Source organism: Silurus meridionalis, chromosome 1, assembly GCF_014805685.1.
Source record: "Silurus meridionalis isolate SWU-2019-XX chromosome 1, ASM1480568v1, whole genome shotgun sequence".
In the NCBI taxonomy this organism is placed as follows: domain Eukaryota; kingdom Metazoa; phylum Chordata; class Actinopteri; order Siluriformes; family Siluridae; genus Silurus; species Silurus meridionalis.
This window is the reverse complement of record NC_060884.1, coordinates 16,174,441-16,318,619: the sequence shown is the minus strand read 5'-3', so window position 1 is coordinate 16,318,619 and position 144,179 is coordinate 16,174,441. Positions and strand designations below refer to the sequence as shown.

Here is a 144,179-nt window from a genome sequence, read left to right as displayed (position 1 = left end):
TTAGAACAATGCTAACCCAGGGTCAAGCACAGTGTGAAAAGCCCTACTGAGTCATTTTTCCCACGGATGTGAACTTGTGTACATCTGGTAATATATAGTTATTTTCTCACATTGTGCCAACATCCTCCTGAGATTTTATAATGCACATGCTCATACCACATGAACTGATTGCATTCACTATTATTAAATTTGAATGAGAACCCCAAACATTTCTTTCTATAAACTATACGTGTTACTTAAATCTGACCCATCACATATTCCCTTTTTCATGTAGTTGCATATTATTTTGATACCTGCCCTCAGGGTTCCATTATATTTGCCCTCTACTACTAGTTGATTTAAGCGTAGCTGCTGAATGTTATCATAGAACTAAGTGAATGGGGGAAAAGCGAGAGAGAGAGAGAGAGAGAGAGAGAGAGAGAGAGAGAGAGAGAGAGAGAGAGAGAGAGCTGAAACCAGATACTCAAAAATGAAGACAATAAACCAACACATGTGGGCAGGGTGGAGTTCCTGGAAACTAGAAACCAAAACAGGAAGGTTTGGGAACAAAGTATAGTGAAGATTGGTTTCCAATGCAATGTCTGATATAAAGATGAAGGTAATAGGGGAAAAACATTAATAAACAAAATGTATTCTCAAGCAGGATTAATAAAGACCTTCCAGAAAATCTATGTGATTTATAATTAAATTCAACATTTAGTACTAATTTTCTTGTGTTTTCCACCACTCATGCTTTAATAGCCAAGTTTTATGCATGCTTGAATTTAGATTGATTTGACTTGACTAAAGAACTGTTTGCGAAGATTGTGCCTGTCTCCGAAATAGACATTGAAGCATTGGACTCACTCATAAAATACAGCTTTAGGGATATCAGCATTTCCCAAAGCAAGGATCTGTCAAATATAAAATAATTACCATGCATACATCAATCTTTAGGGTAGCAAGTTTACTGCTGTATATTCTCCCTCAACATACCAATCAATGAAAGCAAATGGACCTCACAATGTAGCAGTCCATGTCCAGTGAAGTATGTAAGATGAATTTTGAGCCGGAGGCTCATTTCTCCTGAATTCCCCTATTTCCTCTGCTATGCCCAGGAGAAGAGTAATGTCTCTGTCTCTACTGCCCACTTTACAGAGGAGAGACAGTTGCTCCCAAATGAAGGCTGACCTTTTCACCACTATTCTGGTTTATTGTAAATATTAATAATACTGTACACAACCAATGAGCTCTGCTTGTCAGTCTGTAGCAAGGTGACCAGTTGGGGCAGAAAAAAACATTCCTTGTAAGCCAGAATTTCATATATATATATTTGACTAGGAGATGATACAAGTTTAAATGGAAATCAGACTAGAAATTTTGTAAACATTATTTTAATAGAAACAAAAACATATTAAAAAGTGCACATTTTGGCTGTTCTGGTACAGGTGTTTGAAACACTGAAATCCTTTGCAATAATTAAATTGTTTTGATCTAGCCCACACGTTTCTAATTGACAACTCAACCTCCACAGCACCTAGTGTGTTTGGATTAAAGTATATTATGTAAAATTTTGAAGGATACCATCTCCAGGTTACGTGCATCAGAAACGCTTTGGCATCCAACCCTAGAGTCCACCTACACTTTGTGAAATTGTTCCCAGATTTGCTCCACCACCTCTGCCTTCAAGGAGAGCAGCTTCCCTTGGGCCCACAGGAGGATTTTGTGTGTCCGCTTGTACAGAAATTAAGATCGCAGACCTCCCTGGTGGTTGATGTGGGAAACCACCGAAGTGTTGTCCGTATGGACCAAGACATGGTGGCCTGTGAGATCTGGAAAGAAATGCCTTAGAGCTTGAAGCACAGCCAGCATCTTGAGGCAGATTATGTTCCATGTACGATGGGATCGGCCACTAATGACAGCTCCCCACCTCATGAGATACGTGTCTGTCGTAAGTGTTTTGCGACGCCCAGGAACTTCCAGCACAGGGCCCTGAGTCAAGAACCCGGGATCTCTCCACACATCTAAGGCACAATAGGGCTCGGGGCTTGAACTTGATTGTACAGAGTGGATTGCCCCTCCAGGAAAACCCCCAGGTCTTAAGCCACCACTGGGTCTCATGTGCAGGAGGCCAAGTGGAAGAACATTGGATGCGGCTGCCATCAGACACTGTCTATGAAGTGTCTCTGAAACTGCTTCACAGTGAGTGACTGGATTTCCCTTACTCTCTTAACCGGGTGAGAATAGACTCGACATGAGCAGGGGACAGATGATCCTGCATAATGGTAGAATACCATACTACACCTATGTAAGTGGATTTCTGCGATGGAGAAAGCACACTCTTTTTGGTGTTCAGCCTTAACCTCAGTTCCTTAATGTGGGCAAGAATGGCATCTCGATGCCGGACCGCCACTTGCTCTGATTGAGCCAATATCAACCAATCGTCAATATAATTTAGAATGCGGATGCCCCGAAGCCTCAGCATCAGTGCTACATCCACTTTCTGCAGGTGCGGAGTAAAAGGGGAAGACCAAACGGAAGGAATCGGTATTGGTAAGCTTCTGCCCTGAAGGCAAACCTCAGGAACTTCCTTTGAGCTGGAAGGATGGATACATGAAAGTATGCATCCTTCAGATCTATGGTCACAAACCAGTCCTCGGACCTGATATCTGACACAACCTGCTTTAAGGTCAACATTTTGAACCTGAATCTCAAAAGCTTAATGGTTCAGCTGACGCAGGTCCAGTATAGGACGCAACCCACCATCCCCAGGTGGTCCTAAGTAAGGACCTTTTGGCCGAAGCGTCACACCGCTCTCTCTTTCCACCTCACAATGCCAAGAGGTTCCAGGTTGTGGTGGGGGTTGCGCCCACTGAGCAGCCCAATGGGGCCGATGTAGGAGGGAGCGCTGGAATGCCACCAACTGTTTCTTTGCCTCCTGAAACCTGTCGACACATTAACAGAACAGCCCTATCCCTGTTAGAAATATCTGACAGGGTGAGCTAAATTCGCCTCTCTGTGGAGATTAGGGTGGCCATTGACCAGTCAATGGCCTTAGCGGTCTTTTTGGTAGCCCTAAGGGCCAGGTCTGTAGCACAGCAGAGTGTATAGACCTGTTCTCACTTTCAGCTCCCACAGGAGATTGGCCTGATTGGCCTGTAGCACAGTCATGATGTGCAGGCAGCCGGCGGCCTGACCCGCTAAGGCATAGGCCTTGCCCACAGGCGCCGAAGTTGTTCTCAGGGGCTTGGTGAGCAGCGCTAGGGCCTCCTCAAAGAGTGTTTTCCGGGAGCGGAGCGTTCGCATTGTTATGCGAGCGCAATCTGCACAGTCTGCGCAGTCGGCTCCCTCGAGAAACGACGTAGCATGCTTCGATTCCAGACAAGGACAAGAGGCACACATTTTGTGCAAGTAGAGATGAGTAGGTAAAATATTACTCCAGTAAAAGTAAAAGTGCTTTCTTTAAACTTTCACTTTAGTAAAAGTATGAAAGTATTTGCCTTTAAATGTACGCAAGTATCCAAGTATGATGATTTATTATGGCTGTAATGTCTTATCATTTTTATCACAAGACTCTTAGCTTAATCAACTTAGTTTATGTGAAAAACTCTGTTACTCTTAGCACACCAATCTATTAATAGAATGAAATTATTGAGTTAAACACTGATTGATATCTAATAAACTTTTCGTTGGAAATGACAAGGTGGATAAAGATTAGAAATGAGTTTATTAAAGGGACAGTGCATGTAGGACATTTTGAAGACAAGGTGTGGGAGTCGAGATTGAGATGGTTTGGACATGTGCAAAGAAGGGACATGGAGTATATCGGTAAGAGATTGCAGAGGATGGAGCCACCAGGAAGGAGGAAAAGAGGAAGGCCAAGGAGGAGGTTTAGGCGCTACAAAGTATTAACTTAAGGGGGCTAAATAATTTTGCACGCCCAATTTTTCAGTTTTTTATTTGTTAAAAAAGTTTGAAATATCCAATAAATTTCGTTCCACTTCATGATTGTGTCCCACTTGTTGTTGATTCTTCACAAAAAATTACAGTATCGTATCTTTAATGTTTAAAGCCTGAAATGTGGCAAAAGGTCGCAAAGTTCAAGGGGGCCGAATACTTTCGCAAGGCACTGTATAAAGGTACTTGGTTAAACAGGAGACAGCAGTATTCAGTTTTTATCTAGTAGTCTAGTAATGTGTTGTTGTTCAATACTCCTACAGCATCAGCATCAAAGCCACCTATGAATTAACTGCTATGTGAACTGCTTGAGATGGCAGGTATACTAAAAGGATTTGCCTTTTGTTTTATTTTTTTTTTTCCAAACAAATTCTCTTTTCATTATAATGCTTGATGATGTGAAAAAGAATAGTTTCATAAAGCAAACAAATCAGAAAGTAAAACATTTACATTTATAGCATCTGACAAACATTATCAAGAGCAACTTCATTTTATTTATACAACTAAGCAGCTTGGGGAGTTGAGGGCCTTGCTCAGGGGCTTGGCGGTGGGTGTTTGGTGTTTGAGGTCTGAGCTTACACAACCTGCTGAGCAGAAGTACAACCCCCACCCCCCAAAAGGCAAAATCTAAGTGGCTGAGCTGTATAATTCTTGACATACGGACATGTAAGACCACATCACAATAACTGCATTCAGCATTAATAAGGCAGGCTTTAAAACAGTTAAAATGTTTTGACCAGAAAATAAATAATTTTTCTGTTGCTCAGCAACCAAAGCTAAGTGTAAACTGATACAATGCTTAGGGGAAAGAGTTTGAAATAAAGAGTTTGTTTTTCATTTTAATTAATTATTATTCATAGTGAATTTCATAATTGGTTTAATTGGATTATGTTAATTGAAATACTGGACTCATATTGCTCTGTGGCTGTTTTTGAGAAGCTATAAGACATGAGAGGTCATGCATTAAAGGGAGGCTTCATACAGTAGGTATGGAATGCAATGACTAAGAACTTTAAAAGGTTTACAAAGATAATTTTCAATTAACACTGGCTTAAAGAGACGTTCCTGCTTTTACATTGGAGAGATTTATATTAATGCACTTTTATATATATATATATATATATATATATATATATATATATATATATATATATATATATATATATAGTATATATGGAGGTCAAATGGTATGAAATGAATAATAAGCTCTGGGGTGTGATGTTAGGAAAATAATCCATTTTAGAGCGGTAATGGTCTTCATATCTTTCTATAAGGCACACCTGCTGTATTTTATCCTAACAAATCCAAGGCCCAGCAGTCAAACAGATCTTTGGAAGACTTTTAACCTTGGTCCCTGACACCGATCCAAAAGAATATGCTCTAATCCAACTCGGCCATTTAAGCCTTTGATTATAGTTCTACAACCTGGTGCATACCAGAGTAGGACTGTTTCCCCTTTGAGTTTTGGCTCTTCTCAAAGTTTCCTTTTAAACCCTCAGGGAGTTTTTCTATTGCTCATTAGGTGCCCATTTGTGTCTGGATCCAGATTTTGCTGCCTTGGGATGTTGTGTATAGTAGAAAAAGGAATAGAAAAGTTGAAGTGAATTAAGTTTAAATAATTCTTTAATATATAAAGTTCACTACTTAGTCATGCAGCTGATATAATTCTTGTTCCTTTTTTCTTTTTTAACATAATGCTATTAAAAGTTTTGTGCAATGAATAGCAAGACTTGTAGAAACATGACGACAGTTTGCATGCTCTTGTTTATACATAATTTGCATTTAATTGTCTATAAAGCATGCACTGGAGCCACAGATAAAAACTTAATAGTTTCCATATGCTCCACTAAATGATCTTTTGTACCACTGATGACAGCTTGAGACACGTTATGATTAGTGTAGCATGAACCCATAAAGTCTACCCTGTGGATTTGTGGGTGATGAAGGCGTGCAGCAGGTGATGTTGGCAATCTTTCCATTGTTCAAGAGTGTGCAAATGTGCACAAAGTTCATTATGTAGTTTTTAATATCTTTTTTTTTTTGTTCTGCATTTGACTTTTTGTTCTTTTGTCAAAACAAAAAAAATATTACATACACTCTTCTCTATGGAAAGTTCAGAACATTATCATTTTACAAAAGAAAGTACAAACCTTGTAGTCTTTTTATAACCCTGTTTGCTAGAAGTCTAAAAATCTATCAAGAGTGCCTTATAGCCATTACTAATCCACAGTAGTGTGACTGACAGATGATAATTAACCTGAAACATCCAGTTTTATCCACAGCTTTGTTCATTAATCTTTCACACACCCTCCTTACAATTGTAAATCAGATGCGTACATGGAAAGAATTATTCAAATATATTCAAATATAGTCAGACTATTCAAATGAGCAGGGCCAATGGCTAAGTAACAGTGATTGCAATATCTGTTTATGCACTTCTCTTTCCGTGGCTCTTCCTGGAGTACAACATGAGCATAAAGCCATGATATAAATTGTCAACAATCAGACTTGTCATCTGACTTGTCACATACATTTAAAAAGGTGTCCATTTCTGAACACCAAACTAATCAGAAGAGAAATATCCACAGCATGTTTAAATGTAATTGTGCTACAGATTGCTGTCTCACCATGTCTCTCTCTCAGGTATGATTATACTGAATAACAAACCCCAAAGATGAAATTCAATGAACATCATTTTGCTGCTTAAAGACAGCAGTCTGAACAATCTGCCATTATTCTTACAAATCACATGTCTTATATGAGTGGCAGTCACCAACTTTAGATACATCATTGATAAGTCTAATCCATTGAAATCTGTGACCACTGGAAATGTAACGTGCAGTGGAAGAAAGAGATTAATTGGGAAAACTGAATAAAAGAAGCTTTAATATTAATAATGATGTGCAGGGGTTGGCACCAAGATTAATACTATATAAAATGTCTTTCTTCAAGATCTACTAGAGATGACCCACTTATGCAAGTCTCCCTCTGAAAATGCCAATCAACATATTTTATTTAGAAAAGCCATCATAGAGCATGGAATTTCCATAACTGCTCAGGAGGCAAGAGCTCATTCAAACCATTTGTTTATAATGACTTTGTGACACATTGATTTATTTCCATGTCAGGACCTTGTGATAAGAGACAAAGAGATAAGAATGCAGCTGAATGACTTGAATCCCACATTTCTCTATCGTAAAAAACACAAATTGCAAAAACCACAAAAATCAACACCTGCTTACCACGAAGCACTTATCACACCTCACACTGCAACATACTTTGCCTGACTTTCCAGCACTTCTTGACTGGTCCCACTAGCTCACAAGACACACAGAAGGCATGCTTCAAGACTCTCTGTTGTTTTGAGGTTCCTCACCCAGGTGATGAAATAAACTTCCTTTTGCTGTCCAAACAGGTTGATCGCTAACATTTGAAGTCAACACTAAAACAAACACCTTTCCTTGCTTTTTTAACCATATTACCTCTCCAGTAGTTTTTTGACTGATTGCATTATGTGCAAAGCACATATATTGCATACTTGTTCATGTTTGGATTTCACAGATATAAAAATATATGTCAGATACTAGTACCTATATGCCATGTATATTTTAAAATATTACAAAAATGACCATTTTATAAATGTAACATATACTGTATTTTCCCAAGTGCACTTATTTTTCACATATGTGCGTGTAGAATACATGTTCATATATAGGTTAAGGATGTTTATATTTATAATATAAACACAATATAAATAAATTATAACAAAAAAATAAATTAACAAAACTGTTACATTGTACCATTGAACATTGTGATATTGTAATTTAACAAAACTATAACATTGTAAACATATATTGTGATATCATTGCATAATCAACTTGCAATTTCTCCTGATCTGGAACTTGAAACATTGCATTTGAGTAATTGTCAAAAATGTTGAAATAATGTCACTCCCAAAAGTTACATATCTAAAAGTAAAAAAAGAGAGGAAACAAAAGACATCAACCCATTCAAAATACAGGCCTTAAGTAGGGGGAGAGATGATGGGAAACAGGTGACGGTGATTAGTAAGTGGGTGAGGCGTTGCGAGTGTGCTGGGTGCTGAGGGAAGGCGTGGCCGGTGGTTCCCTGACACCAATTTACAAAAAAATCACTTGAGTAAAGTACAGTTTAATAATTAAAAAAATCAAAATAAGCAAAAAATAAATAAAAATACCATACCACACCATAATTCAGTGATTGTCTCTGTCAAAGAATACAAAAATGTGGAATTATGTAACGCCTATGAGGTCTCTGAAATAGTAAAAATAGACAATAACTCAGCATAAAATTTATAATCTATATAATCTATAAAACATGATGCACATAGTCAGTCAATTTAGAAGACAGGAAGACTTTAATTTCAAATCAAATCAAAATTTGATCAGGTTTGTTTCAGATCCATTACATACATGTTATGAAAGAGTAATTTGGAACAATAATAGTTATTTTTCAGCATTTGAAAATATATATACAGTATATATTATTTGAATTGCTTAATTTCAAATACATAAATGGTATATATTAACAGCAAATAATAACAGAATTAGGATGATGTTTACATTTTGTTTATTAAATGTTCATTGCAATTACACAACAAAATTAGCATCAAAATAAACAGTTCTTTCAATGTATTTTTTTTTTTATGCATTTGTTTATTTAAATGTATTTAATACTATAAAAATAGTTTAATTCCCCTGCTTTTACATTTATGCATTTGCCAGATAGACATCCAACAGCAGATGCCCAAAGATAAGCACAAAAGTGATCTCTCAAATTATTCTCTAGGAGCAACTTCTACATTAACATTTATGTGACACTAGTTTAACTTAGTGAATAATTCCATAACTCATCAGGTATCTTATATATTATGCTGTACTTATGTAATGTATTATGAATGGTGTTACACAATATATTAAAGTATTTGCATATTAGATAGTAAGTTAAAAGCAACCAACAGAACTACAAATATGTTCATATATGTTCACATATATTAACTATCATTATATAAATAATGATGAGTCAGTTTTCAATAGTAAGCCACTATCAGAACATATTTATTAATAGAATCTTCAAAGCACTTCTGTAAATCACTCTGGATAAGTGAAGCTACCAAATGCCGTAAATGTAAATGCAATTCTGAAAAGCCTATAAGACAACAAAGTCATATGTGAAGAGATAAATGAAGAACAAATAAGAGATTTATATCAGTTTCCCTATATTGCTTTTCTTACTGGCAGGTGGATTTGGAGGGCTTTTTTCCTAACCTGTGAGCAGCATTTCAATCCATCTAGGAAATCAGAGTAGTTGCAAATATTTGTTGAGGAAAAGTCCATATTTAACAGCAGAAAGAGGTTTGCGCTTGATCAATCACAGTCCTTGATCAACTTCCCTCCCAAAAGCACAACTTTAATTGGGTGTAACCAGCCATTTACGACATGCTAAGTAATCCACAGTCTTGGCTAAGCAAGAGCAAAGCAAGCTCTCAAGAGCATCATTCAATTACATCTAACTCCCATTAATACCCTCTGCTACACTATAAGCAATGTTAGGCTTTACTGCTCAGAGACAGGATTGTGTCAAGGCACAGATCTGGGGTAGTCTACAAAAAAATGCGCCTTACATATAAGATAGGCTTCCTTCTGGCCACTCGGCTATAAACCCAGATCAGTGGAATGTTGCAGTGATAGTTGACCTCCTACAAGAATGTTCTATCTCTACACATAAGCTCTGGAACTTAACCAGATTGACCATTGAGTCCTTGGTCACATCTCTTATCAATTCTCTTGTCTGGGGATTGTCTAGGAGAAATTTTCGTTGTTCCAAAATTCTTGTATGAAGGCCAATGCACTCCTGGGAGCCTTTCGATAGAGCAGATTGTTTTTTAGCCTTCCCCAGATCTGTGCCTCTACTCAATCTTTTCTCTTGGCTCCACAGACAGTTTTTATTTGCCCTCTTAATCTTTGCTCTGACATACATTTTCCGCTGTTAGACCTTATATAGACAAGTGTCTTTTCAACTGTCCAATCAAGAGAATTTGCCACAGGTGGATTCGAATTAAAAGGAAGACAAAAATTATTCAGAGAAATGGAATACACCCCAAGTAAATAAAAAAAGTTATAAAAATGTCAAAAATTTAAGTTAGTAGCAATGTATAGTATTTCACTTTTACATTTTCCTTTTCTTTTCTTTTTTTCGTAAGTGACTCCAGCGTGATTAAGCTATTTTTAGTCATTGGCTCTAATTCACTAATCAGTGTATTTATCTCCCTCTGAGAAAGCACCTGGTAAAATTATCACTTTGCAGTGCATGTTTCTTGTTACCATGTGCAGTCTTTAACACAAGTCCAGAGAAATAGAAAGAATTCTCACCTGTTTGAAAAAAAGATTTTTATTTCACACTGCTACTTTATATATGTTTTTATTTAATTGCATTCATTATGCAATAGTTATTTTTGCAGAACTCAGGTAAGGCAGCATAGAGTCCAAACATAGTGCTGTTGGTTATCCCAAAATACAAGCGGTACCATATGAAAGTGCAAAACAGAGTAGAATGAGGTGAACACTAAATGCAAGGGATTATATTTAGTGTTTACTTTGTAGCTAGAAGAATAAAATAAAATGAGATATTTACACATTAGATATAAAAGTCTGTGTCTACTTGCATATACTCTGGTTGGCATGCTAAAACACAGTGTGTCCTAGGACAATGATTATAACTTTTAATTATGGCTACATGGTGACACAGTGGGTGATGTCTCCAACATAATCTAATGATTAAATGATAAAATGAGTTTAGATTACTGTCTATAAAGACATCTACATGTTCTCTTCGTTTTGTCATGGGGTTTCTCTGGGCTATTTGGGTTTTCTGTCACTTTCCCAAAAAGATTGAGGTGGACTGGCTAAACGAAATTACCACAATTTGTGATGAATAAGTGTGTTTGTGTGCATGTGGGGAGTATATACAGTACGTGCATTGCATTATAATGGAATGGCATAAAATCTAGATTGAACTCTCCTTCACCCTTTATTGCCACTTATAGCTTGGGATTCACATTGATTAACCATGATTAAGTGAATACTGACAATTATTGATCAATAAAATTAAAATGCTCCCCTTTCATTGGACTCTTGCCAGATTGTCTAAATACAACAAAACAGCTGCAATTATTCGTTTATCGAATGAACATTTGACATTCCACAGCAAACCAGGTCTCACCACACTGCATCATGCACCCTGTGATTGTAGAAGAGATTTCCTCCCAGTGATGCTGTCAGTCATGGTCAATTCTGACATTGACTTTAAACCCATTTTCCTTGTGCAGAATTGAGGAGCATTATTAAATCCATCTGACTGACAAGCGTGTCACTCTTGTATTTCACCCTGAAACAATATGTGGCCAGAGGACAATATTACATATTGATAGTATGACATTATAAACTAATCAATCATATAAATTGTCCCTGAAGAAGGTCATGATTATTGTTTCAAATTTCTCATTTTGTGCACAGATTTTGAGGGAAAGGGTTTTGAGACAATACATTTCATGAGGGGGACTGAATTTTAAATGCTATGTTGATTATTAAAATAAAATTAGGAACACTTGATCAGCCTATTTAAAGTTATCTTTAACCATTGCAGATCAGATAAGAATAGGCTGTCATTATTCATCCAAAGAACTATGTCGACACACATGCACAGCACACGGAGAATAATTGGTTTTGTCACTTCAGAATTTTCATTCTTGCTTATATGCATCACCCATCCAGTAGTAGTATGTACTCGTCAATTATAGAAATCAAACATCTTTCATCTCTTCAGGCTATGAAAGGAAGAAAATAAAAATGAATGAAATAAAATAGAATATGAACAAAAAAAAAACAATATACTAATCATCCAGTGCATATTGTATGTTTGTTTTTTATCTGCATCCATTGTAATTACTATTGATGTGTGAGGCAAAGCAGTGAGTAATTGAAAAAAAAAATTCCAAAACATAGGAACATTAATTTTAGTGTGTGTGTGTGTGTGTACTTCAACAAATCTTACAAAAAATCTTCTGTATGTGAAGATCCTGCTAGTTACCCAAACTTAAAAATGTTTAAAATATTTATAAAGCACAAAGAATACATAATTAGCTACATTTCTAATTATGTATAAACTGCACGTATAACCTTGTGTGCCAGAGAATTCATTTTAATTAATGCTGGAAATAGGTGTATCAATGCATCATATTGCCTGTTTAGTCAAAATGACTATTTAATAGTTTTTTACATTTGAATAAAGAGAGTCAGTAAACTGAAGTGACCCTCACTTGTGCAGAAATAACATTTAGAGCAAGTTAGAGCAAAGTTTAAGCAATTACTTTAAACCCATTGTATTGTGACTGTTCGCTTATATTTTCTTTGGATAGATTCCATTTCCAAAGGGATTTTTGTCCATTGAAATGGCCACAGTTCATCTTCTGTGGTATTCTGCCTATTTTCAGGTTGGATCAACTCGGAGTATTCACAAAATAAAAGCCAAACACACATGTCAGTTCTTACAAAAGATGAAAAGAACCTTCGTGTTGCTTCATGCTGTATTATATATCGTCTCTAGCCTACGTATGTAACCCTAGTTCCCTGAGGAACACTTTAGGAACGCTTCATTACATGAGTAATCAGTCCAATAGAAGGTGCAGCATCACCGGCGGGGTGACGTCACAACCAGAAAGCTATAAAAAGCACACGGAGAGAAGCGAAGGTCAGCGGGGGGACTAGCCCGCAGCATTGCAGATGTCCTGGAGGGAAACTCCAGAGTACCAAGAGGCTGACACACTCCGGGTCCAGTGTGCTCTGACCCTGAACAGAGCGGGGAGACCAGAGGACTTATAGAAGGATGCGATATCATCAATAATCCACCTGCTCAAAGTCTGCTTGTTGGAGGCCTCTCCTCGGAGGGCCATAGCAGATGAGCAGTTGTTTCCAACTTTATCCAAGGACTCATCCTGTGGACGTAAGTGTCCAGTGTTGCACCAGGCACAGCCGGTTCAGCTTCTCCTGGTCTGGGGCCTGAAACGAAGGACGGAATGCCTGGGGCCTAGCAGGTCATTTTTTTTTTTTTTATAAAGTTGATGTGGTATTTTACACACTGCAAGTAAATTTATTCTTCTTTTAATTAAGGTACATTTTTTTGTTTGTTGAATGTTAAGAATTCCTTCTTTAAATATTCTCTACTGTCATATTCAGATAGCTTGGTCAGAAAACTCATTCAGCTTTATATTATGAGCATACTTAATATTATTGCTTGAAATACAAAATGTGGTTATAGTATATATATATATATATATATATATATATATATATATATATATATATATATATATATATATATATATAATTTTGCTTTAACATTACTCATGAATTCTGAAACTACAAGAAGTTCCTGCAGTGGCTTTGCCATGAAAGCAGTTGGGTTTACACATTATTCGTGTTCTGTGTTAGAACATTTATGCTTTTCACATTCTTGAAAAAAAATGGGTTTGTTCTAATCCTGGATTTGCCATTAACATCCATCACACTGAATAGGATTATAGTGGCCTGCATATATCTCAAGCAATTTAAAATTACAAGTATGACGGCCCCATACTTAGCACTCATAAATTCAAACAGGCAGACTTATAGATCATTGTCTTTTTCTGGCCAATGCGATGAGCCCTAACTCTATTTCATTAGCAGAGCTTGCTCTCCCTACACATGCATGTATAAATCCAAATTTTTAGCTACTGACCCGATATGGAACAATACAGTTACTGTTCATTTTATTAGGAACAAATGAATATTCATTCAGATGTATGATTATCCAATCAATTGGCAACAATGCAATGAAAAAAAAAATGATGGTAAAAATAAACTTTAGAATTAAGAAAAAATCTGTAACCATGGCAAGGATGTTGGTACCAGATGGGTTGGTTTGAATATTTCTTAATTAACTGAGCTGTAGAATTTACCCAGAATAATGCAAAAAAAAAAATAAATAAATAAGAGACTGTTCTATTGCTAGAAACATCTGGTTGATAAGAGCAGTAGGAGGGAAATGGCCAGATTGGTTTGAATGTGAGAAAGATATCGTAACTCTATAACCATGCTTTCAATTGTGGTGACAGAAAAACATGCACAAAACCTGAGGTGAATTGCTGAGGAACACATCAAGGTCCACTCCTGTCAGACTACACTGGGCAAGAATGACCCAACATTGATTTGTTAAGATAAAAAATAAAAAAACACCTGGTCTTTTTCTAGTCTTCAACTGTTCAGTTTGGGTGAGTCTCTGATTCATCCTTTTTGACACAGAGAGCTACTTCTTGAAAACCGACTAATGTGAAGGGCTACCAGTTTAATACACACTTCTGAAATAACAAATATGCTCAATTTAATTTCAATTATATGTTATTATTAATAATTCATGATATTCATCTACACCAGGGGTGTCAAACTCAATTGCACAGGGGGCCAAAACTCAAAGCACACTTTAGGTTGCGGGCCGAACAGGATAAACATTTATTGAACACACTAAAACAATGTTTTTTGAACATAAATATGAATAAAAACAGACAGGAATATTATTCCAGAATAAATAAACTTAAACTTTAAATAATTTAAAATATTTTGCTCTCCATAAAAATATCTCCTGTCAAAATTATACAAGTTAGAAATATGAACATGCCGCAAAAAAACCCTGAACAAATCAATATAATTTCTGCTTTTAAATAAACGTTAAAAAAACAACAAATCAAAAATTCTTTGCTCTTATGCCATTTTATAAAAAATAATCTTAAACTTGAAATTACTTAAAATATTTTGCTCTCCATAAAAATCTCTCCAGTGAAACACCAGACGTCTCACAGCTTCATCATGCAGCTCTTCAGAAACTCTCCCTCAGTAAATAACCGGCTGACGTGACTCTGATTTCTCCTCTGTTTTCACACCAGCTTCACTTTGTGATTTTGCTCTGGTGAAAAACGTCTGCTGAAATGTCAGATTCTTCTTTAACTCTTCTACTTTCTGTATCTTCTGCTCTGCATTCAGGTTTTTCAGCTTCTCCTGATGTTTTGTCTCGTAGTTCCGTTTTAGATTAAATTCCTTAATTACAGCCACATTCGCTCCACTAATAAGACACACGTGTTTACCGGCAGTGTCAGTAAACATCTACTCAGAATCCCATCGGTTTTGAAAGGCTCTGCTTTCAGAATCCACTTTTCTCTTCACCATTGTGAGGGGCTTCACAATAACTTTACAATAGGGTAAATACATCAACAGAAGCTCAACTTGATTGACGCTGGAATGTTCCCAGGTAGTCTAGCGTTCGGTAAGGCAGCTGAAGCGCTGAATAATGGGATCTGTAGTTTAATAACAATAATAATAGATCTTTATAAAATCATCTCTGATGAGCCTGAGTTTGACACCCCTGATCTATGTGAAGACACTAATCATGTTAATGATTTCTCACAATAATTATCAACAATGATTTAACAAGGTAGAACACAGCTATTTTTTAGAAACGGCCCACGGGCGACTTATGTGGTCCTTGCGGGTGACCATGTTGGTGACCCCTGGGTGACAGGAGTAGACCTTAATGTGTTCTTCTCAAAATGTGTTGTGTTTTCCTGAGATGTTTTTTTCTGCTTCCCACAGTCCTACAGAGTGATTGTTCAAGTAACAATAGACTTCCTGTCATCTCAATCCAGTCTGGTATTGTCCATTAATCTCTCTCATCAACAAGGTGTTTCAGCCAGCAGGCCCTCTGCTGACTGTTGGTTTTATATATATATATATATATATATATATATATATATATATATATATATATATATATATATATATATATATATATATAATTTTGCTTTAACATTACTCATAAATTCTGAAACTACAAGTTGTATATATATGTATATATATATATATATATATATATATATATATATATATATATATATATATATATATATATATATATATATATATTTATTTTTATTTTTATTTTTGCACAACTGTGTCTAAACTTTATGACTACTGTGTGTAGAATTGCCAGAAAATCAGTTGTTTTTTAATACACATACCAGCTGGTCTGACACCAAAAACCATGCTACAGTTTAAATAAAAAGCAATAAACAATTTGATCCATAACCCTTCTTTTTCTTCTTTCATCTGTCTCCATACCCTCCTGTCCATAAACTGCCTCCTTGGCCTTCCTCTTTTCCTCCTTCCTAGTGGCTCCATCCTCAGCATTCTCATACCGATATACCCCATGACCCTCCTCTGCACATGTCCAAACCATCTCAGTCTCACCTTCCTCACCTTGTCTCCAAAACGTCCTCCATGCGCTGTCCCTCTAATAAACTAATTTCAAATACTGTCAATCCTCGTCACTCCCAACGAAAACCTCAACATCTTCAGCTCTGCTACCTCCAGCTCCGCCTCCTGTCTTTTATTTAATGCCACTGTCTATAAACCAACATCGCAGGTCTCACCACAGTCCTATAACTACTATAACTAACCTACTTTCCCTTTCACTTTTGCAAATACCCTTCTATCAAAAATCACTCATGCCACTCTTCTCCACCCACTCCACCCTGCCTGCACTCTTTTCTTGACTTCTCTAACACACTCTCCATTACTTTGCACTGTTGACCCCAGGTACCTGAACTCCTTCACCTTCTCCACCTCTTCTCCCTGCAACCCACCACTCCACTGCCCTCCCTCTCATTCACACACATGTACTCTGTCTTACTCCTACTGACTTTCATTCCCCTTCTCTCCAGCACATACCTCCACCCCTCCAGGCTCTTCTCAACCTGCTCCTTACTCTCACCACAAACCTGCCACAGTCGCCATGGCTTGCTCATCAGGGATAAATGCACACAATTCACCTTGACTGTTGATTTCTGTAAAGCTGCTTTGAGACAATGTCTGTTGTGAAATGTACTATATAAATAAACTTGACTTGACTTAACTTGACAAATAACAATATAATCCACAGACATCATAGTCCATGGAGAGTCCTGTCTGACCTTGTCCATAAACCTGTCCATCACCACTGCAAACAGGAAAGGGCTCAGAGTCGATCCTTGATGCAGTCCAACCTCCACCCTAAACCAGTCTGTCGTTCCTACTGCACAATTTACTGCTGTCACACTGCCCTCATACATGTCCTGCACCACCCTCACATACTTCTCTGACACAACTGACTTTCTCTTACAGTACCACAACTCCTCTCTCTGCACCCTGTCGTACACTTTCTCTAATCCACAAACACACAATGCAACTCCTTCTGACCTTCTCTATACTTTCCCATCAACATTCTCAAAGCAAATAATGCATCTGTGGTGCTCTTCCTCGGCATGAAACCATACTGTTGCTCACAGATGGTTACCTCTGCTCTCAGCCTGCCTTCCCCAACTCTTTCCCATAACGTCATGGTGTGACTGATCAACTTATTTACCCTGTAGTTACTGCAGGTCTGCACATTTCCCTTGTTCCTAAAGATCAGTACCAGCACACTCCTTCTCCATTCCTCAGGCAACCTCTCACCTTCCAAAATCTTGTTAAACAATCTTGTTAAAAACTCCACTGCCATCTCTCCTAAACATCTCCATGCTTCTACCGGAATGTCATCTAGTCCAACCGACTTTTCACTCTTCATCCTCTTAATCGCTGCTCTCACTTCCTCTTTACTAATCCTATCCACTTCCTGCTTCAACATCTCCACACCATCCAACCTTCTCTCTCTCATTTTTCTCATTCATCAGCTGCTCAAAATACTCCCTCCATCTTCTCAACACACTCTCCTCACTAGTCAACACATTTCCATCATCATCATCCTTTAATGCTCTAACTTGCAGCGCATCCTTCCCAGCTCGGGCTTTTTGCCTGGCCAATCGGTACAAATTCTTTTTTTCCTCCTTAGTGATTAACTTCTCATACAGCTCCTCATATGCCTTTTCCTTGGCTTTTGCCACATCCCTCTTTACCTGCTGCTGCATCTCCTTGTACTCCTGCTTACTTTTCACATCACTCTGTCAATCCCAATTCCGCCAACCTCTTTCTCCTTATGCTGTCCTGCATTTCTTCATTCCACCCCCACATCTCTTTGTCTTCCTTTCTTTTTCCAGTTGTCACACCAAGTACCTTTCTAGCTGTCTCCCTTATCACTTCTGCAGTAGTTGCCAAATCACCCAGCACCTCTTCACCACCACCGAGCCCCTGTCTAAACTCTACCCTGAATCTAACACTACAGTCTTCCTCCTTCAGTTTCCCTAACAATAGGTACACCTTCTACCACTTCATCTAACTCACTCCAGAATCTTTCCTTCTTATCCATCTCACAACCCACCTGTGAAGCATAAGCACTGATGACATTTATCATCTTCATATACCTGTGGCAGTCGTTGGTAACCCGGGCCTCGACCGATCCTGTATGAATTTCTCTTGCGTGAACCGCATATTTGATTTAGCACATGTTTTACGCTGGATGCTCTTCCTAACGCAACCCTCCCCATTTATCCGTCTTGGGACCGGCACTAAGAGTGCACTGGCTTGTGCAACCCTAATGGCTGGGTTCATTTTCTCCATAATTGATGTGACCATTAACTGAAGCTTGTGATGTGTTTTTGTGCAATTGATGCTGATTGGCTGATTAGAGAACTGAATAAAAATAAAGGTGTACAGACTTTCCTTAAAAAGTTGGTAGTGAGAGTATATACCAAAGTAAGAAATACTTAAAATTATTTGTTGGTAAGTATTTCACAAAACCACTTAGTTTAAATACTAAGTGCTATATATTTTTACAATCATGCAACACTGTGAATAGTCTTTTCATGTATCATATACTACAAGCATGAGTCACACACTAAATAAATGTTAAGAACCATCATCAAGAGGACCCCCAGTGTCTCACCTATCATCTCCTTTGTCTGGAAAGGTTTTTGCTTAGAAGTTTAAGTATTAAAAAATATATATTATTATTGTTATCTAATTATGTGGTATTTAAACTCTATATAATGTATATTTTATTTATTTTGTTAATTTATATTCTCATGCAGAGTAAAGATGTTCTATATGACAAATACAATTAGATTTAGTTTTAATTGTACTCTCTTTAATGCACTGCAGTTGAATTAACTGAAAATGTGTGTTAGAGATGCTGAATATTGCACTGGCTTACAGAAATAATTCAAACTGATATTATTTTTAAGAGTAAATAGAAAATGTTCTATTGCACTGAGGTTTCATGTTAGAACTTCTATTTCTTTCATTCTCAGCAGCAATCCATCTTGTCTACTTAAGGGAATTAGTTTTCAATTAACTGTTGCCAACTCACTTGAATGGCTGTGTAATTAAGAATGATGATATAATCTTGGAAGTCAATTTTACTAGTGAATAACTCTGAATGCCATCAATCACTATATAAACTGGGGAAGTGACTGGCTTGCATTGTAGCATGATGAAAAAGCAGATGGACTTTAGCAAAGTTTTTGTTCGTACAGAACATGAACTTCTCATAATGTTTTGTTTTATGATTATCAGATTGCAAATAACTGAAAAGACTCAAATATGAAAGATTGCTTGATAATATTTAAACATATAAAAAAAATTCTCATTGAAGTTTATCAAAAACTAAGTATATAAAAACGTGATTTTGTTAAGTGTATAAAAGGCATTTGCTAGCAAGCATATTTAATTTTTATAATCTAATCTTGTCTAATCTTATCTAATCTGACTATAAGATTAAAAGGAAAAGTATATGATTAAAGCAATAAACATTAAAAATAAATTAAATGCCTTTCAATTTATCTTTATAATTATATAGCTACACAGATACTTATCTTTTATTTTTTCATTCTGTTTAGATTACAGACCAGAAATTATCTTTTACTTCAGTTTAAAATAAACAAACTGGAGGCAATAGATTTTTTACCAGAATCTATCATTTAAAACATCATATCTGTTATAGTACAAAGAATAAATTTTATTTTAGAATTAACAAACATCTCTAATATTACTTGTGAAAGCACATTATACTTTGGCAATAGGAATAAAAAGATAAGATCATTTAAACAAAATATCATACGGGTTGCTCATGTAAAAGTTTTGTGTAGGACCGTATTGGAAGCAAATCGTTTTTTAATAAAATGAATAAAACTAACTCAATATACCTGTCTAATATGAGACAACAAACACAGCAAAAAAACAATGTTTATCCCTCAAACTGATTTTCTTGTGTAATTGGAGGTGATAACAGAATGTATAAAATAATCAAATAAAAAACCAAACAAACAGAAATAAAGCCTTATTTATTATTTAGACCCAAAGGGCAATAGTATAATTTTGAGCCTTTTTATTCATACTGGAGTTCTGCAAAAATGTCACACAGAAAATGAAATCCATCACCTGAAAAAAAAAGCATCTGTCCTCATTCTGCCTTTTGCTTCAATAACAATAAGAAATGTTGCGTTGTGCTAAATATTTTAGTATTTTGATGGAAGCAACACAAACTAAATTGAAGCAAGTGCTGGCCATGATATAAATATTTTTCAAAAGGGCCTCCCTAATACAGTCTCAAGTTAGGATCATTAACCTTATCCAGTGCAACAAACAGATACTGAAAGGTAGCCAGAGCAGATCAGTCACAGCTGGGTTCTACTTTAAAACTAAATGAAAAGGTGCTGAAATTAATTGGACACCAGGTGGTCGTTGTTAATTTTCTACATCTTAATGAGGTGAAAAAGCCACACAGTGCTGCTGATATGTCATTGTACCTGGATAGTAAATTACCTGAGTTTGTCACTGTTGCTCTTAATTGGTAGTGGGCTTGTTCGGATTAACCATGAGGCTAGGTCAGCTAAAGCTCCAAAGTTAAAGTATGCAAGAGGCCTGAAAGTTGCCATAGTAGTTTACGCATCGACAAGCATAAAATTATTCAGTAGTGTGATTTGTATAATTAAACGACAAATGTAAGGCTTAATGACTACTGTAAGACTCTCCAACTGTTTTGATGAGAAACTATTCCATGTAATTATTTGTCTTTCCTCAGATGTGACCATGTGTGAAAGTTTCATGGTCACTGCCACTTGCAACATTTTCCATTTTTCATGACAGCTTTATGCCTAGGGCTGTCTCGGAACATGTTGTATTTCTTATTCCTTGTGTTTTGATATAGTGGGCCAATGTAACAGAACACAGACGTGTCAGAGGTGATAACACTCCCTGGATCATCCAGCCATCGACCTGCTTCCTTCTCGTCTCCTGCTCTCCCTTCTGAATTTTTTGCACTCTCTGCTCTTTATGTAACCTGGCCTCTCAGTTTTAAAATTGACCTGGTGTAGACTTTATGCTTTAACTGGAACTTCATACTTCTTTTAGTAGAAAAAATTAAGATGATCTAAAAATACAAACATGCAACTGTATTTAAAAAAATAATCTAATTACAAAACACACTGGTTACAAAATTCCTGAACTGACTGACTACTACATTTTTACATTTGATTTTAAAATCAAGCTGCTTTTTTTAACCTTTATACAAATGCCTAAGAAATTTTCTGCAACTAGTAACACAAAACGAGATCCAGTGATGGTGGTATAACATGATTTACAAAAGCTTAGTTACTGAGGTTTAACTAAAGTTATCTGACTGACTGACCTAACCATTTATTTTTTTTTTTAGCAAAAACAACATTGGCAGTAGTCTTGCAACAGGTGGAGTAGATGCTAGATTTATTTCTTCTCCCAGTAGTAAAGTACGAAAATGTTATTACTTTAAACACATTGCAGTGGTCAATCATAAATTTGAGGACTATAACCATAATCAGCTGTGCATAATAGCTGGAATACCCTTACCACTTTAAAATGAGTTTTCTTTAACACAAACAAAATATCATGTGTTGTCAATTTTATGTCCGCCATAAAAAATATCTAATGTGGGACATTTATACCTCAAAATGTAAATCAATGATTGATTGTAAAAAACAAAGATGATTTGTGAGTGGTTGCACAACTAAAACAGGCTTTACTCACTGCTGGTGGGTCAAGAAATCTGTTTTCTATACTCATATAAACATCTGTGATATGAGTTGAAAAACCATAATGAGTTTAGTACAGTCACTAACAATGTAAAAGTCTTGAAATAAAGCACTACGTAAACTCAGAGCAGCCATGGATGGAGGTGGCATCACTTAGTTCAAACATAATCTCATTCTCTCATTACAGGGCGAATGCTTTTCTGTTGCACCTCTTGGTAGCCAACAATTTGAGGTGCTAGTAGAACCTGTTAGTTAAAAGTTAGAATTTTTTGTTAGCTTAGGTTCAAGTCACTTTTCAAAGATTTTAATTATACAGTTAGCAGTGCTATGTTGTTTTTCATGATTAAAATTTGCTGTGGATTATTAACTTTATAGCAATGTCAGAACCTACCTAATTATGCCTTCTTTTAAATACCTGATTGTTACAACTAAAGGGTAGGTCTGTCTCTCTTGGATTCAGATAGAAAAACATTACAGGATGTGTTGTCCAGCTATTTCATAGAAATAAAAAGATCTGGATTGCTAGTTATTTTAATTTCAGGTTCTGATTTGTACACTCACCAAGGCCTAAATGCTGCTACTGGAATTAATAGTGAAGCTTTTGTCTAATTCCCAAGGCTTGCCTTACTGTTTTTATATTTCTCTTTATACCCTGGGAATTATATCTGATATTAATACTTCGACCCTAACAATGAGTGTACAAAGGGCATCTAGGGATGCTTTTAACTTGCTTTGTTAAATGCTCTATAATTACTAGCATACATTCTTTCAACCACAGTGTGGTAATGATAATGACTTTGAACTCTCCTTGTACCAGTGTAAATAGCTGTCTTGTTTGCTGTCTCATTCTTACTCTGGAGGTTTCACCATGGTTACACTAAGCACTTGGAGTAAATTTGTAACTATTCATTTATTAATCTTCAGAAAGCACTTTATCCTCATCAGGTTGAAGTAGATTCAGATCTCAGGAACACTGGGTAAAAATATGTTGCATAGGATACCAGTCAAACATTCAAATGTGATCTTGGATATTTATGTACAGCATTGGATTCCGTCTGTTAAATCTGTCTCGGTAGTAGTATTCATTAATTAAATTGACCCTATTATTTTGCTTTCTTAATCTTTCCAAATGTTTTCAGCTTTAGTTTGATTTCAGATTTATTTTGCTACCTGTCAGCATCTAAATATGTGTACAGTCATCCTGTGATTCTCTTCACATACACATGAAGCATTGCTAAATCACTGTTTAGCGTTAATTTGTTTAGTTGCCCTTCCTAATAGATATAATAAACATAAAGTCTTTTTTTTGTGTTATATTTTTATTTGTCTGTGTTGATAGTCCATATGCATCATTTGCAAGTAAGTATTAGCTGTTCTGGAATATTAATATTTTCTTTCTTAATTTTTATTTTTATTTTTTACATATTTTTGTAATTATTACAAATATTTTATATTCTATTTGTGTTTTTTTTAAGTTTAAGTGTTTCTTCATGACAATAAGCCAAGCACCTTTTTTTTTCCATTTTAATGAAAAATTACAAAAAATACTCCTTCATCTAAATCCTATTTTATAATCGACTCTAGACTGCTTCTCACATTGTGCATAAACCAAATATGCAGTGAACTAGTTAACTTTAAAAGTTCATAACCCTTTAATATTGGTGATATTTTCTTCAGAGTATGATCTCTTATTCGGTGTCCCCTTTGTAACATTATAAATAGAATGAATATTGTTTTGAATAGGAAATTGGGTGGATAAAGCAATCCAAATATCCACTGTGCACTGGGATTATACCTCAGGCTAACTTAATCTTATCACTGCATGAAATTTTAATTGTTGTCAATGTTCCTTTTTCGCTGTGCATGACAAATGTTAACATCTCTTGTTAATTCTTCTGATCTAACAAACATGGGCAAATGCACAATATATTGATTTTAGCCGTAAACATCTGCTTTAGCTGAGCTAATGTAAATGAAATTATGATATTCTTATTAAGATTAAGAATAAGGTTTATTTACACATGCTTTGTATACATATCTACAGGAAGCTGCAATAATGTCCTCTAGACAAACTAATAGAAAAATGAATTCAGCATATAGCTTTACCAATTTAATATAAAAGGCATATAGTTCCAGCGAGGCTGCTCCCACTGGAAACATAAGCGAAGGAAGAATACTGCACTTCCTCACATGAGATCCTATAAAGTCATATATCCAAGACCTGGTCATTGGGTCATATACTTATAAACTGATAAATAGCCTAGTTAAAGTTGCTGTTGTGGGTTCATAAAATTGGCCATGCCTCAATAAAAAAAGTTACAGCTTTCATTTTGCCCTAATGTTTTCACTGTATTCAATTATTACTACTTTGGGGATCAGACATGGATCCATTTTCACAGCTACTGGTTGAAGGATAGATCGTTCTAAATATAGGGCTTGCAATCAATCACTGAAACAACTCCACATCCTAAATGGCCTGGTACAACATTTTATCTTAAGATATTCCAGTTCAGTCAATGTGTATGTGTCATTGTCACAAGCACTCACTCTTAACCTTAGTTCCTGTGAGCCTATTATGGGATGCTCTTAATAATAAAAATGCATCAGCTGCAATTGCTAGTGCAGAGCGTCTGCCCTTTTATTTTGCACGACAGCAAAGGGACTTTTCCTGGAAGCTAACAGTCTTCCAGCTTTTGTAGCTGCCTGCCACCATCAGCATAATTAAGTTGAGCAGCTGTGTTTGACCCTCGTGTACATGTCCTTGGGAAAACTGATTGCTAAAGATATTGATAAACTGATCTTGCAGCCAATAAGCTGAAAGAAACAAGTGTTTAGGAGGGATGAGCCTGACAGTATGTATAGATCAAGTCACTAGTCTGATGTTCACTGTACAAAATAGCTTGTTCGCCTGTCTAATTCCCTACTGAGATCTTTGTATGTCATTTAAAATGAATGTGCTGGAAATTCTTCGAATTGCATTATTGTCAGAAAAAAAGTGCAATCTCAAGCCATTTAAGTATTTATTTATAATGTATGTAATGTTGATTTTTATAATGCACTTTTCTAATTTGGACATCTGTATGAATTATTAAAAACTTGTACATGCATTTCATGGCCATTCCTGAACTCATTTTTTTAGCTGGAGAAAACAATCTTTCTACAGAACTGATTTGCCAGTTTTGCATTAAACTCAAATTGTGAATAAAATAAAATAAATAAATATTAGGTTTTGGATATGTATTTTTATATGTTCCTGCAGGTCAGCACTTTTAAAACAAGTCAGAGTTTAGGCACCTTTGCAAAACCCTACACTGTTTCCCCTCCAGACTTTTAGGTCATGCCTGATCTTTTAGTTTCTCTTACTCTGATACTAACCAAGCAAGTTAGCACCTTTTAAATGCTTAACACATAGTGCCTGGAGGTGCTGGAAGGCAAAAGCAGAAATGTAAAACAGTCCAGGAACAGCAGATCTGCACAGCATGTTTTTTTGCTGAAATTCAAAATCGAAACTCCATAATCCCAGAATGACCTAATTACAAAATATAACATCAAATTGCCAGAAACTGCACTGCTGTTTTCTCATCTTTATTTAGAGTAGTTGCCCCAGGATAGTAGCTGTTAGTGGGTCTTGTTAAGACATGTTCAAGTATAAATTAAATGTATAATTCGGTATACAATCAGTACTACAGTGACAGAGTGTATGCAAATTAAACTATATGAGTCATGTATCATTTTGTAGAATCTTCTATACATATGAAAACCACCCATTAAAAACAAGACTCTTTAAAGCCAGTCTGTGTCAACCAGTGGCTCAGACATGCATCCACCTTTCAAATAAAGAATAATTTGTATTCGGATGCCATTCAAAACAGTAGTGACCTGAATGTGGTGAGATGCACACAGATAAATGAATAATTTAATAGGGCTTTTGGATTGGTATTTGATTAGCATCAGCACCAGAGATAACATCCGCTGAAAGAGATAACGAAAATAAGAAGCCCCCTGTGGTTTCTGACTCACCTGAATATCAGTAGGGAGTCTTTAATGGACTGTTCTATTAGCAAGCCATCAACTGTGCTGTACTTTGAAGGACTTCTGAAATCCTAAGTAATGCAACAGTAAATTAATCACATTCAAATTTGATTTAAGGCTGAATTATTTTTACAATTTATTCTAAGAAGAATCGCGTATGTTTTAAATACACTTAATGCATATCTCATAGGTGAATCTTCTAGTTACATGAAAACATGAAATTTGGCCATAAGGCAAATTCATAATACATGACTCAGATGAACTTTATGTAATGTAATGTTGTTGCCTTAATAAATAAGTCATACACAATTGATATACTCCACCATATATTATGCGCAAACCGACAAACCACTGGAAATATTATTCAATTATTTTAAAAAAGCTGATAAATATAGAAGCATTGATTTGTATAGAGGGAGGGAAGGGGAGATATTGTATAAGTGATATTGTGTTTATACATGAAAAGACTATGAACTAAATGTCAGTATTAATTACTGTTAACTGAGATGCAAGTCTCATGACAAAGCATTTTGAGGAATGCTTAAGGAATTAATTAGTTTTTTGGGGGTTTTTATGGTCTATTAAAATTGGCATGCAAAAAGATTGTCAACAATCTTAATAAGTCTTAATAAAAAAAATTATTTGCTTTTGTGTATGTGTATGTGTGTGTGTGTGTGTGTGTGTGTGTGTGTGTGTGTGTGTGTGTGTGTGTGTGTGTGTGTGTGTGTGTTTTCTTGCATGCTTTGTTGGGGTCACTAGAGAGAGTTCCAGAAATGCAGGCAGATGGCTCACAGTCTACGCACTCAGAACACTGTGACAGTCCCCAACAGCTCCTCTGAGAAAAGGGTAATTAAATACTGAATTTAATCAGATTCTTCAAATTAAAGTCCAGCTGGGTTCTCTCCCAAACTCTCCTGCTGTTCATCATCCCCAATGCCTCTCCTTTGTATGAGCTGTCTGTGGAGCTCACTGTAGATGACTCACAAAACGCAAAACCTACCTGCTGCAGAGAGACAGCCTGGAGCTGATAATTAATGATAAAGTATTGTCTTCACAGTTGTGACAAGGCAGGTAGATACTGAAAACAAAACTGGCCTGAGAAAAGGGTAACTAGAGTGTAGAATTTGTGTGTAGAGTTGGGGTGCCAGTATAACAGTTTTAGTCACTTCTGTTCATAGTGTAACACATAGATAACTGATGAAAAGTAGAGGAGCCTCTGTTGTTATGTTCTGTTTCTCTGATCTTCATGCCAGCTTTTGCTTGACACTGAGAAAAAGCTATCACTGAGAAAATATTTTGGGGGATGCATTCATTAATTCGGGGCACATAAAACACATTTTATGAGGAAAATTGCAAAGCTGCTATGATGTTAAGGTGGGATTTTATGCAGCATCTATAAACTATAGTGGCAAATGTTCCTGTGTTACAGAAAATGAGAAAAACTGACCTCTTCATGTTGTATCACTATGGGGGAGGGCAGGCCTTTCCAAAGCCAAAGACTTGGCACAATTTCAGCACCTTGGATAGCGTAGGCAACTGCGCTTTATTTAAAAACCCACAAACCGAATTGGAATTAGTAATAATTATGATCATATAATTGTTACCAAACACTACAGTTTAATCAACTGCTGATTATTCAAAAACTTTACACATGAGCAGAGCATGCATTTTTAATAATAATAATAATTATTATTATTTTTGTCCACACCTCGGGAAGATCTGTCCTACATATTTCAAGCATCCTCCACAAATTAGCTGGATTAAACAAGTTAATATAATATAATGTAATATAATATAACATAATAAAAATGTCTTAATATGATGTATTGTTTAAAGAATTTGCGCATCTGTTTCTAAGGGGGGATGAGGGGGAGGGGGTTGAAATGGGAAATGGTGAAGTTTGCTCCACAAATAAGACCTGACGCACCCAAACGCGCATGATTTCCTTCCGTGTTGGAAATGGGCTGTATGCAAAAGCCGAGCCTTCTTTTTATATCTCCAGCAGCTCTGCATGTGCCTGAGTCAGACATCAGGGAACAGCCTAGGGCGCTAGGATCCGGAGGGGAAGGACTCTGCATTGCCTTCCCGCCTCGCTGATGTTGAGAAAGGGGGAAAAAAACAGTAAGAGATTCCTGCTGGTGAGCTCGACTTCCCAACTTCCTGCACGAAGCAGCGCGAAGGCTCGCAACACCGAACGCTTAAACGCTGATATCGACGGTGGAGAAAACGAGAGAAAAGCGAGGTGAAAGTGTGCACCGGCAAGATTCATCTCGGAAAATGTGAAGAGTGTGTTTCGATCGCGGGATGCGCGATATGCCCCAAAACATTAATACTACTTGCTTCCCTTTTGCACTATTTCGCTCATCTGCGCAGACATTGCATTAAAAGCGCTTGGAGGTTTGAATACGGCGTTTGCTCAACCCTGACTCTCAGTTTCCTTCTGCTGTTTGGCCTCTTGCTCTAAGTGACATGAGTGTCAGAAACCCGCACCGTTACAGGCTCCTGTGTTGGGGTCTGTCTGTGATCCTCATCCAGTCCATCAGCTCGCATCCCGGTAAGTGCACATACACACACTTCATACATGATCTCGAAAACAAACAAACAAAAGTTGTTCAACTTCTTCCGTTGAACATTTACTACGAGGCAAAGACAATACGAATAAAGGATTCTTGAGACATTGGCAAAAAAAGATTTGACATCTGCTTCATATACTGTACATGTATTGATTACCTACTAACAGGAAGCAAACAAACAATTGAACAAATAAATAAATAGACAAGGACACGGTTTTTAAGCCCTATGGGTAAATATTAGGCTGGTGGAACACAGAAGACAATTCATTTATAGAGTGTTTATATATGATTTGTGCCCTGCCTGATTTGAGGTAAGGGCTCTAGGTGAGGGCTCTATGTGTTAAGTCAGGGCTTAAGATTTTTTCTTCAGTACATTACATTTGCTCTTAGAGCCTTGCAGGTGATGTAACCTTAAGAATATTTTGGTCCGGAGCCAGTAAGTACTCACAATACATATTACTCTGCTGGAGTCTTTATTGATGTCTGAGATCATCCATCAGGAGCACTTACTGTTCCATTTATTTCCCTGAAATTAGATCTATTTGCATTAGATATAGCTTACAAAAATTACAAATTAACCATAACGTCAGTCTAATGAGGATCATCAAATTTCGCATGGAATCCTGCCATGTTTGCTCTTTCCTTTAAGTATTGTTTTTACAACACTACCTTTACATTAGTTACAGTATATGGTTGCCTAATGGCCATAAGAGGTATAGGTATAGGACCACACCCAAAAAGGCATCTTACTGCTAAGCTATTGTAACATGTTTGCTCTGCAATGTACATCATCACAGTCATGTAAAAAAAAAAAAAAATAGCTGAGCTACACACTCTCACTAATCCGATTTTGCCTTTCAAATAGGTTTTATTCACATTCACAGATGGTTTCTTTCTTGTTTTAACCACGAATGCTTTTCAAATTGTCAGGTTCAGGTTACCATAAAGAAGTCATGTTGTTTTTGGGTTTTGCGAGCTGTATTAGGCTTTGATGGCTTTATTAGAGGACTGATAAATGCTGTGGCTAAAAAGTCCTGTCATCTCTCAAGGATGCACCAGGTTGCACTTGGCTTAGTCACCAGGCTGATGATAGTCTATCTCTGTCAGTTTTTCTCCATCCTAGTTCAAGCCTATTGACATTCTACATATACCGTATCATTAAACATTCAGGGATTTCAGAAAAAAAAACAAAGCCTCAAGCTTGAAGGAAGGTTTGACCTGTCAAACTTACAGCCAGAGTTTTGAATGCCTATAAAAAGGATGCATTATAAACACATATACAATCTGGAGCTTGGAGGAAACATAATCGCTGCTATTTAACAGCAACGAAGAATAAACATATTTGGATGATGAATGAAAGGTTTGGAAAAAATTTAATAAAAGATAGCCAGAATGTTATAAATTCCATGGAGGCATAACTGTCAGGACCTGCAGCTTGCTTCATGTCACCCTTTTATTAATATTTATGAAATGCTTAATAGATCATTATGATGACAGGTATGACCAAATTGCTAGAATAGATTACTACGGTTTATAAAAAATAATGTGAAAGATTCAGTGCACAGATCATTGTTGACTAAGTTTGGACTAAGTGTGTTCACATCACATACTTTGAATGTGTTGTTTATAGAGCAGTTTATATTTAGATAAAATTGAGTTCCCAATAATATGACTTCTCAGTCGTAAATACTGATGGCTTTATATAGAGAATAAGTTGCGCTGTGATTGTTTAAAAAGAGTATAACCATTCTGCTGGCCAGTAATGCCTATGGATTGTGTATAGAAGAAACTTTTTGCTTGTATTGTTAATGAGGTTCGGACATATTTAGCCTGGTCTAAGTATAATGTCCAGGGGTGGGTAGTGTGTACTAAAAAGCACAATGGGGCACTGCTTGAACTCAGCCACTTACCATTGTTTCTTCAAAGGAACACAAAAAAACTGAAATAATTTGGTTGCGGAAGGGTTGGGATTTCCTATTACGTAATCCAGTTTGAGCTGGAATTCCATTTGTGTTCTATAACGTGTCCAGTGTGGATATGAGTGTTTGTTAATGGTATTTTTTTATGAATTTATGTTTTCAGAGATAAAATCTCTTGGATCCATTAGCTCTTGTCCGAATTCAGTGTGAACATTTCATGCCTTAGCATGTGAAAATATTTTGAATATGGTCAAATGTATGTGTTGATTATTTGGATTGTGATTGCACAAATACAAATGTACTGTATTATTATAATATAAGATGCTAAGCTTAATTCTAGACAATGTCTTATTCCATAGAAAGATGCTAAATTAACCTCCAATATTGTTAAATCATTCATTAAATATCTTCACTTTAAAATAGATATTTTCTTAGGGCACAACATTTATTGAACACAACTAAGATACCAACTTTTATAAATTTACGATGTCACTTTGGAGCTGATTTGTTGACCTGAACAAATTGGGGCACAGTTTCTTTGAAAATGGCCCACCACTGGAACACAGCAGATCAGTGCTATTTGTGTTGTGGACTATCCAACACTTTAATGCATGTATGTTGTTTGTATGAGAGTATCATTACTGGTTGGTTTACTGATTGGCCACTTTATTAGCCACACCATTAGAGAATACAGCTCATCTTCAATAACTTCAAAAGTGCTCTGTTGAGACTGCTCTACTGCTAAATGATATTTTTTTGCAGCCGTATAGTCTTGTGGCGGTCCTGTGGTAGCAATATAAAGATTACATTTTAAGACAGGAGAAGAAAAACGAAGAAGGAAAAGAAAAGGAAGAGAACAAAAAATGAAAGAAAATGAACAATAACAAGAGAAAGTGGTGCGCATGTATGACGGCAAATCAACAACAATACACAATTTGACAGCAGAGCAGACAATAAAATACAGAAAGAAAAAGACAGAAGAGCAAAACACCAGGGTGAGTGAAAGATATTGAGTAGCAAAAATCACAAGGGAGAGATGAGCACACAGATTAAACAGTATTAAATATTGAGTATTAAATATTATGTGCTTTACTGGTAGAAATTGCTTTTGTCAAGTCCGTCCACATAATGATCTATGACGTTATAAATATTAATGTGAGGGTGACATGTAGTGTGTTACAATTATGATTGTATTCAATTCTTGAAATCTTTTTATGTCTTTTTTTCCCCCCTTTTGTTCATTATCCAAATATATTTGGATGCCAAATAAACACACACACACACACACACACACACACACAAAAAAAAAAACAGAGAAAAGAGAAAACTAATGCACATGTGCAAAATAAATATATTTTTTTGACAGTTTATACAGAAATATGATTTGACAGCAAAAGAGACAAATAGACAAAATAAAAAAAAAGACAAAATAAAAAAAGAAAGGAGGGAAAAAACATACAGCGAGGCTATTGAGTAGTGGATGAATGTGCAGCATGAACACTATTAAATATTAATGTTTTGTAGATGTGTTGTTCATCTAGACATACAGAATGTTACTGCTATATATGAGTGTCATAAAATTTAATATATATAAATATATATATATATATATATATATATATATATATATATATATATATATATATATATATATATATATTAGGGATGCACCGAAATAAAAATTCTTGGCCGAAACCGAAAACCGAAAAAGAGGAAAGCAAGGCCGAAAAACCGAAAACCGAAACACCGCAAGAAATTATGCCAAATATTATTACCATTGCATTTATGGCTATGACTGTGTACTAACCTTACTAGAATCAAGGCATTTCAATTGCATACATTAATATTAAAGTTTCAAAGAATAAATCAATTACAAATTATGAAAATATTTATTTATAGCACATTGCAACGATGCACAGGATAAAATAAAATAAAATTCAAACAATGTCTGTCATGAAACTGATTGCTGAAATATCTGCAGTTATATGCTTATGAATGTGCAACAACATTAAACAGCTCAGGTAAACACACCTCTGAAAAATGTCGTCTGCTCGGCATGGCATAATGTGCTCGATCAGCCTAGGAAAACCCACATCTACGACAGAGAATGGCTGATCATCTAAGGCAATAATTTCCATAATCTTTTGTGTAATGACCTTTGCCATGACACCGTCACTGGGAAACTTCCTGCCTTTTCAAAAACGTCCGCCACAGACGGAGTGCGCGTGCTCGGAGGGGTTTTGCTTTTCTGTGTTCATCTCATATTCAGCATAGCGATCGGGATGTTTGGATTTCAGGTGATAAATTAAACCTGACGTGGAGAAAGTTTTTGCAGACGCACCCCCTCTTGAAATTTCGGCATTACATGTTTTGCAAATCGCTAATCGTGGGTCTTTCTCCAAGATATACTGAAATACGTCCACACCACAGACAAGCACGTGCGGGCCGCGGTTTCTGTTTGCGTCATCACATCAAACTGTTTCAGCCGTGTTTTTTCGGTGATCAAAATCTTTCGGTGGCCGAATATTCTGTGCATCCCTAATATATATATATATATATATATATATATATATATATATATATATATATATATATATATATAATTTGTGTGTTGGTGCTAGAATACTTAGAGTGATTGCTTTATAAGCATCAGTATGTCAGCTTATGTAAAAGTTGATAATGTAACCCAAGTGCATGATTTGTTCTTATCTAATGAGAAAGTTTTATGCAAAATCGTTTATAAGAAGCTTCAGACCATGTGACATGGTTAGTTCACTATCTGGATTTTCACAGCCGTAACCTTGTTATTTTTGGTGTTAACTACGGTGCTATGAATAAGTATATTTTATGTTATTTTATTCATTTAAACTGTTCAATAACTGGGGTGGATAAACAAATGTACAAATGTTGTTAGTAAAGTTAAGCATGTGGTTTGTAATCCCACAAAATGCATAGTGTACTGCCTGATGTGTGTTCTGAGAATAACCCCACAGTGAAGATGCTGTATGATAATGACTTTATCTATATTAACTCTGGATTTACAAAAGTGAGTTCAAATGCTGAGATCGGTTTTAATTTTGAGACATTTTTCCTCATTTGGTTAACTGAGAGTGATATTGTGTCTTCATCGGATGATGAAATTTAATTGGATTTGCCAGCGTGTTCATCTTTTCTTTCAGTGTTAGAGATTCTTTCAGATTTATCACATGTAGAAGTTTTTTCTTTGCATTTTTAAACAATTAAATATACTAGGGAAATTAGTCTTCACCTATGCCACATATAAGGAATATTTATAACAACATTATTTTTCAAATAATGCAGATGTATAAATTATAATTTTTCCTTTACTATTAAGAAGTCAGGATAAATCTTGACTGGGTGTGCACTTTGGTGTCAGTCTGGCCTTACACGGTCGTGTTCATATTCCACCAGGCTTAAAAAGTGCTTTAAAAAGCAGGTCCATGATTGATATGTTCTGGCAGTGCGCTTGCATAAAAAATACATCCATGAATGATGCATTAGAGTTTCATGTACGCATTTGGTACAATTCTGTATGACAAATGAGTTGTATTTTTTTATTTGTTAGATTTGTATTGCGTCCAGTTTTGTGAGCCAGCTAGTTAGGTGGTGAGTTGGAATCCAATAAAATATAATACTTTCTGTTATAAATATTGGTACTGCATTCCAGTGCATCAAGTCGGCTTCTATACAATAGTTTTGATAAGTGCTTTAAAGTTACATTTGAGTAACACAGACTAAGGAGGATGATAGTGCCTGTGCTTAAAGTAAATTGAGTGTTTAGTAAGGGTGGGCGATACCAATTTTTTTTTTTTTTCGATCCGATACCAAGTACTTTCAAAACAAGAATCGCCAGTATCGTTACCAGTATTTGTTTGTGAATGATTTTATAGTGTATTTTGATAGCCATTATCATTAATATTAAATAAACTGGGATAGACATACATTTTTATAATAATAGAAATAATATTAAAATTATTTCATTTAGAATATCCACTAGATACGAGGTAACAGAAGTAGATATAGGCTAATAAAAATGTATAAAATGTTTTTTAAATATCCTACTGTTTAAAACAAAATGTCCAGTTCAAATAGTTATACTCATATGCAGTGTAATATTCTGCTCCCCATTAAACTCTGTAATATCTTCATATCTACTTAATAGGGTGTTTTACTTTTAGATGCTTTGTCATATTTGTGGTAATTTCCATAGTGGCATATTGTTTTTTGACATTAAGCTTCATCAGTGTTAAATATAGTGAAGTAAAAAGAAACAGATAATGCTTCTTTTTCTTTCAGTCATGATCGCACCATGCACTCAAATCCTCTTTTAAACATAGTGTGCTTTGATTGTGTGCTTTGATTGTGTGAAACAAGGCTGTCATGACAATCGGTGGTACAGCGGAAGAAGATATAGTTCACATTGACATTTCTATTTAAGTATTAGAAATATTTATATACTATACGGCATAATACTATTATTAAAATATTTTAAACTCACTTGTTTAAAAAAAAAAAACAGATAGGATCGATACTTCTATTTTAGAATCGATCCTTTTGATACTATGCCAGTATCCAAAATATTGATACTTTAGGATCGATGCACCTTTATCTAGTATTTAGTCTCTAACTTGCAACTTTACATTTAAAATGTATTCCTGTTTACACACAAATCAGATTGTTTTCAAATTTCTTGATTAACTTAGTGAACTATTAAAGCAAATGTAATGGATTCTACAAAAAACACTATTTCATACTGTCTGCATCATACTGTCTTTCTTTTATACTGTCTGTTTTTGAATCGATGCTGGACATATATTTTATCTAATTACTGAAGCTATGAATAATCTGAACAGTAATAGGGAGAGTGGATATCCTTCCATCCATCCACATCCATTAATGCTGGGAGTTGTTATTAATAAATACTGTGGCTATTGTTGGATCCACATTTGGCTTAAGCACTAGTGACATGAAAGCAGTGCCCATGTTTGATGGGATGGAAACCGATTTTTTTTTAATCTTACCTGCTATTCTCATAATGCATTAAACAGGAAAGTCATCAGGGCCAGGTGATTTGATGGTTAGGGGTTGCTTTTAAACGTTAATTAATTAAGTGTTTATAAAGCTTCTAAAGTTTCATTTTCTGGTTGAAAATTGGATTATTCAAGAGTTTCCCAATGAAGTACATGTACTTTTGGCATTAGAGAATGTATCTCGAAAGTGGTATTTATAGCTGCTGGGCCCTTGTAAATCCTTAATTGTTGTTATAATTGTGTTTTTATTTCTTTGTTGAATTAATTTGGTTTTCTAAATATGTTCCTGATTTATTGTTTTGCTTAATATAGCTGAAAGAGCAAACGAACTAAACGTTTTGTGGATTATATTATTTAATTACTAAATAATCTCTCAAGTTTCCTTTGCCGTCTGTGTGTGGGGTTTATTGTTTCCTATATGAGTTTCTTTTTCTTTTTAATACATGCCATTTCACACAGACTTTTCGTTGTCAGTCTCTTTTTACTGATGGAAAGGAGTAACGGGAGCTGACATATTGTATATAGTAACAGATGGGCTAGGGTCAGTAATTGTTTACTTACAAAGTGCCTCCATATGGTAGATATAAATGGCGAAAAAGGTGTGTGTGTGTGTGTGTGTGTGTGTGTGTGTGTGTGTGTGTGAAAGGTATGTCAGAGATCACAGTGCCCTGTTGAGAATGACTCTTGGCCCCTCTGTCAAATAGGTATAAAGCTCTGCTGGAAGCTCCAACTTGACAACCGAATCCATCAAGGGCCACTTGCCAGAAGACACTAGTTTTTTAATGCTTTACCTTGCCCTTCACTTTCCCCAGCAGCACTCACTCTCCTCTAATGAGCACTCCTCTGCTCTGTGATTGAATGGTCGTCTGTGTAATGAAAACAGAAAGGAATTCTTTCTCCTTCCCTTTTTCTAATCTGTCTATCTTCAATACCTTGACCTGTATAAAAAGAGCCTATAAATCGTTTAATTGAAAGCAGAGAGTGAAAATCAATACAAAGGAAGCATTAAACTTAATGGAATGCAGTGATCCGGATCCATATTTCATATCCACAAGATGGGTGTGACTTTTACACATGTCACTTGGCTTTTAAGTTTAGGGGTTTTTTTTTACTTTCTTTCTTTTCTTTTCTTTAAGTGGTCTGCTCTTAAGTGTTTTGGAGGCTTGCAGTGTTGTTGATGCTGAGCTGGTAATATCTTAAGTGATGCCCAAGGTTTATAATATGTCCGAGATGGAAAAATAGAAAACATAGTTTATGGTATTTAATACAGTAATAATAACAAATAATAATATATAATGTTGTTTTATAGAGCATCATTGTTTGCATTCTGCTGCTAATTATTTGTAAAATAGCTTTGCATAGATGTGAAAAAATTTAATTAAAAAATGGAAAGGTTCCACTTAGTTTGAATTCTCAGCTTTTCAAGTTATTGATCTTAAATTAAAAGATAAACAAAAGGTCCACAAAAGGAGGAACGTAAGTCTGGAGCAGTCAGAACTAATTCAAATGCAGATAGACAAAACGTTTAAATAAGCACAAAAAAGATCCTTTGAATTTCAATACACTCTGTATTTTATTAATGGATCATCATAAAAAAACATAATGGTGTTGCTAGTTAAAGCAATGCCTCCCAAAATGCTTACTAATTTGCCCTTATTAATTAGATTGCATATGCATGGTCTCATGCTGCTACGCTACATTAATTTGGATTCCTAAGATATTAGACAGAGTTATTACCCGGGTGTGAAAAAGCCATGATATAATTAAGTGTGTATATGAATATGTACAAAACTCCACGTTCTCTGAAAATACTGCACATGTGGGGATTATATGGATAAATATTGATCTGTCTACAGGTCAAATAACCAAACAACCTTTGCAAAAATGTACGAGTCTGTAGTGCAGACTATAAACACTGCAGTATTTAGATATTTATCTTTATTATTACTCAGTAAGCACTGCGACCGATTCAGCTAATTAATAACTAAACAGGGAAAGAATGTTAGTAGTAAAAACTCACTTTATTAGTGCATTTTGTATTCTTTTGTATTTATGTTTTCTACTGAGAATTGTCTATTGAGAATTGTCTAAGCTTGAACAATAGGACTAGATTGGACTCGAAAGATTTTTTTGGCTCTGTTAGACTGTTATGTTATACTATTTGCAGCATCATTGTTGCACATAAATATAGAATATTTATATTCATATAGAATGCACTCAAGAATCGGTTATTTTTTCAGACTCTTAAATGTATATATAAAGCACCATTAGTTTTGCAAGACCATCTGCTTACCGGAAAATTCTGTTTTTGCATTTAATATATTGCTATCTGATTGGATTAAATTACCTTAACAGAACATGTCATCTGAGCTATTACTGACATTTTTCCATTTCTCAAATATGTCACTGTATCAATGTTTGTGTTATGTTAGCAGTCATAATGAGTCATGACTTACGATGAATAATTTAAGCCTACTTGATTCTTTCAGGTAACATGGTTAGCAGGGCTTTTTATTCCAGGTAATAATGTATTACTTGGAATTCTCTGAATAGGACTGTACATGTTTTTCTATGTATCTTGCACTTTAGTCACTTAAATTTGCACTCTGTCAGTGATTAGTGGATAACTTAAACAAAGCTGATTTCATGTAAAAACTGTAATGATTTTTTAGGTAACACAACTGTACTTTTTTGGTAACCCAGATAAAGATAAGTTCTCTTTTGAGTCTTGTTCCTATCAAGGTTTCTTATTCCTATTGTCTCAGGGAGATTTTTTCCTCACCATATACACACACACACACACACACACACACACACACACATATATATATATATATATATATATATATATATATATATATATATATATATATATATATATATATATATATATATATATATATATATATATATATATATATATATATATATATATATATATATACACACACAACTTTGTTGGCTGATTTTCAGTGGCGCTTCTTTGAACAGGTAAAGCTGGAAGCTGGTAATCAGAGAAAATTGTGTTTGTTGTGGGGGCCAAAGTTTGGTGTTGTAATTAAAGCTTTGGAACTGATGTGTTATTTCTTTCACTCTGAGTTGCCCTGCTGTGCACCCAATCAGTCTGTGGAGGAAAAAAAGTTTGAAGAAAAAGGAAGTATTTTTTATCTGACATAATGTAAGAAACTAAAATGAATTTGATCACAGCAAGGGGTTTTACCAAGAGGAGAAACTATAATTGCCTCACAGTTGCTAATGCCTTAGTGTAAATACTAAATGAAGACTTATTTGTCAATTTATGGTATTATTATAAATTATTTTATATATTACCAAGCAGTGAACATTGCTGGCCATGCACCGACTTTGATCTCTTCCAATTACACAGTATGAGCATTTTTAAATCGTCTTAAAAAGTCATTTAATAGAATTGTACATGATGAGGTGATTATAATTTGCCCCATAAATGATGTTAACAAAAAGAAGATATGCTTGCTCTTTCTATAAAACTATATTTTATATATAATTAATTCTGCTAATGAATTTACCTTTTTCATTATCATTTAAATGTTTATGTTAGCGTTTAAATAAGAGATTTGGCCCATAGAGATTTTAATTGCAGAGTTATCACTTCATATGTCTCGCCGACCATCAGCTGAGTTATCTGGTTCTTCAAATTATGAAATACTTGTTATAATATTTTCACCAATGAATGACCATATTAGAAATATCATAATAACTAGCCTGTTATAAGTTAAATACATCTGAATAGTATATAGTGGTCCACTCACTAATGACTTTCCCTCTCAGGAAGTCCTGTATTAACGTTTTAAATAGGCTGTACTTCTTAGGAAACAATAAGACAATAGACTAATGTTACGTCCATAAATACAGGATAAAGCCAGGATGTTGCTGGCTTATGCAAACAATGCAGGCCTCATTGCTTTGACTCCACTTTGCCGACTATGTAGGCTAGACATCCATCTTGTTCTTTGCCTTTGACTTTGATTGTGTTGATAAGATTTCTAAGACTTCTACACAATACTGAAATAGAAAAATGAGCTGTACGAAGAAAATCTACTGTGTGAATGGGTAAACCCAGCAAGTAACACATACTACCTAAAAAATTAGTCTCATTTACACTTTCATTAAATATCTTGCTATTTTGCCTTTTCACTGTTTAATCTATATCTCATTTTAAAATCTAGACAGTTGAGTTACAATAATGCTATCAGAGATGTAACATTTTCTTTCAGTATTTAACCCACACATTTATTTAAGTTTAAAATACAATTTTATTTGGTATAATACAAATTAAATGTTCAAATGAAAATATTTGAATATGACATGATCCCAAGCTCTTACTTGAAGTTTTTTGGCTGACTTTTAACAAAAAGCCTGCCGGGTTGTGTTAGCTGTTCCTCTACCTTTGATTACTATTCCTCTGTGTATACTTTTATGCTTAAGCAGACAGTCACAACTAGCAGAAGCTGTCATTCAGCTGCTTGGGCAGAGGCTCACATGTCTGCCAATCACAGTCACAAGATGATAGTTATGTGGTTTTTGTATTGTTTTCTATTCATGTTCACTACTCTGCTAGTCTCTATTAAATTTTTTTTTTAACCAGTTTATAGTCTTCGTTTGCTATGCCTTATGTTTTGTATTGTTTTACAGACTGGGTAAAAAAAAATACAGAAAGCGTAAAATACATTTGCGGTGTATGCAGCACAAAGTCGATGTAATGTAACTCATGTGATTTAAAATAAGAGTAATTGAGTCCACTTCTTTCCATAAACCCTTCCATAAACATAAACTTCACCAACACGTCTCTGTAACCTTGCAAATTTCTTTAAGAAAATTTCCGTTTAGATAATGTTATATACATTAACATTAACCACACACACATGCACACACACACACACACACACACACACACACACACACACACACACACACACACACACACCTGAGATTAAACAGCTAGCGTGGGAAGCAGAAGGCTGACTGAATATAAGAGCAGAAGTGCTCACTGCATGGTGCAAAGCGACTGTAACTAAAGCAGATAAATTGCCACTGTTGACACCCTCACACACAAAAGTCATTCAGAAGTTGGATAGATGGTTAAAGGTATGTCAACACCCAGACCCGCTTATCCAGCAGGTCATCGCCAAGGTTGACGTTGTGTATGAACAGCGGGACTCTAAAATACTCCGTGACGGGTATTGATGATGGCCAAGAGAGTCTTAATGTAGCCATGAGTCTTTGTGACCTTTTCAGCTGAGGTGTGTTCTGCCTTTGGCCTTTGAGAGCTTGCTCTGGAGCACAGTGTAAATATGTGCTGTGCTATTCTCCTTGCTGTTTGTTTAACACTTTTAGAAACCTTTTATAAACATGTGGAGAAAAAGGATTTTCCAAGTTCACACAGGAGACAGACGTACCCGCTGTGACGTGTACAGAAACATTCTTTGTTTTTGTCATTATGTATAGCTGTCGTATGTCAGAAGGCATGTACGGCCATCTTTAAACCTCTCACTTACTAAGTTTTATTTGTTTACTGGAACTATAATGCTTGTTTAAGTGTAATTAAGCCTGTATGCTCCCATGTTAGACTGAAACCTAGTTTCCAGCTTCCTATTGTGACTGTGGGCTGTTTATGTGCTAGGTTATCCAAGTGTAAGTGCTCCCTTGTGTACATAGCTGGAGCATTTTTGGACTTCTGCTGAGTGTGCTACAGTATGATGGAGTGTTTTGATTAATGGAGCATGTATGCAAGACAATTACTACATCATATCTGTCCACTGCTGCAAGGTTGTTAGACTACATATACTGCAGACTTTGCATATACTGTATTAATCTTTGTTCTGTGTGCCATTTGTTTGGTTATAGCCTAAATAATAATGACTAAATGGTAGTTTACAGACTGTGAAAATATTTTTTCAGCAGTTTATAATTACTTTCTAATTAGGCAATATCGCATGAGCAAGAGGCAAGAGTGAAACCGGTTATACAGAATATCACCATGCAATTGGCGATATTCAGTAATGCCTCATTACTGCAAGCACAGCATTGCTTTCAGTTCCGTGAAAAATAAATTAATATCAAATAATTTCTTTTTGACACAGCACAGCTAAATGTTTTGTCTGTTTTGCTTCGCTGTTGAAAATATATTCAGAAGAAGATTCATTCTAGCTCGCTTGTAAGCATTCCTGTTACATGGGGCTTTCAGTCAGATTGCCCCCCTCTTCATCCTTTTCATCTTTATCTGACAAGTTATTATTTTTAAGTGAAAAGTTATACTCATAAGAAATGTTTTAAATTAGTGGCCCATAATTGACTGCTGTATAATTATATAGCAGGCGAGGTAGGTTCAAGAGCATTTTTCAATCAAGAGAATTTTCTATTTTTGAACAGGTGCAGGGAAAAAAAACGGGTGAATGTCAAATGTTTACAAGTAGATCTGCTAATAGACTAGTATTTAGATTAAAAGAAATTGAGATTTGAAGTAAAACCAGCCGTAAACAAAAATGCATCAGAAACAGGCATCATTGTTAACCATAATAATAACTGCATGTAACAATAAAACAATCCAAGTTTCATACAAGTGTTTTTAAACCCATGAAGGTTTTTTTTGTCTAGCTGGAGTAAGGCAGACAGAATGTGCATAGGATTTGTATGGCTGCATCTTTACGCTGTCACTTTCGATTCAAAACCTGCTATATTTTTCTTCTTTACTGCCGCACACTCATTCCCCTTCTGTGACTGTCGAACTCCCGACCCATACACGCACACACTCCTGTGGAGGCTGTCGACTTGTAGCCATCGTTACAAGACCCAAGGGAAGTATACTGCAGAGCACTTTAGACAGCCTCCATAGCAGCAGAACTGCAGATCTTCATTTCTCAATATAGGTATAAATGGAGGGTCGACAACAGGGGGCCAAATGTGTAATACCATACACATAGCAACATCGAATGTGCTGGAAAGCTACATATAAATTAATAATAAGTAAGTATAATAAGGCATTTAAACACCCTGATTGGGACTAGGTCACAAAATTCGACCCAACTTTGTTTCTAATGATGGGGGGGGTTTAATATTTTAATGTATTCACTTCAGAAAAACAAAATAAAATAAAGAAATACAATTTTATGCAAATTAATAGTGTGAATAGAAAGAAGATAATATAAAAATTAAAACTATTACTACAGTAAGATTCAGAACTAATAACATCGTTGTTAAGATGGAAAAAAAGAACAATAATTACAGTCAAATCTCACAATGGAAACATGAGAGAAATCTTACTTTTATTTGAAGTAAAAATAATCTTTAAAAAAAATAATAAACCTGAAATGTTTTAAAGAAAAATTTAACAGAACTGTGTGACTAATATAGTCTCCTAACTTAGCATGTTGTTTAATATTTTCAACAGCACTGAGTGTTCTGAAGATAACACTCACATTAGTATTTAGATTTTTCAATGTAGTTTGGCAGAGGGGATTGGGATGGACATGTCATACGCTTTATTCTATTGTACATTTTGACAAGCCAGTAGCAGCTTCTTGGCAGCAATTGCTATATTTTCATATAGAATTCTCTGTTACTTTATAGACGAGGCAGCAAGACCTTTTAGAGGAAGAACAGCCCACATCACAGATCCTCAACTATATTTAAGTTTGGGGATTCAGTTCTTTATTGTATAACACTCCTTTTTTTTAATATAAAACTTACTTACTGGTAAGTTAAAAAAACAGGCTTGTCCGGCAAGCTTTGCTATGCAGGTGTTGTGCATTGCTGTGAAGATTTTAAGTCTGTATAGGCGTGCCAACAATTGTGAAATATTATTGATATGAGTGTTTGTTTTTTTTATTATTGAAACACATTTTTTTTTTAATTTAATTATTGGTTGGGATTTGTTAATATTTTCAGCATCAGAATAAGCTAATTATGGAAAGGAAATAAGGATGTCAGTAATTCTGAAGCTTACTGTAAAAAGAGCTTACTGATTAAATGTGGTTATTATAAGAATACATAATCATTTCAGGATTTCAAGAATGTTATTAAGCCTACCCCTTTATTTGAAGTCAATAATACATAATGAGAAAACAACGGCCTGCCTTTCAGTATGCATAACCTTTGAATATTTTATTGAAGCTGTAATAGAAACAAGTAATTGTTTACAGTTCCAGTGCGGTTGCCTGCGTGATCAGCCGATCTGCCTGTCAGGGGATTAAAAAGCAAACGAGGCAGGACGTCTCACTAGCCAATGACAGTCTGCCTAATTGTTTGCTTACCAATAAGGGCGGCCGTAATTGCTGGGACAGACTGAATTGACTTAGCTCAGCTTCTAATTAATCTCTAATGTAATGATGCAAGCAGGGGTAAGAACAGTGTGGAGGATTGGAAAATGTGTTTATGCGAATACAGCATCTTCCCTGAGACTGAGCTGCTGGTAAGGTGGTGGTGATTGCTTTGAACTGAGATATAAATATAGGAATCCCCTTATGGCCCTGAAGAAGCACCAAACAAACCTCAGGAGGAGCAAGCAGTCACACTAGAGCTTTGATGACGTGGCCAGCAGGTTCATGCCACCATAAGCTCCATAAAGACTGCCTTGTTTACAGTCATTCAATCACATTCAGACATTCATTTATTATCCTGCCCCTTTAATAGCAGGTTGTCAGCTGTTGTTTTGTTGTTTCTTTCAGACATGCCAGCTTCATTGTGGAGAGAAAATAGAAGCTCAAACAGAGCAGCATAGGGATATTAACTCCTCTCCAGGTTCTGAAGATGTCGTTCACATACACAGGGGTTCTCGCGCAGGTGTAGTGGGGCCTCGAAACACACTGAGTGAGATAAACAGGACAATTACTGAACCCTGGGAATTGCTGGAAAAATTATGCTAAGTATGTTTTAAAATGTGGTTTTAACAGAGAGTAGGCTGCTGATTTTTCCCAGCATGAAGCTCACTAATGCATGAGCAAAGGTGTGCAAGCTTCACTACTTAATTCTAGATTAGTATTTATTTCTCCTTTGCTTTTCTCTTTATCTCTCTCCCTTTTCTATTATGCCCTTTAGTGTCCCATTCATTTTTTGAAAATTAGTTTTGCTAATATATACACATATAAACATTTATGTAAACACATATGTATATATACGCATATAAACACAATGCGGTTGTAACTATTTTTGGCACCCTTTCAGGTAATGCTTTGTGCTAAACTTCCTTTGCCAAGATAATAGGACTTCTCCTTTACTGTCTGATGAGGTTGGAGATTCTCTCAGAATCTCTCCAGATTAAATCTCCCCAGTAAAAATCAACTTCTATGCCTTCTTTGTTGCATTCAATCAAATCTAATGTGTAGTATGCCTGATGTATATATTGCAGAATGCACCCCTAGAACAACCATTTCTCTCTCAGGATTTTTTTTCTTTTTTTATAAAATTTTAAATATCATACCCTTGAATAAAAAATAACAACCATTAGCATTCAACAAGCATTTACATTGTAATAAATATATTTAATAAAAGCATTGTACAAATTGTTATATTGTAATCATCAATGCATAAAGGTCTTAATAAAACCATGCATCAGCTGGATAACTACACACAAATAGGGAAGCATACACTTAAAAATGAACATTGATAAATTACTTGATACATTTGAATACAGATGAATTACTCTGACAAAGGCAGCTCCATTAAGGCAAGGATTCTGATCCACTAGGGAGAGGGTGTTTGTTGGTGGTATACGGTAATAAGGTAAATTCAAACGTGTGTCTACCATTTAAGTATATAAGTGATCTCCCTGACTAATAAGCACTCTAACTCTAATATTTATGCTAGAAGAAAGAACTTGAAAAATGCACTGGTGGCTTGGCAAATTTAAGCATCTGTCTAATTGTGCAAATAAAACCATTGAAGTGAGTGGAGAAAACAAGACAAGAATGTTTCTACAGTAGAATCCACACTGCAAACTGCAAAACTGTTGAAAATTATGTGAGGTAATTAATCTGTTAAGTTAGTCAGTTAATAAAAAAAGAAAAAAGAAAAAAAGAAAAGTATGAAAATAAACAGAAACGGATTACTAGGTAAACAAAGTTTGTTTTGGAAAAAAGTTATTTTAAGGCTTAGCAAACTAGCAATACATTTTATGATCATTACACCACGTTTAAACTTATTCCCAGGAGCACTTTCTTGCTTACCAGGTTATAACAATTTAATAATATACATCATGCACAAACTAATTTATTTATGATTAATATTATAAAATACAGAATAGAAGAATTAATATATATATATATATATATATATATATATATATATATATATATATATATATATATATATATATATATATATATAAATATATTTTAATAATAGAAATAATAAATATAATAATAAATGTAATACAGATTTCTATAATGGTACCATAATGGAAATAGCAATGGATGTTCTTTTTTTCCAAAATTGTTTATATTGTTAATAACTGAACTAAACAATAATAAGAAGATAAAAGATGAAGATGGCTTAGGTCAGCAGGACAGATTCAGTGTTAACTACTACTAACAAAGCAAGACGGTTGCAACTTCATGGACTTTGACTTTAAAGGTACGTTATTTTTCTCTGATTGTGTCTTTATCAGCTGTACCACCAAGAACGAAACATGGAAGAATGTCAAATCAGAGAGGAAAGAGAGCCGCAGGAGAACCCTACTGGGCATATTCGGGTGAGTTGTTCCCTTTCTCCTTTTAATCAGGAAGGTTTTTCGTTTTGGATGAACATTGTTATTGTACAATTTTCTTTTACGGTACATTATTTTTTGTCTTTCCCTGTCTGTACAAAAACACTTTCATTCTCTCTCTTCTGTCTGAAGAAGAAAACATTCTCTTTTTACAGATTATCTTTTGGGCTTTATTCTATTCCACAACACAGTATTTTGACCATGTCTTAAAAGCAGCTCTGACACTCCATACCAAGATGATATATTTAAACACTACAAATCTGTCATCTTATTTCTAATCTGTCTTTGTGGGCATGTATACTGACTGCTAATGTCATTCCCCTGGTAACTTTAACAACTTTAGAAGAGAAGAGTAACAGATTACAGAGCAGCATGATTTTTTTCAGTGAGAGGTCACTGATTTTTCAAAAAACATTCAGGGTTGTGAATTTGAATCTTTCCCTGAAGCATGGTCTGTGCAGCATACAGCAGAAATGTGGTGGAAATTGAGGTCTTTGTGCGCTTAATTGTAGTTGTGCTACTTTCCAAAAATGAGTTTCACTGTCTTTCCATTTAACATCTTATTTTAATACTGATAGCACAGGCACATTAAGCAAATCATCACCTTTTACAGAATTATATGTAGACATTGAGGGTTGAGGATTTGAGCTATTCATAGTCATGCCACTGCTCTTTCCAGGTAGTAATACCCTCCATTGGCACTAGTAAACGAAAAAGTGTTTTCAAAAATTCTGTGTGAAACATTCTGCAAGCTCCTCCATGGGGCAAACAGATCATACATGCATTCTTCATCATTGTCCTACATCTAATCCCAGAACATAGCCTCCAAGAGATTCCCTAAAAACATGGATCATTTATGCACTCCCAACAGGCTTCCAACATTGAATGCTCTTTAAGTGCTCTACTTTTGTGCTTTATGTGCTCCTTGATGATAGCTTCATGAGTGTGTTTGCTGTTGAAAAAGCAAATGTCCCAAGAGCTTTCTGTCTTGAGTCTGGTAACTTGGAAGGGGAGGTTTTGTATACGTTTTTTTCCTCAAAAAAGCTTTCTCTACTGTATATACAAGCTATATTGTCTTGGAGACCTTACACAGCAAAATTATTATTATAGAAGTAACATACTCCAGTGTGTTTGTTTGGGTGCTTGTGTACACCAGGAATTTTAGAGAGGAGGATTGCAGCATGCAGTGTCAAAATGTTCAAGGTGACCTCAAAAATAAGAATACTCATGTTAATAAGAAAGCACTTTGTGCTCTTATTTTGGGTCAAGGCTGTAAAATTAGTTACAAAAAATTGATGCACAAATTAAGGCATGTTAGCACACAGCCTACTCTACTGATAAAGTGTGAGAGCCCTATATCTTTTTTGATCAACTCATAATAAATGTATTTTATATGCATTCAACTGCCTGATTCTTCTAAAAGACTAAATTAGACTGCATTTAGGCCGTGCATGCTGTGAACTGGGAACATGTTTGATGTAATTTCTATTGATTTGCAAACAGAAATACAGGCATCAAGTTACCTCATGGAGGACATTTGTCTTTGACAGATGGCCCATCAGGTTTGACATGGTTGATCATTGTTACCAGACTGACTGTTTCCAGGCAAGCTTAGTTTAAGGTCTAACAAATGCATTATAAAATATGCCAAGTTATATCCCACAGCTTGAGGCCGATGTGTGAACAGAATCCGCTTAGCACAGATTTTATAGAAGCTGTTCAATAGCCCTTCTGTTTTAACCTTTCATATCCTCTGACATTTGAGGCATCTTAATTGGCAAGTTTTTCCTTTTTTTATATCTGTGTTTGTGTGTGTTCTGAGAGAAAGCAGAAGGTGGTTATACCTTTCATGCTCACACAATCAGTTCTGTGCCAGAAGATTTCTGTAGGCTCCTCCGTCTTAATGCTTTGTGCAGCCAACGTTTTCTTTGGACGCGGTACAGAAAAGCAACATAAAAAACACAAGGAGGAAATGATCAAACACTGAACCCTATAATCTATAAATAAGCACAAACCTGGCACCTGTGAATCAAAAGTGTGTCACTTCTGTAATTTATTAGGGAAGCTACATCTCTTGGATTTTGGATTTTATTTATTTCTTTTTTTAAATAAGTGAGCATATTTTCTATGTTGATGGACACTTTTAGATGTGTCGGAAAAGGGTGAAGAGGAAAAATGGGCACTCTCAGCAATCAAAGACTGATGCCATCAAACGTGGTGGGAGCACTGTTTGAGTGACCAAACAAGGCTTTTTTCTGCCAGTAATATACTATGAAATGTCATTAGGAAGCCATAAATGAATTGTAACTTTAAGATGTTGTTAAATACATTTTAACCAGCAGAACACAAATTACTCAATCATTGATTCTTTTCCTACAGATGTTAGCACAGTGATTAGTGTATCAGAGAGACCACAGTAATACTCATGTTAAAATGCACTAGGTTTCTTTAAGCTCAGGTAATGATGTAGACTGATGAGAAAGAAGGAGGTAATCAATTATAACTCATCAAATGTTGTGAATATTTGTTCAGTGTTCACACAAGTACATTTCAGAAACCTAGATGCTGTAAAAAAATCCAAGTCTAGCTCCACACATATACCGAGTTGTGCATAATTTTTAATCACACAAATTTTTTACAGACAAATTACAAGGTTCCAGTCTTGGAAAAGGTACAAATAACTCAGGCATGCTCAGTGAAAACACTGAGGGCTGAACTGACTTTATTCAATCGTGCCATTCAACCACGAGGATACACTCTTAAAGAAATATAAATCCAGTATTAAGAAACATTTAAAACAAAAAAATCTCAGAAATTTCTAATGTTTATTTGATGACTTTTACATTACAGGATTAGAAACAAAAGTTATCATTTTTACTAAAAAGTTATTGTTAAGTCAATAAATATTTGTATGCAATGGGGAACATTTTATGCAATAGACCACTTTTCAGACAAAGAAAATTTTATGCTGGTTCCTAGGAAACAAAGTGAGACAAGCGAACTCTGCAAGATTCCCAAAACAATTCTAAAAAAAACTTGTCTTTATAAAACTGAAAAGTGAGAGAACTGAGGCACCATGATTACCATACTAAATACTGGCTTTGTTTAGTTTACTGCTGTTTATTGCTCTTTATAGAATTTGGACAAAATGTTTAGTTATTTTTAAATACATTTTTGCTTTACAGCAATTCGATACGTGTGCCAAATTCTTGCACAGTACTGTATGTATATCCAGTTTGTCCCATTATATGCAGCCTTCCATTGTACGCTGTGTGCAGACAATGTGATCACCAGTGTGCTTGCTCAGATATCTGTGGGTGGCTTTATGAAACCACTGCAGAGGCTGTAAAGTATGTGTCTTTAAGTATTTAGGCCATGGGTATGATTGATAACATCTCCATGAGGGAGTGCCATCTTTTAAAATTCTTTTATTTTTCAGGACTGTCTCCCACTCTTTTCTACTGCGCCCCCTGCCACCCCCACCCCCCCCGACATACACACAACGACATACACATGATTGGCTACCCCATGGTCCCTAACCTCCCTTTCCAATTTTATCACTCTTCCCTCCATGCATTTGGGGCCTCTAATTTGTGCTTTGCTTTTAACTGCAAATTAAAATTGCCTCATCTCAGTTGGAGACCTATTCAGTCTCTAATCTAAACTATGCCACTGTCAGCTATATTTTCTGAACAGTTGTTTATTGTTTTTTAAGTGATAATCACACATGTGAGAAGGATCACTCTAGGTGGAACAGTAAGTCAATTACACCTAAATGATATAAAGGAGGTAATTTAAATGTAATTAAGCAGCGAAAAATGCTACAAAACTGCCATAAGTGGGCCTGAATACTGTTATTGAATCTAGCCGCACACTGGCAATTAAGTTACCCAGGGGGTTGAGATTTGATTTTTATTTCTTTAGTGTCTTTTTATGCAGGTATTTCTCAGATAGGGACAGATAATATTGCACACTGAAGGGTGCAATTTATATTTCTCTCTTTATTCCATCACTTTCTTATTTTCCTCTTTCTCTGCCTAGCTTTCATTGTACTTCAGCAAATATTCACTTTAAGCTTGAAAGAAAGTATTGATGTTTGGCAGCTCTCTGTTGTTGCAATATGACATTATTACAGAAGCCTCGCTCCACTGTCATTTACAAGGCTACGCGGCAAACATTTTTTCAAGGTGATTGCTGCGAAAAGCTCTGTTGTATCACAATGCCACCGAAGGAAAATGCCATACAATATATTCTGCTTTTTGACATGCTGTATTTATTGAAATGAGGATTTGAGTGGAGATGGCCATTGCTGAAGTGTTCAGCATCATATTTTACAGCGGATATCAGATGCTGCATCTATGTAGTCCACAAAGTGCAAATGTTAATGGTGTAGATACAGTAATGCATTATGTGCACGCATTTAATTTTAATTTGACACTTTCAGGTTCTTTTCTTCAATTTAGTGATGTTTTTCCAAAAGAGCTTTGAACATTTTCAGAAATATTTGGCACACACTAATTAAAAAAAAAGGTTTCTGTGTAATGGGCATTTCATGAAAATATTTTTGCCCATTTTTATGGTGAGTGCTAGAATTTTTGGTTCAATCTAAATTCAATGCTCAATCCTGCGTACCTGCCCTTGATAGAAACCAGATAGTTATAATCACTGATAGTCCATGTGCTATGTTAGCCTGTGGCTTTAATGTTTTATCATGTATATGATAGAATAAAAATGATCACTTGGGCTTGTGTAGTTGCTGTTAATGCTTCTTTTTAACAAGGTCTTTAAGAATTCACAATGTGGCCTTTGTTTTGGAGGGAGTATCCTGACAAAAACATTTCCCCACCCATACTGCAGCATAGACTGTTTATGTGATTAGAATCTCTGTATCTGGAAGGAAGTGGATGTGAAGCTAATGATGGGTTTGGCTTGTGAACCTAGGTCTACTTTTTAGGATGCTTTACCATATTAAGAATCATAAAAAGCAATTATTTTTCTTTTAATTATGGCTGTTCTATTAGAGTCATCCCTTAACATTATTGCTTGTTTTACACTGATCCCCATAAAACCTTTGCCAGCTTCTCTAACAGGCTGTGCAGTAACATGTTCTGAATGTCAAATTATACAATAAAGATCCTATAATGAAAAAACGGCAATTCACAAAACATGCACTGCGTTGACATTATATTATATCATTGTAGTCCTTGCCCAAGATCCCCTTTAATGAGTTTCCAGAGAAGGCATAAACTATAGATTAGCTGAAGAATCCACAGTTATTACTCTGTAAATCAACAAATGTTCTTCTTACAGGGCTGTATGTTTTCCACCATTCAAGTTATTCTGTACCTCTGGGACTTATAACTATAACAAGGATGTCATGACCCTACTATTTCATTAGTAAGAAAGCTGTGGAACAGGACTGGAGGCGTACCTCCCTGATCATATTCAAAGAGAAAGCTCTGGATTAAATATAGTTATTCTGTAAGTTTCAGTTCTAATGGATTTGTTCATGATATCAAGATAATAACAATACAAGAAGAACCCTGAATATTAAATATTTCTTCAGACTGTAACTGCTGGATCCACCACCAGCCCAAGAGCCATTAGAACTACACAATCGGTTCCTAATCTTGTACTTGACATTGTCACACTCATGCTTACTTTTTTCAATCTTATTTATCAAACTCAGAATTTCGACCAATCTGTTGGCTCACAGTTTGTGAGGGTTTTGTTTGCATTCTTTTGATCTCTCAACTCGCTTCTGTGTTGTCTTTATTGCTGCAGTTGCCCATAAATTGAACTTTGCTTGTCTGCATACATCTTTATTCTGCCAGTTTGGATTCTTACAATACAAATCTGCCTCCGCTTTATCAAAACACAAGTGCATGCATTAGTGATGTTTCTTTCCTGAACGAGACAACTCTTGAGATGGCTCTTTTAGATGATCACTGAAAGCGTACTTGCATATCCCATGAGCTATAATGTGTTCTTGCTAAAAAAATATTTAGAGTTCTGTGTTTAGCTCCAGTGTTCGAATCACATACAATGCAATTAGAATCACTAGGAATTCAGTGAATCTTTTTAACATCTGATTTCTTTAGCTCTGTGTGTGACTGACACAGTGTGAGGTTTCATCTGCTCTGCTGCTTATGTGTGTAGTGTATTTTAGAGGTGAACTATAGGATAAAGAAATCGTGTCTTTGAATTGTACTTCAATGAAAGTTTAGTGCAGACACAGCAAGCACAATAATATAATAATGGCAGATTTTTTATTGCCATTGCCAGTGCAATATGTCTTTGTCAAAGCATAATGGTTTTACATTTATTTTATAGATTTAATAACAAACAAAAGGCAAAGTATGTGTAAAATGTTTTTTTGTAAAATTGTGTAAAACAAGTTATGTGATATATTCATGTTTGATTACTCTAGAACCAGTTTATTTATTTATTTATTTATTTATTTATTATTTAGTTTTTTTATTTTATTTTTTTGGGGGAAGGCAGAAAGGAGCTTAGTGAAATTTCGAAATAGTCGATTTTTTTTCATGCGCTTAGTTGCCGGCCTTGACTAATGTTATTCAAAAGCTAATGCCTTTTACATACAACCAAGTAGTATTCAATACATTAGCTACATCTACTTTAAAAACTACACTAATTTTTACATGCAAATATCTCAGCTAGGTGTACCATAGCCATAAAAAATGTAATGCTTTTATCAAATATATCAATATTACTTGAATAATTATAAAACTGTTTAAAGAAAATTTTAATTAGAGATGCAAGGTGGCATGTATGGATATTTAACTCTTTATCCTACTGTACTGCAGTGTGTGTGGGTGCAGTAGCCAGCACATGTTAACACTACTTCTTTAACCAGGACTTTACAGCATTCTCACATCGCAGTCAATTCGCTTATAGCATGTTTCACTAGCTGTGTTACCTATCTCTGTAATGTTCTCGCTCACACTTAGTTGTCTACATACAGATGATACAACAAAATTGCTTCACAATGGCTAAACCCGGCTTTGCTATGGAGAGATAGAGAGAGCGGTTCCTTTTTTAATTTTATGCCTTGCAGCTGCAATTAAAGTTTAATCGAACCAAACTTGACCCTCTTTGCCACCTACCCTCCAGAAAAAAACTGCTGAGACAAACCACTGTATGAGATGTGGAAAGATGTTCCAGTTCATACAGGCATGGACGCGACATTTTTTTTTTTATTCATCAGCACCAAATCATTTACACATTTACTGTAACACTGAGTTAATGTACTGCAGTGTGAGAGGTACACTTCAATAGAACAATGAGGTTGACCTTTTGTCTCAAATGAGGTCCACCCAAAAATGAATCCAGAAAAATAAACTGTTCAACAGCATTCTGATTTCTCAGACCTAAATCACAGCGATCATGTCAAGATAATGCAGTGCATTAACCACAGGTTAAGAAAATGCTTATAGCCTGGAGGCATACACCTTGCCATCTATGGCACATTTTTCTGAAACTGCAACTTTTGGATTATTATTAAATGATACTCAGAAATGCTCAATTTAGTATTTCATTTTATTAAAGACTTGAATATTTGAAAATATAGACTCATTCCCAGTAGGTAAACACCTGCGGCTTTGCGACATTTTTAATCCTTCCCACATCTATCAGTGGAACAGGCCACCGCTGATACAATAATTGGTTATTGAATCATTCTGAGCACAGCAGTGTCAGGACATGGCAGTTGCATGTTTAATTGGGTATGCCATAAATGGATCACATTTATTCCAACTCTTAATCCAGACCAAAGTTTGCTTAAATCACAACGTTAAAGTTATGCACGTTAACCACCCAATCTACAAAGGGTAGTTACTTTTATTTTTAATTAAGTCAATGGTGTGGTTTGGTATGCATGGGGGAAAAAAAACATTATTTTCTCATCTAACAACACAATTTCATCTGTAATGCTAATTGTTCCTTGCAAAGATCAAACACTGTATTTTGTGGGTTTAACATGTGCAACTTTATTTTTGGGTTATACAAAATATGTAGGAATATGTCACATTTTATGTTGGAAATAGTTTGTGAAAGACAAAATATTATAAGCTACTAAATTATATAAGTGCCTTTAACCATAAAGGTGTGGGACAGCATAAAAAAATATGATTGTCATTATAATACAATATTTTAGTTCTAACCCTTGTAAATAATTGCACTTGTATGTCTTTGTAAGATCAGTATTAGTCAAGATGCATTTGTGCGACTTTATTATAAAGGAAAAACATGTTCTTGACATGAAGGTATGAAGGTAGGATGTTAGCCCACCATTTCTCCTATTTTCATGTACTACATATGGAATTAAATAATTTTAAAGCAATACAAATGCAATACATTTAACTATAAACCTTTTCTTTCAATAGCCTAATTTTTTTTTCAATTAATGACTTAAATAGAGGTGGCTAGATGAAGCATTGTCTCAATTGGGCTTTTTTAATTGAAACTGAAATTGAAAGGACGAAGTGCTGGCATGGGGCTTAAAACAATTTAACAGTCCCCTTGTTTTACCTTGCACTAAAGTATTTGGCTTTCCTTCAAAAAATAGGTTTAGGTAACAGAATTAGAAAATATGTGTTAGAAACTGGTGCAACTGAGTTACTCTTGTTACTACAGATTTTTTTATTTTTTTTTCAATTAGCAGAGATGCACGTTTTCTTCAACAGGATGCAGAGACATTGAAGCAGATAGCACAAAAAGGAAATTTGTTTTGTCTGGAACTGTTTTGGGCCAGCTAATTAAATGTAAACAGCAGATTGATTTATCATCTCCTTCTGTGCTATTTTAAAGACTACAAATAGAACACAGCTGCACCCAGTTATATAACAGAAATATAATGATAGTCATATATAAATGTAATATTTATATAACAATTATACTTGTACATGCTAATAATATTATTATATTATATTATATTATATTATATTATATTATATTATATTATATTATATTATATTATATTATATTATATTATTAACAGGCTGTTCTATTCTTTCCTAATATAACTGAATATGATTTAAAAACTATTATTCAGGTTACACACTGCATAATACTTGTTCCATATGAAAGGCTAGAAAAGTTAGAGTTCATTACATGAACCAGTGGTACAATTTACACTGAGCTTTTAACTGTATGATTAACATTATGTCTTAGCGCTTGAGACAGGCCATATATTTTAGGTGGTTCTTTTACTCTTTACTGAACCCTTTTGTATTTGTACAATAATAATGAAGGCATTTGTTTTTGTACACTCCAAGGATCTGCCTGCAGGTCCAGACTTACATTCCTTACTCTTTTTACTCTGCACAGAAAGGCTTAAGGGCCCCACAGCATCAGCCTGGCAGTGCTAGTACTTGAACCACTGACTTTCTGTTCAATAAACCAGTGTTTTTTTTTTTTTTTATAAAACCAAAATAAGCTAAAGAATTAAACATTAAAAATGAGGTTTATGACAGTAACTAGTACAAGCGCTAGTGCTAACTCTGCATTTTATGCTCAAAGTAAAATAAAGCAAATTTTAGACTTTAAGATCACTCACATGCTAGAAAGTAAATTATACCACTATTCTCCTAAGCAGATTATTTTTTTTCTGAACAAGCCAATAAGTATCAAAGCAAATGTCTTTAAGAGTGCAGGGCTTTTTGAACCCATCATACTGAATATAGATAAGTTGATTAAAGACAGGCTACGAGATTAAAGCCCCTGTAAAAATTATTTAAAAAAATATTTGTGGATGTTTTATAGTTTAGAAAAATAGGAGACAGTATTTACCAGTTTCAAATTAGAGATCACAACTTTAGTCCACTAATATCCCTTCTCCATAATTAAACAAGAAATTTAAATTTTTTAATGAGCACAATATATTATTTAGGATGTTTTTAATAATTAAATTTTATTCATAAAAATAGATTGGATTAGTTCTCTGTTTTGACAGCTTTCCTAGAATGTTACTGCTAAGTCATTGAAAAGCGCTAGTGGTGAGTATTCACAGCAGGCTAGAGTGGCTAATGAAATAATGAAATGCTGTGGAGTTAAAGCTGGTAAGAGTACTTTAAAAGACCTGGAAACTCAATAATAAAAACTGGGGCTGTCAAAATTAACGCTTTCATTTTAACGACAAATTTTATTAACCCGCGATTAATGCAGCACACATTTCCTTTTGGCGTCCTGATTTAAGTGCAGTGGAACCTTGAGTTCCCTTTCAGGAACTCGAGCTGCATCGAAAACGTGTAAAATCTGGCCAATAGGCAGTCATTGGCAGGCGACGTCGCGCAAACCAGGAAGCTACAAAATGGGAGCGCGATGGGAGCCGAGGCGAAGCAGCACCGAAGGTCGTTGGGGCTTGCAGGCTGACCTAGCAGAAGTCATGGAGACGGACGAGTCCTCTACAGCTGTCTTCTGCTGGGCTGAGCTCCCGTTCCCCGGGAAAGCACTCGCTTCTGCTGTCCTTTCTTACGGTGCATGTGATGCGGAGCTCCAGATCTCTTCCTCTTAGGAGGGAGACTTTTCGGATGCTAGCAAGCCCACGGACTCCTCACAGCCTGTACTGTGTGAGGAGCTCCTGAAGGTAGTGAGGTAGTGGGAGGTGGTAGCGCAGTGGTTAAGGCATTGGGCTTTGGATCAGAAGATCACAGGTTCAAATCCCACCACCACCAAGCTGCCACTGCTGGGCCCTTGAACCCTCCCCTGCTCAGTTGTAAGTCGCACAATTTGTTGTAAGTCGCACAAAGTTGTAAGTCCACAAATGTAAATGTAGTGACGCGGCCGTCGCTAAGCGAAAGATAGCTTGGCCTGTTGAGAAGCGAAAGCAACGAGTTCCCATCAAGCTGGATGGGCGTTTCCTGCGGCACAGCCTCCACCCCAGGGCCTACCGTTTTTTCCCGACCTACACACCGAGGTGTCTACGTCCTAGGAGACCCCCATGTGGCCCGTATCATTAACCCGCGTTTGCTATACGTGAATATAGTAGGGTTCAGGGAGTGCGGCTATGGGGAGATGCCCAGGGTTGAAGAGACACTAGCTGCCCACTAAGTCGTTGAGAGCCACTTCGGCTTTAGTGAGCAGTGCTAACGCAGTAGCAGGTCAAGCCGTGGGCTGCCTCCACACTATGGGTATGTTGCAGGCATACCAGGCCGATCTGCTGCAAGAGTTGCATTAGAGCTTTAACTCTGGGGCTGACGACATCAAGGACTTAAGTCGTGCTGCCGACCTAACCCTTAGAGCCACCAAGAAAATGGCGCGGGCCGTCGGTCGCTCCATGTCAGCCTTAGTAGCCACAGAAAGGCATCTTTGGCTCACCCTGTCAGAAATTCCTGACAGAAACAGAGTTTTTCTGCTAAATGCCCTGATACTTCAGGCAGTTCTCCCGAAAGGGCAATCCGTTCCGTACTAACAAGGTCTCGCAGTGAGCCCTGTGGGCCTTAGAAGCATGGAGAGAACATACTTTCCTGTCTCAAGGCCCTGTCCTGGGAGCTCCTTGTCGGGTAACGCTAATGACGGACGCACCAAAGGTCGGTGGGTCACATCCTTCATGGCACATAAACTGCCTGTAGATGATGGCGGTGTTCTTGGCACTGAAACACTTCCACTAAGACCTAAAAGGTCGCCACGTGTTGGTCCGTACAGACAACATGTCGGTGGTCTTGTACATCAACCACCAGATGGTCTCTGTACAGGCTGGCACGGCAGATCCTCCAATGGTACCAGGGAAAACTTTTCTCATTAACAGCAGTTTACATCCCGGGCCAGTTGAACTGGAGAGCAGACGCCCTTTCGAGGCAAGGGCCGAGGCCCGGGGAATGGAGGCTCCACCCAGAGGTGGTGGAGTAGATATGGCAGAGTTATAACAGAGCCTAGGTTGATCTGTTTGCGACTCGGGAGACTTTGCACTGTCCCCTCTGGTTATCTTTTCCATTGGGGCTGGACGTTATGGTGCAGACGTGGTCGAGGCTACGTCTGTACGCCTTTCCACCATCACGCTGCTCCCGGGAGTTCTGGAGAGAATCCACCAGCAATTGTGCTCAGACAAACTAGGCAGGGACTGGCCAGTATGGCGTGATTGGACACTTGTTCCCAAAGCGTTTTTGGCGCAGCTCGAGTTCCTAAAAGAACATAGTAACATACGTAACCTCGTGTCGTTGTGAGTAATGTGCTTTATGAATGCTTTGCAGGATGAGCAAAAATTTGTGTTAAAATCTAACTAAACTAAACAAAAATTTAACTAAGCGATAACTTGCATTGCAAACATCAAGGAACACACGAACGTTCATTTTTAGTTCAGTATTAATTTAAGGTACATAGAACAGATAAAAATGTGCAATTAATTTGAGATTAATCACGAGTTTAACCCGACAATCATTAATCGTAATTAAATATTTATTTTAATCGATTGACAGTCCTATTAGAAACATTAACAATAGCATTAGTTTACTAGTATGCAAATCTACCATTAGGTGACTATACATTACTATACATTATACAGGATGCATATAGCTACATATTACTGCTGAGAAATTGTTATTGTATGGTCAGTGCTGGCAGTGCTGAATATTTTTATTTCTTTATTTTTGTACAATTATGATTTAAAGTATGAATCACTATACTACTTTTATCTAAGATGGCTATATTCCATCTGGTCCCTGGTCACTCATAGAGGCTATTGGTGAAACAGGAAAATGACAATAACTACAGGTCCACAATCCAAACCCTGATCCCTCCACTGTCACTCTTAATATCGTCAACATGGTGTGTTTGTTTCCTGTCATCTGTGCCTGGTCTCTGGAACATTGAGGGTTAGATTGAACATGACTCGTAAGCGGTGCTCTGCCAAAATCTGCTCGAGCTGCCAAATAGTGTGCTATGTGTTCCTTTTTCCTCAGGGGACAAAATGGACATGACAAGGCAATCTCCACATTGTCAGCATTCCCCTGGCAACCACAGTGGGCTTATTTATCCCCAAGGTTAATGGGATTGCAAGCACAGTAACAAAGGTGGTGTATTGAGACAAACATGTGGCTGCAGGACTTAAGGGGAATGCAATGGAGAATGGTGTCTATCAAACTTAATGACTTGGCTGACTGGAGCAGATTGCAGACAAAGCATGCACAAGTAATAAAAGGGTTTTATGGCTAATAATCCATGTGCTCTACCCAAAATGAGCTTAATGTGGGCTATTTAAAATTGTAGGTATACTGAAGTGTATAATTACACATTGCACAACTTTATAAAACAATTTGGACATGAGTTATCTGCACCACAAACCCCCATTAGTATTGTGTCTGTAAATAAAAGTACACTAGGGAAAAAAAAGGCCACTCCACAAGTGCAGATTGAAAGGACCAAATTGCCAAGTCCTTTCAGAGTGGGATCATTTATGAGAGATAGAAGCACAAGAATATAGTTTCTGGGTTTGACCTTGGTATTGGAATAGCACTGTGCCCACTCTATTAATGTGTGCTCTTCCCTATAATGAAAGAGATACTTGAGCAACAACATGAGAGGGCGTATACTTGGCTAAAGTCTTCGAAGAAACAGAGACAGATAGTAATGTCATGCAAGCAGCTCATAGTCAGTGAATGAGTAGAGAGGAATGACATTGATAAACAAGTCCTGTCTATCATTTAAATGATGGTGGTGATGCATTGATTGAATTCTACTGTACTATTTGCTATTGCTAATCTGTAATTTGCTATTCGATTGTGCGGACTGTAAATACTTTGCTTAAATGGTTAATTAATTATTCTGTCGTTGTAAAATATAATTGAAGTGGCTTGCTAAATTTTGCTGGAACAGTATTTAGCAAAGATGTAGTCTAATTATGCTTTTCTGGTGATATATATATATATATATATATATATATATATATATATATATATATATATATATATATATAGAAGGTTTTTTACAAAATAAAAAAAAACTGCTAAGGTGTGTCTTGAATATATCCTTCCATAGCTTTGGTTTCTATGACAGATAGAGGATAGATAGGATTATGTGGCAGAGTGCCAGAAAGGTGGTCAATTACATCTTATTCAGGGCTATGAAGAGGGAGACATCACTTTTTCTTGGTGAAAACCTATTTGAGATCCTCATAACAGTATAGATATTGTACAGTATGTTCCAATTGTATTTGAAATATATGTCAGGAAATGGGTGAAAGAACTGCTCGAAGGAGTCGATGCACATGGCAGTTGAAGTCACAGTTCACACCATTGAGGAGAGCAAGTAAGTCTTTAACCAGTCACTCACACACAAAGCGTGAGTATGAGTTTGGAGCCATGGAAGTAGTTAATACTTCTTTATATCTGGGTGAAAAATTTACTAAGAATGCAATGATCTCATGATGAATGGTTCCTACCATTTGGAAAAATTGAAAAGGTAAGTTGTCCTTTTTTGAGAACAGCCATAAAGCTCATTTCTTCCACTAGAAACTAGAAAAGTGCAGACATATTAAAGAAATGTAGTTGCAGTCGAGCAGCTCCCCTTTTCATCCAGGGAGTTATTAAGCACAAGCTGTTAAAGACATGCCATTATAAGAATGCTGTTTCCACACCATGGTTCAGGGTCCTCCTACTCAACAGGGAATTATTGTTGCAATTTTCATTGCATTTAAACATAAAATCATATGCGTGAAACCCAAAACACTAAATGCACTGTTACAAAAACCTCTGTACTGGGTGAGCCACCATAGCTGTGACATTGTCATAAAGGAAGTATTTGAGGTGTGGGAGTTGTACTGTGGTCGTTTGTGTCTGTAAAATTTCCTAATATGGTTAAAAAAATTAATTAAAAAAAAAAAAAAATATATATATATATATATATATATATATATATATATATATATATATATATATATATATATATATATACACAGTACAGACCAAAAGTTTGGACACACCTTCTCATTCAAAGAGTTTTCTTTATTTTCATGACTATGAAAATTGTAGTCACACTGAAGGCATCAAAACTATGAATTAACACGTGGAATTATATACATAACAAAAAAGTGAACTGAAAATATGTCATATTGTAGGTTCTTCAAAGTAGGCATCAAGAGAATGCCAAGAGTGTGCAAAGCAGTAATCTAAGCAAAAGGTGGCTACTTTGAAGAACCTACAATATGACATATTTTCAGTTGTTTTACACTTTTTTATTATGTATATAATTCCACATGTGTTAATTCATAGTTTTGATGCCTTCAGTGTGACTCTACAATTTTCATAGTCATGAAAGTCATTTGTTTTCCTCCTTTTACCATGCCATTGTTATAGAGTTTATTGTTGCTATTTGAAATGCACCCTGTAAAACTGTTGCCAACACCTCCTTGTCATCCTTGTCGGGTTACGGTAAAGTCTTCAATAACAAAACACTGAGGATGCCACCATATGCCAATTTACTCCAAAACAAAACATACACATCACAATCCAAAAAAACTGAAAACCTGAAATCTGGTAATATTGCTAATGCAGAATAAAAAAAAAAGAAGCAAAAGAAAAACTAATAAACTAAAACAGATGGGGCAGGGGTAGACAAGATGCATAGCAACAAAGGCAAGGCCTAACGAAAAAATGTAGTATTTAATCACGTTACATGAATGGGTTTAGCATCAGAAGATTGGATAAGGCAGATCATTGGGAAAAGGAGGCCAAAAATCAGGCCAGGGGGGAGATATGAGCATGATTTCACAAGTTTATATAATCTGACCTGTCTTTCACTATCACATTCATGGAGGAAAACAATTATATTTATTCGAAAGGTTATTTTCATTCTCATTATCATTGACTAGCTGCTGCAGGATTTGTCTGGGATCATGCAGATCTGTTAGATCATGCAGAATTAATCCAATTAGTGTCTCTGTTAATTAGCATGCTATTCCAAGACTTAGATATAATTCAATGCTTTCTAATTGTTTAGCTGAGATTGTTCTGAACACTAATTAAAAATGCTGTGAGAATGATATGACTTGGCAAGATGTGACAAAGTATTTTGGGGCATGCTGAAAAGAAGAAAGAAAACAAAATAAGCTCCAAAAATATCTATTATGTGTATTATTGTGTGTAGCTTATCTTTGCTAAAGAATGCTTGCTGACAAAACACCAAGTCAGTAAGTAATACAAAATTATTAGTGTGAGTGGTGTTTTAAGAGATGCATTCATTTATTCTCTTTTAAAACCTTGAGTATTAAAACCAAACAAACAGCAGTCCTATAATAAAAAATTATGGGATTAGAGATGCACTGCATTCTGCTGCTGCAAAGGACTTTTCGGCCTGAAATACTCGATCAATACTGGGTTGAGTTTCACATTGTGATTTAATTGACATTAACTTTACAAGTTAATATGCTGATTTATTTTATGCTGTTAATGTTTGTAATGTTAACTGATGTAAAACAAATCAATGCATGCAAACATTTGACACAAATGTTTTCCATCCATACCTTTACAACTCCTGAATTGCTGCAATACGTCAGTAATTGATCTGTACCTGGTTTCTGCAGATGCACACAAAAAAAAAATCTGTGGGTTTGGTAGGTTACTAAATGCTAAATATGTTAATTAACTCTACACTTCATCATGAATTCTCCAAAATGTAAATTATGCAGTTTATTTATTTGTTTATTGATTCTTTCTGTATTCTTTATACTCTTCTACTTATTTCTATTATTTATATAATTCTTTCATTCATTCATTCATGTATTTTTTTAATTGAAAAAAATTAAAAATGGCATTTTTGCCATGACCCCAGTCTGCTGATCAGTCATTCAAGTAGTAGAAACTATGATGCAATTAAATGAAAACAGTATTCTTATAGCTGATTGTTTTAAAAATAAAATCCAATATCGATAACTTGGAGGTTAAGATTCTGTAATTTTTTGCTTCTTTTACATCACACTCATATAAGGGTAACCACATCTTTTTACGATGGGTTTCCCCCGTTATTTTCAAAATAAATGTCAGGTTTAAGGCAGAGGGCTGAATGTAATTGGGTTTATCAATACTCATAAGGCAGACAAGGACAAATCCAAATGAACATAATCAGTCAGATAAAGGGCCAGTCTCTAAATCAGATAAGATAAAACTAGATTAAAATAGGATAGATAGATAGATAGATAGATAGATAGATAGATAGATAGATAGATAGATAGATAGATAGACAGACAGACAGACAGACAGACAGACAGACAGACAGACAGACAGACAGATAATTGTATAGAGTAAATATAAAAAAAAGAATTGTGGCAATAAAGTGGCAGTGTATATTGAATAGAAAGTTGATTGCAGTAAAATATTATTCAATTAGCTTATCTTGCTACTGACCCAGAGCATACTATTGTCCCAGCTCAGTGATGACTAAGCAGTATTCTTGACTGGTCTCTGGGTCAAAAAACCTGAATGAAAACTGAATAAAAAAACCTGTCCTAGCTTGTAGTACTTGGGCTGATTAATAATTTAGGGATATGGAGTTCATGGTTGTTTGCTATGCTGCCTGTGACATTGGCCTGCTGAGTATTTATGATGGATGGGAGCAGATAGAAATCTGCAATTTAAAGTACATTCCTGAAATATGGGAAATGTTATTATTTTGTGTATGTCATACTAACAAAGAGCATGTCTTGGATAAAATAGATGGAAATGAGAGATTTAATCAGGGTTTGTAGAAATCGAATTAGCAAACAAAAAATAAAAGTCTTTTATTTTCTCTATATTTAGAATTACCTTTCCCTATTACAAATGAAACTGAGTTCAATTGCCATTGTGGTACAGTATTCAGAGATTCAGATGTACTGCCACCTTTGATATCCATGCTTCAGGGAATGTCTTGAATATCTTTAATCAATCAGTGAATCAAACACTGGAATATACAGAGATCTGATCATTAAATAGTAATAATTCATAATAATTAAAAAGAAAAATCAAACAATCAACCGTGGATATATATGTAATTTTCATTTTTCATTCACTAGAAAAGACACAAAGCAATCTGATAAGATAATCCTGAAAAATCATCTTTAGTAAACACATTTTTTTAGTCCCAGTTGATCCAAAAGCAGGTAACACCATGTACAGGGCGTGATGCACCCTGGAATGGAAAAACACGCACACACACACACACACACACTTAATCACACATTTACTCTCTCATTCACACCTTGGGGCCAAGCCATCTACCAGCATGCTTTCTAAAGGTGAAAGTAAATGCACATGGACACAAGAAGGTGAGAAACCTTGGAAAGTCAGTGACCAGAGTTTAGGATTGAATATGTGTCATGTAATTCGGCTGGAGATGGCAGTGTGCAAATTTTATTTTAAAGGATAAAGAGCGTTAAAAAAGAACCATAAACAAACACCCGATATACAACAAAACAAGCAAACTATGGGCAATGATGTTGAACATGCAACACCATATGCAAGACAAAGACAAAAGTTTGACATTGATGCATATAAGAAAAGACAGAAATCAAGTAGGGGTGCTAATTACTGCTAACACCCAACAGGTGTGAGTGCTGCTCAGTGATATGTGAGAGGTCATGTGGCATGCAGGGGCTGATGGGTAATGTGGTCAATTTGTTGAGCTCAGCATAACTATGACAGCATGAAGCTGTGATGCCAACACTTCCCTCTGGTATACTATGCCGCCTACCGTCTTTCAGCAAGTTTCTGCTCAGAACTTGTCACCTCTAGTACAAGAGTCGAAAGAATTACAGGAAGAAAAGAATGTAGCATATTGCTGACGTTGTTTATTCCTTTTAGTTTTTGCTGTGTTAATGCTGTGGTGAGCGGTCTGTAAAGAAAGTTATTTAAATGTAACTTTTCTGCATTTCATATTATTTCATATCCAAGTTTATTTCAGCTACTGGCCATGTTTCTAATTTGGAAATAAATGAATCTAGCCTTTCCTTATCCTGCTCACAAGGGATTTTGAGGGATATGTTTTTGCTGGGTAATGCATTTTTCCCAACAGAAATGTAAGCACTGAAGACGTGTGAAGAAGCAGATATTGGGGTTAGACTAGGTCATACCACAATGAATTCAGCCTGAGACAGAGATGTTATTTCTTCTGCTTTCTATACTGTATTATAAATTCAGGCTGAAATCTTCTTGTTTAAGACTCAATTGTGAAGGGTCTGTCAAGAAAGTAAAGTCTAGTCCAGAAATTATACTGAGGTTCAGTAGCTGAGGTCCATTGACACCCCTTGTGCCTCTTCATATAAAAAAGACAAGCACCAGTTTAAACTTGGCAGCTTGGTACTACAACATTGATAATTAATAACTGGGTAAAATAATGCAGTGTTCTGAATATGTAGCTTATGATAGTATCAAATTCAGCTGAATCAAATTTTTAAAAGTATTTAAAATTAGCATGTGTTTGTTTTGTTTTTAGGCCATGTTTCATTTACAGCTATTCAGTCATAAAATTACTTCTTGTTTATTCCTGGAAATGACTTTACTTCAGGCAGTTATTGGAAAGTACAGTAATATCACCACAACCTCTGTCACTACAATCATTTGTCTTGTGGCTCACAGTGCCACTGTGCCTCATGCAGAGTTTTCACATAATCAGAACAGATGAGGCATTTTGACAGCAGACTTCATGTTGTGACACATTTGGTTGTTCCTTCAGAAGAGCACAGCAGCATAGCACTCTTAGATGCTGAGAGTGTTCAAACTCCAAAAAACGCCACCACAGTCGGAGCGACAGGGATGCCAGTCTCACTGTCATACAAAGTAGAAGGAGTATATTTCAAGCTGGCGGAACAGATGCAGTGCCTCTGTCACTGGAACCACAAACCAGTCGTTTAGTCTTTGACAGGAGAAGATTAAACAGACCAATGAAGATTTTATGGAGAGGTGGCCACACGCAATGGAGGTAATTGTGCCTGCTGTGACTTTACACCACCGAAAAAGAGGCAAGGCATGAAATATGGGTGCTATTTTTTCATGGCAATGAAAATTCTAACATAGTAACGATAATAATAAAAACATGATGCACATGTATTAGTCCCTATTTTGGTGGAGACTGTGGTAAAACAAAGAGTAAGAATAAGACCATAGTAAAATTAAATACAAATATAAATGGGAAATTGTAAATTACAACTTAAGTATACAGACTGAAAGGTGGAAAGTTCAATAATTTATTAATTCTGTATTATGTAGAAACCCCTCTAGCATACAGATTTCTGGTCTCTAAATCATTATTATAAACAAGCAACTAACGATTAAAAAACTCTACAATGTACACACACACACACACACACACACACACACACACACACACACACACACATACATACTTACCCACACATTCATACCTAGGAGCAATAATCATAGCTATTTAATTCGCCATGCTTTAAGAAGGTTGGAGAAAACCGTGGAGCAGTGAGGAACCTCTCATAAACACAGTTTCCTTTTGCAGGAACAGTTACAGGAAAATCAGGCTGTTCTAACATTACTGTTACAGTGCTTTTAAAGGTTACAATTAAATGGTGAAAATTTAAATATGCATGCTTGACTCCATTAGCATTTTTTATTCATTTGGTGATTAATCAAAAATGTAAGACATACTGCCCAGTTCCTGAAGGCCTTAAAAGCAAATGAGATGTTTAGAGCAAACTCTAAGAATGAAATATTGCAAAATAACATACAGTTTTGTCAAAAGTAAATGCCAAAAATATCTATATTTTTATTTGATTAAAAAACGTTTTATTAAATTAGCTTTTATTTGATTAAATAAGAAGAGTTAATAACAGATTCCACTCATTTCATTTTATGTCTGCAAAAATATTTAGGCATTTTATAACATCCATTTGAACAATAATTGCCTCTTATTTGTTGATTTTATTTGTCGACTTTATTTTATACTTTAAAATTGTTTCTTTGTCATTTTTGATCATCTCAGTTATGTAGTCTTAAAGAAGAAATAATGTATTATATGAAATCATGTTATATACTGATTGATAAGTGATCTCAGTACAAAGTTGCAGTTAAACAGTATTCAATTGTTTCTATTAGTGTAGTTATGTTTGCTTAATAATGTTGTCAGCAGGCAGAGGCATAGCAGCTGTTGGTGGAGTTTGGATCACATCTTTTGGATTGTTTTTATAACGCTTAGTCTCAACTGAATGGTAATCATGTGTTAGTTACCTTCAGGACTGGAATAAAGAACACAAATTACAAAAGAAGCAATATACCAGCTTACACAAAAGAAAAGGATTAAGTCAAAGACCGTGTCTCATACTGTGAGCTCCATTCAGTTTCACTCCAGTGTTTTAAGTGGCCTGCTGTAGTGCAGTAGCCCTGCAGCACACTGTGAGATAAACTGTGGGAAATAAGCTGAATAAAGTCAAGCATATACATGTAGAGATCTAAAATCCAGGCCTAACACAGTGGCCAGCTCTGCCAGCACTTTAGCAATCAAAATGGGGCAGAGTATCCAAGGAAGAAGTCAGTGGGTGGTGGCAAAGTGTAAACCAACATCCATGGAGCATTTCTATTAGATGAGAGGCCCTACGACTTTATAGAAAAGGCTTAGTGTCCGACTGAGATGTGAACAAGTGGACATGTAGCAGAGGCATGAATTCCTGCTGTTATCTCTGTTCTGGTGTACTGGCATATGCTGAAAGTCATGCAAGTGCTTTCAGATTTCTGATGTTTTCAAATGGCCAACGACTGTTCGCTTGATTGCTGCTTAACTGACAGCCTGAAATTTTGCTCTATACAGTCATATTTTATTGTCAGAAATACGCAGTATTATCGTATATTAATTGGGGGTCTGGGGCTATTTCGGCAAATTTAGCAAACTTGGATTTTTGGCTATACACACAAGCTAGCTAATATGACACGGTTGTTATTTTTCTACTTAAAAATAATATTCTTTGATTTTTTAAGACATTCAAAAACCCCAAAAGCAATATAGATTGGTCCACTTAATTAGGGTCCTGTGTACACATGAACATTTATGCAGTCACCTAATCAGTCATCATGTGGTCTCTGGTCATTAAGAATTTAGTGTTGAAAGTTTTATGTTTTATTACATACGTAATACACCAATGAGCCATAACATTAAAACCACTGGCAGGTGATTAACATCGATAATCTCATTACAGTGCCACTTGTCAAGGGTAATGCCGAATATTTTAGGTACCATGTGAAGAATCAGTTTTTGAAGTTAATTGGACCTGATTCAAGCAGGAAAAATGGGCAAGTGTGAGGATTTCAGTGACTTTGACAACAATCTAAATTGTGATGGCTAACCGACTGCGTCAGATCATCTCCAAAACTGCAGCACTTGTTGGGTGTTTCTGGTATGCCATGGTTGGTACCTACCAAAAATAGTTTCAGAAAAGACAACCAGTGAACCAGTGACAGGGTCATAGTTTGATGAATCTCATTTTCTGTTACATTATGTGTGAGTGTGTATGCTTCACTTAGCTAGGGAAGAAATGGCATCATGATACAAGAAGGCAAGCTGATTGGGGCAGTTTAATGCCTTGGGCAAAGTTCTAGTCTTGAAATCCATGAGGATGTTACTTTGACACATCCCACCTACCTAAACATTGTCACAGAACAAGTACACCCCTTCATGTTAATGCTATTTCCTAATAGCTATGGCTTCTTTTAGCAGGATTTGATGGCTGATTGTGTATACATTTAGGTTCAGATAGAGTATGAGACTGGTGGTGTGTCTGTGGAGGTGCTGTCAATTAGTAGAAACCTGAGACTTCCATACCACAGCTATGCACCTAGAACTGTAAGCCCTACTTGTCCTCTCATTAATTGGGTAAAAGGAGCAACCTCTTCTTTACAAAAGAGAAACATGATTTTATTCTCTCCCATTGAAAAGTCGTCTGACCTTAATCTGTCAGAAGGGGAAAAAAATCTTTCAAGCTCTCCCATGAGCATCCTGTTCCTGGCCTGAAGATATAGGTATTAGATTTTTAATCGGTCCAGGCATCTTTAAGAGATTGTCATACAGTATCATCAAGTTAATTAGGTGGAACTGAACACAGCCAGGAGTGAAATAAAATTAGCTTTTAGATGATATAGTCAATCTATTGATTGATAGAAATTACACATGAGTTATGTCACAGGTTCCCAATACTGATCCAGGAGTACCCTAGTCGTGTCCTGTGTTTTCCCTTCTTTAAAACCTGTACTTGACCTCATAAAGGTCTAATTAGCTGATTTGTTAGAGTGAGTGTGTTTGGAGCAGCATATACTCTATTGCTTGGGGTAGAGATAATGCAGGAACAGGTTTGGGATACACTGCAAATCTCATATTTCAACATTTCAGTCAAAATTCCCTAAACGTTAAACACATTATAAAAAGCTAAAGGTCCAAGGACTTTTTTCTGATAAATCATTTTTTTATAGAATCTGTTTCATTTAATTGTTACTAAAATCAAACTACATATGATCACTGATGGCTTGTATGGCACTGTTTCTGGGACAGCATTGTGATGGCAAATCCGAGGGAGACCATTTACACTCCAGCTTTCACCCTTGCTAAGGATCCCACCAGAAGAGCTCAGAGTGTGTGGTGGTAATGATGATGAAATTAGAGTGGCTAGTTAGATTGTGGTTCTGATGATTTCTCGGCGAGTGTGTCGTTGCCATGGAAAAGTCAGTGTGTTAACCTGATAATAGGAGTAGACTCGATCATGAAATAGAAGTGATTCGCTTTCAGTCTCCAGTTTCTGCTTTTCCAACTTGCTTTTCCAACTTGCCCATCATATTCAGCACAAAATTACCACGGTATTCACCAAATCGCAAAATGCAAAAACCTTTACTTAACCTAGATTTCCATAGAACAGCACTGTATTTTGCATCACATTGATCATTTCAAATTTAAATACATCATATGATATTAAAAGAAAATGTAAGAATCTATTGATAAATGTCAATATGATAAAGGTCAATAATTGTTTTCTTATAATAGAAGTAAAGGCAAGTGAAATGCTGTTATATTATGTTACCATGCTTGAAATCTTTGCTGGTATAGATATATCTAGATCCCAACAGGATAAATTATTCCCAAAGCAATTCTTCAAGAACAAAATGTTGTTTAAGGGCTTAACAAATCTCAGGAGCAAAATGATATTTAAAGTATTTGCAAGCATGTACATACTTCATATAGGGTGCAGTATATCGACTGTCACTGCTAATGAAATCATTAATCAGCTTGGCTTCTTCTTCTGTTTGCTAAGAGTCTGTGCTCATATTTCTCTGTCAATGGCTCTCTGCCTTAGATGCTGATGAATATAAAATTTTTGCTCAACCACATCACTGGAAAAGGAATTTAGTAAAAGAGAAAACAGGGATTTTTGTTTGTTTAACATATGTGAATGTGTACCAAATGACTTTAAGGAGTTAAGGTACACTATATATATTTACCAAAAAATAAACATGTATGTGCCTCTTACGGTTTGTGTGTACACCCAGACAAACTGCAATACAAATCACTAAAAGCAATAAATTAAAAGTTATAATTAAATATTATTTGAAAAATGATGCATAATATATATGGAAAATATTGTAATTAGTAAACGATATAAATTTTCAGACAATGTGTAGTTGAAACTATATGCTGAAACTATACTATTAACTATACACTGAATAATGAATGGTAAGCAGTAAGTAATAGTTATCTTCTGGGAAGATGTTCCACTAGATTCTAGAGTGTGCTTGTGGATATTTGTGCTCATTCAGTCACAAGGGTGTTAGTAAAGTCAGGTACTGATACAGGTGAGGTAAGGAGGCCTGGGGTGCAGTCAGAGATGGGAAGTAATGAAGTAAAAATACTTTGTTAATGTACTTAAGTAGATTTTTCTGGTATCAGTTCTTTACTTCACTTTTTATTTTTCTGTCAACTTTTTACTTTCACTCATTAAATGTTTAACACAAATATCTGTACTTTCTACTTCTTACATTTTCAAACCAGACTCGTTAGTTTAGTTTTACTCTCATCAATATTTGTTTTCAAATCAATGCCGTTTTCAGCACATCAACCTATTTCTTGCCATTGCGTGGCTTTTTCAAACTACCACTGGTCTATGATTTCCTGGCTCTCACACACCACAGATGTAGGCTAGTTTACAAAGCTAACGAGCAATGCAGAAGGCAACAAGATGTCTGGCTAACGTGGATGAGACAGAAGTAGTCAGCGATGTAAACGTGATTTCTGATCATTATCATCTTTCCTCTGTTTGTGTTCTATATGGTGGTTGTTCAGCCTGGATACATTCAATAGATAACAAATTTTGATTATAAAAAAAAAAAAAAAAATTAGTTCTTTTGTATTAATATATTAATATGATGTTACCAGTTACCAGCGTGACAATTAAACAGTAGTAATGGCTACATTTTATGTAAGTACATATAAGAGAATGTACTTCTTTACTTTAACTTGAGTGAAAAAGTATAGACCTCATATGGCTGGAAATGTCAGGTGTCCCAATACTTTTGTCCATATAGAGTATACAGTATCTCCCAAAAGTGAGTACATCTCTTACAATTCAGCAAGCATTTAAGTATATCTTCTCAAGAGACAATTCTATAGAAAATAAACTTGGATATATTTTAGAGTAGTCAATGTGCAGTTTGTAATGCATTTACTGTCCTCTGAAAATAACAACATACAGCATTATAGTCTAAATAGCTGCCATCCAAAGTGAGTACACCATAAGTGATCAAGCTTTACATCGTGTAACCATGCAAAGCCACGTGTCGTATTCTTTATGTATTTATCTGCTTGACAGGGCCATACACATTTGTGGATCTTGTATTAAAGCAGTTAAAATTTGGTGCTTTGAGTACAATTCTCTCATACTGATCAGTGGATATTCAACATGGCACTTCATGTCAAAGACTCTCTGAGGATTTGAGAATTAGAATTGTTGCTCTATATAAAGATGGCAAGGAGTTGAGTCCTCGTGCTTTGCGTAGGTGTGTGTAGCAGTGTGTGTGTGTGTATGTATGTATGTATGTATATATATATATTTATATATATATATATATATATATATATATATATATATATATATATATATATATATATATATATATATATATATATATATATATATATATATATATATATATATATATATATATATATATACTGAGGATGTGTGACCTCTTAGCACCAATTCATACATTCAGAATTAACTGAAGTGTGTTACACAATGGAACACATCAGTCAAAATATTAATAAGTAATCAAATGAACTTCCCCAGACCATACATTAACCTGAAATGCAAGGAGTTCCGTGCAAACCACAGGATTGACTCACTTCTAGACGCTCCTTTCTCTTACTCACATTTCTTGTCAATTTATTTCATGTAATTTCTTACGTTTATAAGACTATGAAAATTATTTGGTCTACATTAAGGTAGTAATAGTATATATATATATATATATATATATATATATATATATATATATATATATATATATATATATATATATATATATATAGACCAAATAATTTTCATAGTCTTATGAAAATTATTTGGTCTACATTAAGGTAGTAATAGTATTATATATATATATATATATATATATATATATATATATATATATATATATATATATATATATATATATATATACTATAGACTTCAGTAATGATAACAGTAATACAGTAATACATTTACAAGTCTTTGTTGTTTTTTCTAATCAATAGTGTAATTATTAAATAATTACTTTTTTCTAATAGAGGACATGGCAGGCAAGCAGAAACAAATTGCACCAGTTCAATTTATATGTTATGAAAGCATTTCTGGGGGCATGTGTCTCTGTGAGTGCTGAATTTAAATTCAATAAAAAAACTAAAAATCATTTTAGAGTTTTAGGAATAATAAGTTATAGGCAAATCAAGGGTGGTTTCACAGAAAGTCACCAAAGAGAGCTATTTGAGCAAGATTAAAATGAAATAAGCAATATTCAGCCATGCTTTTGTCTAGCTTTTGTATAGCCCTCACCATAGTAATAAGTACAATAGTATATGAAGAAATATTCTCAATACTGTTAAAAATTATTATTGTCTCTATTAAAAGACAGAACAGTAAGGGGTCTAGATCAGAACATTGTGGGACACAATTATGTGCTTTTTTCCTTAAGATCTGAATAATATCTATTTATCTAGTTTCTACTTAATGCATATTAAATCTAAATTACAATCTAAACAAGTCATGAACGTTTGTTCTTGTGCACACATACAAGAAGGTTTCTAAATGATATTTCTATTCATTGGATTGGACAGGTAAAGTAGAACTGCAGATAATAGAACAATAAACAGAAGTTATTTACCCAAGTATTTTCTATTCTACCGTTTAATAAGTTTCATGCCTTTCAGCTCCACAGAAATTAAAATCAAACTTTACGTAAAAATGTCTAGTTGTCATATTTACATAAATATGCCCATTTGTTTTTCATTTTCTTTTCTCAAGATGATTTTGTTTATGATCTTAATATTTTTTACACTATAGATGCAAAGATTATTTAATATCCAACACCTAGTCTGGCCCACTCCAGAGCACCAGAGAGAATGCTCACGTGAATTTTGCTTGACTTTTTCAGTAACCCAGTACATTTCATGAGCAACTGGCAACAATGGCACAAGGATTCTAGCGAAGGTGCAAAGTGTTAATGGTTGCTTGCAATTGTAAAACTGTAAGCTTTGTTATGTATCCCTTTGTTTATTTGCTAATTTTGATCTCTGTTATATTTTTAGACCCTGTTTTTTGTTTACTGACCATGCATTTGTCTATGATTTAGATTGGTCTGCATTCTGTTCAATTTTGGTATTGACCAGAATCTTCTTGATTTTGCATCACAAAAACCTCCAGTACATGGATCATTTAGGAAACCAACTCATGAGAAACTCTTTCATAAAAAAAGCATTTTCTTTTTTTGTATACCAAAACAAAAGACAGTCCGAAACTGTGTCATTTACCACTTTGGCAGCTGCTGAGTTTAAGCTATTATAATGTGTCTGTAAATCCGAGTGAAATACAAACTGCTTGTTATTTGAGCAACTTAAAAAAATTGTGTTTTATTACTAAATTCAAATATTCTTTCCCAGAATATAGAAACATCAATAGACAGTCTTCATATAGGGGTTGATTTCCCCCACCCCATCAGAAATGGTAACTAGTGTGATATTTGGTTCTATATACATTTAAAGGGCTCCATGGGCCAAGGGGATGGGCATCAATGTACCCTGAGTGTGGGGAGAGAAACCAGTCACCTGTCAACATCCCAGATGAAAATGTAAAGAGTTGTCCGGAGTGCCAGGAGCTCACACTGGAGGGCTTTGAAGTCAAGTCATCTAACAAAACCTCTATGAAGAACACAGGCAAAACAGGTAAGACATTTCATAAGAACTCTTCTGACATATTGTAAGCATCTGACTTCGGTAGGTTTTCAAAGACTTAGAAAATACTTATTGGAAAACTCATGATAAATATTAATTATATTTTTGCTACATTCACTTTTTCCACATAGAAATGATAATATGGTTAGAAAAAAAAAGAATACAAAATGAAAAAAATTATTTTTCTTTATATATGAATATAAATTATGTATTAACTCCTGGTTTATAGTTAGAGAATGAACTCAGACATGTCAGAAATGCCTGAAACCTCTCTTTGATCTTGACCTTTGCTTAGCCATGTATTGGAAAAAAAGGGATTGAAGATATTTGTGCTTTGAAACTATCAGCGGCAATAATGTGCACATTACAAACAGAAATCTACAGGCATCTTTAATAAGCATAATGCTTTTGGCTGTCACCAAAGCTCAAAAATAACTGAGTAGTGCAGAATTCAATAGCATATATCAGCCACAGCCACTGATTCATATTTAACTGTGACGTCAATTGTGAGTGAGTAGGAGCTTTACTGAAGATTGATGTTGCCTATTGACATGTCATCTAAAACTATCCACAACAACCTGCCAGAGATTCATATTCTTGGTTCACTAGTATACACCCTTTATGATAGCACTATATGTATTTGAGAAATGTCAATATCTATCTACAGCACCATGTATGTACAGCACCAATTCTTTAAAAGCACTGCAACAAGAAATAAATATTTAAAGGAACAAACGTTTAACATCTTTTAAATACAACTATGTACCTACCTAATAGGCTGAATGCCCCTTTGATATAACAACATCTTCTCTAACTAGGATTTCTAGTGGAGAACCAACTAGTCCCCTTTTTTTTGCTACAAGAAACATTACTCATGTGCACGCTATGAAGCACCCCAAACCACCCACCCAAGCTTTGCCACCATTCCCAGAACTTGAACTGTTACCATAGTTACCATATAATTAGTTTAATCTACTTTCAGTCAGCATTCATCAACTCCTGCACAGTACAGTACAGCCTGCCATACCTAATAGTCTTGCTTTTCACACTTTGCAATTCTAAGCCGTTTATTTATTTTAATGGTTTGTTTCTGTTGGTATTATTGACTCTGTCTTTATTATACTCTTAGATCATCTTTGGGCACTGTTGCCAAGTTTGTCTAGTTTTCTGTGGTTATCTACACTGGTTTTGCACTTGGTTCCCTTGCTGTTATAGAATTCTGGATGTTATAAAAGACTCTGCTGTATATCATGGCTCCAGCAGAATTTGAGACTAGATAGTCATTCTTATGAAGGAATGATTTCAGTTCTTGCCCTGCTGAAAGCATAGGGTACTGCCATGGATGCATACCTTTTATCTCTGTGGGGTTTGATACTAATCAATGGAAAAAGTCACAGTTTTTTTCCTGATATACAGCCAAATCCAGACTATATCCGTCCTGTACGCAGAATGTAACGGCTCAAACTCTTAAGCCCATTTTGTCATTCATTTAAAATTATTATTATGCTTGTAAATCCTACACAAAAAAAGCAAACCATTGTAGTTTATCATCCACAGAAACATTATTTCTTGGAACAATGAAGAAATAACACAAGGGAGCTCTTTCTGTCTTAAACACTGCCCTTTCAATTGAAAGCTCTGAAGTGTTTGACACAGTGAGCGTAGCCTTTCAATATGATTGAGGGCAGGCTTTGCTGAATATTGACAACATGCCAATCTGCAGTGTTGTGCGAAACAGTCAAGGCCACTTGAATGGCACCTTGTGACATCAAATTGTTCCCTGGGTCCACTCTTTCATGAGACAGAATCTATCTCTTCTAAACTCCTAAGAATGCAGCTATGCATGAATGCACTGAAGCGGCACTTAAACAAGGATATATTCACCCCTCCACCTTTTCCATGACAGCTGAGTACCGTTTTGAGAAAAAGCAAAGTGATGGAGGGCATACAGATTACAGTGAACTGCTAAGTAACAAATGAAACACAACCTGGAGTGCTCTCATGGAAAAATATTCATTGATTGGATGGTGTCATGGCTCTATATCACAGCAATTTGTCAACACTATTCTTTATATTTAATAAATAACTTATAAATGTATCCATTTATAACTGTGGAATTGTTGTATATCATCTGCGAAACAGGTTTGTTCCTGTTATCCTATTATTCCCTCAGCAACCTCTTTTTTTCAACTTTCTTGAAGTTAGTAATTTAGCTAGTCATGGTACTGAGGATCCAACAAGCTGTCTTTATGTTGGAAAACATAAAGTTTCATCTGTGCTTCAGACAGTTCCAAAGTGCTATCCCTGGCAAGTGTTTTTAAAATGGAATATTAAAGATTATAAATGCCATTTTAATCTGTTTCTTTTAGTGCATCTTTTATCCAATTGTCTGTGTTTAACTACAGAATATATATATATATTAATTATTATAAGCACTTCTTCGAGAACTACTGTCAGGATAAAGAAAAATTAATATAAACTTTCTGACCAATCATAATTGAACATTCACTCATTCTGTGACATAAACACTGATACAGTTGTTAGTATTTCCAGCTACTTGTGGACCTTAAGAATTTCATTAGAAGGAAGGAAGGAAGGTGAATGGCAGTTAAGTGTTTCCTACTCTGTAGAAGCCACTACAATTACATAAAAAATGCCTAATGGATTAGTAATGCTGTCTTTCTAAAAAGACATACATGTATACTGCAATATTCCCTTGTTTCAGTAAATACATACAGCCATGAATACAGGACATGCACACATCAATTGCACCAAATTGTAAGATTCCCCTACATCCACACACTGGTTTCCTGGAATCTCTGTGCCTGTACAGAATTTATTACTGACCTTATTTTCAAGGTGACACTGCCAATCATGTTTAATGACCATGCCAATTAGACTTCTTCCCTGTCCTAATTTACTCACCACTGTAGAAACAGGAGAAGCTCTTTTATAAGATAAGTAGACTGCAGAGCATCTTTGTGAACGTGGTTTTCAACTGAGATCTACCGTTCATATCCTGTCCAGTGACCAGGGATTGTTTCTCATCCAGGAGCTCCTATTTTTCAAACTGTAGTGCATCACTAAAAATAGCAGAGCAGGGTGCAGAACTCCTCTTATCCACTGGTCTGGAGCTTCTGATGTATGTTCTGATATATATATATATATATATATATATATATATATATATATATATATATATATATATATATATATATATATATTTATATTTATATTTATATGTATGTATTCCTTTTCAGATATTAAGACAAATTGTGCATGTTATCCTTATACAAATGTTTAAGGGACAATAGAACTGATGTCAGGCTAATGCTTGTCGTTGGTCATCTCAAATCATTCAATTATTTAACACCAGTGATCACTATCATCAGAATACTGCACTGTTAGCATTGTGCAATTAACATTTGTATAGTCACAGCATATGGGTATTTACACAGCATATGAGTGTTTATACAGCCTTTCCTATATAAAGGCAGACATCACTTTTCTGAGCCTTTGGTTTTGTCTCAGTTAGTGCTATCAATCCTGTTTAGTTTTTTGAGATCTTTTGTTTTTTTACCATTAATTACAATTTTGCAAAAAAACTATAACCTAATGCCTAACGAGGTTGCAGTTATCATTCCATGCTAACCCTAGATAAGGAGGAGGATCGCAACATTAAAAGAAGGAGCTAGTTCTCAACTTAGCAGCAGTAATTAATTGTCATCTCGTAACCACCTACTCAATCCCTTTCCTCTTTTAAATCCCTACTTTTTCTTCCTAGTCTCCATTCTTTTGAAGAATGACTACTTTGTCAGAGGAGCAGGTCTACCTGGGCGGTTCAAAGCTGAGAAAGTGGAATTTCACTGGGGCGACAGCAATGGATCAGCTGGCTCAGAGCACAGCATTAATGGAAAGCGGTTTCCAGTTGAGGTATCGCCAAATATATATCTTCTAATTACTCATCCATGGAAGGTGTAACTAACTGCTATATTGCCATGACTCAAAATAGCACAATAAGTTAAAGAACTTTAGTGCCCATGAGTATATATTATTCAAAATAGCTGTTTTTTTCTTTCTTTCTTTTTGTTGCTTTAGCATTTATTCTATTCCCAGTCCATTTGGCTTCACCCTGAGAATGTTAACAAAAGAAATTAGGTGTACATGTGCTCTAACAGTAAATCTGCCAGTGTTAAATTGGTTCTGCCAATCTTAAATAAGATCCAACAGAGATCTTGGATGAGATCTATTTATGTTTCATCTGAATTGTGTATGAGTGACTTAAGTATGTAACATGCTGAATTGGAAAAAGAAATAATTAGAAAAATTATTAATTAATGTTTTGTCATTTGCTTTAACTGTCACATCTGTTTAATTGAATCTAATTAAATGTTTTGGTTTAATACAGATTGTTAAACTGTCCTTATTGTCCTTACAATAAATATTTTTTATATTTTTATAATATACACCTTTCTTTAGATCATTGTGTAATTTTTTTACATTGTCGTGTTTTTTAGGACATTACTTTTTCTTTTTTCTTTTTTTTTAAGTACAATTATGATTAATATTTTATTTAGGTGTATTTGCCAAACATCTGTAAGTGAAGGTGTTTATCAGACCCCAGATCAATGCTAACTGAGTAAATACTCTTTTCACGGTATGCAAAGTGGCTAATGTGATTTAAAGCTGATGAAAACAAGCTAATATGTTTCTGTCTGTGAATGCTGAGACAAGCTACAAATGGACACCATTAAAGGCTGCAAGAAGAGTAAAAAAGTCAACGGAAGAGTAATTGGTTCTCATTAGCAAGGTTTTCGCTGTGTTCCTCATTCTTTTTCTTTTTTTTAAGGTTTTTGGAAGTGCTGATTGGTGTTCAGCTGGCACATATGTGGATGCCCTGGGGTCTTGTGATGTGTTGATTTGTCTGGAACATACTGCTGTTGGTTTCAAATGAAGTTAAAACTCTCTACAATCAGGCAGGATCAATGTACAGAGGTTTAATTGTAAACAATGCATTGTAGACAATTGTAAGTGAGCACTTAAAGTAGAAAAGTATGCAGTGTTTGGTCAACATTAAGGTAGGCAAACTTGATGAAGGGGTAATCCAAATGTAGTTTGCAATTAATTATAACACAGTGGTATATTGTTGAAAAGTTACACAGTATAGAATTTGGCAAGTCTTTGCAAGCAATATTTAGATGAACTGTATATAAATAGTGTTATTAATCATATTTCTGTGTTATTAATCATATATAGTGTTATTAATCTTTAGATTGTGACATCTGCTAGTATTAGGGATTAATGTTATCATGATTTTAGTTTAACTTTTCTGCAAGGTCAAAGTACTTATTGTTACCCAGTGACCCCACATCCACATCACTAATAGAGAACTCTATTAGAAGTCTTTAAGCTCACTTTTTCATTACCTAAGTAGTAAAGTTTGGAATTTATGCAGCACCTAGCCTACAATTTCTCTCACAAAACAATTGAAACACTGTCAAAAGAAATTACCTCACTTTGAATATTTTATAATGTGATAATGTGTTTCATTTACATATGAATTCATTTTAATTATCCTAAACTAAATTAGTAACTGAGGACAAAAAGTGTGTTCCTAAAATAAAAATGTCCTATCTAAAAAGGATCTGCCTAAAAGTTTTAGTATTAGTATTATGCACATAGTTTGGGTTTATTGGACAGCTCTCTGCCACTGCCTCATTAGAGGGTTCGGCATTACATCATTTTGCCAATCATAACTGACATTACAAATATGCATCACTATCAATGTACTGGTTACAATTATCTGCATAAAAAAACCCCATAGAAGCTGCACTCCACCTCATCCAGTTATTGCTATATGGCTTATTCCCTATTAATCAGATTACATTTAAATTACTCCCAATGTCAATGTCAAGTTTGAAAGATTTCTGTAAATATTGCATTTTAAGGTGTGTATATAATAAGGGTCTAAGAAAGAGAATGGAATTTTTTTCTCTTGTCTCAAAGCAAACAGACTATGTATGTTCATACTTCATTTTGGGTGCAGTGGATGACAGTGAATAAATATGTGCAATTTTACACGGTAAGCAAACACAAAGATGTGGTGAATTATGCTGAAAGATGAGAGGTTGCCAGAGAATTAGTTGAGTCAGAACATCATTGTCAGAGAGAGTGAGAGAAAAGGAGAATGAAAGAGGGAGAGAAACAGAGAGCTAATCCTATTTCCTTCATTTTAAATATCTCTCCTATTCCGTCTACTCTCCCATGGCACATGTCTTGTAGATTGACATATTTTTTTTTAACCCGTTTGTGTGACTGCCCTGACACAATGTTCAAGGCCACATGCGAACTATGTGCATTGTGCCGTCTTTCAGCAAATTGTTAGGGAATTCTGCATTCCCTCTAAATCCATCCCTCTGGGAGAATGAATAATACTTAATTGTCACAAATGTCAGAATGTGGATAGGCTCCTGAATGAGGATATGCGTGAGAGTTTATTTGCACGCAGATATCTGTAGGAAATGTGGATGGGATTTTCTGCTTGACAAACAAGTGTGAATCAATCAAATAGGATTTCCTCTACAATGTAATGTAGCCCATTTTTTGCAAAGGGTGTGCATAGGTGTGAGCTGCTCGGTGCTTTGTTAGCTTATTAAAAAAAAGCTGATGAATGCCAGTCACAGTTTCCTATGTGTGCTCACAGATGCAGATTTTCTTCTATAATTCGGATGACTTTGACAGTCTCAGCACTGCAATAAAGGAGAGGCGAATCATCGCTGCCATGACTGTCTTCTTCCAGGTGAGGATACATTTCTGCAGTTTCCAACACATGGATTTAGTTCACAATATTTTCCAGTTTGTAGAATATGCACAGAGAAATATGCATCAAAAGTTACATTTTTTTTGTCATATTTGTTTTCATATGGCATCACCTTAGCTGCTACAAACGCAGTACAAACTTTGGTTATTTGAATACAAACACAATTAATATGTTCATGTATATATTATGAGTAAAAAAAAAAAAATAAATATATATATATATATATATATATATATATATATATATATATATATATATATATATATATTATTAAGAGTGTATGTGCTCTAGGTCAAAAGCTATTTTAATCTAAATTAATTGATTACTGAAGATAATTGGAGGTTGGATGGATGGATGGATGGATGGATGGATGGATGGATGGATGGATGGATGGATGGCTGGATGGATGGATGGATAGATTAATTGATCAATCTATGAATAAATCTGACCTGTTTGAATTAGCAAAGATAATCCTTAAGTAGATTTCCAAAAAATTTACTCATTAATATGTTTGAATAAAGTTAGAAAAAATTGACAAACAGAGAAGGAGCCTCCTCCTTTGGCCCCACACAGTGCCAAAATAGCAACAAGTTTTTCTGAGAATATTGTTCTATTTACTGAATATGTGTTCCTTGGGGCATTGTGTAATACTACTGCACTCTGCTATACCATTAGTTAAAAATACGCTTTTAATGTTTAATACATTATGAAATACAAATGCATATAGGTGCATTTATGTGAACCTAAATACCTATTTGTTCACGGTTCTTAGCATAGATTCGATCTGGTTGGAACATCGTCATTAATCTCGTGCTTACGATCACTCAGACAGAAGCAGCTTGAAATGAATTGCCTCGGTTAAAGATGCTTTTGTGGGATGAAGATGCAGAGAGTGAATACAATAGTCTTGTTTTTCAGTTTTCGCAAAGCACTCATTGACACAAAGACACGTGCACTACATTCTCACACTCTCCCTCAGGTGACAGGTCTATTTCTCAGGCTGAAAGTGGAGCACAGGTGTGTTTTATGTAGGTCTGTTGTCATGCAATGACTAACTAAGAAGCTCCTAAACACTGGGTGTGAGTTCTGGAATCATTATAGGTTTATTGCTATTGCCACTAAGAGGAATGTTGTCATTTAAAGCAGAATTTGTCAATTCCTTTTGGATGTGCGTAGCTGGTCACAGCACGAGCGTCCATGCTGGAGCTTCTTTTAGAACTATGCTTTCTTTACATATTTTATATCTTTTTACCTGAATACATAATAACTCACCAGCTTAGATGCTTTTTATTAGAATTGCATAACTGTATTGTTATATGTGAAAATGTTTGTATTTTATAACAGTGTGTACTATAGTGTAGTAGGTCTGTGTTGGTTTTGTGATGAGAGTTTTGTTATTGGCTTTTTCAGGTAGGAAAAAAGAACAATGTGGCTGCCGAGCCCATTATTGCTGGTCTCAAACGGGTTGTTCATCATGGTGAGTTCAAAAGGCGACTGGAAGAATGAGTACAATGCTTAAGAGACATATAAATGCTTCTTTGCCAGACATGTAGTGAGATCTCAATTTTAGAAGAATTAAAGATATAAAATGTTTCAGATTAAGAAAAAGATGCATTAAAGGACAGTTACAGCTACTTAAAATACACTATATAGACAGAAGTATCGACATCTGAACATTAAATTTGTAGATGATTTTTGACTGTCCCTTTTAACAGTCCTTATTTGCTATTATAATAACCTCCACTCATCTAGGTCGATGTTCCAAAAGATTTTGGTGTAGCTGTAGAGATGTGTGCTCATTTAACCACAATGGCATTAGTAAAGTCAGGTAGTGATGTAGGGTGAAGAGGCCTTGGGTGCATTCGATATTCCGATTTATCCCAAAGATGTTCAGTATGATTGAGGACAGTGCTCTTTAGCAGGCCTCTTGAAGATTTTTCACTCTAAACCATGTAAACTATATCGCCACAGAGCTGGCATTGTGCACAGGGCATTGTCATGCTGGAACAGTTTTCTCTTGTCTCTTGGTAAAGTAAAGGGAAATTTCATACAACAACCTTCTATACAATTGTACGCCTTGAATGTTGTGTTACAGTTTGAGGTAGAATCACATATGGCTGGAAATGTCAGGTGTCCCTTTACATTTTGTCCAAATAGTGTAGGGCTGATAAAAATTTGAAAAACTTTAATACTGTCATGTATTATTCATGATAAAGGAGTTTAGTCATTTGTTTAGTCACTCAGAGGGATGTTACCTACTGTACATAAAAACTCCAGATTTACAGGATTTAATACAAAAAATACCAGATGAGAATGACTGCATAACCCAGTGTGTATTATTATTATTGTTTATAGCTGAAAAAACTATATTCATTGTGAATATATTTGTTGTGTGTGTTGCAATCACCAGAGAAAGAGACGAATCTTGCGCCTTTTGTCCTAAGGGACCTGCTACCTTCCTCTTTGGGGAGTTACTATCGTTACACTGGCTCCTTGACTACTCCTCCATGTAGTAAAGTTGTGGAGTGGATCATCCTCAGTCGGCCTGTTTACCTCTCCTATCATCAAGTAAGTGATCCCCCCTCCCCCCACCCCACCCCCCCACACACACACAAACACACATACATCAACTTCATCATCATTATCACTCAGACACTATTGTTTAGTTAGATTTTGCACAGAATAGCTGGAAGCTGTTCCACTGTAAATTTTAGTAGATCCACATTTTAAAATCTGCTTATGTTTTTTTCCTGCTATTTTGCAAAAACACTAAATTATTAAAATGCTTTTTAGTTTGACTTCATGCCAGTATATAGAAAGCCTAAAGGTATGAAAAAGCTTTAGTGAAGTAGAGAAACAACTGTGTAAAAGAAAACTGACTGGAAAGACAGGAAGAAGAGTTCCACCCATACTAACATCACCCCAGCTTGTGTGTCCTTCTTCCATCCCTCTTCCTATCTTTCACCGTCACATGCATATGCAAGTAACCCAGCTGTGTCTGGGGTTTTTTTCGTATATAAACATTTCTTGGAATTGCAAAGTGCTAAAACGTCCACAACTGACATTCCCACTCTCCCACGCTGTCTAAACTCTCTAAGTTGATATAAAGCATTCTAATCTACTGCAGGCAACTACTGATAAACAGATTTACATATTCAGTAAGAAGCAGGATAAATTCAGATGTCCTTTCAGTATCCCTTTTCTGGTTGCCTCCAGGTTCTCTCTGTTTGTCTCACCTCCCAACAAACATGAATGTAGGTAAATAGACTACGCTTTATCAAATTATCTGTGGATGCACATAGAAATGGAATGGACTGGTGTTCCTTCCAGGTGTATTTCTGCCTCTGGTCCTAGGATAGGCTTCAAATCCATTGTGACCCTTATTAGGTGATTACCGAAAATAAATCAATGAATGATGTAAAAACGATTTTTCCCTAATTGAGGTAGCAGAGCTGTTTTATATGAACAGCTGTAGCATGACATTTTAATCCTGATAATCCATAGAGCATCTTGTGCCTGTGTGAACACATACATTGCTTTTATTGTGCAGAATGTCCACTTTCCTGAATCTCATGGTGGCAAGTGCTTTCTCGGCTAAGATCATTATGTTGCCACATGCATTAGTGAATCAGGTCCTAAAAGGTTGTGTGAATGCGCACACAGCTTTGCCCTCCAGTGAGGATTACTGCACTGCTGTGTTCAAGCACTTCACTCAATCAGCCCACTCCAGTTATACACAGCATGCTCGCTATTCTTGCCACTTGTATGTGTCTTTCGCATTAGATATTGCTTTACCCAAGGCTGTTAGAATGAAACACTTTTTCCCACAGACAACCTGAAGACATTTTGATATATTTTCTTGACATGTGCACTTAATAGTTGACACACTGTTAGCTGTTAGATGCTGACAGCCTTGTCAAAACACAAGCTATCAATTTTACAGTGAGGTCAAGGTTATCAATGCTTGCCAAGTGAATAACTGAATGTTTTTATTAAGTCAAGTATGAATATGAGCATGGTTCTTAAGGTGTTCAGAGAGACGAGTTGGCGAGTTTCAATGACCATGGGAACCAGGTGTATGACAGATCATTAACATTGCGCCGTTTGTGTTTTTTTTATCACTTGTGCCCAACAGTTGGAAGCATTCTACTCTATCTTTACCACTGAGCAGCAGGATCATGTGAAGTCAGTAGATTACCTCAGGAACAACTATCGGCCCACTCAAGATCTGCACAACCGACAAATCTTCAGATCAACAGTGAAGGAGGCTTGGGTTCCAGACCCGATGGCTGATGGGCATGCCAGCTCAGACACAGAGCCCTCCAGAGGTAAGAATTAATGTTTGTTTTTTTCAGTAGGGAAAAGAGAAAAAGCTTCTCATATTCTAAGCCAAATACCATAAATAACATATGAAACTGAAATTCAAAAAGTTTATGTTATTTCAGTATTTCTTTCTCTTGTAATATTAAGCACGTGGTAACTGGAGATTTCTAATATCAGTAAAAAAAATCCCTAATAAACAGGAGTCATGGCAACCAGCAGTTAGGCATTCTATTTGATAAAAGAGAGTACCATGACGAGACTGCTCATGCCAGGCCAAACAGATCAAATGGGCAGGAGTTTGAATGCTCTTGCCATAAATCACTGTTGTTTCCATCCCTGGCAGAGGGAATTGATTGCTGTTGGCGGTGATGAATAGGGAGCAATGTAACACAGCCAAGGGGCAGAATAATCATCATTAATATTCATTCTAAAAATAAAAGCGTGAAAAATGGGTACTGTGTGGCAAAAAATAAAAATCTAATTCAAACAGACTGCAATATGGAAGAACAGATATAGAAAAAAAGAACCCTCCATGGATAGCAATTTTGATCCTGCCTTTTAGTTTATGAATCAATCTCTGTCACATTTTCTTCATGTTTTTTTAAACAGTTATTTGCAGTCTTTTTAAAGTAAGCAAGTCTGTATGTCTGAGGGTGACTTCCTCTCATCACAGACTCTTCTGTCGCAATAAATGGAACGGGCAAAAAAAATGGCATGAGACTGGTATGCTGTATATTATTGTCTCTTCATGACAATCACACAGTAAATAAAATGTAAAGTTAGAATGAATAGGCTTCATTGTCACAATATATGTCGAGTGCTGTTGTGATAACTAGTCAGATAAGCTCCTTATCCTCTCAATTACTATCTGTGAAGTTTTTCCCATAACATTCACTTTCATTTACAGATTTTTAAATCCATGCTTCTTTTTACAAATACATTTTTTTTTCATCTTTGTCATTAGATTTATTGCCAGTGACAGAGAAATAGAGACTTGAGTTCATCCTTGTTTATTTTTTTTTGCCACATAATCCACAAGACCCATTAAAACAACACAGAAGGTTTTTTTTTTTATTAGTAAAAAATAAATAAAAATAACAGGCTTATTCAGAGGCACTAAAAAAATAACTCACAGAAGGTCAGTGATAAATGTAAACAGAATGACGGAGTTCTCCAGCTGTGCACTAAACACACACAGAGCACATTTTCCCCTCAGGGTAGTTTCTTACTATAAATGCAATAAAAATACATGATTCTTGAAATGCTCTGTTGTATCCAATATGTCTATGGGCTATATTTTAATTGTTTGTTCCCAAGAAAAAACACAATATTGCTGCATATATGTACTTGTTTTTTGTCAGATTGCATTCCAAGGAAAAACATTTGTTTAAAGCATTTTCTGCATAGCATGATCTTTGCCACGTCTGTTTTTGAAACAACTTGCTACATGTTGCGAGAGAATTAAAGCCCTGTGCCTGAGAGCTTCATTTACATAATTAGCTTCACACCAATTCCAGCAGCAATAAAAAAAAAAAAGCCTTTACACTTTAAAACTTTTTTTGAAGCATTTAAAGTTTTACTTGTGTAAGGTATAGAATAATTTAGACATTAAATGATGTTGACATTATTTGAGAGCAGGCTTAAACTTAATCAACTGAAGGTTATCCAAGAAAGTTAAAGTGAGCCATAATTTGAGAAATGATGAGGGTCAGCAAAATGATGACTGAGTGACTTTGATTAGCCAGACTTACAATATTGATAGGGCTAATTATTATGTAAATTAATTGGATTTTTTCATAGATCGATTTTATATTTTGATGGATTTCTGTAGAGGTTTTTTAGATATGTCTCACAGCTAACGTAGATTGAAATGCCAGTGTTTCTTGTTGTTACAAATAAAATAAGTTTCCAGTAATTCAGTTGCATTTATTACTAATTCTAGAAACAATTTAAGAATAGGACAAGACTTCTCTCAGGAAAATGTCTCTGTATGTGAACTATTAGTGGATTTTGAATGGTACACTACCTTTAATGCTGTTTTACCTTGCTTCAAGTGAGAATTTTCATTTATTCATTTATTTATTTTTTCATTTGTTAATTTATTAATTTTCTATAATTGCTTTATAGCGTTGATCAACCCACTGCACCACTGTGCTGCCCCACATTAATTTATAACTACAGAAAAAGCAGGAGTTTGCAAAAATGTGGCTTGCGCCCAACCAAAATAGCAACATGACAGCATTAACCAACAAATTACTCTTGCATCAGCATTGAAATGGAGAACCCTATCTTACTTAAGTTAAAAAGTTAAAACTGTGCTTCTCGCAGTGTTTGGCTCTGCTGTGCCCGGCTTATTACTGCTGTACAGCGGCAGTAAAAATCAAGCTGTCGATTGAACAGATGAAGATAATGGTCTCTTGCTAAATCACTCATCCTGATGGAGCTCCAGGGAGGCCAACTTACACAGATTATGGCCTTTCCTTAATCACCTCTTGTTCTAAATTTCCACATTTTTTTTATATTTTATATTTATATATTGCTTTCCTCCATCCATATGCAGACGTGTTTATCACTGAATTGCTGAGTGCTTTCTTATGCAGATATACCAATTTAAGGGCTCTTATCAACAAAACAAGCAAGCAATTATTATTTGTTTTGCTCTGTTGTACCGTACAGTATTTACTTATAAACTGCTCCAGAGGACAAACAACTACTATTACTACTACCTCCTCTGCTACTACCACTAGTACGATCACTACTACTACTACCACTAATAATAATAATAATAATAATAATAATAATAATAATAATAATAAACCAATATATAAATAACCCCAAACACAGACATAAATCAAGTAAAAACATATACAAGGATCAAAAAGTAGGTATTTAATGTAAATAAATAAAGAGAAGCATTAATGCTAAATAGGAGGGGGTAAAAAAGGAATTAGAGAGCGATATTTTCAACAGCCTTTTAGAAAAGCACTCCAAGTGTTTGGTTTTAAAATTGAACAGTAGCCACTGAAGCGAGTCCAGTATAATAAATCACATACAGTATATGGTCCTCTCTGACCAATAGAAATGATAAGGGAAGCAAAATGGCTTGTATCATCACTGGTAATGCTATTGTTATTATACTTAATCCTCATCCTCTTTTGATACACAACAACTGTGTTTTCTATGATGTCTGTAACAAAAACATCATTCATTGTCCTTAAAATAATGGACATTGAATTGATGTTGTGATGATTTACTCTCTTGCTCATGTTTTTGTTATCTGAACAGCAAAATAACCTGCGATCGTAGTATAAATTGCATGTAAAAGGAGGGGTATTTTAGTCATCCCTCCAGTGTCCAGATATCAGGGACCTGCAATATTATCTCTGTTGTCAAAAGTGCATGACTTATACCTCAGGCTAAAAATTATTTATTGTTCGAGGTTTGAGCTATCTATAATGTAGTTAATATGAAGTGTTGAGTCTTTAGAAAGCCTTTAAATAAAAAATGTAAAAGAATTTTTAAAAGAAGGGGTTTACAAAAGTTCACAATTTCTGTGAACAAGTCAAGTTGTGAATCACCAACGCTATAATTCAGGTTCTCATATCTGCTAAAAACCCATAGCAAAAACTCTCTCCTACAAACTCATATGAATGTACACACACAAACAAGCACTCTAAAAAGGTTTGAAAGCTTGGAGACAGTATGAAATGAAATCTTTTTGCTTTTTGTAGCAGGGTCTGCTTAGACCACTATGGTGAGTCAGACAGCAATAAAAGATTCAGCTGCCCCTTCAGTCTGTAGTCAGGGATCTATGTGTCTGAGATCATGGATGTGCTCCGTCTATAATTTGCTTCATTTATCTTCAATCACACCATCCTTAATCAAATGAGAAAAGCTCTCTACATTCTTGTTGACACAGGATCTCAAGTTAGATGTTCTTGTTTTTTTTTCTGTTATTGATATCTAATTCTTTTTTTCTCTGTCTCTGTCCCTCTATCTCCCTCCCATTCTCTCTCACTTCAGTGTGCAGCAGCATTCCTGACAACATGAAGGGTCGCCCTCTGAACAAAACAGCAATGGTGCTGACCTGGGATCGACCTACCATTATCTACCACCCGCCCCTTGTGGGCTTTCTTGTTACCTACAGCTGGGCCAAGGATGATGTAACCATTGAGAAGATGTTTACCCAGAGCAGCGAGCACCACACTGTGAGTGTCCTAGTTCATAACCATGAACAGTCAAGCGTCAAGAATATAACTAACAGCAAGCAATGAACCGTTTGGGACTAAAGGTTATTGTTGTCTTAATCCTGGTTGTTATTCGAAGACAAGCTTAGCCCTCCAAAATTGGTATGAGTGTCAATATTAGCTCAATCACTGTAACAGACATTCACCAAGAAGCAGCTAATGAAAATGGCCAAGTAGTCCTCCAAGCCAAAGGTGGAGCCCTACAGATACCATTAAAACTCTGCACAGCAGATAGAATTAGACATGTGCTCTGCCTTTCTGGGCATCTTGTGAATGAGACAGCCCCAAACTCTTCACTCCATCAGTCACAGTGTCAGCTTGGTCTTCTACATGTGGTATCCATGACAACAAGGATGGGCCAGACAAGCCAGGAAACTTCTGTGATGAAAGCTGCCAATCTTTTTTTTTTTTTTTTTTCCCTTGGCTCGGACGAATTAGATTTGGGTTCAATTGGAGAAATCCATCCACTACGGCCAAAGCCCAATTACAGCTCTCGACTCCAACACATTCTGTCTCCCTAATCATTTTTGCACAGAATTTACATTTTTATTTCAATTTGGAGCTAGGGGTGTTGTCTACATTACAGAGTCAAGACCAATTTTGTTATAGGAGAATATCCTACACAGCTTTCCCATTTCTGGGACCTAAAATTGTAATTGAATGATCAGGAAATTTTAAGGAATAAATGCAATTTTGGCCTGCATGATGTTGACATAAATCTGAATTTGCATCCAGAATGTGTCCTAGAAAATTACATTTTGTCAATTTTCTGTCTTGTCAGTTTGTGACACATTGTCATGCTTGTGTGTTTAGAAAAATATATTTTAAAGAATCTTGAAGGTTAATACTCAAACTCAGTTTCCATATGCTATTTACCCTGTCATTCACAAGTTTTAAAATGATGCCTAATTACTGTTTGTATGTTTATATTTGTGTGTCTCCAGCGAGCAGTGATCACACACATGTCCCCAGATGCTCTGTATCTATTTAGGGTACAAGCCTTATGTCAGAGAGACCAGCGCAGTGACTTTAGCCAAACACTTTTATTCAAAGGTAAGTAAATTTATCTGTCTTATTTTGTATCATAATTATTACACCAACTAAATTTCAATTTGTGTTGTTTCAGCAAATACCACAAGTATTTTTGAAGGGACAAGAATTATAAAAACTGGAATGGTGAGTTGCTGTGTAGTTGGTGATATATCTATCTAAATTAACACTGTGAGCTCTGAGAGCACCTTAAAATAATCATTTCTCATTTTTTCATCTTGCCCTTTTTCAGCCCACTGCATCTTCCTCTTCAGACATGGCACCCATTAGCTCTGGCTCCTCTACGTGGTCATCTTCTGGTCTTCCTTTCTCCTTTGTGTCCATTGCAACAGGCATGGGGCCGCCATCCAGTGGAGGGCAGACCACAATGGCATCTCTGGTCACCAGCACACTGTTGGCTGGCCTTGGCTTTAGTGGTGGTGTGATTTCCTCCCTCCCTGGATCCCTTTGGCCCACCCATTCTCCCAGCTCAGGCCCTGCACCAACACGACAACCAGTCTCTCCTGCATCCAAGACCACACAGAATGGGAACAAGCCTCTCCCTACAGAAGAGGGAGAAATAACTAATGAGCTAGACAATGAAGAGCACAAACAAGAAGACGATGAGGAGGATGATAATGAGGAAAATAGGGTGGAAGAAAAGAAAAAGAAAGAGAAAAATGTGACAGTAAATGAGAAGAAACAAGAGCAGACCACATTTCAAGAGCCAGCTTCTTCTGTTTCACCATCTAGAGAGAGAGGGCAAGAAGGTGAGCATATAAATACAGAAGTCTCCACAGTACCACCTATAGCCCCAGAGGAGAAAATCTATACCGTTACTCTAAGACCTTCAGGAGGAGACGTAAGCCAAACAACTTGGCTGCAAGAAAATTGCACAACAGATATGCAGCTTGCCAGCAGTCCCACTCAGGCCACAAAACTTACTAATAAGGAGAAAAGTGGCTGGCCTGTCTACATCCACACTGGTGAGTGAGATGTATAAAAGTTGTGATCACGTTCTAGCTTACATTATAGAACTCAGGGATAGCCAAAGGGGGACGGTCTTAAAAATGTCTGTTTATCTTTTTTGTCACTAAACTTTGTTTAAAGGTTCTTTTAAAACTTAGAGCTGAAATATTTTTTTTAAAGTGAGTTTTGCCTGTGTTCACCATTTAGACCAAAATAGCATGTCTATGGTGCCCAGGGATCCCACATCCTCAGCAAACCAGATGGAATGGATTATCCCTTTAATGGTGATATCGGCTCTTATGCTGATCTGCTTAATTTTGCTGCTAGCTGTCCTGGTCTACTGGAGGTAAGATCACCGATAGTGTCTTTCATATATAGGGAATGTCAGTCTAGCTTAACACACCTGTTAAAAACATCTGAATTATGCCATCATCTTAAGTCAATATATTCTTTTCCTACTATAATCTATGCTCTGTCTCCATGATCTTGCTCATTATTTTGACTGGAGCTTCTTCTATTCACATTTTCTCACCCCCATTATGGCCACACCTATCCATAAATGTGTAGGATGGAGAAACCTTGGTAACCCATGAGCCTATAAAAGAGGGACCCAGCTGTGCGCAATATGTGAGGCCTACGCACCAGCTGTGATGAATAGAAGATGCCATTATGGAGAGAACTATGAAATACTAGCAATTGTCATGTATTAGGACGTCTATTTGTCAATAGCAACTAAGCTACTAAAAAGGCTACTAAACATAAGTTGAAAGTTCTTTGACGCTTGAGCAAGAGCTTTAACTTCCATTGTAAATTGCTTTGGAGACAACCACCAACCAATTGATTAAATGTAAATTTTGCGGAGCAAGACAAGATATCATATTGCTATATCACTTCTAACTCCTAGATTTAATACAGGTTGCTGCCTATATGAGTTTTGTATGTTCTGCCTGAGGTTGTCTGGGTTTCTTTCTACCTCCCAAAAACATGCAAGTAATCAGACTGCCAGATGTAAATTCCTCTTAGATATGATGTGTGTTGTTAATGCCTGGCTCTGAATGACCTTCCATCCCAAGTGGTTACATCTCCCGAATTCCGGAAATGTTGTGACGTTTTTTTTTTTTTTTAAACTTAAATGAAAACTAAAAGACTTTCAAATAACATGAGCCAATATTGTATTCACAATAGAACATAACAAATGTTTAAACAGAGACACTTTTATGCACAAAATTAGCTCATTTTAAATTTGATGCCTGTTTTTGATCTCAAAAGAGTTGGCATTGGGGTATGTTTACCATGGTGTAGCATCTCCTCTGATGTCTGGGAATCGAGGTTATACATTTCTGGAGTTTTGCTGTTGGAATTTGGTCCCATTCTTGCCTGTTAAAGGTTTCCAGCTGCGGAAGGGTTTTTGGTCGTATTTGGTGTATTTTTCTGGTCAATTTAGCACCGGGACTTTTCTACCACGAAGCCATGCTGTTGTTTATATACCGTTCAACCTTCATAGTACCTTCCAAAACATCCAAGCTGCCCAAACCGTATGCACTTAAGCACCCCTATACCATCAGAGATGTTGGCTTTTGAACCAAACGCTGATAAAACGCTGGAAAGTCTCCCTCCTCTTTAGCCTGGTGGACACGGCGTCCGTAATTTCCAACAATAATGTCAAATTTGGATTTACCATAGAACACTTTTCCACTTTAAAACAGTCCATTTTAATTGAGCTTTGGCCCACAGGACACGACGACGCTTCTGGACCACGTTCACACGTGGCTTCCTTTGTGCATGATAGAGCTTTAGTTGGCATCTGAAGATGGCAAGGCGGATGGTGTTTAACGACAGTGGTTTCTGGAATATTTAAAAATATATGAATATGAAATATTCCTGCGCCCATTTAGTAATGTCAATGACACAATCATCCCGATGAGTGATGCAGTGTCGTCTGAAGACCACAGGCATTCAACAAAGGTCTTCTGTCTTATGTGCTGATTTCTCCAGTCTCTCTGAATCTTTTCATGATGTCATGATGTTAAGGAACGTTGTATTCCATGATCTTTTTATGCACTCATTCACAGATTGGAGAGCCACTGCCCATCTTTTCTTCTGAGAGATTCTGTTTCTTTAAGGCATCCCTTTTGTAGCTAATCATGTTACAGACCTGATGTCAATTAACGTGATTAGTTGCTAGATGTTCTTCCAGCTGAATATTTTCTAAATTTCTGGCTTTTTCAGCCCTTTGTTGTCAACTTTTTTGAGACCTGTAGCAAGCATCAAATTAGCGCATTTTGTGCATAAAAGTGTAACATTTTTCAATTTAAACATGTGTTATGTTCTCTATGTTCTACTGTGAATAAAATATTGGCTAATGTGATTTGAAAGTCTTTTAGTTTTCATTTTATTCAAATTTAAATATTGTCCCAAGATTTCGTGGTTGTACCTGCCATACCCCGACCAAAGAAAACTGAAGATGAATGAATATAGATTTTACAGCCAAAATGAGCATAACATATCTGACTACTCAGGATTATTTTTGCAACAATGCAACCATGTATGCTTATTCCATCCAGGCAAATGATTTCTAAATAATAAGAGTTGATGGGGGATGGGGGGACGACACTCCTAATTTTATCATTATCTGTGTGAAACCTATTTTGTTAATCTCATCTCTGTAATTGGCAATCTGGCTTTAGTGGAAAAAAGTAATGGTGAAGTGAATGAAATGGTGATTTGGTTGAATAGGCTTGTCAGGAATTTAATGACCGATTATCTTTCAACTGAATGAAAGGGAGGCATATGGAAATTTGACAGCTTCCAAGAGAGGATGGAATATGTTTGGTTTATCATTATGATGTCAGAGCATACTGTCCTCTATAGTGTGCTACTGTGCCATACAGCACGGCTCTATTCTCATGTACTAGGGCATTAGCCTTGTTTCACTCAGGGAAGATGTTTGCTTTGCAATGACTGTCATATTCATTCTCTCTCTCTCTCTCTCTCTCTCTCTCTCTCTCTCTCTCTCTCTCCCTGTCTTTCTCTCTCTCTCTCTCTCTCTCTCTCTCTCTCTCTCCCTGTCTCTCTCTCTCTCTCTCTCTCTCTCTCTTTTTTCCCTCTTTCTCTGTTTCTTTTTAAATCTTTTACAATTTTTAACTCAATTACAAATTGCTATCAGAAAGTATGCTGTACTAACTGGAATAAAGTTTTGAAGCGGTCAAGTCAATAGGGTAATCAGTTTATTATGTGAGCTACAATCCATCTGAATGGCTAGGAGCCTTTTTTTGTTAGTCTGCTCAGAGATACATAGATTACTCCTGTTGGTAAGACAGACAGATAAAAAAAAGAAGTGCTGTGCTAAACACCCTGTAATCTGAACATAGAATACATAAGCAATCTCACATAGAAAAAAAAATAAAAATAAAACATAATTTCTAAAGGGTGAGTCATAAATATAAATGAGGTATAGGTGGTGATGCCCAGGGCCCTCCTCTTTCTTTGCATCCCCCTCTCTTCATTTGTTCTCTCTGTTCTAACACCCATCTTTTCTTCTCTCTTCATCTCACCTCTCAAGGATGAATAGCATCTGCTCTTTGCTCTGCATTAGTTACAGGTAAGGTGTTCTTTAAAAGCATTTCTGTAATATCTATAATTACACTATTGCGAATAAATGAAGGCTTCCTTTCTTTTCCACTATAGTAAGATCATTTTAAGGGAGTAGACTACTGTCTAGTGTGAGTGCCAAACCAAAGGAGCTTGAAAAGCTGCACTGAGCCAGAACTTGTGGTGTTTAAAAATGCCTAAACGGTTCTCTTGCTCTTCAGCCATCAGAGGCTTTGTCAGTCTTTACTTGTTCTTTTTGAAGAGCATGTACACCTGCTGTTAACTTGAAGTTCTTGCATTCAAAGAAATTCTAAGTAGAAATGCTGAAAAGCTCTGGTGTGGGATTTAGACACTGGGATTGGGATTGTTTGAAAGATGCTTGGCTAAACTTAATCACTGTTTTCTTAGGAAGTTTTTCCAGAATGCTCATATGTACATAGAGGACAGGAACTCCCCTCAAGTGATTCACAATGAGAGTTTAACTGGATTCTTAATAGCTGGTGAGTCATGCTTTTGTGCATTTTTAACATGTATAGCCACATACAAAATCCCTCTCACACATGAAATCTCTCTCTCTCTCTCTCTCTCTCTCTCTCTCTCTCTCTCTCTCTCTCACACACACACACACACACACACACACACACACACACACACACACATGCACACACAGACACACACACAGACACTGCTTTTTTACAAATGAGAAAATATATAAATATAAAATCTTGTTACTAAAAATGGGTATATCTATGCAATTGATTGTGTTAAATCACCCGGCAGCTGTGCCAACTATACTCCTTTCCTAACTCCTTTTGTTAAGGTTTTTCTTTTATCTGGAGTGACAGGCCTTTATTGGTGTACACAGGGATAGTAAAATCAACCATTACGGTTTAAGAGTGCGCCACTTTTTAGGTGATAGTTTAATGTCCCGGTAAGTGGAGAATCAAACTAGCCCTGTTAAACTCTTCCTCTTTCTCTCTCTTGCTTTTATTTAAGCTTTTATATATATATATATATATATATATATTTTTTTTTTTTTTTTTTATAACAAATCCAATTTACTAAATGTAGCATTAATTATAAAGAACCACAGCTAAGGCCACAAATTCTAATACATCACAGCCTAATCAAATAAAGGTCTCAGCTGTCAGACTATGCTTCCGCTCAGCAATGAGCCATGTCTTCATATGGGTCATTATATATAACAATGGCCAATAACACAGACCTTGTTTATTCAGGGGTAACTGATGAGGTTCCCAATACACAGATGCTGCCCTCTAAATATCACCCACAATCAGTACCTCCTGCTGTTCAGTGCTGGGACAGGCAGCCATAAACAGATCACACCAGCCTCATAGGACTGAGAAGCCCTCTTTCTCAGCTTCATAATGAAGTGTATAAGGAACCAATTGTTGGCGCATTACAGGTCTTTTAGAAGAACCAACCAAATATTACATATGTGCCTGGTATTACTGCAAATTTTTTTCCAGCATTCCCACATTTGTCAGAATTTGTCACAGCTTCAGTTTACTGAGCAGAATTCATGAATACATAGAATCTCTGTACATATTATCTTGCAAATGTTTATTCAGCAGCATTCCATATGAACCGTTGCTTGCACACATAGGCCTCGATTAATAAAAAAAATTGTTTGTGGCGAGAAAAAATTACAAGTTTTATAATATGTACCAGAAAGAAAAATACACAAGTTCATTTACTTGCATTATTCACAGAGGTGTGTTTCTTTCTCTTTTTTTTGGTTGCCTACAAGTGGAAAAATACAGGGTGTTATCTATGCAAACAAGATAAATTAGCACTTGCAGCATGATGTACCAAGCCTGAAAGCTATTCAAAGATTGTACAAGACGATTAAAATGATCAAAGACAGTGTACATTTGTTGAACCTAATTTCTGTCGTTTGAATAAAACTGAACAATAAAAAACCTCCTTTTTTTATGCTGTCAAAATAATGAGATGTCAAGTTTGTTTTATATTAAACATCCCTCACACATTTGCACCTCTGATGCCAACAGCGTTCAAACAGTGTCAGCTGAAATGGAAGAGAAAGAGAAATGGAAATCGAAAGGGAAATATTAAGCTTTAATTGGTCTTAATAACAAGTAATTGGTCAGAAAATGTGCAGAAATTAAATAAATGCCCACCTGAGACTTCTTGTGCCACCATTTGCTTGTTTACTTTTGATGTAGGGGAATATTTCGGTAACAGCTAGAAATGTACTTATATAGTCTTCTTATACACAAACAAAAAATGTTGTCAAATTAATTAAATATTTCATCCTTTTAAAGCTCATTAATATGAAAGGGAACAACATTAATTACATGCATGTTTATCTACAAGACATAACCATTTAAAGAAATCAAATGAGGGAAAAGTCTATATCGAGGAACTTTCATGTGTTTGCGATGATTTGTTGTTAAAACCAAAAAAAAGGATTAATATTTTGCCCTTTTGATCTTGGACCATTTTTCTGCTCAGGAGAATAAAGTATAAATACACACGTGCATCAAGTTTCGTCCTGAGGAAAGAAAATGCTACAGCTAACAAGACTAAAAAGAAAATGTGAAACTTTCATTTATATATTGTCTTTTGTTTTTTTTAGTCCTACTTTGAATGTTTTTGTAAAAATACTTCACAAAATGATCTTCACAATTAATAGTAACTGCATGTGTGATGTACCATATTTTTCGGACTATAAGCCACTACTTTTTTCCACGTTTTGAACCCCGCGGCTTAAACAACGAAGCGGCTTATTTATGAATTTTTCCTGGGTTTTTCCCGGTCTCACAAACTTCAATCCAAAAAACTGAACCCCATAACATTAGACCAATGAAAAAACGCACCTCACCTGTGTTCTGAGCTGCACGGCATCGGGAGAAAAAAAGTTTTTTTTAAACGCACGATGATGTTAAAAGATAAACTCCCGAGAGAAATAGTTGTGAAAGGAAGGAGGAAGACAGTGAACAATACATTTCTTGGTAGGCTACTGTTTAAATACAAGCCGCTGTAACGCGTTGAGTCTGGGTTAAGAGAGAGCTCACTAACTCCAGTTGCAACAGAAATCATATAAGCACAGACACCGTGTGTAACGTGTCTTTCGTTAAAGCCTGTGTAAAGTTCATTAGTTTCAGTGTAGACACCTGAGGCTTATAGACAGGTGCGGCTTATTTATGTTTAAAATAAAAATATTTGTAAAATTCAGTGGGTGCGGCTTATATATGGGTGCGTGTTATAGTCCAAAATTACGGTACTACATTATAGGTACTGATTTGCTTAATTATTAGGGAATTAGGAAATTTGAACTGGAGAATTGTTCCAACATGCTTTATTGTAAAATAGTGCTAAAATACTAAAAGTGATTGGCATTTGGTAAATGTGTGTGTGTGTGTGTGTGTGTGTGTGTGTGTGTGTGTGTGTGTGTGTGCACGTTTTCGTTTCAGATGACCTAGAAGCACTCTCAGTTAGACAGTTCATCAAACATGTAATGGAGCTGTACTCTAATAACCAACAAGGCTTCTCTCAAGAATTTAATGTGAGTATGAACTTACTGGAGTGTAATTGTGTGCATGTGCATCGATGTTCATCATAATGCAGACGGTTCCAGAAAAAAATGTAAGAAAAAATGGAGAGCTAATTAAAGACGAGAGTCTCATTAAAGCCACGCTCTAACTGCAGGAACACTACTCAATTTCAGCCTGCTCTATTTTATTCAGACATAAATCCTCTACAGCCGTCTTCCGAATAAATCCTCACTACCATCATACGGATGAGTCCTGAGTGGTTTCATCGTACAGTGTTTTCAAAACATACTCGTACAGAAGGGATCCGTTTAAGTAATAAACATCTGCTGCAACATCCCAGTTAGGACAAAAGACAAACTATTAGCCATATGGTAAGATGAATCTCAGCACTGTCACTGCACACTGGGGTAGTAATTATGGTGACGGTGAAGAAAATGTAGTCAAAGTTGCGTTGATGAGTTAATTAAATGATTTGGACAAATTGGATAATTTATGCAAATTACAATCAAGATTAAAGCTAAGTGGTGGAATAGCTAGAGGTTTCTTTCCAAGCTCAATTTTAAAATGAATTTTGTCTGTATATGTTTATTTTTTTTATCTTTTTTTTTTTTATCACTTTATGTATTCATCTTACTGTATGTACTATAGAAAATTTTGTTTGTCAAATCGAAGGTTGAGAGATGGGCTCTGGATCCATGCTGACCCTGACGAGAATAAACCGCTTACTAAAGATGAATGAATAAATGAATAATAAGTGCAAGGTTACTGACTTGGTAACATTGCTTTTTGAGCAACATGGGGAGATATGTTATCATTATAATTCCTTTCTTTCTCTTTCTGTAGGACGTTCAGCATTCTGTGGGAGATACAGAGATTACGGCAGAGCACTCGAACCACCCAGAGAACAAGCATAAAAACAGATACATCAACATAGTGGCCTGTAAGTGTTCAGTAAAGATGTTAGTATGCACACAAGGCAATTTGCGATATACAAACCCGATTCCAAAAAAGTTGGGACACTGTGCAAATAGTGAATAAAAACAAAATGCAATGATGTGAAAGTTTAAAATTGCAATATTTTATTGAATATCAAATGTTTAAACTGAGAAAATGTTTAATTTTAAGGGAAAAATAAGTTGATTTTAAATTTCATGGCATCAACACATCTCACAAAAGTTGGGTGTCACGCTGCCTCGTTCTGCCGCTCCCGGCATTAACGAGAGACAGGTGTCTCTCATTACTGCTTCACCTACATAAACCTCCATTCCCATATCACTTGTGTCGGACCTACTCAATGGCTACGACCTAACTCAAGACTGCCAGCATTCCCCGCTGGTTCCATGGATTACTCTCCTTCCGTGGATTACTCTCCTTTCATGGATTACTTTCCCTCCCGTGGATTACTTTCCTTCCGAGGATCATACCCGTCTTCCGGACTCACTCCACTTCACGGTTCGTAACTCTATCTGACTCTAGTGTTGTTTCATTGCTTTAATAAACATAAAAGAGCTACTCCCGCTTCTGGTTCGTGGTCCGTACCCTGACACAAGGCCATGTTTACCACTGTGTGGCATCCCCTCTTCTTTTTATAACAGTCTCCAAACGTCTAGGGACCGAGGAGACAAGTTGCTCAAGTTTAGGAATAGGAATGTTGTCCCATTCTTGTCTAATACAGGCTTCTAGTTGCTCAACTGTCTTAGGTCTTTTTTGTTGCATCTTCCCCTTTATGATGCGCCAAATGTTTTCTATGGGTAAGAGATCTGGACTGCAGGCTGGCCATTTCAGTACCCGGATCCTTCTTCTACGCAGCCTTGATGTTGTAATTGATGCAGTATGTGGTCTGGCATTGTCATATTGGAAAATGCAAGGTCTTCCCTGAAAGAGACGACGTCTGGATGGGAGCATATGTTGTTCTAGAACTTGGATGTACATTTCAGCATTGATGGTGCCTTTCCGGATGTGTAAGCTGCCCATGCCACACGCACTCATGCAACCCCATACCATCAGAGATGCAGGCTTCTGAACTGAATGCTAATAACAACTTGGATTGTCCTTGTCCTCTTAATCCTGATGACATGGCGTCCCAGTTTTCCAAAAAGAACTTCAAATTTTGATTTGTCAGACCACAGAACAGATTTTCACTTTGCCACAGTCCATTTTAAATGAGCCTTGGCCCAAAGAAAACACCTGCACTTCTGGATCATGTTTAGATATGGTTAAAGATATAGAGTTTTAGCCGGCAACAGCGATCGGCACAGTGGATTGTGTCTTACTTTCAACATTTGATATGTTATCTATACTCTATTGTGAATACAATATAAGTTTATGAGATTTGTAAATTATTGCATTTCTTCTTTTATTCACAATTTGTACAGTGTCCCAACATTTTTGGAAACGGGTTTGTAGTTGCGTCACAAATGAATACTTTGCACAAGTGTGAAATAAGCTGTGATGTAAATATGGGTTGCATGTTTTGTCTGGCCAACAGATGATCACAGCAGAGTAAAGCTGCATTCGTTGGCAGGAAAAGATTCCAAACATACTGACTACATCAACGCAAACTATGTTGATGTAAGTAGGGGTGTGTATGCGTCTGTGTGTGCACATATGCGTATTTGTGCATGTGTAGGCTTGTGGGTTTTCAGACAGTTTTCTTCTCTTTAAGGGTTACAACAAACCAAGGGCATATATAGCTGCACAGGGGCCACTGAAACCCACGTTTGAAGACTTCTGGAGAATGGTCTGGGAACAAAGCATAAGTGTCATTGTCATGATCACCAATCTTGTGGAGCAGGGCAGAGTAAGTAGTCAACAGCCCAATTCCAGTCACTCTTATAAGAGTAGCCAAACTCCTTAATATAGGATTGTAACCACCTGCTCAGACCTTTGTCTTTTTTTTCTTTCCACAGAGAAAATGTGATCAGTACTGGCCCTCAGAGAACAGTGAAGAATATGGAAGTATAGTAGTGACACTGAAGAGCACTAAGATGCATGCCTGGTACACACTACGCCACTTTCTTATACGCAACACCAGAGTCACAAAGGTTAGTCACTGCTTTGGCAAGATACATAATAGATTTGCCATGTGTGTAGGTTCTACTTTTGGTTAGGGCAATATAAGCAAATGTGTTTTTCTGTATATTTATATAAATATATTTTTGGCAGAGTCAAAAGGGAAGACAGAGTGAAAGATTAGTGGTTCAATATCACTACACTCAGTGGCCAGACATGGGTGTGCCTGAATACACACTGCCAGTTCTCACATTCATTGCCAGATCCTCTGCAGCTCGTGCTCCAAAATCTGGTCCTCTTCTGGTACACTGCAGGTAGGATTATGTTTATAATGCAATTATTATTGCTGTTGCTATAATATATGTAATATTTATATTTTTGGCTGATTAAGAAAAGAAAGCATATTTATTCTCCTCAATGTTGAGACTATTATAAAAAGATCATAATGCTGCACACAGAACATGAAGTATATCTTTTTGGAGATGGAAATTCATACAATTCAGGGTCTGATCTATATGACCTTCAGAATAGGACACACGAAATGAGAAGTGAGATGAAGTTTAAGCGTTTTATTAAAGGAGCAAGCAGACAAATGTAAAGCATAAATCAGGGTCAAGGGACAGGTTGAAGTCAGCTAATCAATAAACAGGTCAAAACCAGGCTGAGGTAAATAATCGGGAACAGAAAACAGAGTTTAAGAATAAAAACAGAGAAACAGATACAGGTAAGAGGCTTGGTAGCATCAGGTTGTCTGTGCAAAATCATTTGCACAGACAACCAAACATGAGGGGAACAGAAAACAGGTGAGCAATAAACACATGAGGGATACAACTAATGGCGGGACATGGATGGATATAAACAAATATTAACAATCTGACAATATGGCAGGACACTCCGTTGTTCTACAATCTTTTATGCAAACTAAGCATTTCTGCATGCATTTGGGGACATTCCTGACAGGCAACTGCACCATTTTTCTGAAAAGCATAAACTTTTTAATAGGAAGCATATGCATTACCAGATAATACAATTTTATGTCTTCCCTGTTATCTTTTTGGTATAAATTGCATGATGTCATTTAGTTTTATTATATAAAGTCAGTTTGTACATTTCTGTGCATTAATATTAAATTTCCTATATCAATAATAGCACATGTAATGGGATTTGCAATAATTATTTATATTTAAAATATAATTTGATTAAGTATCAAATCAATTCATTTGTAGGTTTGGGTGCAAACAAGAAATATTAAGTGTTCTATCAAAAGCAACCCTGTAGAAGGTTGAGGATTTGCGTTTTGGAGGCGTTATTTAATAAAAAATCTAAGCAAACAGAGCAGACAAACATGATCCAAAACTCAGAATGAAAGAGCAGACAAGAGTCAAACACAGTAGGGCACAATACAACCAGCCAGAATAATAATCAAAAAGAGCAAACAAGAAACACAGCAAAGGCTCTGTATATGATCAATAGTAGAGCAATACAACACCAGAGGTTTGAGATTACTACCAAAAAAAAACCCAGTTTGACAAAAAAAAGATTTTTGGTGTTTTTACCACAAACCCCTGGAGTAGGTCAGTGAAAGGGTGACTATAAGATAATAACATAAATGATAAAAGTGTGTTGGTGGAATGGATTTTGCTTGCATTCTGCACAAAAGTCTGATAGACATTTACTGTTGATGACATGATTTGTTGAACATCAGCATACAGACTTTGAGTAAAAGAAAATAAATCTTTACATTTACATGACAGGAAAACATCAAACAAAATAACCAAAAATTATTCAAAACTGGAATACAAAATACTTATCAATCAGTTAAAATCCTTTACAAATGAAAAATTATATAAAACTGTAAAACAGCACATTCCACATTAAGAACTGCACCTTTTATCATTTTGTAAACAGAAGATTTATTTTACAGATATTTTTTTCCTTCTTGGCATTGGCATTTCAAAATCAGGTGATTACAGATAGTCAGGGTGGCATAGAATTTTCGTAAAGAATGCAGCACTATATTTAGCTTGTGCAAGTAAGAAAATAGCAAGACAAAAATCTGGTGTCATGTGTATGTAGGTAATAATAAATAAACAAATGCACTCCTGGGACCCCTGTGATACCCTGTGCAACCATTTGCTCGCTTACTTTTGCTGTAGTAAACTGTTTGTAGGATTTATTTGATTTCTACTAATTTACTTTCCTAATCATTAATTGTCAAGGCCATTAGAATCCTAATATCTTGTGCTTGGGTTATTTTTGTTTGAAAAAATACACTCTTTTGTAGTGAATGGCTATAAAATGTTCTCAGGTTTGGATTTGTAGCTTACATCTGTTTCTCTCGTCTGTGCAGTGCTGGTGTTGGGAGGACAGGCACATATATTGTGATCGACAGCATGCTGCAGCAGATAAAGGATAAAGGCACGGTGAATGTCTTTGGCTTTCTCAAACACATCCGCACACAACGCAATTACCTCGTCCAGACAGAGGTGAGTATGTAGTGGTGGTAGTGTGTGTGTGTGTGTGTGTGTGTGTGTGTGTGTGTGTGTGTGTGTGTGTGTGTATGCATATAAACCAGTAATTGGTTATGTGATACAGAGCCAGCATAGGTACTAGAACCCTGAGAATATATTACAAAGCAAAACAAAGTACACTGGACTGTGTCAAATTAAAATGTGAATAAATAATTAACTAAAAATATTGCTGGCAAACTTACTGTAGTCTCAGATTGGTGTTTGTGTGTGTGTGTGTGTGTGTCTGTGTGTGTGTGTGTGTGTGTGTGTGTGTGTGTGTGTGTTCTACAGGAACAGTATGTGTTCATCCATGATGCGTTGATGGAGGCGGTGCTTGGTAAAAATACCGAAGTTCCTGCCTGGAAGCTTCACAGCTATGTGAACAGCATCCTCACCCCTAGCCCTTCTGGCTCTTCTCACATAGAGAAACAGTTTAAGGTGAACTTTCCATCTGCTATCAAGGAAAACAAACTAATTCCCCACGTAGAGTTGCAAATAAATATTACATAAATGCCGGGTAGCATAGTGATGCAATAAGTAGCATTGCTGCTTCACAATTTTACAAAAAAAAAAGGATTAATACTAAACAAACATACTTTTATATTTATTTGTTTGTGTATTAGATATTGTGATATTTTATTTGTTTGTGTTTTATAAGTGACTGTACATACTCAAAGCAGCTGTTTGAATGTGAAATATTTTTACTTCAGGTTCAAGTCTAGAGTATTACTGGGAGTTTATTAGCAAGCCAATTTTTTTTTTTTTTTTTTGCTCATACTCCCTGGGTCTCATTGGGTTTTCTGTGAGTTCACCTTACAAATCGTGTGCAAGTGGACTGGTAAAGATCAGTTGCTTCAAAAATGTGATGGTATGTGCTTAGAATGATGCCCTCTTAAAAATGTATTGCTGTCTCATGTGCAGTATCCTCAGAAAAGGCTTTAATATTGAGAGAGAAACGTAGGTAAAAATCAACATTTTGATTGCCAATATCGTTTGAAAAATCTATGATTGGCAATATCAGTACCCAGTTGGAAGAGCTGCTGATTGAGCTAATGGAAAATTTGGCAGCATTAGCACATTTCTCTCAGACCTCTGGAGTTGGGGTTTTAAATTCTGCCACCTCCATGTATACGCAGAGTTTGCATGTTCTCCCTGTGTTTTGGGAGTTTCTGCTTTGTAGGCTGATTAGTTTGTTTAAATATTGTCTGTAGTGTGTGTGTGTGTGTGTGTGTGTGTGTGTGTGGGATTGTGCATTCCAGTGGGTTGGTTCGACATCCTGGGTGTCTCCAGCCCTTTTTTCCCAAGTTTCCAGATTTAGGCTCCAGGCACCCCTGCTGTGACCCTATGTAGGATAAGAAAATGGATGGACATATACTGCATATTTAATCTTCATTGTGGCTTTATTAGACTTTATGAACATGCTTTCCTGCAAGCTGCAATGTTTCCACTCTTTGCTCAGTTAAACTAACTTGCTCCCCCTGCTGGTTAATTGTTATACGTCTTCTCAGCTGGTGATGCAGTGTAACATCCAGAAGTGCTACATTGCCCAGAAAGATTGCAACAAACAGAAGAACCGAAACTCCTCAGTGGTGCCATGTGAGTCTCATTAAATATTAGGCATCATTATAAGGATGTCAACATGAGAATTGGAGTTATAAAATTCATATTTTCATAATTATGAAAGGTCGTTTTGTGCTTCTGCGTTTATTACAAATTAGATTTAATTTCAAATCACAAATATTACAAAATTATCTTTCTCTAGAAGGATGTCATTTTTCATTCAAGTGGCCATAATGTTGTGTGATGTACTCTGCATGGGTTTCAGTTTTGTGTTACTTTTCTCTGTGTAGCGGAACAAGCTCGGGTCCAACTTTCTCCTCTCCGTGGAATGAAGGGCACAGAATACATCAATGCCTCTTACATTACGGTACATTCTAAATGATTTCTGGTCGCAACTGGATAAGAAATGTAATACCATATTTGACACTAACCACCTATCATGGCCAAAGTTGAAACATTCAAACATTTGTGTGTGTTTTAGATTGATTACACCTTAGATCATAGATAAATCTAAAGCTAAAATATGTGTTGAATTGTGACAGGGTTACTACAGGAGCAATGAGTTCATCATTACCCAGCATCCTTTGCCTCACACAACCACAGACTTCTGGAGGATGATCTGGGATCACAACGTTCAAATCATCATCATGCTGCCTGATAATCTCAGCCTAGTAAGTAGAATGTTGGATATTTAAGTATAAATTATCTCGGTTTCTATAACTTTCCAATTAATAAGAATAACAAATATGTTCAGAAGCAGCCAGAATATTATAAGTGAACTGTATCGGAACACAGCTTGCACTCAACAATAACAAAATGTATTACGTAGACCACAAGATGTGTGTGGTAGTGTGGGGATGCTAATATCAAACGTACAGTCCTGCATACAGAATCAGAATACTTTATTGATCCCATAGGGAAATTGTTTAAATGTATACAGTATAATATAAAGTATACACTATGCAGTACATTATATGCTGGTTTTAGCATTATATGTAAGCTGGGGACTGAAGCTTATAGTACTAGTCTAGCATTTAGGATACATTTTTATAAAATAAGGCAAATAAATCATATCTACAGATAAAAACAAATGTGATGTCTGATTGTGTGGCTTGTGTATCCTCACAGACGGAGGATGAGTTTGTATACTGGCCCAGCAGAGAAGAGCCCATGAGCTGTGCAGCATTTACTGTAACCCTCATCAACACTGACAAATTGTGTCTGTGTAATGAAGGGCAGATCATCATCCATGACTTTATCCTCGAGGCCACACAAGTACTTTATATTCTCAGCAACACAAATGCTTGTATTTACTATATAACAATCTGATTTTCTTTCATACAGGAAAAAATTTTTCCGAAATTGACGACATAAGCTTTGTTTTAAGCATTATTTTTATTGGATGTGTTAACAGCACCATAGCAACATCACAACATTCATCGCCTCCTGAATCACAAAAAGAAATCCTATTTTTAGTTTTTTCTCCTCCAAAACTTCAAGAATCAATAAGGTTTATCCACTCTAGTTAAATAGAATTGGACAGATAGAAGAGGGTAGATATTTGAAAAAATAAATAAAAATAACCCATAACCCTTGTAAGTATTGCAAGTTGTTCTTTAATCATTTCCCACCTCAAAGTAAGAAGTGGAATGAAGTGGGGAGGTGAAATCATAATGTTTAAGGCATTGGACTTTGAATCCAAAGGCTGTGAGTTCAAATCTTAGCCACACCAAGTTGCCACTTCATTGGCCCCTGAGCACGGCCCCTAACACCATAGCTGCTCACTTGTTTATCTATGAATGAGATAAGTGCAGTTTTGTATAAGGGCGTCTACCAAACAGTGGAAAAATAGAAAACAACAGAGACACCTACATAAACGTGTGTCTTTTGTTTGCTCAGTCAGAGCATGTAAGCCCCATAAACAGCTAATACATCTTGCACTGTTACAGTTACAAGCATGAGTGGTTACTGGTATTAATCTACAATAGTAAAAAATCAAGCATTCATGCAACATTTACGAGTGAAATTGAAAAACGTGCACCAACAGCATTAGAAGCAAGTGAGCGAGTTATATGAGTGATGAATGTGATGATTATCACAGTTATTAATATGGTCATTGTTATAGATTGAACTGAATACTCTTTCTGCATGTTAAATCATCTTATAACACTACTACTAATGTGCCATTGGGTTTGATTCCTGGGCAGGAGACCAACCCAGCCACTGAGGGGTTAATACGACCAAAAGCTTAGAGCTGGTCCCAAGCCTGGATAAAATGGGAGGGTTGTGTAAGGAAGTGTATTTGCTATAAAACTCATACGCCAAATCTAATATGTGGGCCTATAATCTGTCGTGTCAACCCCTAGTGGGAACAACACTGTCCTTGTTAAATAAACAGCAACAGTGTGAGTGCTGATGTTGATTTGGTGTCATTCTGGGCATGTTTTTGTTACTTTTACTGCTTGGAGGTAGGAAATGACAAGTAGCCTCACCACAGATGCATAATACTAGCCATTAGATAGGGGTGCACCCTGCCAATCTATCACAAAGCAGCACATTTTATTCACACATGGGGCACTTCAGAGTAAACCAATCCCTCAAACACTAGTTGTCATATGTGTAAAGAACAGTAGATACAGTAAGCTATTAATCAAACAATAAAACTGTCCTAGTTACACTTATGTTTCTCTGTGTGTGTTTGAGGATGACTACGTGCTCGAAGTTCGCCATTTTCAGTGTCCAAACTGGCCTGAACTCACTGGTCCTGTTAGCAGTACATTCGAGCTCATCAATATTATCAAAGAGGAGACCATGACCAGAGACGGTCCCACTGTTGTACATGATGAGTGAGTATTCTGCACAATATGGATGTGTAGATGTTACAGTAACTCTTGTATATAGAATCTGGTACCTCACTCCTCCTGCTTTAATTTTGCAGGTTTGGAGGTGTTTCTGCAGGAATGCTGTGTGCCCTCACCACCCTGTGTCAGCAGTTGGAGAGTGAGAGTGCAGTCGACATCTACCAGGTGGCCAAGATGATCAATCTCATGCGTCCAGGGGTCTTCACAGACATTGTAAGCTTTTTAAGAGTAGTACAATTTTGTGTGTTTTCCAATCATACAATAATAGATAAATGCAATAAAAATGTTTATATTGAACTATTTGTAAAGTAAAGCGCTGCTGCATCAGTATCTTATTTGAGAATCTAAAAGTCAAAGCTTCAACAAGAATTAACTCTGAAATTTATTAGAATATAAATCTTGGATGCCATTGAAGTGTTAATTAAAAAGATGAATATGTAAGCCATTGATGGTGGATTTGTCCTTTAATTAATGCAGGTGGATGGATGCATAATTAACGCTTTGATGGATGGGTAGATAGACAGACAGATATACAGACAGACAGAAGTATTCGGACACTTTACTTTTTCTCCAACTTTTCTTCCCCAAACTGTTAGCCCAAACTTGCAGGTACAAAATTGTTTAAAATGTCTTCGGATGTGGTAGTATTAAATTTCTCCTCATTTGAGTCGCCTGCTATAGAGCTCTGACCTCAACCCTACTGAACACCTTTTGGATGAATTGGAATGTTGACTAAGCCCCAGGCCTCCTACCTATCTGACTTTTCCGACTACTTTTTTCTGAAAAAGCACAAATCTCCACGAATATCCACATTAACCATATAAGATAGATAGATAGATAGACAGACAGACAGACAGACAGACAGACAGACAGACAGACAGACAGACAGACAGAGACATTATTGATAGCTCAAAGCTAAATGTTAAATATATTTTTATATGTATTTACCTGTCATTTCTCTCTACCTCTTTTTTTTCAGGAGCACTATCAGTATCTATACAAAGCAATGCTCAGCCTGGTTGGTTGTACAGGCAGTGAAATGTTCTGTTCCTATATGGACAGTCATAGGAGGGTTCTAAAAACAGATAAAGTCAATCCAGCGGAGAGCATGGAGTCTCTGGTGTGAAGTGAGATGGTTCCGCAAGACAACAATGTGGACGAGTTCATTTGGCAGAATTTCCTTGAGGCCTTTATTTTTGCCAGACTCGTTGATAAAGTTAAAGAAAAAAGAAAAGTCAAAAGACTTTTTGTATACTGATGAAAAATTCTTTTGATATTTATTTTTGCTGCTTTTTGTTATCCTGCTGAGTGTCACAACTTATTCTCCAACACACCTACACACTACAAAATGCAGCTGTCTACTTTGCACTATATTGTCAGTGTTACTGTCTGATGCCTAGATGATTTCCACCCACTCTGGCCATTGAGCTCGTTCTTTTACTGGAAGGACAATAAGCAGTGGAAATGGACTGAAAACAACTGCAAGTCAGCATCACACTAGCACATAGATAGCTGCCTAATACCCACATAAACTGTTCAAAACCAAGCTCCTCGTGTACATTTTATCACATTCATGATGCAACCTTCATGACAGGAAATTGTTGGATTGCTGTTTTTCTTTATAATATGTTAAAATATGCCATGTTCCATCTAACTCAGGGGGTGCACAACAGCAGCCTGAAATGCAGGACTCCAGCCCAGTTTATATTAATTTCCTGCTCACGCACACCTCAATTAACTTGGCAGTTAATGACCAGGGTTAGTAGATGTGTTTGAACAGAGAATCCTTAAACTGTGCTTGATGGACTGTCACCGTGTGCCCTTGGTTTATCTTATATAGACATGATTTCAATGTGGTATCATACACCAACTGTGAACATATATTGTTATTGGTAGAATTTCTATTGTTTTGTAAAGTATATAAATATATTGATATAAAAACTGTGTTCTGTCTTCTTTTAAAAATTTTAAATAACTCAAATTTAACAACTTCATGGACAATATTTAAGGCAGGTAATTAATGCTTGTTGATATGAATGTTGAAAGCATTATTGCCTTTTGAAATATGAAAAACAAAACACCAAAGTGACTTATTTGTTGGACCATCTCAAGCCACTAGAACATAGGGTTTCGAATTGTGAATGCAAAAAAAAAAAAAGGATTTAGTGCTTATAGTGGGCGAAGAACTCTTGGTCCTTTTCCAAGCTTCAGCTGTCCACGTTTGGCAAGCCAAGTCATGATCATTTTGTATTTTCTGAGACACTTGTCTGCTCCATGTTGTTGTAAGGAGTGGTTATTTAAGTTTCTGTATCCTTCCTGTCAGCCTGAACCAGTCTGTCGATTTTCCTCTGACTGCTCCTATTGAAAAGGTGTTTCTGACTTCACAACTACTGTTCACTAGATGTTTTTCTGTATTTCAATTCTAGACAATGTTCTTTATAAAAATCATAGAAAAACTGCATGCTCTTAAGCCATTTACTGAGATCTCACCTTTTCTGCATTTTTACATTAATGTAAACATTACCTAAAGATCTTGACCAGTATTGTATACACACTGCTGTTGCTATAAGATTCTCTGCTGGGATCCATGCACGAATGATCCAGTACAGTATAGAGGTGTTTCTTTTAAAGTGTCCAGCAAGTGAATGCATATTGGTAATATAGATATATTGTATATACTGTAGTCCTCAGTGGGTTTTCTGCTGTACCACTGCTAATCCATCCACCTCAGGTCTAAAGTGCACTCTGCGATGCTTTTCTGCCCACCACAGTTTTTAGAGAGTGATTATTTTAGTTACTACCCCTCCAAAATCAGTCATCATTCTGACCTCTCTCATCAAGAAGAGGCTTCTTCCCACATGATTGGTTAAAAATGCTAGGCCAAAGAAATGTCCACTAATTGTACAATTGGTATGTGAGGTAAGAGCTATTAAATCTTCACTAGTGTTAAATAAAGTTATACAAACCTTACATATAAATACATGCTGAACCATGTACACCTAATTCCAATTAGTCATGTGTTTAAATATGACAATCAATTGTATTTATTGTATAAAACTGTATATAATTTTTATATACAAATGAAATGTACAGCCCTCCCATAAAAAAATAAATATTATCTAAATAATATGGTCACCATATAAACTAGAACTATTTGAATTATTTATTTATTAATTGGGGGTTGGGGGTGGGCATTACTACAATCTTTAAAAAATCACTATAACACATTTTACCAAATGTGAAAATTAAGAAGAAGGTTCAAGGTGGAGGTTGGACTTCATCAAGGATCAGCTCTGAGCCCTTTCCTGTTTGCAGTGGTGATGGACAGGTTGACGGACCCGGTCAGACAGGAGTCTCCATAGACTATGATGTTTGCGGATGATATTGTGATTTGTGATGGGAGTGGGGAGCAAGTTGAGAAGAGCCTGGAGAGGTGGAGATACACGCTGGAGAGAAGGTGAATGAAAGTCAGTAGGAGTAAGACAGAGAACATGTGTGTGAATAAGAGGGAGGGCAGTGGAGTGGTGGGTTGCAGGGAGAAAAGGTGGAGAAGGTGAAGGAGTTCAGGTACCTGGGGTCAACAGTGCAAAGTAATGGTTAGTGTGTTAGAGAAGTGAAGAAAAGAGTGCAGGCAGGGTGGGGTGGGTGGAGAAGAGTGGCAGGAGTGATTTGTGATAGAAGAGTATCTGCAATAGTTAAAGGAAACATTTATAGGACTGTGGTGAGACCTGAGATGTTGTATGGTTTAGAGACAGTGGCATTGAGTAAAAGACAGGAGGTGGAGCTGGAGGTAGCAGAGCTGAAGATGTTGAGGTTTTCGTTGTGATGAGGATGAACAGGATTAGAAATGAGTTTATTAGAGGGACAGCTCATGTAGGACGTTTTGGAGACAAGGTGAGGGAGGCGAAATTGAGATGGTTTGGACATGTGCAGAGGAGGGACATAGGGTATATCGGTAGGAGAATGTTGAGGATGGAGCCACCAGTAGGAATAAAAAAGGAAGGCCAAGGAGGAGGTTTATGGATGTGGTGAGGGAAGACATGCAGGTAGTTGGGTTGAAAGAGACAGATGTAGAGGACAGGGGGGGTATGGAGACGAATGATCCGTTGTGGCAACCCCTAATGAGAGAAGCCGAAAGAAGAAGAAGAAGAAGAAGAAGAAGAAGAAGAAGAAGCCAGCAAAACTATGCACCATGTAAAGTATATTTACAACATATTGTTAATACATGCACAATCTAATATACCAGATCTTAATATATTGTCTTTTTCGTTTGTTTGTATGTTTTGTAAGTATTTGAGCATAACTGAAACAGGACTGGACTGAGGGTTGTGTAACTAAGTGTCTAGGTTGTTTTGAATAAGTATCGGAAAAGTCTATATTTTGAAGGTTATAATCAATCTGAGTCAGAGTTGCAGAACATTGCATGTCTCTCCAACTTCCCCATAAAGCTCATGCTTATGAAAAGTTTTACTGATCCAGTAGCTCCATCTTCAGGCACGACTGTTCACTTTTAGAGCCAATTCAGCTTCTTTAATAGCTTTCGAGTTACAGGGCTTAGAGCAGAGATTCCCAAACTAGGGCATGTAGGCTTTGATTTGGCTCGTCGTGTCATACATGAAAAAAAAAAAATGAAAAAATAGAGGAAAATTGCTATTTGGGAAATTGTTTGGAAAATAAGGACTAGCTATATATCTCTCATTGGAGGTCACAAAATTGATGTGTTAGGCATTGAACTCTATTGTACAATAAACCGATTGTTTCTTATTGTACTTTGCTTTGCTGAACTTTGAAAATAAAGCTGCAGTAGTTAAACAGATTACAACGTTACGTTAATTATTTATTGAATTATGTATTTTTAATATTAGTACATAATAACATAACGGAACCCTGGGTAACTTCTTATGGGGAGGTGTTTGGTAAATGGTCTTCTGATCAGAAGGTCATGAGGTCAAATCCCAGCACAACCAATTATGAAATTTGTTTTTTGTTTTGTTTACTTGTCACATGCACATTACAGACCAGTGAAACTCTCATCGCCTTAAACACTGAGTGAACACTGCCAAATGCTGCCACTGCTGAACCCATGAGCAAAGTCCATAACACTCAACTGCTCAATTGTATAAATGAGATCATTTAAAGTTTTTCTGGATGAAATTCCGTAAATGCAACAATTATTTTAAGCCCATGTCCCTCAATCAAATTTGCGTTTTGATCCCTCATAGAAAATTCTGGTTAATTTCTGCTAAATGTTAAATGGTCATTACGCACCTCACTAAAAGTCTCCCTCGGTCTCATTTTATTTTATTTATTTTGTTGTTTTTTGCATTTAATTGTGGGCCTGAACATTTCTCTCGTGCTTGTATTATTTATTGTTTTAGCGCTCAGTGTTTCGTTTAATACACTGGATGTTGTGCAATCTAATAAGAAATATATAAGTATAAATATAACGTGTTCACGAAAGTTCTCTACTTAGACACTAGAACAGGATACCAATTAGAAAACAAATAAAAGTCTTTATTTCCCCCAGTACAACTGCGCATGCGTGTGAGTTTCATCCGGTCATTTCCGGTTTCTGCTTGTCTGCGAGGTCTCAGGGTACAGAAAATGCTTAACGAATACGAGAATAACCAGGAGACACAACTGCTGTAAGTAGCCGAATAAATGTTCTAATGATCGATCTAAACTCGATGTGCATCTTATTTGAACTTGAAAACGGAATAATTGGTGTATTTGTGCGTTAAATCTATATATATATTCCCGTCGCCGTCCCCCAACAAAAATGGCTTCTTCCGAAGGATGACGTATTTCCCCCCAGGACTTAGGTAATTTCTTTCTGGAGGAAAACAGCGAGGCGCGTGAGGCGAGAAGACACGGGGGAGAAGAACTGCGCGTGTTTTCGGGCTAAAAGCGTGTTAGATCGGTGTAATAGCGGAGTATTGCTCTGTTTGGGATTTTTTCGGGCTAAAGGAAACTTTAGCCGCTCGGCTTCGCTCATTCATTCACGCAGCAGCTGTAGCACGTTTCGAGAGGGGGAGGCAGCCTGCGAACAGCAGCCTGCTAACAAAGGAAGCGCAGAAACCCGGCTGTCTCGCCTCGCTCGTTCTGTTGCCTTCTAACATTTAAGGTCACTCCATAACCCTTACAGACCAGGTACATTTAACAAATGTGTTCAAAACCAAACATCCAAAAAAAAAAAAAAAAGAATTGCGTTGTTTTAAAAGCGCCCCCTAAGCCCGCACTACTAGCCGACCTTGCTAACATTAGCCGTCTTATTATTATTATTATTATTATTATTAATTCAGTCTGTGTAAATATTAATTGTATATATTGTTAACAGCGACGAGATGGCCGACATGTACATTCGCGTGGCCGAGGAGGAGAACGAAGAGCCGATGGAGATCCCGACTGAGGACGACGGCACCGTGCTGTTGTCGACGGTGGCGGCGCAGTTCCCGGGCGCGTGCGGCCTGCGCTACCGAAGCCCCATCTCTCAGTGCATGCGCGGCGTGCGCCTGGTGGAAGGAGTGCTGCACGCGCCAGAGAATGGCTGGGGCAACCTCATCTTCGTCGTGAATTACCCTAAAGGTGGGAGATGAATATATGTATATATATTTTTTTATCTAATCGGTTAAGTATAATAATGAATGATTTAATTAAATCTGTTTTGAAACTGTAGCTTGAGATTTTAAACGCTCGTTTAAAAAGTAATATCTATTCGTGTTTTTTCGGTCCTTAAGGGGTCTGCATGGACCCCACACTGAAACTCACATTGCATATTGTCAGCTACAAAAGGACAGATTTTAAACTTATAAACAAATCCATCCCAATATGAATCATTATTCAATTGACAAACTCAACTGACCCTTGAAATATTTCAGATTGCACTGTTCTTGGATTTCCAGAATCTGCGGACAACAAGCGCAAAATGGACGAGATAGACGCCTCGTCTGCAAAGATGAAGAGAGGAGACCAGAAGACATCGGATCTCATCGTGTTGGGCTTGCCATGGAAAACTACCGAACAGGACCTGAAAGAGTACTTCAGTACCTTCGGTGATGTAATCATGGTGCAGGTACGTTAACAATATTACTCATGTGCATAGGAAGTGTCCTCAAGTGGAGTTTGAGTGGCGTTTTCTTTCAACGTTGTTGAATTCGTGTTTTTCTGTGCAGGTGAAACGGGATGCAAAGACTGGAAATTCAAAGGGATTCGGATTTGTTCGATTTACTGACTGGGAGACCCAGGGTAAAGTGATAACCCAGCGGCACATGATTGATGGAAGGTGGTGTGACTGCAAGCTGCCCAACTCAAAGGTTAACAAGGACATGAAGCTTTTTCAAGATGTATCGCTATATTTACATGTCATCTATGTAAATGTTTTTTGAAGCTGCCTCGCATCAAACAGCCTTTTTTTGTGTGTCACGTCTAACAGCAAGGTCCTGATGAGCCTATGAGGAGCAGGAAAGTGTTTGTAGGCCGCTGCACTGAGGACATGACCTCTGACGATCTGCGTCAATTCTTCATGCAGTATGGCGAAGTCACGGATGTCTTCATCCCCAAACCTTTCCGAGCTTTTGCGTTTGTTACTTTTGCTGACGACCAGGTACGTCATGTTAGTTGTTTAAGGTACAGTTTAGGCACACAGCCTTAACGCAGACCCAAATTTTGTGTGTATTTAATTTCTTTCCAAATCTAATATAAAGGAGTAGTTTCTCTCATTTTTATCTCTGTTGTACAGATTGCTGCTTCTCTGTGTGGGGAGGACCTAATAATCAAGGGAGTAAGTGTGCATATATCCAACGCTGAACCCAAGCACAGTGGCAGAGGGCACATGATGGATCGGGCTCGCTACGGGAACGGGTTCGGTGCCCAAGCTTTTGGAAGCAGCAGCCGCACCAGCTCCAGCAGCCTGGGAAACTTCAGCAACTTCAACCTGAACCCAGCCATGATGGCGGCTGCTCAGGCCGCCCTGCAAAGTAGCTGGGGAATGATGGGGATGTTGGCGCAGCAGGGTCAATCAGCTACTCCTGGCTCGAGCGCCAGCGGAGCCAGTTCAGCACGAGACCAGACGCAGTACAGCACAGGAAACAGCAACTACAGCAGCAGCTCAGCTGCACTCGGCTGGGGCGCAGGCTCTAATGCCGCTGGTAGCGGCAGCGGGTTTAACTCTAGCTTTGGCTCCAGTATGGAGTCTAAATCTACAGGGTGGGGGATGTAAAGTGGTGGGGTTTGCTTTTGAAGTGTTGGTATTTTTAGTGTGTGTGTTTGGTAAGTATTTTCCGAAAGACTTAACTCTTTTTGTGCATTGTGGGAGTGGGAGCAGGAGCAAATGGGGAGTTTGGGGAGATCATAATGTTTTTCTACATTTAAACAAGATGTCAAATAAGATTACACCACAATCATCTATGTAATTTATTCCCCTCTTCTTTATGCTGTATTGGTTAATTAATTTGGGTTCGGGAGGAAAATTTCAACTGGATTCCTAAAATGCATTCAGTTTACTCAGTGGTCAGAGAAACTTGCATGTTTTACTGACCACCAAATTTGTACCTCTTTAAATCTTGCATTGGGAAGAATCTGGTTGAAACAAGTCGTTTTTTTTTTTTTTTTTGAAGAACATGTATTATTTGCATCAAGATAACTTTAAAAGCCTTCATCAAAATCTCTTCTGCAGTTGCCATCTGTGGGTTTTGCCTGGGAAGAAGGCCCTCTGTGGCAGCACTGCGGCTGAGATCATAATCCCATCTTCCTCATGTCTAAAAGCTCTCGTCACTCGGCTCGCTGACACGGTGGGTGTCCTTTTTTTTTTTTTTTTTTTTTTTGTCAGCATATTTTTCTGATTTTCACAAGAACTGTACAGAAAACGTGAACTTTTTTAACAACTGTTGAGTGCGCTTGGTGGTGGCGAAGAGTGAGCGAACAGAGAGAAAGGAAGGCATGGGAGCGAGCGAGCGAAAAAGACTGATGCGAGTGCGATGAAAGAGCTGATATGTTGACTGGGTGGCTTTTGTGAGCGAGTGAATGAGAGCTTGTTGACACTTCCCAGCCTCACCTATACACAATCCTGAACAGATGGACAATTAGCTTACTTGTACCTAAAGAATCACATTTTCCCTCCTAGGCTTCCCATTTTGCTTTTCTCCCATCAAATACTGACAATGTATTTAAATAGCTAGTGGAATGTTGTGATGAGTGTTTTTTTTTTTTTGTTTTATTTTTTTGCTTCTTGCTTCTATAAAACTGATCTGAATGCTGTATGGTGTGTGTGCTTTTCCTTGTGATTTGACCTGTAAGTGTGAACTTGTGGATGACATCTTCAGTGGCCACTGAGGGGGTGGGAGAACGAGTGATTGTGTAAGTGAGACCTGTATGTTGAGTGATGTGGATGTCTGTGGAATGAAATTATTCTAGATAACATTTGCTTAATGTTTTCAAAAAATATTTTATATGGCTTGTGAAAAGAAGGGTGTGATCCAATAAAACTTAATTTGAATCAGTTTTTTATACTGGATTTACCTCTAATTTTAATGGGGGATAAAAAATAAATTCAAAGACTAACTGAATTCACACATTTAGGGGCCTGGAAAATGGCTGGCTGCAGGTTGCGTCTGAACCCCAGGTGGAAAGTCCGTTTGGGGACGGAGGAAGATGGAGGAGTGTCTGGTTCCACATTACACCATTAGCGTCTCTGGTAACAGAAATACAGACTGTAGAATGTAGCTAAGCAACAGCCACCACAATATTGGGCTTTTTATAGAGCCAGATCAAGCTTAGCCATGGGCTGTTAAAATCTTAATGCAGGATTAACTGGGCTTAATCTGGTTCTAGAATAATGCCCAAACATTCTGGTGCAAACTGGCAATGATGGCAGAATTTTGGTTGTGTTTAAAATGTGAATTTTCTTCATAATGCAATAATTGGCCTTTTTTGTCACCAATATTTTATTTATTTTTTTCACCAAAATGGTGTCAACTCTGGGATTTGAAAAATAATAATCACCAGATGTCTCACCCTTCAAATCCATGAACACACTTTTATACAGTCACACTTTAATATTCACAGGCAGTGAAAAATGTTTTGCATCTTCTATATTACAATAAAACACACTCTTGATTCATGGCTGTGAGTGATTCATTGATGCACTGCTGGTGAACATTTTCCTGAAGAACTTCATTCAGGCTGTACATGTCTTTGGGTTTTGTCCCCCTTTAATATCTGTACACTTCTTGCCCCTATTGCTAGTGTCCACCAGTGACCTTGGTCATATGAATTAGTTCTCTGTGTCTCCTGCTTCATCTGCCTCATTCCCCTCCATCTCCTTACTCTTTCTCTTGGCAGCATTCTTCTTCCTCTTCTCCTTCAGCTCCTGGTTGTTTACTGCCAGTTCTTCACTCTTTTGCTGGATGTGGCTGGACTGTAATGGCAGAACACATTTTAGAGTGCATTTTACAATAATTAGATTGAGATGAAATACAGTGGAAAAAATAATTGCTGCAGATTTTGAGAGTTTACCCCCTTACAAAGAAATGAACAGTTTAGAATTTTTATGGTGGGTTTCTTTTAACAGAGACAAAATAAAAAAACTTGAATGTTATAGATTTTATTGGAATTTGATCCAGTACCAAATTAGCAAGAATTCTAACACACACACCCCAACATTAATCCTGGCCAGAACACTGGGTCATGAATTGGTCTTCCAGTATGACAATGACCAAAACTATATTGCCAAGACAACAATCTGATGGTCTTGTAGCCCATTTCAGTCTTGTCCCGGTCTACAATATAGTCCCCAGTGTCCTTTGACAGCTCTTTGGTCTTGCCCATGCTGGTTAAAAGGTTTAAATGGAAGGTTAATTCTGTGACTGGTGTTTTTTATATGCATAATGAGTTGATATTAGGAGCTCTTTCTTAAAGAGACAGGACTAATTTGGGTCTGTGGGAGTCAGAATTCTCGCTAACTTGGTATGAGATCAAATACTTATTTCAAGTGTGTATAGTTCAACCGTTATAATCTAGAGAAACACTAAATGCGCTGCCTACACACTTTATTTTCTAGAGCTACACAGCATCTAGTAAGACATTCTCATGTCTGCCCATCCTTAAATGTCTATAGTGAGAGTAGTCACATTGATTATATATATTTTAAACATTTCTTCACAATCAGAACTAGACTGTGATTCTAAAGAGAAGTCAGTCATTACATTAAACAGGTTTTCTGTTTCCTACCTTAATGAGAGTACATGTTAATTTATGTACTGCAAACACACACACACTATGTAGACAAAAGTATTGGGACACAACTGTATAGGATGTCTTTGGATGTCATTAAATTTCCATTTCATTTGAACTGGCGACCCAAACCTGTTCGAGCATGACTGCCTCTGTGCAGAAAGCCATGAAGATACAGTTTACATGAGTTTGAGTAGCCTGCATTAGAGCTCTGACCTTAAACCTATTGTACACCTTCCGATGATTTAGAACTCTGACTGCATCCTTGGTCACCTTCACTACAAGAGTACCTGACTTTACAAAACACCCTTGATTCTCCAGAATGGGATGTATAAAAAAGCACATGTGAATTTCATGGTCAGGTGTCTACAAACGTGTCTATATAGACAATATACGGTGTATATACATGTTGTTAAAGTTCTATATAGTTCACCTATGAGTTTAAAAACATAAGCAGTCGATTCAAAACTTCCTGTTTCAGCAGAAAAAATATAATTGGGGCTCCCCTGCCCACTCTCTATGACTTGTACTGTACAAGAACCAGAAAACAGGCAGGAAAAATCACTATGACCTTTTACACCCCAGACACAACCTCTTTCAATTCCTCCCTTCTGGAAGGTGCTGCAGAACTTTGTTCACCAAAACTGCCAGGCACAGGAACAGTTTCTTTCCTCAGGCAATCACCCTCATTAACAACTGACCTTAATTATATGCCCTGCTTTATATCTATAAGTACTGCATTGTAAGTACAGCAACATAATCACTTCATCTACATATATTACACACACTATTGCTGCTGTATATTGTACAAAAGTCCTGGAGTAACTTCTTTGTCTTATGTGTTGCACACTTCTGCTGTTAGCACTACTATATACTCTCACACTTTATGCAAATTACTGATCCGTCAGATACTCTGCATATTGTGAATTCTTTATTTAATTGATCTATAAGATAAATGTATAGTGTTGTTATTTATATCTGTACTTTTGAATGTCACCAACAGCTGGAACCAACTTCAACACACTTGGCCAATAAATGAGATGTTCAGAAAGCACATGCAGATCATGTGGTCGGGTGTCACAAGGTTTCGTCCAAATACTGTATTCCAAGAAATATTTTAAGGGATGTTGTGTAATCATGGAGGCGTTAAAATGTTGCTCTATATATATATATATATATATATATATATATATATATATATATATATATATATATATACACAGTGAGGAAAATAAGTATTTGAACACCCTGCTATTTTGCCAGTTCTCCCAGGGGTCTGAAATTGTCATCGTAGGTTCATGTCCACTGTGAGAGACATAATCTAAAAAAAAAATCCAGAAATCACAATATATGATTTTTAAACTGTTTATTTGTATTATACAGCTGCAAATAAGTTTTTGAACACCTGAGAAAGTCAATGCTAATATTTGGTACAGTAGCCTTTGTTTGCAATTACAGAGGTCAAACGTTTCCTGTAGATTTTCACCAGGTTTGCACACACTGCAGGAGGGATTTCGGCCCAGTGCTCCACACAGATCTTCTCTGGATCAGTCAGGTTTCTGGCCTGTCGCTGAGAAACACGGAGTTTGAGCTCCCTCCAAAGATTCTCTATTGGGTTTAGGTTTGGAGACTGGCTAGGCCACGCCAGAACCTTGATATGCTTCTTACAGAGCCACTCCTTGGTTATCCTGGCTGTATGCTTCGGGTCATTGTCATGTTGGAAGACCCAGCCTCGACCCATCAATGCTCTAACTGAGGGAAGGAGGTTGTTCCCCAAAATCTCGCAATACATGGCCCCGTTCATCCTCTCCTTAATACAGTGCAGTCACCCTGTCCCATGTGCAGAAAAACACCCCCAAAGCATGATGCTACCACCCCCATGCTTCACAGTAGGGATGGTGTTCTTGGGATGGTAATCATTATTCTTCTTCCTCCAAACACGTTTAGTGGAATTATGACCCAAAGGTTATATTTTGGTCTCATCTGACCCATGACTCCTCTGGATCACCCAAATGGTCATTGGCAAACTTAAGACGTGCCTGGACATGTGCTGGTTTAAGCAGGGGAACCTTCCGTGCCATGCATGATTTCAAACCATGACGTCTTAGTGTATTACCAACAGTAACCTTGGAAACGGTAGTCCCAGCTCTTTTCAGGTCATTGACCAGCTCCTCCCGTGTAGTTCTGGGCTGATTTCTCACCTTCCTTAGGATCAGGCGAGATCTTGCATGGAGCCCCAGTCCGAGGGAGATTGACAGTCATGTTAAGCTTCTTCCATTTTCTAATGATTGCAGTGGACCTTTTTTCACCAAGCTGCTTGGCAATTTCCCCGTAGCCCTTTCCAGCCTTGTGGAGGTGTACAATTTTGTCTCTAGTGTCTTTGGACAGCTCTTTGGTTTTAGCCATGTTAGTAGTTGGATTCTTACTGATTGTATGGGGTGGACAGGTGTCTTTATGCAGCTAACGACCTCAAACAGGTGCATCTAATTTAGGATAATAAATGTAGTGGAGGTGGACATTTTAAAGGCAGACTAACAGGTCTTTGAGGGTCAGAATTCTAGCTGATAGACAGGTGTTCAAATACTTATTTGCAGCTGTATCATACAAATAAATAGTTTAAAAATCATTTATTGTGATTTCTGGATTTTTTTTTTTGATTATGTCTCTCACAGTGGACATGCACCTACGATGACAATTTCAGACCCCTCCATGATTTCTAAGTGGGAGAACTTGCAAAATAGCAGGGTGTTCAAATACTTATTTTCCTCACTGTATATATACACATATATACACACACACACACAGTATGTATATATGTGTATATATATATGTGTATATATATATATATATATATATATATATATATATATATATATATATAGAGAGAGAGAGAGAGAGAGAGAGAGAGAGAGAATTTTGTTTGGAATCCACTTTAGGTGTGTGCCTCTAAAACACATACCAGTGCTGTACTCCTTCTTGCTAGAAGTTTCACATCATCCACATTGATCGTGTGTCTTTTGGCATGTCTGGAGAGAGCACATAAGGTGTGTTATTGCAGGTCTGTCAGCATACACTCAAGAAACACTTGCATGCATATGGACTGAAGGATGTATTTCACTGATGGGAATATACACCACTATTTCAGGACCAGTTTTGGGGGAATGGAAGCAGTGCAGAAAGTCACATCTACCTCGCAAAGGCCTCCAGATCTTTAGCAAATATCTCTACAAAGTAGAAAGACATGTTAGAATGTAGAAACAAGGTTTATGAGAAAAGAAGCATTCGAGTTGGCTGATAAACTCACCGCATTGTCTGAAAGTGGTTTCAGCGATTGCAGCTACAGCCTGCCTGCTCATCTCCTTCTCACACTCCGCCGCTGTACTCTGGCAGATTTTACTCACCGTGTAGTGGACAGCAGCCTTCAGTCTCTGAGATCGCCAACAAAGTGTGTTTTATTATGATAAAGCACAAGTGCGGTTTATAAATAGACCAATGCAGAATTATGCCATGATATAACTATTACAATTAAATGATTTCACTGATCACTGGCTCCTACCTGAGTGTACGCCTCTTGCTCATCCATTGCGATGCCGCTTTCTCTTCTACAGACGGTTAATTTCTATTACTCACTTTGAAGTTTATCTAAAGTAATGCAATAAAGCCAGAAAATAAAAGTCACAACAATTTGCTTTATACTTTAATTTGCGCGGATTTTTTTTCCCTTGAAGCTGTTTCTTGTCTGTGAAATATAACCAGCGCCATCTGCTGGTCCGGAGTAAAGCTCATGCCTTTTCATTTGGATGGATGGATGGATGGCTCGATGGGTCAGGAGGACAGGAGGAGGTGTACAGGACTTCGTTGCATAATGTGAATTTAACCACCTTCAAAATAGTGGAAAATAGTGGTGGACTTCAGGAGACCCAGGCTTCAACCGGAGCCTGTGACTATCAGCGGTGACTATGTGAAGATTGTAAAGACCTACAAATACCTGGGAATGCAGGTGGATGATAGAATAGACTGGACTGTCAACACGGACGCTCTGTGCAGGAGAGGACAGCACTGGCTGTACTTCCTCAGAAGGCTGGTGTATCAAGAAGAAGGACACCTCGTGTCCGGACAAGCTGGTGAGAAAGGCGGACTTAGTTAAGGGCTCGGAGCTGGAAAGCCTGACATCAGTGGCTGAAAGACAATCATAGAAATGTCACTACATCCACTGTACAGCATCATCTCAAGGCAGAGGAGCAGCTTCAGTGAAAGATTGCTGTCACTGCTCTGCTCCACTGACAGACTGAGGAAGTCGTTCCCTCCCCATGTCATGCAGCTAAACTTCTAAACTTCCTCAGCTCTTCTGAACTGCACTACACACCTTACACTATGCACATTAACACTGGTTTGCACATAACTCTCCAAAACGCTTTGAGTCGCACGGGATTCGAAAACACAATTTGCACAGACTCAACAAACACTCTTTTTTATTTACCTTACTTTTACATTTTTAGTATTTAGTAGTATTTATTGCATGCCTTATTGCCTATGTTCGTGGATACTGCTGGAAGCTGTAAATTTCCCAATTGGGTGAAATAAAGTATCTGTCTGTCTGTCTGTCTGTCTGTCTGTCTGTCTATCTATCTATCTATCTATCTATCTATCTATCTATCTATCTATCTATCTAACTAACTAACTAACTAACTAACTAACTAACTAAATATATATATATGGAGAGTACTTTATTAATCCCAGAAGGGAAATTGTAATGTTACAGCAAAGTTTAAGCAACAAAAAAGCTAAAATGATTATTATATAAAAAAAAAAAACCTATTATACACTGTATACTTGCAACCTGGACCAAACCCACACAGGCAGGGTGAAAACATACATGGAAACACACAATAACTCAAGCCAAGGATTAAAATGGAGACCATATTCTTACAGTACATTGTTCTTAAGCTCCCCTGAGAAAAAAAATTACCTCACACTATTAAGTGCAGTACCATTTGGTCAGACTTTGGCCCATTTGGTGGTCTATATGTCTGCAAGCAAAGTTTTTACTCTGACATGCCATTTTACAAGGAGCAGTATTATTTATAGACACGTCTTTCTAGAAAATGGTACGACTGATACCTGGGCATCACCAGGCACCTTCTTTAGGCTCTGCAAGGTTCACATTACTCTCCTAAGTAATTTAAGCCTGTCAGGCATCTCTTAGCACCTTTCCGGTTCATTCAGATCATTACAATGTGGTGTACATAATCTGCCCCAGGCAGCTACAAAGGATTACAGTAGGAGGTTAGTTACATTTGTAATTTGTTTGGAAGGTCTCAGCATGTTCGTGCATGATGGCGTCCAGGTGATTCATTTATCCAGGCTACAAAGAAATAGGTAAAATGTGTAATTAGCATTTTGTCTAGAAAATGAGAAGCATTGTTAGAAAAAAATACTATTTTACTATTAAATGCTTATCATTACCATATTACTATACACTACTGATATGAAAATAACCTACCACATGTGAATTCTGGTTGACTATATGATTTTCTCCCCAGAAATTATATAGTAATTGACAACCTCCTGTTTGTGTTTGTGCTCAGTTTATCCACAGGATGGTGCTATACCTAAAGTTGACATGCAATAGTCTATATTCTTCAATTAAGCCCACAAGAAGACCAACAGCATTCTGGTGAATTCATTTTCTATCTTTTTTTTATTTTTATTTTATCTTTGTTACACAAGAATGAGTGATTATTTGTTTTTTTTGTTTTTTTTAACAGAGTGCTGAGGTATTGTAACTGTCCACACTGTTTCTCTTGTGCAACCTGTTCTTCACGTTTTGCATCTTCACAGCTTGTTCGAGCGACTCTATGCCCTTAGCAAAAAAAAATGTTTCATCACTTCTTGGTTCATGCTGCATTTCAGAGCAGCAGATGGCTTCCACGCGACCAACGACTAAAATTGTAAGCTGCTGATATGTAACTGACTTATGGAGGATTTTGCAATGCTTGACTTGCTTTTAACCAGATCCAGAACAGAAGTGTTGCATGATGCTAAATGATTTGAAGTTTGATTTTGTACAGTCTTAGTCATGTCCTGACATTATATTACAAAATAATGTGGATTTTCTCCTTTTTTTGCAGCCAAATAGTGCTTTTTATGTTTGTAGTGCTTTTTCTGACACCCCAGGTATACATATTGACAAGGCAAGTCCTACACAGTCCTAAATAATCTACACAGCTCCATAATGTTTTATTAAAATAATTAAACAATTAGTGATAAAACTATTCTTAAACTAACATTTCTTCTAATGCTTTGTTTGTAAATGATGTCTTTCCAGGCCAAAGTCTTCTCGCTACTGTGAGAAGCCGCTCTTGAACAACCTCATAGCCTTCATTGTGTTTTCAGTGGTGGCTACAGGTGGTCATTCACTACACTAGTGATTATTCCACATGTTTATCATGCAAATATCGTACAAACTAACACCTGTATCACCTTTTCTGTGTCTGCTGAAGGCTTAGCAGTGACCCTTACTCTCACTGATCCTGTACCCAAGAGTATTAAAGCAGCTTATCACACATTCGGCATGCTCTCATTCACTCAAGGACTTTGTACCATCATTCTGACTTTCAATGCCTCCCAGTGTGTGAGTGTATTTACTTCAGATTGAGTCATCTTTAGGGCTGCCAGAATTATAATGTTCTAGTGATATATTATTTGTTCCCCCAGGAGAATACCACGCCAGAGCTCTATCTCTTTTCACTGGTACTTTCATGGGGTTGTATCATATCAACAGGTAAATAAGTGCATCCAGAATATCTGAAGGAATGACTTTATACATAAATGTTAAAGCAACCAAAAAAATTCTATACATGTCTATACAGCATTCTTTCTGATAAGGGGCTGCTTTTGGATGTTCTACGGAAAGTATCCAAACTGGTTCAGAGAAGCATGCCTCTAGGCTGGCGTGTGAGCCACTGTCTAGCTCACAGCTTTATACAGCCCTATGTTTTATTCAGAGCCTTCTGTTGAGCTTGAGACGGGTGTTCAGGTGAGCTGGGTGAGCTCCTGTTACAGAGGATATTGATTTACACTGCTGGCTATACAATCTAAAATTGTGAAATGATTTTGGTAATGCATGCAAAGTAAATCCATCTGCAGATCGTCACTGTATTTAAATGACATTTTGACAAAGATTGTATATTTGTTAAAATAAACATTTAATAGATTTTACAGTAATTCTTATACTATTTTCAAGAACATTTTCAAAGACATAAATGAAAACATTATAAAATCTCTTTACACTTTTTCAGATATCCCCCCAAATACCGATGGGTTCCCCTTGAGTCTGGTTCCTCTCAAAGTTTCTTCCTCATAACATCTAAGGGAGTTTTTCCTTGCCACAGTCGCCATGGCTGCTCATCAGGGATAAATACACATTGTTCACCTTAACTCTTAAAATTCTGTAAAGCTGCTTTGAGACAATGTCTGTTGTGAAAAGCGAAATAAATTTGACTCTGTCCAACAAAAAAACAGTGTGAATTTCCCTCGATAATCAATAAATCTATAAATGATCCAATTAAATGACCGTTGTCAATCTTGAAATGTTTGTTTTTAGAATATTTAATGAATGGCTGAATCTGCTTTTAACTAAGATAAATGAATATAGAAGTTGACATATAATATGTCTTGTTATGTTAAACCCCCAGAGCTTGTTCTTTTCTGCTTAACACTGATATTCAATGCACAAAGAATGGTTTTACACACACACTCTAATAATAACACTTTATTTCAAATTTTGACAAATCCTTTCTGTAAGAAAATCTGTGAAACATACTGAATGGAAAGACAATCTGTAAAGCATGTTTGATTTGTCCGATTGTACATTGCAGATTTTACAGTACTTTGCATTTGATACTCAACCAAAGCATTTAAAACAGACAATTATGTCATTTAAACTGAAAGCAATAATAAAAAAAAACTCTTTCCAATTTTATTCCAGTGTCATCACCACTTCCCTGTAGTTTTAATGAAATGGAAAGGTATCCTTTGAAAGAACACCAACAGGTTTGTGTTTTTAACTAATACAAATGATAAGGCACTTTATTGTGAGGTATTATTTTGTAATTGTATAGTTCTGGAATGTCCGACTTAAAAAGCAAAAGTGGAATTGGCAAAACGTGAAAGCCTGATTCTACAGCTGAAATATAGCTTTAATATAGAAAGCCAGTATTTTAAAAGCCAGTGAGGTAAGAAAATCCTTACATACACTCATTTAGACTAATCACAGATAAAAACAGTTCCAAAAATGTCATTTTATGTGATGATTCAGAATGTTATGATACCATTCATCCATGTGTACATGTTAAAAAAACAGCCATAACAGGCTAAAGACACACCTTGAGGATTTGTGTGTCTAAATACTTGTTTTAAAGGCAGTTACAGGGCTGCATGTATGACCCACTGATCACAGCAGGAGTTTTTACATTATAGCATGCTCCTTAAATTTTTTTCCCTTTTACGATAGCGCAACAACAATTTGAAATATCACATTTATTTTTGTTTTAATATTAATATTCACAGTGCTGTACTTTCCCGTTTACAACCTGAACAAAAGGCATCAGAAATAGAAAACATGGAATGCAATCAATTATTCAAAAGGATGAAAAAATGGACAAGTGTGCAGTACTAAAAAAGACCTTTAAATTTGCTCTTTAAATTGGATCTGTAAATATAAACCTAATCCAAGTTATCTTTACGAACTGGCATCTTTTTTTTTCTTTTTCTCAAATAATCTATTTCATATAGGATTTCAAGAGATAACAATTATTATCATTGTGGTGTACCCATATCTCACTTATTGCAAGAAGGTTCCCTTTTTTATGTTGATTTTTCTTTTTATTCTGCACACATTATTGTGGGCAGATTTTAAAAAATGTGTTTTATAATTAACAGAGTGCTATTGAAATCAATCAAACACCCAGTGGATCCCTGATATTATAGTACACTGAGTATAACGCTACGTAGTTTAAGTTCTAGTATTCCTACCGTTTCTGCCTCTTATCCTAAAAGTGCATCATAGTCTATATACCATGTTAGATGGCCATCATTTAGCTGTACACTTGTGATTGGATACTTGGGAGTTTTCCCCTTAATTCTACTGAGTTGAACAACAAGCTCATGTTTTCTCTTCCCCATGACCAGTATTCCTACCCTGTGAGCTTTGTTGATGGCAGTGAATGTAAGACTCATTCGCTGGTGAGGTTTCGTTGGACTTTCAGTCAGGGCCACTAGGTTTTTCCCAATATTTTTCAGATTGGTGTCTTCGAATAGTGAAGCAGTGTGGCCATCCGCGCCTACACCAAGCAATATATAATGAAAACGAGAGCCATTGACAAGCTGGCTTATTTGCTTCTCATAAAGGAGCGCACCTCCATCTTCCTCAACACACAACCGCTGGTTTAGATGAACAGGCATGGGATGGGTGTTGAAGTAAGGAATGTGGACATTCTGCAGTAGCTGATCATGAATGGTACGGAAGTTGGAATCTGACTCTGTGGGTGGCACACACCGCTCATCCGCTAACCACACATGAGTGCTGTGCCATGGGAAGTTGTAGTGGTGCTGTGCAAGCTGAAGAAACAGGGCAATGGGACTGGAACCACCTGACAAGGCCAGATGAAATTGACCTTCAGCTTGAACTACCTCTTCGGCCACATTGTGCAGGTCAGAAGCTAAGCGTTCAACTAGTTCTTTGGACCAGGCAGACACCATGTCAGCACTGCGGAACTTACCTTGCATGACCTGGAAGTTCTCTTCGACACCTTGCCTAATGATATTCACCTCCTCATCACTAATGAAGGACACTAGCCGACCTTGCAGCTGAAAATTAAGGAGGTCACCATTAGTGGCACCACCCGGGTACAGACGTGGAAAGACATTGTTCAGACTCTTCAAGAGCGGTGTCCAGAAAGCCCAGGATGCCATGAGGTTCTCAGCGCTGACAAAGCTATCCTTACGCCCATAGAACACATTAGATATCAGCTCATAATAAGTCTCTGTGGGCACCTCTGGAGTCTGGATGTAAAAGTCAGAGAGTGGTAACCCAAGCACCGAAACATCTTTCTGCCCAGTAACCTCTTTCCAATCACTCACCAGATCTGGCTTGAACAAATTTTTGCTAACAAGTATTGCTGAATACTGGAGACTTCCATGGCCAAGATAGAATACAATCTGTTTTGGTTTGCAGTGAACACTGTTGTTGTCCTGGATGCAAAAGTTGTCATTTTTGAATATAACTCGAGCATATCCAACACGTTCATCAAGCATCTTACCGGACGACATAAATATGGGAATGCCGGCATACTGAGGACCACGTCCAAAGATGACCACGCCTGCAAACATATTTTCAATGGGTCAAATCAGTACTAATAATATTTTACAACAAGCAGCCAGTTAAAGTCATACACTCACCTGCAAAGGTTGGGGTACGACTGAAATAATCCTTTGTTTTGTTGAGTTCCATCTGGACTTCTGCATTATAGCCCTCATACTGACCTATAACTACATTGTTCCTATCAAGGTATTCAATGGCACTAAAGACTTTTAGCTTGTTCTGTAGGACCTCATCGCTGTTTGAGAGGTTAGCAGGTATGTTCATCATCAGAAGGGTCATCATTTCTGTAAGGTGGTTCTGGAGCATGTCTCTGATGACCCCATATTGGTCATAAAACTGAATCCGGCCTATAAATGCCAGAACAAAAAAACATTAGCCAGATGGCTTATGCATGCTTATCTAGGTTTTAAATCAATAGAACGACCACAATGTAAACTTTGCAGTTTTTTTTCTATGTTGCAGCCATTTGTTTGCAGTAGTAAGCAGTCTGCGTGTATGACACAGTCATTACCTTTGCAATCCAACGTTTCCTTCAATACAATCTCTATTCTCTCGATGTGGTGCTTGTTCCAAATTGGCTTTAGCATTTTATGATTTTTTTTCCTAAACGGCAATATGTGGGAGACAACCTAAAGACAGAAAACAAAGAAAACATGAATAACATATAAAACTTATTCTAATTCAGAATCATATTTACTCAGAAATACAGGATAACTGTGCATTTACCTGCTTTCCTAAATAGTGATCAATCCTGTACATCTCCTCCTCTTTCAGGAAATTGTTCAGCTGTGCTGCTAAAAGCTGGGCGCTGTTGAAACTGTGTCCAAATGGCTTCTCCAGAACAACCCTGAGCCATGCTCCAGCTGGGAGGTGACACGTTTTATTGATCTTTTCTGCAATTTCAGCATAAGCAAAGGCTGGAACAGACATGTAAAATAGTCGTCCTGCTTCTGTCATGCCTTCCTGATCCAGCTGCAACTGGATCTGTTCACTAAGCTTCTCATAATCCTCCATGCTCTTAAGCTGTAGGTACTGGGACAGTCGCAAGAACTGCTCTTTAACCAGAGCACATCGTTCAGTCGTAAGTTCAGATGGGCATTTTAACTCCTTCAATATCTCAAACAGCAGTGGAGTGCCCTTCTCAGTTGATGAGAGGCCACCTCCATAGAAGGAGAAGGTGTAGCCTTTGCCTACTTCAGTGGCATAAAGATGGAAAAAACCTTGCCAGAGGTATTTTTTTGCCAAGTCACCAGTGCCACCCACAATAACCACAGACACATGGCCAGGGCTCGGAGGAGCCTCGTTGTCCTTGGTGTGGACGCTTTGGCAACATGTGGTGGCCAGCAGCAGCAGACACCATCGTATCCTCCACATGGTTTCACCAAACCCTTTGCAGAATAACAAAACATAATGAACAAACAGATAAACTTGTAAACAAACACATATTTCGACAGGACAATAAATTATCTAAATGAATTATATCTTAATCTTTCTACAGTGCAGACATTAAATAATGAATATTGTACAGAAAAAATCATCATCCCCATATGTGCTTGTTAAATGTGTTACAATCTAATTCGGGGTTTAGTCCCTTTCTGCAATTGTGAAACCCTCCACTCCACTCTAGATTTAATAGTGAGGCTGTGTGGATTAATGCTTATTGAGTCACAAGAGCACTAGTAAAGTCAGGCTCTGATGTTGGCCAAGCAGGTCCAGTTCCTATTCATCCCAAATGTGGTCACTGAGGTTTAGGACAGGGTTCCACTTAAGTTCTTTCACAATGAAATTCATTATAGTATTGTCATGCTGAAACACTTTGGGCACCTTAGTTTCACTGAAGGAAAACTGTTATTGCTATAGCATACAAAAACATTCTAAACAATTTCAGGTTTTCAACTTTCTAACAGTTTAAAGAAAAACCACATATGGGTGTGTGGCAGTGCGAGCATGGCCTATTGCTGACTTTTTAATTGGTCGGGCAGGAGCTGGAGGAAGGCATGTGATATAGATCACACACCCGTGGACAGTTTTCCAAATGAGTGTTCTCTGTTGCAGTGAGTAATGAAAAGGATGAAAAGGACAGAAGGAGGAAAACCTCAATAGGGTGCAAAGATCATGTGTCCAAATACCTCTTGCCAAATAGTGTCTATAGAAATATTTAGGTTCCTCTGGCATACCCCCTCCCAAGTTATAAAGTAGTTTCAAAGATACAATTTTAGGTTAACCGTTTAATTTTACTGACCGCAATAATAACTGAACATTACAAATGATGGAACATTTCAGAACAAAACAAATATTTATTAAACTTATTATAATTAGTTTGCTCTGTAGGAACAGAAATGTTAACTTTTGATATCTGTGAAAAAGGAAAGCTTTGTTTATAGAAAAAATGTAATCTTTTATTTAAAAATCAACAACAAAAAAAAAGCTGCTGTTCTTTTGTGTGCTTAGTCTATCAACTTTCAGTTTCTCCTCCTAAGGCATTTTGGGTTGATAAGAGTAAATTATCCACCTACTTTGCATTCCTTACACCTGTATTTCTTGTGTTCCTTTTTTTACACAAATTTTACACAAGCATCAGCATCATGGGCTGAACATTATCTGCATTTCACCCTTTGTTGGCTGCATAAATGTACTTTTTTGGCTACAAAGAAACCCATGCAAGGATTTCATCACACTTTTAGTGCTGTTGAACTTTGCTCCACAAAAGTCCAAACTAATCCATTTTAAGCTATTTGTTAACAGCAAAAGTGTGATGCAAATGCTAATATTATAAACTTTGGATATGAATAATGTATAAAAGTATTAGCCATACTACTCCATATATTATACCAGTCACTTCTTTTGTTCAGTCATATTAAAGTACTAATGATGTCACGGTTAAAATTGTACAGTTTTGTTAATATCAAAATCTAAATATCATATCCTATTGAACACTAATGAAGTTTTTCCCCCCAACAAAACATTATACTATAACTAATCCGATGTGTCTTTCTGACATTTAAAATGTTATTGTTATTATTAACATTATATTGAAATTAATTGTATTTTTTTTTTTAAGTTATTGATAGTAACTTCAAGGCTCTAACACACTAAAGCAATAAAATCAACATTAAAGCCTGTGACTATACTGACAGCAAAAATCCCTTCTTAAAATCCCTTATACTGTATAACAGTTTACATTTAACCATAGCAATAATGTAGTAACGAAAATGTCTCTGCCGAGACTTTTAAGACCCGTTTTATTATTTAGTATTATTATGCAATATAGCAAATGCACATCACTATAGCTTTAACAACAGCATTATAAACTATAAAAATTACAAGTGCCACTGTTTACAGTGTGAACATGAGCTGTAATTGCTGATTAGGTTAACACCCTACATAAACACATCCTTCTTTAATTTAGTTAATATGTCTAAACTGTCTGTCACTACACAGGAAAACAACATGAATCATCCACGCTGCATACATACTCATCTGTCAGTTTAATTTGTCCTATTAAATAATTAATCCATTCATTATATTGTATTCAACTGAGTATTGAAATCTATGACAATGTGCTGTTGTTTTCCACAATATAAACTACCAGATTGCTTTTAAAAATGTTTTTTTTACCTGAGTTCTAGCAGCAGGACAGGTGTCTGAATAAGATAATGAGCACTTAGATGCTCATCCCTGGTTGTCTTGCCTGAGTTTCAACAGTTTCAGTTAATCCAGAAAAGAAGACACTCGGGTTAATGATAAATGTCCGGCTCTGGATTTGAGTCCACACAAGCAAGGTTAAGCCAACAAAGCTATTTAGATTGTTTAGTACCTTGGCCAAAAGACTGTCAGTTACAGTAAAAGACTTTTAGGGAGTGGGGGCAGGTGTAAATATGAATGCCATATAAACCCAAAATATACAACTTTTTAAGAAGTTATGTTTCTTGAATGCTCTTGCATTCTATTTTATGGTCATGTCTTTTCAAAATGACTTAATTCCATGAACAATTTTGATTAAATAAAAAAAAAGTGAACACGTGTTATATATATATATATATATATATATATATATATATATATATATATATATATATATGATGAATCTAGAAAATGTTTTATTAAACTAAATCAATTTTTGTGATTTATTCTGGTATATATATATATATATATATATATATTTCACTCTATTTCAATTTGTAGAGAGCGAGAGAAGAGGTCAAATACAGAATATGAGTGACTTCTGACCTCATGAGGTTTTTACAGGGAATTTCCACCATCCTCCCTATTTGGAGTAAGCCACGCTAATGGAATTTTCACATTAGGGAGGAGGCTGTGTGGGTGCTACGCTGTGTCAGGCATTACATCTTAGATAAGTCAAGTCAATCCAAGATAATCAAGATCATCCAAACATGTTAAGAATCAAATATATTTTCACTGCATGTCTGGGCTAATACAATATATGTTCTAGACAAATGCAAATACAGAAAGTAAAAGAGGAACTTGTTCTTTTTTAATACAACTGCAGAAAGCTTTTCTGAACATCTTGGTGAAACTGGAGCTTTTCACAAATGAATACTATGTAGAGATGCTTATATTTTCACTAACAGAAAATGACTAAATACAGTACATGTAGAAACAATTATAATACTGTTTAACTTAGTTTTTTAAGATCTCACAGACAAACTTCAGTTAAGATGTGATGTTGCTGAGAGTGAGGAACCGTCATGCTGACAGCACTAACAGTTCTACCACTGAGGTTATTAAAAAAAAAGCAGTCTGGTTTAGGCCATATGAATATGATCCTACATCCAGTATATGCTGTCTATCTTTTAGTAAAATCATAGACAGCATATACTGGATATAGGATAATAAAATAAAACTGATTCATGACTGTATTATTTGGTTGAAACACAAAATGTATAGATGGAGACTCAACATAGGACTTTGACGTGGCATACCATCAGAGCAGTTCTGCAAAACACACTTAACACACAACTGTGATGTGATTTCCTGTAGTAGAACTCTTGAGATCTCTCTCTTACACACACACACACACACACACACCAAGCTTGTACTTTGTCTTGTTTTGGGTTTATAGCTTATAGCTATAGTTTATAGTGTATACTTATAGATAGACAAACAAAGAACCTCATTAAGGGGTTCTAGATTTAACCGAAGATCATGTGATTTTTCTTTCATGTGGTCAGCTGCAAGGTTTATTAAACTGCAAACAAAAACAAATCAAAGGTTTGCATTTGCATAAAGAAGCCTAGTGAGATATCAGTATTGTAATTGATCTGGTTATTGGTTGTGCTAACAAAAAGGTCACATTCCAGACAGAACGGATCCACAGGATGAGGAATTACTTATTCTAGACTGATGAATTCCTGATTTAGCCAATGCTGCACCAATTTATACATACTACATACCTATACACACGGATCAGGATGTATCTCCTTACCTTATGCATAGGTATAAAAGACATGTATGATCAATGAGTCCTACATCCTGCTCAGGATAACACGGTTACAGAAAATGAATATGTGATGAATGTTAGTAATGTTTGTAAAGATTAATGCATGCAGAATGTCTCTGTTATTAGCGATATGATTTAAGAACAGTAAGAGATCCGGGTCGCTTTGCTTACCTGTGCTGTTCCAGCGCGCAGTGTGCGATATGCATCATGACAGCCGCTTCCGTAAGTGTGCGTGGTCACGTGACATCAACGCCTCTTTGATAGTGTGGATAGTGTTATTTTCTTTTCTTTTTTTTTTTTTTGGACCTCAGAACAGAGAGGACTCTCCCTGACAGTGAATACCTTGTGTCCTAGGGTTACTTACTACAAAAAAAGTCCCTAAACACCCCCGAATTTATTTCAACTAATGCCTGTGCTTCTTTTATAAGCTTAATTTGACTCTGTTTTACAAGAAAAAAATGACATTAATAAAGGACAACGATCAAAATGTAATTTAAAAATGAGAAGATAAAAAATGTATATGGCTCTTATTGTGCAGCGTTGTGCTCTAGTTTCGATCCACTTGTCTTCTGTGTTTAAATTGGGTGGCGTGCTCCCTCTGGTGGGGCACAAAAGAGAGTGCAGGGGGCACATGTGAGGAGTGATAAATATGTATGTATGTGTGTGTATATATATATATATATATATATATATATATATATATATATATATATATATATATATATATATATATATATAAACGTTTATATATATATATATATATATATATATATATATATATATATATATATATATATATATATATATATATATATATAAACGTTTTTTTAGGGCAATCAAATGCAAATTAATTTCAACCCCCATCTCCACCTCCTGTTTTTTACTCAATGCCACTGTCTCTAATCCATACAACATCGCAGATCTCACTACAGTCCTATAAACTTTCCCTTTCACTCTTGCAGATACTCTTCTATCACAAATCACTCCTGCTATCACACTTCTTCACCCACTCCACCCTGCTTGCACTCTTTTTTTCACTTCTCTAACACACTCTCCATTACTTTGCACTGTTGATCCCAGGTACCTGAACTCCACCACCTTCTCCACCTCTTCTCCCTGCAACTGCACCACTCCACTGCCCCCCCTCTCATTCACACACATGTGTCTTACTCCTACTGACTTTCATTCCCCTTCTCTCCAGTGCATACCTCCACCTCTCCAGGCTCTTCTCAACCTGCTTACGACTTCCACCACAAATAACAATATCTGCAAACATCATAGTCCGCGGAGACTCCTGTCTGATCTCGTCCGTCAGGTCAGACAGGAGCTTGGTCTCCTGAACACACAATGTGTCTACCTTTCTCTTCTTACCAGTCATATTACCAACATTTAAAGTGCCCACCCTAACCTCCACTGTCCTACACTTCTCCTTTTGGCACTAAGAGTGCACTCTGTTGTGCAACCCTAATGGCTGGGTTAAAACTGCACAAAGACTTTTTATTCACATTTAAAACATTGCAATACGACATTGGAACATTATTAGATTTTTTATTTAATTGCCTACTGCATACACACTACTTCCCTTTTCTGTCTCTTTATCTTTACAATATAATTAAACAAGAATTGTTCTTCATTCTTTTATATATATATATATATATATATATATATATATATATATATATATATATATATATATATATATATATATATATATATATGTGTGTGTGTGTGTATGTGTGTGTGTGTGTGTGTAACACTTCTGCATGTTTTTATAGACCCATTCATTTATTATAAACATTTTGCGATACCATTTTTATTTTACCCTTTTGGTGATTGGTTTCTTCAGGGCCACTGTTCAAAATCGTTGATGCTACAGGGAGGCAGGTTGTTTTTTTTTTTAGCATGAAGAATCGCAATGAATATGATGTTAGACCTATTTCCACCTCATGTCACTGGACTCCTGATACAACACATCCCTGACCAGGACATGCCAATTTTTAAGGACATGCCAATTCTTATTCATTGTTCAATGTTAACCAGTGGGTTCCTAGATCAAAAATATGCAGGTGCTTCCTATGTGGAAGCTTTTTTGTCACAGTGTGTTCTGTAAGGCTACCTCTAAAATGCTCCACCTATTGCAAAAAGCTAATTCTAATATTAATAAATTACAAATAACAATAATGAACAAACAAAATACCCAAGAACACGATGTTAAATTAACATTTAGCTTTTAAAATGTTGATTAGGGAACATGCATATTAACACATGTAATGATATTTTATTTGTGGTCAATTGAGTATAGTCAATTTAGTATAAAATCTGTTCCACAATTAGCTGTTCTTGATTACTCCTGTAATTATTTTCCATTCCTTGTACATTTTCTCTGCATTTTCAAAGTGAGGGGTTAAGAAATGAGGATGGGAAGCACGCAACGGAAATGAGAAGGTGCAATTTAAGAAATGAGAAGCCCCCTTGGTTTTTGTTATGCTAATGTGAAGGTAGTTTCCTTTACAGCACTCAAAAAAACTGTCCTTTAAGTCTTTATACTTCCCTCTTGTCATTCACAACATACATACAATAGCAGAATCATCTGAAACCTTCTCCATGTGACAGATGTTGTTCTGAGAAGTACAATGACTGTACATAAGGGGAAAATGGTATACCCTAAACCCTAAAGCTGACCTGTTTTGAACATAAAACCTTTGCCATTTGCTGCAAATAATTTAATCTTTTTGTTGTTGTTGTTGTTGTCTTAAATTATTTAAGTGGTGTGACATTAAGAAGGCAAACATTTTGTTTAATTATTTCTCTTAATTGGAGGCAGAAAATGACATGATAATTGTCCTGACATTCAAAAATGTGCAAATGCAAAATGAATAAACATTCCTACATATTGCTAATATCAACAATATAATAGAACATCCTTATGCTCTAGTTCAGGTACTTGTACTTACACACACATTCACATATCTATGAACACACAAATTTACTCACTTAAACCCATATACACTCATCTTTGAACCTGTATCCAAGGTTCTAAGTAATGGATGCAACATTTAAATGTTCAACAGAGCTTTTTTTTTTTTTATTAAACTGTTTTAACCATAACAAACATTCATTGCTGCATTATTTTCACACCCACACAAATTTAACAAAGAATTTCTTGTAATGCTATTTTTGACTAAAACAAAAGTATCGCACAGAGAGTTTTGCTTTGCTCAAAGTGATGGTTTTGTCACAAGCCAACTTTAGCTCAACAGGTGGCCATTTTACCTGGAGTGTGACATCTGACACTTAAATAGCTGTAGGGCTACAGAGTTCATTTTTCACCATTAAGAATGATAGAGCAAGAGAGTGCACAAGTGAAAATCACAGCTTATGTTTATATTCATTTTAACTACCTATCTTTCTCTTCCTCTGTGTGTGACGGTGTGTGTGTGTGTGTGTGTGTGTGTGTGTGTGTATGTGGGGGTTTCACAGTAAGGCCTCCCAGATAGTTACAAAGAGGTCAAAGTGAGACAAACAGTAAACAAGAGGACAGAGTTCCTGTTTGTGTGACAAGTGTAAGAAACCTCTGAAGACTCCACTGATCCCAGCTGTCACTATAATGCCATAGCATCAGATCACTTGAGGTGTGTGTGTGTGTGTGTGTGTGTGTGTGTGTGTGTGTGTGTGTGTGTGTGTATGCATGCATGTATGTGTGTGAGTGTTAAAGACAGCCATTCAGACCACCAGGAGGTCTATTGTGTTGAAGATCACCCACACTTCTTGCCTCAGTCCAATATCCCTGTTTCCTACTGCCAACCTGACACTTGCCTTCCTTCCAGTTAGCGCTTTGTTCCAACAGCAGTGTTAAATTCCAGTCAAGCCGAGTACACAAGAGTGTGCATATGAATGTGTACTGTCGTGTTTCACCACTACATGTTAGACACTAAATTTACAATTGAAAGTCAAAGCAATTCAGAAGCAATGTAATATGTATCCTGTTTTCAAAGACTCTAAACTGTAAATTTAGGTGGATTAAATAACCACGAAAATGCTAGGTAGCTAATATTAAAGTCTATGACCAATAAAGGTTAGTTCAATATCTAACATTAAAGAAAATGCCCAGGCACTAGCTAGCTAACAATAACAATCTCTTTATAATAATATTTTTAAAAATGCTAGCTATCTACCTAGCAAACATTACAGGAAATACACAAAGTTAACTAGAAATTGCTAGTCATCTATCATTAATGAACATTCCCAAATCAAACTAGGTGACTAGATAGAAATCCCTGATCAAAGCTATTGCAGAAATACAAATAGGGATTTCACAGTCCATAAAGACAACAGGCAAAAAAGTTGCCTATTTATTAGTTAAATTATGTAAATAACAAACCGTGTGTGTGTGTGTGTGTGTGTGTGTGTGTGTGTGTGTTGTTGTTGTTTTTAGTACAGTCCATTATTATATGTACAGTGTCAACCTCTGCAATATTATCTCTTTTTGCTTGCCCCTATTGTGTTTACTTGTGAAATATCTTTCTCAGTTACTTTTTATCCTGATTGTTAACTCACAATGGCCCAAACTACGAATGCATTGCCATAATGGCACAGAACACTTCAGCTCTGCTTAGGAAGGCACAACAGTACCTGTACTTCTTAAGGAGTCTAAAGAAAGCTAATCTGTCCCCAGGGATTCTAAGGAGATTTTACCGCTGCATCATTAAGAGCATCCTGACCAACTCCATCACTGTATGGTATGGACGGTCCACTGTGTGTAAATGTAAAGTCCTGCAAAGGGTGGTCAAAACTGCTCAATGCATCACTGCACTACCTGCCATTGAGCAACTTCACCACAGTTATGTATATATACACACACATTATTTATGCTATGCTTGAATCTAAATTAACCCAAAACAATCAAGTCCAAAAGCTGCATGATTAGTTATGATGAATAGTCAAAAGGTTTTTTTGAAGGTTAAAGCTGTCAGATATTTCTATACTTATATTGACATCTGGGCCCCACCAAAATAAAAATAAAAAAATTGCTAAATACACACACACACACACACACACACACACACACACACACACACACACACACACTGATCGGTCCAAGACACTCAACTAAATAACCATTTTATTTAAAAGGGTGTATAATTCCTATATGTATAATTTAAGGGTGCATAATTTGTTTAACATACTACAATAAATATAAAATTTTATATTAAATGCCTATCTTTGAAGCCATTACATCAAACAATATATATATATATACACACACACACACACACACACACACACACACACACACACACACACACACATATATATATATATATATATATATATATATATATTTGTTTGTTTGTTTTTAGTCTTTATTGTATTTATCTATCTATCTATCTATCTATCTATCTATCTATCTATCTATCTATCTATCTATCTATCTATCTATGTAAAATGTGTGTGTGTGTGTGTGTGTGTGTGTGTGTGTGTGTGTGTGTCTGGGTGCTCCTAATACAAGAAGAGCTCAAAAAAACCTTTATAAACCTCCATCCATCAAAGTTTTCATCTGGGATCAAATTCACAGCACAGTCCTTGAGAACTATTTTGTTAACTATGGAGTGAAAAATGTGTTAACAGCCCCCCATATGTCTTTAACACATATCTCACGCCACCACCCGAGAGTTCAGCAGTGTGTCACGACTACTGAACAAAGCATTTTTGGAGCAGACGCACTCAGCACTACACACAAAGGAGAGCGGCTTCTGGGTTTCTGTGTTGAACTGAGAGATTGTGGAAAGGAGAGACAAGTGGGAGGCAGGAGAAGTGGGTGAGCGTAATGACCTCGCATGTTGGTTCTGTGACCCCTTAAGCCTGAGTCCAGCCTCCTGGCGCGAACACTTTTATAAGGGTGGATGTGTGGCACAGGGTGCCGCAGAGGGGGATAGAGAAGAAAAGAAACCAGCTATGCTATGAAGAATAGTGGGAGTGTGGTGGAAAACCCCAGGCTCCTGCTTCACACATGGCTCTTAAATAAAAAGGAGACCTTCTCATTGTGAGCATATCTCAATGGCCATGGCACCTCATTTACTGAAGAAAAACACCCTTCATTACATGAGTGTTTTGCCCCTAGAACCAAACAGACTAAAGTAATTAATCATCCTATTTTACATTAACAATTCCAGTACTAGGAAATATGGAAATGACTACTGACATTCCATTAAAAATGTTACATATAAAAGTTGTACATGTAAAAGCTCAAAATGCTTGCATTTCACTCAGGTTCAAATCGACAAGAAAGTCTGCCTATGTTTGTCCAAAATTAATGGCGAGATCTTTCAGTCAGCTTCTGGCTAATGAATATTCATAGTATTAGCACAATGCAGGCAGCTTCCTAAGCTCTTGAGAAGAAGTCAGCTTTCTTTGACGCTCAGGTCACAGGACTCTTGACAGACTGCTACACAAAAAAGACCTGACTGCAGAATTCCCCTGTGTTGCCCAGCGACGCCATTGTGTGACGTATTTCTGTGTCTACATATTCATAGCTTTTGAAGTCATTAGTGGTGATTCATTCATGATGGTACTCCCACTCGACCCCTTCCACTTTTATCGTGGGAATGCTGAAGGGGGGGCCACATTTTCACCATGTTTAGTTAAGACAACTATATATGAATAATTATTTTACCACTTAAATATGATATTTCTGTGCAGAAATGGTCTAAATGCAACCGAAAACAGCATTTGAATAGTCCTAAACATTTGTGATAACAGCGATTTAGAGTTTTTATTAGTAAACAAAAGGAAATGCAAAAGTCCAAAAAACACATATTCCACTGCCATGAAAAACAAGATGTTCATTGTAGAAATGTATGTAGAATACCAAAATAATTCAGGCCTATTGTTAAAGTTTAACTAAGCTGATATGATTTTCAGGCTTGGTAAGTAAAAGGCTTTTGCCCTTTTTTACTAACCTCTGTTTTAAAGCCCCAGAAGTGGAAGTGCTTAACATAAATAACGACTTATTTCATGCAACATCACATATTGTTGGAGTGTGGCCAGAATCAACAGGATGTTAACCCAAAAGATATTGGGGTAGAACAAAAGACGTGCTTTGCCTAGTCTTTTAATAACCCAAGGTTATAAACGTGTCATGATTAATACATTCCACATATTTATGATACACATAAAGTATGCATGACATGTATACATAAGATGAACAAGATATCTGAAGAATTCAGTTCAAATCATATAAAAGATATGGTTATGATTTAAACCATTTTTTAAGACTATTACTCCAGATTTCACATAAATGAAGCATTAGTGAATTAGATAGGGAATTGAATAGTGTTTTTAATTAGGCATCTTCATAAAAAGGAAATGAAAATGCACTAAAATATCATCATTTAGACCTTCTAGTAAATTTTTTTTTTTTTACTTTATGCAATCTGCAGTCACTCTTGGCAAACGCGTATGGCTTTTTATTTTGGGTAATTTTCTTTCAATTATGAAAAAATTGTTTTCTCTTTACTTGGAGATTCTGAGCCAATTGAGGATTTCAGTAGTTTTTATGTTAAGGTATTTTTTAAAAACTGTCCCAATATACAATATTTGGCCATATTACAGCCCCCATTATTCTGGGAAGGATATTCACTAGATATTGGTGTGGCGGGATGATTTGTGCTCATTCAGTCACAAGAGCATTAGTGAGGTCAGGCACTAATACTGGGTGAGGAGACCTTGTGTGCAGTCAGTGTTCCAGTTCATCACAGTCGTGTTCAGTGAGATTGAGGTCAGGTCTCTTGTGTACTTTCACCAAAAACTTGGCAAACCATATCTTCATGAACGTTTCAGAGAACTTACTGGAATATGTTTGGGCCCCTTAGTTCTGGTAATAAGA

General features: G+C 36.5%; 5 protein-coding genes across 11 annotated transcripts; 3 read left to right on the top strand and 2 right to left on the bottom strand.

Annotated features, from left to right (window-relative positions):
* The first annotated feature begins 28,037 nt into the window (after positions 1–28,037).
* ca16b (carbonic anhydrase XVI b) lies at positions 28,038–111,161 on the top strand. Of its 2 annotated transcripts, XM_046853858.1 has the most exons (30): positions 28,038–28,622; positions 46,251–46,334; positions 74,571–74,750; positions 78,544–78,692; positions 81,463–81,558; positions 82,990–83,056; positions 83,990–84,147; positions 85,715–85,907; positions 89,926–90,110; positions 91,094–91,202; positions 91,276–91,325; positions 91,432–92,164; positions 92,355–92,493; positions 95,710–95,748; positions 96,147–96,238; positions 99,197–99,288; positions 100,121–100,217; positions 101,766–101,848; positions 101,943–102,077; positions 102,187–102,321; positions 102,443–102,603; positions 104,640–104,775; positions 105,091–105,237; positions 106,308–106,395; positions 106,650–106,726; positions 106,902–107,030; positions 107,488–107,634; positions 109,063–109,205; positions 109,298–109,433; positions 110,200–111,161. In XM_046853858.1, exons 1-30 carry the CDS (start codon positions 28,538–28,540, stop codon positions 110,344–110,346), a joined length of 4,212 nt encoding a protein of 1,403 aa, XP_046709814.1. In that variant the 5' UTR covers positions 28,038–28,537; the 3' UTR covers positions 110,347–111,161. The 2 variants fall into 2 exon arrangements, with proteins under 2 accessions (XP_046709814.1, XP_046709825.1); XM_046853869.1 differs by lacking the exon at positions 95,710–95,748 and having other exon boundaries at positions 28,039–28,622.
* A 3,574-nt stretch (positions 111,162–114,735) lies between these two features.
* tardbpb (TAR DNA binding protein b) lies at positions 114,736–119,337 on the top strand. Of its 4 annotated transcripts, XR_006925355.1 has the most exons (7): positions 114,736–114,865; positions 115,558–115,805; positions 116,099–116,292; positions 116,393–116,533; positions 116,653–116,823; positions 116,959–118,009; positions 118,797–119,337. XR_006925355.1 is itself a non-coding variant. In XM_046846762.1 (6 exons), exons 1-6 carry the CDS (start codon positions 114,759–114,761, stop codon positions 117,436–117,438), a joined length of 1,317 nt encoding a protein of 438 aa, XP_046702718.1. In that variant the 5' UTR covers positions 114,736–114,758; the 3' UTR covers positions 117,439–118,724. The 4 variants fall into 4 exon arrangements, 3 of the variants coding, with proteins under 3 accessions (XP_046702718.1, XP_046702703.1, XP_046702727.1); XM_046846762.1 differs by lacking the exon at positions 118,797–119,337 and having other exon boundaries at positions 116,123–116,292; positions 116,959–118,724; XM_046846747.1 differs by lacking the exon at positions 118,797–119,337 and having other exon boundaries at positions 116,959–118,724.
* cenps (centromere protein S) lies at positions 119,253–124,198 on the bottom strand. Its single transcript, XM_046846806.1, has 5 exons — positions 124,006–124,198; positions 123,754–123,877; positions 123,640–123,673; positions 123,409–123,475; positions 119,253–119,634 (listed from the first exon to the last, which is right to left on the bottom strand). The coding sequence occupies exons 1-5, from the start codon at positions 124,030–124,032 to the stop codon at positions 119,491–119,493; spliced, it is 396 nt and encodes a 131-aa protein (XP_046702762.1). The 5' UTR covers positions 124,033–124,198; the 3' UTR covers positions 119,253–119,490.
* A 1,437-nt stretch (positions 124,199–125,635) lies between these two features.
* On the top strand, positions 125,636–128,595 carry LOC124384160. Of its 2 annotated transcripts, XM_046846785.1 has the most exons (9): positions 125,636–125,828; positions 126,038–126,126; positions 126,218–126,400; positions 126,581–126,643; positions 126,778–126,857; positions 126,953–127,083; positions 127,167–127,233; positions 127,322–127,488; positions 127,751–128,595. In XM_046846785.1, the coding sequence occupies exons 3-8, from the start codon at positions 126,327–126,329 to the stop codon at positions 127,396–127,398; spliced, it is 492 nt and encodes a 163-aa protein (XP_046702741.1). In that variant the 5' UTR covers positions 125,636–125,828; positions 126,038–126,126; positions 126,218–126,326; the 3' UTR covers positions 127,399–127,488; positions 127,751–128,595. The 2 variants fall into 2 exon arrangements, with proteins under 2 accessions (XP_046702741.1, XP_046702750.1); XM_046846794.1 differs by lacking the exon at positions 127,322–127,488.
* On the bottom strand, positions 128,209–136,624 carry h6pd (hexose-6-phosphate dehydrogenase (glucose 1-dehydrogenase)). Of its 2 annotated transcripts, none has more exons than XM_046846734.1 (5): positions 136,466–136,624; positions 131,560–132,221; positions 131,345–131,462; positions 130,911–131,180; positions 128,209–130,831 (listed from the first exon to the last, which is right to left on the bottom strand). In XM_046846734.1, the coding sequence occupies exons 2-5, from the start codon at positions 132,205–132,207 to the stop codon at positions 129,498–129,500; spliced, it is 2,370 nt and encodes a 789-aa protein (XP_046702690.1). In that variant the 5' UTR covers positions 132,208–132,221; positions 136,466–136,624; the 3' UTR covers positions 128,209–129,497. The 2 variants fall into 2 exon arrangements, with proteins under 2 accessions (XP_046702690.1, XP_046702681.1); XM_046846725.1 differs by lacking the exon at positions 136,466–136,624 and adding an exon at positions 134,452–134,572.
* Between the last annotated feature and the right edge of the window lie 7,555 nt (positions 136,625–144,179).

Coding starts and splice junctions, on each gene's coding strand:
- LOC124384160 (XM_046846785.1), top strand. CDS start 126,327: ATGTTTCATCACTTCTTGGTTCATGCTGCATTTCAGAGCAGCAGATGG. Junction 126,858..126,952: donor GTTTTCAGTGGTGGCTACAG/GTGGTCATTCAC, acceptor TGTCTGCTGAAG/GCTTAGCAGTGACCCTTACT. Junction 127,234..127,321: donor GGGTTGTATCATATCAACAG/GTAAATAAGTGC, acceptor ATGTCTATACAG/CATTCTTTCTGATAAGGGGC.
- tardbpb (XM_046846747.1), top strand. CDS start 114,759: ATGCGTGTGAGTTTCATCCGGTCATTTCCGGTTTCTGCTTGTCTGCGA. Junction 115,806..116,098: donor CGTCGTGAATTACCCTAAAG/GTGGGAGATGAA, acceptor GAAATATTTCAG/ATTGCACTGTTCTTGGATTT. Junction 116,293..116,392: donor GTGATGTAATCATGGTGCAG/GTACGTTAACAA, acceptor TTTTCTGTGCAG/GTGAAACGGGATGCAAAGAC.
- ca16b (XM_046853858.1), top strand. CDS start 28,538: ATGAGTGTCAGAAACCCGCACCGTTACAGGCTCCTGTGTTGGGGTCTG. Junction 81,559..82,989: donor CCATGACTGTCTTCTTCCAG/GTGAGGATACAT, acceptor TGGCTTTTTCAG/GTAGGAAAAAAGAACAATGT. Junction 109,206..109,297: donor CCCACTGTTGTACATGATGA/GTGAGTATTCTG, acceptor TTAATTTTGCAG/GTTTGGAGGTGTTTCTGCAG.
- cenps (XM_046846806.1), bottom strand. CDS start 124,032: ATGGATGAGCAAGAGGCGTACACTCAG. Junction 123,674..123,753: donor AACCACTTTCAGACAATGCG/GTGAGTTTATCA, acceptor TCTACTTTGTAG/AGATATTTGCTAAAGATCTG. Junction 119,635..123,408: donor CAAGAAGGAGTACAGCACTG/GTATGTGTTTTA, acceptor CTGCCATTACAG/TCCAGCCACATCCAGCAAAA.
- h6pd (XM_046846734.1), bottom strand. CDS start 132,207: ATGTGGAGGATACGATGGTGTCTGCTGCTGCTGGCCACCACATGTTGC. Junction 131,463..131,559: donor ATCACTATTTAGGAAAGCAG/GTAAATGCACAG, acceptor TTCTGTCTTTAG/GTTGTCTCCCACATATTGCC. Junction 131,181..131,344: donor GGAAACGTTGGATTGCAAAG/GTAATGACTGTG, acceptor TGGCATTTATAG/GCCGGATTCAGTTTTATGAC.